The sequence below is a fragment of the Dreissena polymorpha genome, chromosome 6 (assembly GCF_020536995.1).
Source record: "Dreissena polymorpha isolate Duluth1 chromosome 6, UMN_Dpol_1.0, whole genome shotgun sequence".
Classification (NCBI taxonomy): Eukaryota; Metazoa; Mollusca; class Bivalvia; order Myida; family Dreissenidae; genus Dreissena; species Dreissena polymorpha.
The window spans coordinates 13,070,248-13,214,426 of record NC_068360.1 but is presented as its reverse complement, the minus strand read 5'-3'; the positions used below and the strand labels follow the sequence as shown (position 1 = coordinate 13,214,426).

Below are 144,179 nucleotides of genomic sequence, written 5' to 3'. Positions count from 1 at the left end.
ATTGTGAGCAAACTTGTCTGTTGCAGATATATATTTAAAATGCGGTACTGACTACAGCAGAAGTAGGAAATAATAAATACTAATTGATGTTGTTGTTGTTAAAAAGATAAAGATGAATATGATGGTGGTTATATGTTTTCTAGTTTTGTAATGTACAGTGTGTATTGGTGGCAATACAGATAATATGGTATATAACAAATTGTGTACCTTATATTTGACGAAAAAATTAAAAGAAATCGGGTGGATCCAAAACTTAGGGTAAGGAGTTTGTTAATATCGATTTTATATTGACATTTTGTTCTTAACGCTTCATTGAAGGGCCACAATATGTGTGGCGGCCCAAATGTTTTTCTTTGCTTCAAATCTACTGCTGCTGCTCTAGGTTATGTGACCCCACCAGTATTCTTCAGACTCGGTTATAGCAAGCAAACTCTGTATCAGAAATGAGCCTTGTTCTGAGGAAACTGGTCTTAATGGATGTGCGTAAAGTGTCATCCCAGATTAGCATGTGTAGTCCGCACAGGCTAATCAGGGACGACACTTTCCGCCGGAACTTGATTTTGGGTAAGGAAGGACTTCCTTGAAACTAAAAATACCATACAAGCGAAAAGTGTCGTCCCTCATTAGCCTGTGTGGACTGTACAGGCTAAACTGGGATGACACTTTACGCACATGCATTAAGCCCAGCTTTCTCAGAACAACGCTCAAATTATCAATAAACTCCTCCTAGTGTCGGAAAATAGAAGCTTACACGAATTACCAGTAATAGTAAGTTTTACTTAAAAAAGCAAAACTGAATAATAGTTATTAATTGGACTGAGTACTTCCATTCAAATATATTAAGATTCATCCAACATAATACACACTATCAATAATAATAATAATAATCATACAATCAACGTGTACACTTGTAGAAACCATATAAAACAAAATAATTGTTATTCGTCATAAACAGTCCGTACATTACAGTGATTTTGCTCATAACATTATATATTCCTTTGATCTATCTTATGTAATGTAATGTGGGCAATTACGATAGTTATATTTGTAATTTATCAAAACACAATTGTTTCTCGAAGAATGTTTTTTAGAACTTTGGCCATGGGAACATGTTTGTTTTTTGCCTACGCATATATATTTCGTTGACCGAAACCTAAGCTATTGCCAGTGGCCTTAGCGTCTTAAGATTAAGATAATTAGTACTTAAGCCAGCCAATTGCAAGAAAAACACTGTCAGACGTATTTGATACAATATCTGAGCACACAATCAGACGTATTTGATACACCATCTAAACATACAATCAGACGTATTTGATGCAGTATCTTTACACACAATCAGACGTATTTGATACAATATCTTAACACAAAGTGTGGCGTATTTGATACAATATATCAACACACAGTCAGACGTATTGATACAGTATCTGAACTTACAATCAGACGTATTTGATACACTATCTGAACACACAGTCCGACGTATTTGATACAATATATGAACACACAGTCAAACGTATTTGATACACTATCTGAACACACAGTCCGACGTATTTGATACAATATCTGAACACACAGTAAGGCGTATTTGATACACTATCTGAACACACAGTCAGACGAATTTGATACAGTATCTGAACACAGAGTTAGGCGTATTTGATACACCATCTGAACACACAATCAGACGTATTTGATACACTATCTGAACACACAGTCCGACGTATTTGATACACTATCTGACACACAGTCAGACGTATTTGATACAATATATGAACACAGTCAGACGTATTTGATACACTATCTGAAAACACAGTCTGACGTATTTGATTCAATATAAAAACACGCAATCAGACGTATTTGATTCACTATCTGAACACACAGTCAGACATATTTGATACACTATCTGAACACACAGTCCGACGTATTTGATACAGTATACAATATATGAACACACAATCAGGCGTATTTGATTCAATATCTGAACACACAGTCAGGCGTATTTGATACAGTATCTGACACACAGTCAGACGTATTTGATACAATATATGAACACACAGTCAGATGTATTTGATACATTATATAACAAACAGTCAGACGTATTTGATACAGTATCTGAACACTCTTTGAACGCACAGTCCGACGTATTTGATACAGTATCTGAACACAGAGTTAGGCGTATTTGATACACCATCTGAACACAATCAGACGTATTTGATACACTATCTGAACACACAGTCCGACGTATTTGATAAACTATCTGACACACAGTCAGACGTATTTGATACAATATCTGAACACACAGTCAGACGTATTTGATACACTATCTAAACACACAGTGCGACGTATTTGATACACTATCTGAACACACAATCAGATGTATTTGATACACTATCTGAACACACAGTCAGGCGTATTTGATACACTATCTGAGCACACAGTCCGACGTATTTGATACACTATCTGAACACACAATCAGACATATTTGATACAATATCTGAACACAAAAGCAGACGTACTTGGTACATTATCTGAACACACAAGTAGACGTATTTGATACAATATCTTAAAACAAAGTCAGGCGTATTTGATACACTATCTGAACACATAGTCAGACGTATTTGATACAATATCTGAACACACAGTCCGACGTATTTGATACAATAACTGAACACACAATCATACGTATTCGATACAGTATCTGAACACACAAGCAGACGTACTTGGTGCATTATCTGAACACACAAGCAGACGTATTTGATACAATATCCGAAAACACAGTCCGACGTATTTGGTACATTATCTGAGCGCACAATCAGACGTATTTGAGACAGTTACTCAACACACATTGAGACGTACTGCAGGCCCGTACCCAGACACTGGGCCCAGGGGCCCGCCCCCCCCCCCCACCCCCAGTTGGCTGTCGAGTTATGATTTTTTGAATAATGTGCCTTCTGCAAAATTTTCTCACATGAAAGGACCCCGAGTACACTTCCCCGCAATACAAATGCACAGATGTATTCTTTGCCTCTGCTACACATGGGATTAGCGCTAATTTACTCGCCAGTGGAGATATGCTCCTAGGATAGGTTTTCTCATCTCCTTGTACACACATCCCGATCTGTCAATTACCCCTTGTGCTAAATGCTTCATCTATCGATGGTTGATGTAACACGTCTTTTGATTGGCCAAGGGAAGAGAAACAGCTAATGGATGGAACTGATACAGAAGGTCGACTGTCATATAACCAAAATAGTATTTTTTCTTTTAATTCAATCATCTTCTAGAGTCATACTACTAGTTTCACCGTTAGTAACTGACGGTGTATGGGATATACACCCTCTGTAATTTTATACCATACGAGAGCGAAGTCCGACTACTCAATTACTCGGGTAGTATGGAAATTACTCGGGGTGTATGGAAAATACTCCATGGGCACGTGACCGCTCTAAGCCAATCGGATTAGTCAGTGACTGACATATAAACTTAATAATATTTTCTCTTTAAATTCAAACCTCCTCTAGAGTCATACTTTATGATACATTTCTGTGACAACTGTGTTGTAGATGATTAACATTTTATTATTAATTTACTTTGAAACTTTAGAGGAGGTTTGATTTCAAAGAGAACATACTATTAGGTTATATGTCATTTAGTGACATATAACCATTATTGTATTTTCACTTTGAAATCAAACCTCCTCTAGAGTCATGTTTATGTTACATTTCTTAATAAAGGGTTTTAATTTTTAAAGGTCGCTTTTCCTTCTTCATAACATAATACATTTCTGAAATCTAAAGCTTTAAACATGTGTGTGAATTTCACACCAGAAAGGTGCTGCTTTACTTGTTATATACCAAACATTTATAAGGTTTTAATACGAATTCAAATTTACTTTGAAGAGTGCCTAATAAAAAAATCTATTCGGGAGGGGCATCCTCTCATGCACCCTCCCCGTGTTTGCCCCCCCCCCCCAAAAAAAAAATAATAAAAATCCTGTGTACGGCCCTGTACTGATACAATATCTGAACACACAACCATACGTATTTCATACAATATCTTAACACAAAGTCAAACATATTTGATAAACTATCTGAACACAGAATCAGACGTATTTGATACACTATCTGAACACACAGTCAGGCGTATTTGATACACTATCTGAACACACAGTCTGACGTATTTGATACACAATCTGAACACACAGTCAGACGTATTTGATACAATATCAGAACACACAGTCCGACGTATTTGAAACAGTATCTGAACACACAGACAGGCAACACTATCTGAACACAAAATTAGACGTATGCGATACATAGTCTGTACACACAGTAAGACGTTTTTGATACAATAAATGAACACACAGTCAGACATATTTGATTCAATATTTGAACACACAGTCTGACGTATGTGATACATTATCTGAACACACAGTCCGACGTATATGATACACTATCGGAACACACAGTCAGACGTATTTGATACATTTTCTGAACACACAGTCCGACGTAGTTTATACACTATCTGAACACACAGTCAGACGTATTTGATACACTATCAGAACAAACAGCCAGCTGTATTTGATGCACTATCTTAACACACAGTCAGACGTATTTGATACAATATCTGAACACTAAGTCAGGCGTATTTGATACACTATCTGAACAACCAGTCATACATATTTTATACATTGTCTGAACACACAGTCGGGCGTATTTGATACACTATCTGAACACACAATCCGACGTTTTTGATACAGTATCTGAACACACAGTTAGACGTTTTTGATAGAGTATCTGAACACAAAGTCAGACGTATTCGATGCATTATCTGAAAACAAAATATGACAAACGTGAAACATTATCTGAACACACAGACCGACGTATTTGAAACAATATCTGAACACACAGTAAGACGTATTTGAAACACTATATGAACACACAGTCAGACGTATTTGACACTATATGAACACACAGTCACACGTATTTGATAAAGTATCTGAACACACAGTTAGACGTATTTGATACACTATATGAACACACAGTCAGACGTACTTGATACATTATCTGAACACACAGTCAGACATATTTGATACACTATCTGAACACAAAGTCAGACGTATTTGATACACTATCTGAACACACAGTCAGAGGTATTTGATGCAATATCTGAACACATATTCAGGCGTATTTGATACACTATCTGAACACACAATCAGACGTATTTAATACAATATCTGAACACACAGTCTGACGTATGTGATACATTATCTGAACACACAGTCCGACGTATTCAAAACACTATCTGAACATTCAGTCAGGCGTATTTGATACATTATCTGCACACACAGTCAGACATATTTGATTCACTATCTGAACACACAGCCAGACGTATTTGATACACTATCTGAACACACAGTCAGACGTATTTGATGCAATATCTGAACACATATTCAGGCGTATTTGATACACTATCTGAACACACAATCAGACGTATTTAATACAATATCTGAACACACAGTCTGACGTATGTGATACATTATCTGAACACACAGTCCGACGTATTCAAAACACTATCTGAACATTACAGTCAGGCGTATTTGATACATTATCTGCACAAACAGTCGGGCGTATTTGATTCACTATCTGAACACAAAATCCGACGTATTTAATACAGTTTCTGAAACACAAAGTCAGACGTATTCGATGCATTTTCTGAACACAAAATTAGACGTATGTGAAACATTATCTGAACATACAGTACTACGTATTTGAAACAATATCTGAACACACAGTCAGACGTATTTGATACAGTATATGAACTATATGAACACACAGTCAGACGTATGTGATACAGTATCTGAACACAAAGCCCGACGTATTTGATCAACTATATGAACACACAGTCATGCGTATTTGATACACTATCTGAACACACAGTCAGACGTATTTGATACACTATCTGAACACACAGTCAGACTTATTTGATGCAATATCTGAACACACAGTCAGACGTATTTGATACATTATCTGAACACACAGTCCGACGCATTTAATACAATATCTGAACACAGAGTCAGACGTATTTCAGTCAATATCTGAACACACAGTCTGACGTATTTGATTCAATATCTGAACACACAGTCCGACGTATTGTATGCAATATCTGAACACACAGTCCGACGTATTTGATACACTATCTGAACACACAGTCCGACGTATCTGATACACTATCTGAACACACAGTCCGACGTATTTGATACACTATCTAAACACACAGTTCGACGTATTTGATACACTATCTAAACACACAGTGCGACGTATTTGATACACTATCTAAACACACAGTGCGACGTATTTGATACACTATCTGAACACACAGTCAGACGTATTTAATACACTATCTGAACACACAGTCAGACGTAGTTGATACACTATCTAAACACACAGTGCGACGTATTTGATACACTATCTGAACACACAGTCAGACGTATTTGATACACTTTCTGAACACACAGTCCGACGTATTTGATACACTATCTAAACCAAACAGTGCGACGTATTTGATACAGTATCTGAACACAGAGTTAGGCGTATTTGATACACTATCTGAACACACAGTCAGACGTATTTGATACACTATCTAAACACACAGTGCGACGTATTTGATACACTATCTAAACACACAGTGCGACGTATTTGATACACTATCTGAACACACAGTGCTACGTATTTGATACACTATCTAAACACACAGTGCGACGTATTTGATACACTATCTAAACACACAGTGCGACGTATTTGATACAGTATATGAACACAGAGTTAGGCGTATTTGATACACTATCTGAACACACGGTCCGACGTATTTGATTCAATATCTAAAAACACAGTGCTACGTATTTGATACATTATCTAAACACACAGTGCGACGTATTTGATACACTATCTGAACACACAGTCAGACGTATTTGATACACTATCTTAACACACAGTGCGACGTATTTGATACACTATCTAAACACACTGTGCGACGTATTTGATACACTATCTTAACACACAGTGCGACGTAATTGATACACTATTTGAAAACACAGTCCGACGTATTTGATACACTATCTGAACACACAGTCCGACGTATTTGATACACTATCTAAACACACAGTGCGACGTATTTGATACACTATCTGAACACACAGTGCTACGTATTTGATACACTATCTAAACACACAGTGCGACGTATTTGATACACTATCTTAACACACAGTGCGACGTATTTGATACACTATCTGAACACACAGTCCGACGTATTTGATACACTATCTGAACACACAGTCCGACGTATTTGATACACTATCTAAACACACAGTGCGACGTATTTGATACACTATCTTAACACACAGTGCGACGTATTTGATACACTATCTGAACACACAGTCAGACGTATTTGATACACTATCTTAACACACAGTGGGACGTATATGATACGGTATCTGAACACAGAGTGATGCGTATTTGATACACTATCTGAACACACAGTCAGACATATTTGATACACTATCTGAACACACAGTCAGACATATTTGATACACTATCTGAGCACACAGTCAGACATATTTGATACACTATCTGAACACACAGACAGACGTATTTGATGCAATATCTGAACACACAGTCAGACGTATTTGATACATTATCTGAACACATAGTCAGACGTATTTGAAACACTATATGAACACACAGTCAGACGTATTTGATACAATATGTGAACACACAGTCAGACATATTTGATACACTATCTGAACACACAGTCAGACGTTGTTGATACAATATCTGAACACATAGTCAGACATATTTGATACACTATCTGAACACACAGTCAGACGTATTTGATGCAGTATCTGAACACACAGTCAGACGTATTTGATACATTATCTGAACACACAGTCCGACGCATTTAATACAATATCTGGACACAGAGTCAGACGTATTTTATGCAATATCTGAACAAACTGTCAGACGTACTTGATACAGTATCTGAACAAACAGTAAGACGTATTTGATTGAATATCTGAACACACAGTCAGACGTATTTGATACAATATCTGAACACATAGCCAGACATATTTGATACAGTATCGGAACACACAGTCAGACATATTTGATTCAATATCTGAACACACAGTCAGACGTATTTGATACAATATCTGAACACACAGTCCGACGCATTTAATACAATATCTGAACACATAGTCAGACGTATTTGATACAATATCTGAACACATAGTCAGACGTATTTAATACACTATCTGAACACACAGTCAGACGTATTTTATGCAATATCTGAACACATAGTAAGACGTTTTTGATACACTATATGAACACACAGTCAGATGTACATTTATTTGATACACTATATGAACACACAATCAGACGTTTTTGATCAAATATATGAACACACAGTCAGACATTCGATATTCTGAACAAAGAGTCAGCCCAATAGGATACTATATCCGAACTCAAAGTCAGATGAATAATTTTTAACACAATAGTTGGCGAACATATCAATCATTCTTCTTTTCACATTATGTCCACACAAAACCCAACAAACACAATATTTACACTTTCAACGAGAGGTACGGACGTGGTGAATCGTAGATATGACATGTATATTTATAGATACCCTAATGACATATATAGTTCTCGGTACCCTAATGACATGTATGTATTTACCCGTACCCTAATGACATGTATATTTCTCCGTACCCTAATGACATGTGTATATTTCTCCGTACCCTAATGATATGTATATTTCGTGATAATTAAGTTTAAACCGATCGACCTGGGACAGCATTTTGTAATTGTAAAAACTTATAGTATCTTTATATTAATTCTTATAAAAGCATAAAACAACTTCAAATCGAAGTAACGTTTGTTTAAGTGTAACTCCCGTTGTTTCCACTAATGAACGTTCGAGTATGTCTATAGATATGACAAAAGTATTTGAAAATTGTCCTTTACTAATCTTTTGCTAATTGTTTGGAATATTATTTCATTTGCTATCATAGTCGGTGATGTGCAATAAAAGTAAGAACTTGCCATCGATAAAATTAAAAAATAATAATCCAATCTATTTTTGTTTGATAGCCTTAAAAGTGTCTACCTCGTACCTCTACGCTATACCCATGCCTCAAATGTGTCATTGAATGTTGTGACTATGTGTTTTATTTGTGAATGTGTGTCATATATATTCCCTGTAGAGCGTTGCTCGCTGAAATAAAATTAGTTTTCATTCGAAGATATATCATCATTCATATCAAATGCAATAAAATATAGTTATAGAAAAAAAGATTTCCCATGTGTATTTTATATGTTATTCCATGAAAGAGATGTGAAATTAAAATTAAGGTAAACACACAAAATAATGGATAACTATAAAACACAAAAATAATCATTAACAATAAAGATGTTGTAAAGGCTTTGAAAACATCAAATACGAGTACGCGAATCTCGTTCGTCTTTGAAACCTTAAAATCCAATGATTTGTTGTTGTTTCCGGATGATGCACATTTTGTTATAACATTAAGTTCAGATATTTTATAATGAGAAAATATAAGATATTTAAAACGCAACCTATAATATTTACTTATTTCATCAATTATTTAAGTTAAAAAATATGCGCAATAGCAATAAAACCATTGCCAGTCGAATTTGCCAACAATTTAAATACACTTTGACATTCAAAACATTGTTTGGGGTAACATCAAATAGTTTTTAATAAGAATTTTGTTAAAATACTTTAAGATTTTTTTTTTTTTTTATTCAATATAATACATACAATGTATACATGTATATTATCATGCAGCATAGTGATTGTACAAAGCAATAAAGTTCAGACATGTTATACAAGATATGCCAATATATATTTTTTTAAAGAGAAAAGAAAAGAACAACAGAAGAATAGTTATGAAAAAAATGATGAGTTTTATAAAGTCGGAAGAAAGCATACTGGACTTGTGTGTTTTGTTGTATATTCACAATGGTCTTATAAGATTGAAAAAAATATATATATACAAAAATATTTTAGAAAGATAAACTAACGTTAGAGTGAAATGTATATAAGTGGACAAACATTATGAGAATTTAATCCGATTCCATTTTTGTACAAAGATTTGTAATGTGTCATTACTGAGGGCTATTTCTTTCTCAATCTGGATTTTTAGTTTAAGACTGTGGACAAAACAATTAAAATCTGGTACTTGTTTTTTGTACTTCATGTTAAGAATAAAATATTTCATCAATATAAGAATAAAATTCACAATATTATTACAGTCTATTGATTTCAATGAGTAAATTCCGAAACTTACATTTAAGAAAGATAGTTTAACGTTTAGTTGCTGTTGTTCAAGAAAAGATACTAATTGATTCCAAATAGGCTGGATGTGTTTGCACTCCCAAAAAAGATGTTCTATAGTTTCGATGTTTTCACCGCAGAAGTCACACAGATTTTAGTTAGATAATTTGCATTTAAAGAGATATTTATTTGTAGCTATAATTCTTTGGATGTTTTTATACTGAAAATTTCTCAGTGTGCTTACAATAGTTGCTTTTTATGGCATGGTAAATATGTGTTTCCAATTAAGTTCATGTTCTCCGAAAAGGACTTGCCATTTATTTTGGGTTTTGGAGTTTTCTGTAGGGTTTTTAATTTGTAATGTGTAAAATATTTTATTCGTTTTGTTTTTTCTTCCAAGTATGTTTTCTACGAATGTTGTTTGAGTACATGGTGTATTATTTGTATTGATTTCAGATTTAATATGTATGGGTATGCTTTTGATTAGTGTGTAGTACTTCAGAAAATTATTTGAAGGTATTCCGTATATGTAGCATATATCATTAAAAGAGTAGAAATCATTGATTCTGTAGTCATATAATTGGTCGACATATTTAATGCTTCGTTTAAGCCAATCTTTATAGAAAAACGTCTTATTGTTTGAAGTTATGTCTTTATTGTTCCATAAAATAGTTTTACTGCTGGTTTGGGTTTCTAGGTTATGAGTGACATCACTCCATGCTGATAGAACATCAGACAGAAATATGTTTTCGTTTGCAATTTCATGTAAGATAGTATTGCTGATGTTACATTCAAAGAGTAAGGAGTCACCATATCTTTTTAGGATTTTCTGGTAGAATAATGTCCATTTACTCGTATTGGTATTGTCTAGGTATCTTTTAACCCAGCTGCATTTGATTGCATTCAAGAATGAGTCAATGTTCGTTAATTGGATACCTCCATTTTCTACAGATTGAATTAACTGAGTTCGTTTCATTTTATCAGGCTTACCGTCCCATATGAAATTAAATATTGCTGATTTTATATCGTTAATAACATCATTTGGTGGATTTGGGAGAACTGTTAATACATAAATTAATTTAGGAAGTGCAAATGTTTTCAATACTGTGTTTTTTCCGATTAGTGTAAGTTTACGATGATGCCATGATTTTAAGCAGTTTTTAAAATTCTGTAATTTAGGTAGTATGTTTTTAAGAACTGTATCCTTTTCATTATTTGTGAAAGTAATTCCTTACGTTGTGGCTTCATCGGATGTCCAATTATAGTTCATTTCTTTTTTATATAGGACATTACTTTGTTTTAATTTACCTACTCGTAGCACAGTACATTTACTTTTGTTTAGTTTAAGACCCGATGCCATTTCGTTAAGGGTTAGTGACTCTATTAGGTTATGGAAAGAATCGTAATTGTCGTTTAAAAAGTAAGTTGCATCGTCAGCAAATAGGGACTGTTTGATATCTTCATCAGGTTCTAGTGATATTCATTTTATGTGTTTATTTGATTGGATGTGATGTGATAGATACTCAATGTAAATAATAAATAGCGATGATGAGAGTGGACATCCTTGTCGAACCCCTCGTTCGATGTTAAAACTGTTTGAAAAGGAGCCATTGTTAATGATTATACTGGTATAGAATAGTTTAACCCATTGAATGAGACTTTCACCAAAGTTCATATTTTCTAAGCAAGAGAACATAAATGAATGATCAAGCGAATCGAATGCCTTTTCAAAGTCTGCAAAGAATATTAGACAAGGATTATTTGAATTCTTGAAATAGTTTATGCATTCTAGGATAAGACGAACGTTTTCACCAATGCAACGTCCTTTTATGAAACCAGATTGAGATTTTGAAATTATTGATGGTAATATTTTTTTATTCTGTTTGCTATACTTTTAGTTGCAATTTTATAATCATTGTTTAGTAAACTAATCGGGCGCCAGTTTGATAAGGATTCTATGTTTTTTCCAGGTTTTGGAATAAGTGATATAATACCTTGTTTTTGTAGCGTAGTTAAGTTTTCGTTGTTAAATGAATAGTTAAGTGAATTAATTAGATGTGTTTTTATATCATTCCAGAATATTTTATAAAATTCGATTGTGATGCCATCAGATCCTGTGCTTTTGTTATTTTGCATATCTTTTAGGGCTTATCCACATTCATATTCATTAAGCAATCCGTCGCACAGTTGTTTTTCCTATTCGTTTAAAGCGTGATGCGTATTTTTAAAAAGGGTGTTATTTTCAACATTTTTTCGTTTATAGAGGGTTTCGAAAAAATAAACGTTGTTCTTCTAGTATTTGTGTCATGTTTGTTATATCTTTGCCATTGACTACTAATTTGTGTACAGTTTTTTGTTCACTTCTACGTGTTTCAATGTTTGCGAAGTATTTTGTATTTTTTTCATTGTGTTCAACATGCTGTGCACGCGCTCTTAGTATTATTCCATTGAGATGTGTATGATAGATTCTATCTAATTTTTGTTTTTTTAATGTTATTTCATTTTCAATGTCGGTGGTATCATTTGTGTTTGTTTGATGCAATTGTTTTTCAAGTGTTTCAATGGTTTTGATGGTTTCAGTTTCAAGTTTGTGTGTTTCTTTTTGTTTAAATGATGTGTATCTAATTGTTGTGTTACGTATATTTCCTTTAATTACTTCCCATAAGGTGTTTGGGTTTGCAACTTTATTATTTTGAACTGTATTTAATATTTCCTGTTTTATTTGTGTTTGATATTGTGTATCCAATAAGATGCTGTTGTTAATTTTAAAAGTATCCTGAACCTCTTTCAGGTTGTATATTGTGCAGTTTAAGTTCAACTAGAGAGTGATCAGTCATAAATCCTGGTTTTATGTTACATGTGTCAATAATGTTGCAAAAAAGTTCAGATATTAAAAAAAAGTCTAGTCTACAAAATATTGTTGGTTTTGTGTTTGAGTGCCAGGTGAATTTGCTTTCGTTTGGCTTTACTGTACGCCAGATATCTATCATATTGTAGTTTTCAATTATGTTATTTAAAATGTTTCTATTTTTAGGATGAGTATAAAGGTTTCCATTCTTTTTATCTAATAATGGGTTCAGGAAGTATTGAAATCACCACCGATTATAATATGTTTATCTTGGTTATTAAATATAAAGGATTGTAATGTTTCGTAAAATGTGGAGTCATCTATGTTAGGACCGTAAACGTTGATTAATGTTAGTTGTGTTTCATGTATTTTGATATCTATACTTGCTAGTCTGCCAATTATTATTTCGTTAAGGTTATCAACTGTGATCCCTATGTTACTTTTTATCAGAAAGGCAATGCCTTGTTTATTAGTATATTGTCCACTGAGGTAGATGTCCCCGTCCCATTTATCTTTTAAGGTTTGTGCTGAACTTGTGTCAAGTGACTTTCTTGTAATAAGCATACTTTTTTTTTTTTCGTCTAACCATTTGAAGATTTTTATGCGTTTATCTTTGTTGTTTAGCCCTTTTACATTTAAAGTACATAGTTTGATCATTCAAAAAAGGTGGAGGGTGATGTAAATGATAATGTGTGTGTGTGCTTGTCCAGTTAGTTTCTATTTGAAAACGTGTCCAGTTGGTTTCTTTTATAAGAAGTAAGATGTCTACACAAACAAACACAAATAGAAAACAAAAATTAGGGATACAAAAGGATAAATATTCCATAAAAAAGAAGAAGTAAAAAAAATAATCACAAATGTGAGACTATAACAATAATAAACGACTGGTCTCCAATAGAGACATAAAAAGCGCATTTCTGGGCACTGTAAATACACAAACTAATTGAATTAGTGATCTGAGATACAAAAAGTATATATGTATAACACCGTAGATTATATGGTAGCTTATTATAATAATAATATTATTATAGCAAACAATGAATATGCTAGGCCTTTTCTTTTTTTAATCCATTCGTTTTTGCTCCCATATAGACCGCGGCAGTTCAACGACGCAATATTTATATCATTCATTGACAAAATAGGTGGCATTAAATTATAAAGACAGTGTTTTTGTCACTTCTTCAAAAGATATTTTAGTGAAATAGAAATAAAAGTCTACACTGTACACAACACTTCACAATTCAAGTTACAAAAACAGCTATTTCATAAAAAAACATTGTGTTTTGCTAAACATTATAATCTGAGAGAAGATTTGTCTTCTAAACAAACATGCATAGATTAAAAGGAAACAACACAAAAAGGTTATATGTAAAAACAAAATACAAATATTATGTTAAGGGATGATGACTAAATACGGTTTTGTCAACATCGTAAAAATGTAGGTAGTGATCTGAAAAAAAAACACGTATATAAGACACCGTTCAATGGATGATGACTCTTTGAAAAAAAATCACTGTATAGTGAAAGTCGTTTTCTACCTAATATATTTAGCATTATAAGTGTACGTATCCTGGTTTCCATATGATGTAGATTTATATTCAGTAATTAAAAAAGAGTCGATCAACTAATGTATTGCTATCGACATCAACATTTAACTAGTTACACGTAACCGTGTGTGTGGGGGGAGTATGTGGGTGTGTGCGCGCTTGTTGTGTGCGTGTGTTGTGCTGGTGCGGGTTTGTGTGTGTAAGCGCAAGTTTGTGTATGCGTGTGTGCGCGCATGCGTGTGTGTGTATGTACTTGCGTGTATGTGTGTGTGTGTGTGTGAGAGAGAGAGCGCGTGTGTATCTGCATGTGTGTGTGCGCGTTCGTGCATATGTGTGCGCATGCTTAAGTGTGTGTGTGTGTGTGCTGGTTTTACTTTGCGTGCGCGCGAGCGTGTGAGTTTTGGGCATGCGTACGTGTATGTGTTTGTGCGTTTTTGCGTGTGGGTTTTTGCGTGTGTGTATGTTGTTATAATTATTAAGCGTTGATTACAATAATAACTAAATAAATATGGCTATTGTAATTACAAAATATTGTTAATATTCAGAGACATATGTTCTATAAGAAAAACAAACGAAATGTATGGTAAAGCTGTAAAATAACAGATGTACACAGGTAATTTTGCACATCCGTCTCTTTGTCGATCCAAATATACGAACACGAAATATGCTTAGATCGACTGACGGATACTCACGCGTTTATTAAATAAAGAAAGAATTGTTAGAAGTTATCTACATTTGGAATGTAAATCTCATATTTTATTTAGTCTGTATCCGGCCGTCAGTTAATCTAGTTCCGAAAAAAGGATGAACTAGACTAACCACCGGATGTGTTTAAACTATCAAACTTATGAGCGTTAGACTCTCAGTAGGAAAGTTGTATTTGGTAAAAATGAGTTCAAAAGAAGTTTAATCACAACATAAGTGATGTGGCATTATAGAGCAAATCTAATTTACAGACTGCATATATCTGCATGTTTAGAACATAATTTCGGTGATCTATATTATTAGCACCGCACGCTAAATATTCATCGATGGCATAAAAAACATTGTTCATATGTGTGGAATTATAACAATGCACGTGTAAAATGTCTAGGGTCAAGTATAAATAAGTATGTACAGCTACATTGGCAAATTATAACCTTTAACACAGTATTGTTGTTTTATACTTAATTTACTTGATTTAAACGTGGAATTTATGTTATTTAATACGAGTAGGGGTCTGGGTAATGAGTTATGAGTTATACAGATAAATATAATCAGAGACAGTGTAGATATCAAGGGAAGAGATGCACAAAGATTACAGTAAAAGCATATACAGGTTTATGTACTTATAAGTTGATAAGAAAGCAGTATTCTTAATCAAATATTTAAATTATGTAAATAATGAACTATGAGAAACCCAGTGTTAAGGGTTGCTAGTTATAATTGCAGAGTAAATGTTTGCTTTATATTTTACCTTATTTTTTCTAATAACGTGTCTCGCATACACAGTATACTAAATACTTTATTTTATTTTATAAAATTACAAATGATAATATAACATTTTCAAAAGCGAATAAAAACAAGCTAACAACAACAAGTGCAAATATTCATAACATGTAAATTGTAGGTTTTGTAGTTATAAGTTCTATTTAAAAAAAAAAAAAGTTATCACATTCTCCAAAAAAAGTATTATAAACAAGCAGGAGACAACTTAGGTTTTGCAATTATTATATGCTTAATTAAGATATTGCTAAGAAGCTTTCTGCACACATACACAATATATTTATTAGTGCTTCCGTTTTGGTCCGGCATCTGAGATTACCAAGACGTACGCTATATGTATATAATTGTGTTTTTGTATTTACATTATTTATTGATTAATATTACTATATTTTGTGTACTTATACCTTAGTTTAGTAAAATAAGTTATGGTTAAATAAACACAGAGGACAGTTATGCACATTTTGATTAGATACATAATTATATCTCGTTCTCTTTTGAGCGCCTCCATCGCTGTCAATTCTGTGCAGATGACCGGAGGTTCCTATCGCTGGATGACACCTTTCTGGCGTAGGTATTGTCTTTACTCGGCCATGGCTTGCTAAGCCATGTATGGTACTGATCAAAATGTATCTGCTCGTGTCGTTCACTGCCTTTGTATTTAGCGAACAGTTTCCCTTCGTAGGACCATGCTTTTTCTATACGCGTAGGCTCTTTCAGGCGCAGTGACGCAATAACCTCTGCATTTGTTTTGGTGAGATCTTCGTTTATGAATATACCAGTGCCTTTAAGAAGTTTTGCTCGTTTCATGTCTATTTTGGTCTGCCGTCTCACAAATTTAACAATGGCTGGTCTGTTTTTGGTATGCGTGAATTTTCCGAGCCTGTGTGCTACATCAATATCTCTGTATTCTATTTGGAGTCCCAATTTTTTATTCAACAGATCAACCGATTGTTCAGCAACAGCCTGCGAAGTTTGTCTGTCTATGTCGTTCGGAAGGCCAGTAATTCGGACGTTGTTTCGACGACCGTACTGTTCCAGGTCGTTAAGACTGGCCTTATGCGCCTGTTCTGAAGAGTGTTCCTTTTGTTTTAATGATTCGATTTCGTTATTTTTTGTCTCGAGTTGTTGTTTGAGTGACTCCACCTCTTTTGCTTGGTCGAACATATTGCCTTCGATTATTTCGATTCTTTTTATAACTGAGCTGAGTAGTTTTTCTTTAAGTTCATCATCTCTAATGATATTTTTTATGAGTGCACTGTCGTCCTTTGTGAAAACATTTGACAATTTTGAACTGATTTCTTGTAGACGCTTTTCGATAGATGTTTGCGATCGATCTGTTTGCATTTCCGTTTCTTTACTTGTTATATATTCCGTTAGGCTTTTCTGGCTTTTTTGGTTGGATACAGTTTTATCGTTTTTTTTTCTTTTTATTTTGCCTCTTGGTTTTATTTGATGTTGTAGGTGTTTCGAAAACTTGTGTTTCTATTCTGCTATCGTCCGTTAGAGCACTTTCACTGGCTGTTGATGAATGGGGCCTTTTATTCATTGTTTTTAATCATAACTGAGTGGTTTTACATAAGTCACTTTTACAAAAACGCAATAATCCCGTTACAAACACCGCCCTTGCTCGGTCACCCTCGACTGATCCTCTTTACTTATTGTACCTATTGTCCGATATTTAATCGCTTATCAAGCTGTTGTTTGGTAGGTAATTGCAAAGTTTAGTCATGCGTTACGAACTACCGGTAAACTAGAAGGTAGGTGGTGGACCGGTTTTTCAATCCAAATAATCCAATGAATTCAATACCCCACTTGCCGCCATATGCCGGCAGAAAAGAAAAAATTAAAAATACTGCATGTGTTTTTTATACAGTTTCCTAACTTATCATACTTGCGTTTCGCTCTTTATTCTTTACGTTTATCCATTCAATTTCACCATATAAACACTCAGATCACTAAAATTTATTTTATTTTACTCCATCTTGTTTTTTGTTTTGATTTTCACCGGAACCGGACTTAATACTTTAAGATTACAACTCTACTGTTTCGACCGCTTATAATTGGCCATACATAAATTAAATTGCCTTGTATGTCATAGAAAATCTTTTCAAACATAGCAAACCTGAACACGCAAGTATGTCTGCACAAACAGCAAGAGGGCAGGTAGTTATCACGAGGTTTCAAAATAAAGCAGCCAAAACAACTGACAGTCAGTAAGCAAACCCAAAACATTTTTGAACTCAGTCAAGATAGTGTGACAATATAATGTGTTATAGATCCTTAGCAAGTTTTTTAATGATTTAAAATAAGTTTTTCTTTATATATTTTGATTAAGCCTGCATTTGTTAACGAGATTGATATTAAGATATTTGGACGTGTTTTAAACTAAACGAAACTGTCATTTGTCGTCTAAGTTCTCGAGGTCTGTTTGTTGTGGATAAAACAACTGCTGCTGACTTTGAAACGCCATACATTTAAAATAGTTCACATGTATGAAAAATCGCAATTGAATTGTTGGCATACAGTTATCAAAACAGGAAGTGCACAAATATGAAAAAGTAAAAATATTAGTTATCGTTAAAACATAAGTGTCTTTATTAATGAGCTAAAGATACTGTTCGGTCGTCTAAGATTGTTGCCTTAGATTGTTGACGATAGGTCGCCGGTTATTACAGAATGGTAGAACTCAAACATTACATAATATGCTCATCGTTTGTCATCCACGATTGACAGTTGAAGCTTCGCATTAGCACAAGTCATTGGTAGTTTTTACAACCACTACCAAGATTCAAGGGAATACACTGGGTAGGAATATGAATGTATTAATAGCACATTATTGGAAAGAATTACAGTGTTGAATGTGTTTGTTTTTTCCCATCGAGCAACTGATCAATTTGCTGTGGCTTTAATCAGAGACAGATCTATAGACCTTTTAATTAAATAATTTCAATCATAAAATGAAAACTGATATAGCTACCATCAAGGCATGATCAGATATCTGGTCACATGAACAATGGAGCTGTGTAAGGGTTGATAGTTTTCATACGGAATCTAAATTATTCGAGAACGTTGTCGCTTTAAAAAGCATACTTGTGATTGGTGGTAAACGTGTATTAAATATAAATCATTGTTCTGTGTATCAAAATGATAACGATTTCGACATTCATATAAAATGCTCATGATATGAGTAAGCCGTTAAATGTACCAAATTCAAAGATTGCCACAACAAGTTTAGGATTAATTGGTTATATAGAATAAATACTGACTAATTTGTACCGACCATTCTGTTGTGTTTGTTTATATAGAAAAATCAGAAAGTATCACTTCAGACAGACCTTTTAAATTGCCAATGTACCGCAATGGGAGCTACTGCACTCTGTTTAACATACATTAGATATATGTTCATAATTAGAACACATCCCTTAAAAGGAAGCGTTAATGCTCATGTATTCTCAAAAATTTATTTGTTTCTAAGTAACCCTTATGGGAATTACTTTTACAATTATTTGGTATCACGCGTTGTTTATGGCCAATTTGTCATAAGTACGGATATGAATCGTAAAAGAAAACAATCGTACCTTTAGCCACAATTACATTCACGAATGGCAGAACTGCATTACGCAAGTCATCCTTTACTGACACTGAACATGGACATTGGCATCACAAGTATTTGTTTTTAAGTCAAGGACAAACACTGAGTCAAATGATAGTACTAAGAGTTCATTATTGACACTTTATAAACCTTGCGTGGCACAAGTTTTCAAGTAATATGGACATCATAAGTATTTATTCTGTACACCCAAGTGATTATATCGAAAATGGACTAACATATTTTTATCCATAGTTTTATTTTGCTTGCACTGATGTAATTTTTAGGCAAAAATCCGTTGAACAAGCCATTAAAATGTGTTCACCTAGAAGCATTATTAATTTCTACCACTCGCAGATGAAAACGTGTATAAACACAGTTTTGCAAGGTGATAAGTTCATTATACATGGTTGTTTTGCTAAATTTAAGTATAAATAAGGTGTAATACAGCTATCTGACTGTATTTCAAGTACTTCTTGGTATTCATAGGTCATGAGTATAAGATGTATCATAACTTATTGTAAACTATTGGTCTACAACTGGATGTTGCTGCGTTTAAAGTGCAATAAAGGCGTGAGACATATATGTTCCATATTCTAGTCACTAGGTAATCAGGATATATGATAAAAGTTACTATTTAATACTCAAGCACATGCATACGTAGGGTGTTAGTTAATTTTTTTAATAATGAACACGAAATGCTTTTATTAAACTGATGCACATAGAAATAAACCATGGTACTACTCCAACTTGAGTATTCCTACTAAAAGTAGTAGTAGTAGAGTAGTAGTAGTAGTAGTAGTAAGTATAGTATAGTAGTTAGTAGTAGTAGACAGTAGTAGTAGTAGTAGTAAGCTGATAGCTATATTAGTAGTAGTAGTAGTCAGGTTAGTAGTAGTACTGGTAATAATCGTTAGGCGTAGTCGTCCCTAGTCGCCGTCGGTCTTCGTAAGTAAGTACGCCAGGAGTCTAGTCGTCCGTAGTCTCGTCGTCGTCGTCGTCGTCGTCGACGTCGTTCGTGGCGTCGTACTCAGTCGTCGTCGTCGTCGTCGTGTCGTCGTGGTCCGTCGTCCTCCCGTCGTCCTCCGTCGGCGTCCGATAGTAGTCGTGCGCTCGTCGTCGTCGTCTCGTCGTCGTCGGCCGTCGTCCGTCGTCGTCCGTCGTCGTCGTCGTCGTCGTCGTCGTCGTCCGTAGTCAGCCTCAGTCGCGGCGTCTGCGTCGTACTCGTAGGCAGTATCGTAGCAGTCGTAGTGTAGTAGTCGTAGTAGTAGTAGTCGTATAGTGTAGTAGTCGTCAGTGTCGTGTAGTAGTAGTAGTAGTGTGAGTAGTAGTAGTAGTCGTAGTCGTAGTCGTAGTAGTAGTAGTCGTCGTCAGTTCGTCGTTCAGTACGTGAGTCGTAGTAGTCGTAGTAGTCGTATAGTCGTAGTAGTAGTCGTCGTAGTCGTAGTAGTCAGTAGTCAGTGCGTCGTAGTAGTAGTAGTAGTAGTAGTAGTAGTAGTAGTAGTAGTAGTAGTCGTAGTAGTAGTGCAGTACTGCAGCTTTTTAGATTAAATGTTTAGATTTATCAATATTAAGCGTTTAATGACAAACTTCAATACATGCCAAAATATGTGAAAAGGCCCTTTTAAGGCAACGAACGACGTTTTTGCTACTGAAGAATATAAGCTTAATTCGTTTGGAAGATAAGTGAGCATTGAACTCGGTTGTCCTAGGATAATATTCTGATTACTCCGATGGCGGCTTATTTGCATTTAAATGGGAGTGATAAGTATTTAGTGCAGTGAAGGGGAATCTGGCAGAAACTGTCATTTCAGGTAGCATCATGTTGTTAACAACCTTGCTCTTGTTCGAAGACATATGTCGACATGTGCACACTTGTTGAGATTTGTGTACAGACATTTATCCGTCTTATTTAGTTAACATTATATGAGCCGTGTTTTGAGAAAACTGGGCATAATGCATATGCGTAAAGTGTCGTCCCAGATTAGCTTGTGCAGTCCGCACAGGCTAATCAGGGACGGCACTTTCCGCTTTTATGGTATTTTAAGTTTCAATGAAGTCCCTCCTTACCGAAAATCAAGTTTAGGTTTGCACAGGCTAATCTGGGACGACACTTTACGCACATGTATTATTCCCAGTTTTCTCATAACACGACTCATATACGTATCAATTCTAGTAGTTGCAGCGGATTTTAATGCTGTTTAGCTGTACGGCGTGCAGACGTTTATTTTACGTGATATAACGATGAACAATCGGTTTCCTCTCGGTAGTATGTAGTTTTCGCATAATTTCAGTATAAAATAATAACTTTGAAGTTTCTAAACCTGAATGAACGTTCAAACCATGTCGTGTAATAGATATTTGTGTCTGCAGCGGGTGTTATAAAACAAGTGTATATACATCAAACACGCTTTTAACATGATACTCACTGATTATTCTCAACATTGTCAATCGTCATTTTGAAAGTTTACTTAAAGTAAATGGATGAAAAGTATACTTAAAATAACAAGATGACGTGTTTTTACTGTGCTTGTATCCGTCGTCAAGCATGATGATGACAATAAAGTCGATTAAGTGACTCCAGTAGGGCCCTATTTTATAATAACATTAAATCTTTTGAATTTCAAGAATATCTTAACCTTGTTAACATTAAAAAATTTCGAATTTGTATAACACACTTACGTGTGTCATCACATAGATTACATATTGAATCAGGCCGATGGAGTAAACCAGTAGTTACACCAGTTGAAAATAGAACATGCTCCTTTTGTGATCTATATACAGATTTACGAGATAAATATATACCAAAGTTTTTTCGGACAAGATCAAGTATGCATATAATCATACAATTACTTCAAACAAGAAACAGAAAAGTACTTAGAAACTTTGGCATTTATATATTCTATTCTTTTGAGTTGAGAAAACAGTGCTTATATCAATAATATGCTCAATCACATACTACGGCTACACTTTTAACACATGCTTTTCTGTTTAATAAGTTTGTTGTAAAATATCTCCACTTTCACCTTATAAGCGTGTATTTAAATTTTGTCACCCTGTTTTCATAAAAAGAAACGTCTGTTGCACTATCTCCACCTATATGTCTATTATCATATACTTTGTATTCGCTGTTTTGTAGTTTTTGCTTGTAAATATATTGTCCTCATGGGGTTTGTTTTAAAAGATCTCCACTTTTTACTTATAAGTTTACATCTACCCTCTGTCATCCTGCTCTCGTGTATTGAAACGTTTTTGTTTTCTCTTTTTGCACTATTTCCACCTATATGTTTATTATCATATAATTTGTAAGCGCTGTCTTGCCATTTATTGCTTGTAAATATGTTGTCCTCATGGCTCTTTTGACCTTTTTGAACTTGTGATATAAACTATCCAAACTATCCATGTTGATGACAATAAAATGTATCAGATGTGTTGGGATTTCGCAAATGCGGATATAAGAATGTGAAGAAACTAGTTCTGTTAAACAAACAAAACGTTAATGACAAAGATTGCTCGTTCAAGTATAATTGTGAACGTACACTATCTATGCTTTATTGCATAGTAGATACGAGTGTTGGTTTATTTACATATTGTAGAAATAACGGATGGCTTTGCCCTTGATGACACCTCACAAGTTAGTTGTCTTTATCATAAGTTAAAACTTGATTGAGTTTTGACCGGTTGCCTTAAATCTCGAGTGAATTGTATTATAAAAGCCATTAAGACCATGGTCGTTAAGAGGCTATTTTTGTAATTTTAATTGTCTTTTTGAAATAAAATACAAACAGGAATACATTAACTTTTTTTAGAATACGTTCACATTACATTTCGTTCAATGTATGCCTTTATTTTGATTGCTAATTTAAATATAAACATATGAACAACTTTGAATACGCTTGGTGTTATATTAAGAATCACGTGACATAACAAAGTACAGTACTGAAGTTGTTTCTAAATAAATATATATCGAGTATATGTTTTGGTTTCAGTTGATTATCATATTTAAATTAGAGATGGAAAATAATTATTTAAATTTGATTTTTTTTTATACATATATGAATCCAATAATCTGATTCGAATATGTATCAGAGCAAAGTCGCAAAGTCATTGTTTTTATTTTTGTTTACAGCCATCAATTAACAAGATGATACTTGGAATAAGGGAGGGTTTCTGAGGAGGGGTAGTTATTTAATGCTTTGGTCGGTGAGTTTGCAAGGCTGTACATACACCATGTTTAATCTATTGTCCAATGTTAGTGACATCTTATAAACAGTTCAGACTCTCGCAATCATTACAACAGAGCCAACCCGACTATCTTAAAATTCTCAATGGACAGTCCGTTTGATTGCTAAATCCATATTTTAATTCATTTGTATCGATCCGAATTTAGTTACTCAAATATTAAACAATTATTTTTGTAAGCAAAAAGTATCCATTTATTTAGGCTCGAGCGCGTTCATTTAAAAAAGCCAGTTGTTCTCAAAATGATATTCTAACTACTTAACATTTAAAGCAATTCCACCCTCTCCTGTAAGAGTTATACAACAATCGCATAATGCAGTAAGGTCAAGTATTATTATAGATTATGGATATGGATGTATGTTTAACGGAAACTCGTTATACCTTATTAAATAAAATACATTGAGTGACAAATGTAGAACATGATAATTCATTTTTGTTTTCACAAATGAAAGCCCCTATTTTATTTATCAACTTTCTCATATAAGATGCTATTGAAAACTGTATTTTTGTTAGTCAGGAACAGTCCTTGTTCCGGACTTTCGTAAGTTCAGACATTTGGAAAATTCCAAATTCTAATATTCGGTTTATGAAAAAAGAATTCGAATATCATTTCATTCCCATGCCTATTCCCAATTTAATTTAAATTCATGAGTAATAAGAAAAAATCATATGTTCAGCAGGCGCTTAGTAATAAGACTACATTTCATAAAATTTATAATATACCACTAAAACAACACTTTTTTTTACATAATGCTTACACGCCGTTTGTTAACGTATTGAAAGGCTTTAAGTGGATAATCTCGCAGAAATAATAACGAAATCACGTTAATATTAAAACGCTATTTCACAATATAAAAAAGTGATTATAGATAATTTGTATTGTTATTTTTCTTTTTTGAAAGCAGAGAATTATCGGTTTTAACTAAAACAATATGTTCCTTTAAAATAAAAATATACAATAGAAGATTTTTTGCGTTAAGATTTAAATTCAATTGGCTTTAAATTCATATTCTTTAGCGATAGTTCGCAATGGCCCTGCTTTTTTTACGGATTTGTAAGGTATTCTAATTAAATTGATGTATAATAACGTTCATGTTTACTAATTTTAATTCTATGATTTATAATAAGGTAAATATTTACAAGCCGGTGTCGTGTATATAGAAAACATACAGTAAAAAAAGAGCCTTTTATTTGAGCGCGCATTTAGAGAATTTGATTAAGAACTTTTAAGATAAATTTCTTGAAATTACAATGTTTATAAAACAAATGTATTCATTCAGCAATTGAGCATTGACAATGTATCAACATTATGTCTGAAACATGTGAAATCGTACATTTTTATTATGATACCGTCACTCACAATTCGTTCACTTGGCATGGACGTTACAGAACAAAATACTAGCTTACTCGTTTGGTTTGATCTGGGCCTTAACGCCATTCCACTGCTGGTGGTGAACTAACTACTGTTTTAGGCGACTACAAATTATTGATTGTGTGTCAGTGCCGGACGGTGTATAATTATGGTCGCTAACACATTGACAATTTACCACGTGGATGAATTAAATGACAAAGGCATTTATAATAAACAAATGGAAATAAAAATTATCGTTTGTTCATTATAGCTTGTAGAAGTGGTTGCTGGGAGCCTGTTGTTGATCTACCGATAATTGTTGTTGATAATAATGCGAAACAGTTTAATTTTCACAAGTTTCTCAGATTGATATTTATTAAAGTAAGAGCAGCAAAGGTTGTCATACCATAGTATATTGTTTATAAAGAATTTTGCAATTATTTGCACGAGTTTGATGAAACGGCTTTTAAATTACACGAATGAACGATATTTGTATCGGGTGCCTTTAAATGGCAACGAAAAGGGATAATTAAAACAAGCTTATCAGAACAGTTGCTTTCTAACGTGAAATATTCTTATGTCGGCGACGCACTTTTGCAACAATAAAGTAAACAACTATTATTTTAAAGTAGCGAATGGAAAACATGTTCTCATATTACTCGGTAAAAATAATAAAGCGTGAGATGAGATTAAATAAAATGCCTACCTTTTCATCGCCCACGTCTTCAATATACACGCTATATGACTTACAATCCTGATGCACAAAGATTTAACAATACTCTATAGCACGATCACATGTTTCATATTCAGTGATCACGACATTCCATGTTTAATTGAACGCTTTTCCTGAAAAGCCTGGCATCGGAGCGTATGTCACACTCTGAATCCGACAGCATAGTCTTGAAGATCCCCCGGATAATATGTATTAGTTTCGACTAGGTAACGGACGCAACTTTTCTGGCTTAAACAGAGGCATTTTCCAATATTCCGCGAAACACGAAATCCGTCACAAAGGCGCTCGCCCAAATGATGACTTTATTGGAAAAAAGTCCGGATTTGTATTACGATTGCCGTCCGTACTTCCTAAGGAACAGTCACTAATTAAACGGCGGCATATTTGTCAACGCGTTGGTAAAATCCTCTGCGGCTTCGTTCGTTGACACTAAGCGAATAAACGAGTTACCATTTGGCGTTCCTACAAATGTATAGCACGATTGAGCCCACCCACCGGTTATGAAAGTGATCATTACGCTGCACCTGCCTCCGCGTGCAATGCCTCGTGACAACCAGGCGGCGAGGGAATGCTAAGACAATAATGAAATCACAGTTAACGGACAGAGAGAATGTATCAATGTTTGCTTTATTTCCGAATCCATAAATACCAAACAGTGTGTTTACCCATTTATGCCTAGCGTCTAGAAAAAATGGCCTTGGTAAACAGCGTAGACCCAGATGAGACGCCGCATGATGCGGCGTCTCATCAGGATCTGCGCTGATTGCTTAAAGGAATTTCTGTAAAAAATATTCTAAATATAGAAATAAATATACTAGACATCCCTAATTTTGGAAACAAATTCATCCAATTTAGAATGATGGAAGATTCCACTAAGCATAAATGGGTTAAACAGTCGCAGTCGCATTGTATATAAGTTAAAAAAAAACTGTCTGTCTAATATTTGCGAGTCCATGGTGTCTAGCCGGAGGACAAACACATCCATTTGTTTTAGTAACATTCTATGTTATAATGTCACAATATTATGAGCAAATTATATTTCACAGAGATTGTATCGGAGAAAATTCGACGCAGCAGAGTTTTTATAGAACTCATGATGAATGTGTTTTCATTATAATTTGCTGGGAGATATATAATAAATTTAATTGTTATATCGAAGTCATCATAAATCTAACTCTTTGTATCAATAAAAGTTAAATCTGCAATAGTTGTCATGAAAGTGAGAACATCGTAAATTATGCTCAATGTTAAAGTAAGGGTGTTCGGTTTACAATTTCGATAACGATATCTTTCTGAAGGGGTAAACGTAAAAGATGAGTGCTTTAAATAAGATTTACTTGCCTTAACTCAGATCACAAGTAAGTACATTTTTTTAAGTTTAAGTTATTTTTACGCCAACAATATCACATGATGGAAGAACAATGTCAAAAGCACAGCGTTCAAATATTTGTCGAAAAACGTGATAATTTCTGATTTTGGCTGTACTGTGCATGCAGCTGTAGACACTTAAATAAAAAAGGTAAATAAACTTAATAAGAAATCGCTGCTGAATGGTAGCAGATATTCAGTCATTTATTGTCTCTAACTACACTTTAACGGTCTGCGGTTATTCTTTAGTTAAACAATCGATGGTATCCTACTTTGAATATATCGATACATAGTTGTGTCAGTTGAAACAAACAACCTTTTCCGCTTAAACCATTTATGCCTAGCGTCTAGAAAAAGGCATTGGCAAACAGCGTCTCATCCGGGTCTGTGCTGTTTGCTTAAAGGAATTTCTGTAAAAAATATTCTTAATATAGAAAAAATATACTAGACATCCTAATTTTGGAAATAAATTGATCCAATGTAGAAGGATGGGAGAGGCGTTAATGGGTTAAAGTCCATACAATTGCTATTACACATTTCTGCCAGACGAAACCCAGCGAGATTGTGGTGATGTACTTTTATTCACATAACGGGTTAAATCTCGCTCTGCTTTGGGGCGTCTTTCTTGCAACAATGCAACTTCGGTGGGAACAACTACACCGAAGAGAATGCTGTGAACAAAGACTAGCCAGGCATATTTTAACCCATTTATGCCTAGTGGACTCTCCCATCCTTCTAAATTGGATCAATTTATTTCCAAAATAAGGGATGTCTAGTATAGTTATTTCTATATTTAGAATATTTCGTACAGAAATTCCTTTAAGCACAAAAATGAGACGACGCATCATGCGGCGTCTCATCTGGGTCTACGCTGTTTGCCAAGGCCTTTTTTCTAGACGCTAGGCGTAAATGGGTTAATACCACTAATCAACGATGCACTTCGAAAAAAATGTCATTTTTCTACGCTATGAAACATCAACAATACCACAAAACACAATCACAGGTTATTTACGTATGAACACGTGTAATGGTCTAAAACAAACATCGTACGTAAAATAATAAATATTACGGTAACGAACATATGTACATGTAATTACACAAGAGGTGTGTATAAAATAGTCATGTGTAATTTAATTAATTATGACTTTATTACACCATCAGTATTAAATTAGAATAAAGTAGTACACTTCACATGTAGAATAGAATGGATAAAATAATTTTAATTTGTTAACGAATTGTTATAGATAATAATAATAATCATCTCTTTATTTTCCGAAGGACACTCATTAAGACAACACATTGATACAAAGTCATGCAGACAGTTTAACAATGGCAATCTTATTTTCAATGAGGCCTTCAAACAACTATGGTATGTATAATGCATTTCTACAGTATAATGCAAACATGTAGACTTTGACGGACATAAGAGTACTGTAACAGTGTAATAGAAGTGTCATAAAAAGCAAGTATATTATATGACTTCTCTTATTTTATTAATTTCTCTTCCGATATTGAAATGGTCTGAAGGAACAAATATTTATAAACAGAAAGTATTTAAGAATATAAATGTATTGTTGATTACATTTTCCCATATGCACACACTCTAACGCACGCACGCACACACACGCGCGCGCACGCACACACCTATACACACACACACACTTATACAATTACCATATCTTAATTAACACGACCAATAACAATAACAAAAAGTTAACAAAACAGCCGCGTACATTATTGTACAAAGTCAGAGTTTAAAAACGTGGAATACATAATTCTTGAAATAGTTAACGATTGATAGAAGCGACTGATGTACACAAATTTTATAATTACAGAAAACAATATTCATGACCAGTGTTGTTCACAATAGGATATGAAATTACCCAACTGTTATGAAGAATAGCCTGCACCTCCATGCTATATAAATAGTTTGAAAAAGCAATATGTATATTTGTTTGCAGAATTTAAATCTACAGTAATCATTACGACACTTATGGAGGAGTATTTGACTTTTGAATAAGAGGAAAACAGAAAAATGTTACTACGCGTGAGACTCATTTTGCGCCTCAAAGAGGAAATATTTCTTAAGCCTATGTTTGAAAGTGGTGAGAGTGAGAGATTGGCGAATACTAACCGGTATGTGGTTCCATATTTCCATACCAGAGTAACTAAACGACTTTTTTAAAAGGTTTGAGTGAGGTGTTTTATGCGTCAAATCATTGTTTGATATCGATCTTAAATTGTAATTATTGTTTTTCACCAGTTTTATCAAGTCGTCAATATATGTGGGCGTTAAATTATGAAGAGATATGTAAATAATTATACCTGTGAAATATTTACATCTGTTATCAAACGAAAGCCATTGTATTTTTTGTGATAAATCAGAATAATTTATATTTAAGTCATTACGTAATATTACTCTTAAAAACCTTCTTTGCAGTTTTGATATTCTGTTTATGTCTCTAGTATTTGCATTTTGCCATGTGACACATCCATAATCAATAATTGGTGTTACATACGCATTATAGAACATAATTTTCATCTCAGGTGTTAGAAAATATTGTATTCGCCTGAACAGTGATCATTTCGATACAAGTTTTGAACAAGTTATATCAACATGGGCCTTCAAATTTAAATGTTTATCAATATGGATACCTAGAAGTTTTTGGGTTGCAACATGTTTTATTTTTGAGTTATTTACAAACAAATTTAGATCTTCTGAATGTTTAAGTTTTTGGCGTGATCCTATAGTCATGCAAGTAGTTTTATCTGGGTTGACTGCCATATTATTTATCATACACCAATTTTGTGACCTTAGTAAGTCGTCTTGAAGTGTGCAATTTATCATAGTTATATTATTCCCTTTACAGTGGATTGTTACATCATCAGCATACATGTCAGATTCTGATGTTAGTTTTAAGGGTAGATCATTCACGTAAAGTAAAAATAACACAGGTCCTAAAATGGAGCCTTGTGGTACACCGGAACTTATCATGCAGGTGTCTGATGTTACTCCATCTGCCCGAATTAGTTGCAAACGGTTTTGTAGATATGATTAAAAAAAACTTCAAAGACGAATCCGAAAAATGATATAGTTTCAACTTGTGCAGAAGAATGGTGTGGTCTGCTAAGTCGAATGCTTTTTTGAAATCTACAAAAACAGTTCCTATCATATAACCATCGTCCATACAATTTAACCATGAATCAACGAGTCTGATTAAAGCAGTTTGGCATGAGTGGTTTTGTCTAAAACCCGATTGGTATTCATTTAGTATACAGGTTTCTTTTAAATATTTATTTGATTGAATGGCTACATGTCTTTCAATTATTTTAGAAATTGTAAGTAATAAAGAGATAGGTCTAAAATTATTTGGATCATGTTTATCTCCTCCTTTTAGAGAGGTACGACACTTGCTAATTTAAGTAAGTCTGGAAAGATTCCAGTTGAAATTGAAGTATTTATTAATGTCGTAAGAGGTTGTACGATTTAATCTTTGCAAAGTTTAAGGATATTAGGTCCTATTCTGTCTAAGCCACTACTTTTATTAGGATTAAGTTTATCAATTAATGTAAGAACTTCCATAGGCGATATATATTCTAATTTGAACTCTCGATTACCCAATTTTTCATCTAAGAAAATTTTTAAATATTCAAAATTTTCAGGTTTGAAAACTGTTTTCTTAATTATATGAGATATGTTAACAAAGTGTTTGTTAAGTTCATTAGCCACAAGCTGTCTTCCACTAACATTAACATTGTTTATGTTTAATGTATAAGGTAAAATTGCTCTTTGATTTTCATTATCATTTGATATGCTTTTGATAGATCGCCACACTTGTTTAATATCTTTCTTCTCTTTAACAGCATTATTGAAAAACGCTCTCTTATTTTTCTTAATTATGGAATTGCATTTGTTTCTCCATATTTTATACTGATCAAAATTGTTGCAAGCCTTAAATGTATCCCTTTTTAATCTAGCCTGTTTTATTTCATCAGAATACCATCCAGGCTGATGTATGCGCTTAACCCGCTTACTTTTAATTGGCACATGGTGGGATAATACTGTATTTAATATATTGTATAAAGTCGTTAGGGCCAAATTCGGATCATTGGTAGTTTCTATGATATTCATATCATATTGACCTAGATCTTGTAGAAACAGTGTTTTATCAAAATGTTTAAACGATCTATAAGTTATTTGTCCATGTTCAGATATAGACGTACTTTTAAGTTTACAAAGGAGTGTACACGTGATTGGATAATGGTCACTCAGGCCTATTACTGGAACGTTAACTTCTGATACGCAAGATATTGATGTTGTGTATACATGATAAATTATTTTTGATGACATTTGTGTTACTCTGGTTGGATATTGAACCAGTTGTGTGAGTCCGAAATCAAGTACAGTTTTTGCCCATTTTGTATTATTAAATTTATTACGTGAAGAAAATTCAATGTTAAAATCACCAATAGCTGACCAATTCATATTAAAAGATTCTGCAAATTCCATTTGTTTCTCAAATGAATCTATCCAAGACTGGGGACTGTTTGGGGCACGGTAGATAAAGCATAGAAGATGTGATTTATTATTTTCGATAGCTACCTGTTGGCAAATAGCCTCAATGTCCAAGGATTCTAGATCAAAGCGACGGACATAGCTTATGTTCTTTTTGAGGTATATAATGAGTCCTCCACCAGCCTTTTTTGACCTGTCTTTACGTTCAAAAACGAAGTCGTTAATTAATAGATCTGTATCATTAATTGAACCTGTTAAAAACGTTTCACTCAAACCAAATATATCAATTGACCCTGGCTCTCCCATAATAAGTTTGAGTTCATCTAATTTTGGAAGAATGTGTTGAATATTCAAACTTGCTACATGAATACCTTGTTTGCTGAAAGTAAAAACTTTTTTATGAATCAACAATTTATCTTTGAAATTATTATTCGTTTTGAGAGGAGGCAATTTCGATAAATCTACGTTTTTGCTAACATTAAGATGCTGGTATGAATCATAATTGCAATTACAATACAACGTACATGTATTTTTAAAAACAAAAATAGTGTCAGGTTGAATATTATAGTCACAAATTATTTTGTTGCATTCAGTACATATATTGTAAAGTTTAAGAAATGGGTTTTTTCATGAGTAAATAAGTCAGAGTTGATATGTCCGTCAGTGTTTTCCTACCATAATCTGTGATTTCGGCAATCTTCTGTCGAGTGGTTTGCTTAACCGCAACGTCTGCACGGTGACCATCGTCCACGTAGATGAAAGTTTCTATTACAAAACTGGCGACCGTTGTTCTGGAAACGGTCTCTAATGCCATATGTCGCTCCTGTCCATGGTGGCCGAGAGTAACGTGCAGCGGTGACTCCGTGTGTTAATTCTCTCGCGGGCGTATGTTTGGACTTCACAATTGGAGTTACCGTGTTGATTGTCGAAACCAGTCTACTCGAGCCTTTTGGACACAGGTGTATACCGTCTTTGAAGTAAAACGGACGAATTGTGGTTTTATCAGCGTAAATGAACGAATGGTAGCAGTCAATGAGAACAGCACCCGTTTTCATGCACACTTTCTGTATATCTTAATTTACCGGCCCGATGTCCGTGTCCGTTCGTTCGCGGACAGAGAGTGCATAAATATACAGTGCACTGGTGATTGGATAACATATTATTAAACAACCTAATTTACCATTTGTTCGTTCATCCCTTGATGTTTACAATAGCCCTGTACGATAGAGATAATTATTTGAGTCGCGTTCTGAGAAAACTGGGTTAAATGCATGTGCGTAAAGTGTCGTCCTAGATTAAGACAGGCTAATCTGGGACGACACTTTACGCACATGCATTAAGTCCAGTTTTCTCAGAACGCGACTCATTTATACAAAGGTATTATTGAATGCAGAACGTACTTTTACAAATAAAACAAGTTTGATACGTTCAATGCTTTGAATATTTTTTAACAATTTGACATTTTATATAACAGATGAGCGAGAGCTGATCATAGTTATACGTTTAATCGCTTAGATCAGAAAAAAGGACAAATACAAACAAAGCGTTCTTCTTCTTCGATGTTAAACGTGTTTTGTAAACACTACATATACAGTGCTTTTCATTTCTAAGTGTATTTTTTCTATATGTATTAAAACAGTTGTTTGTATCCAATAACCTGACCGACTCTTTTTGTGCCGACCATTAACTTCCTTTTATTGGTTTCAAAGTTGAGTGTTCGATATATTCATCAAATAACTGTAAACGTTGCTAAATTCGTACATATTCGCAAAATTAACTTTTTATGAACTAAAATTGCAAAAAGAAATAATTTTAAATAAATATTTTGAAAATGTGTGCATATATATGTCATTGCAATTTCTTATTAGCTTGGGCATCGTTAAAATGTGAACGACAAACAAATTGGCGATATAAGAGGACACAAACTTTTTTCCATATATCGACCAGTCTGTATCGGTTAAAGATAAGCACAAGATAAGTATTGATGCAAAGCATCAAAGGGCGTCGGGAATTTCAGTGTAAAAGGCACTCAATGAAGTTACATGGAACGATTTTTTTCTACTGTAAATATTAATATATTGGCCGATTATTTTAAACAAAATAGAAAAAGATACTGGTATAACCAATATCTATAATTATGTGTTATAACCCCCAAATAACCATTATTTATGATGTTGTGTTATAACCCCCAAATAACCATTATCTATGATTTTGTGTTGTAACCCCCAAATATTTCATAGTTCATTTTATTTACATTGGTTTCCCTTTTTTTACTGGCATCCGTGTGCAGTTTTCATTAATGGAACAGAACTGTGTAGGTTTTTAAAAATCTGCATCATCTTGTAAGCGTAATTTCATATTTTTCTCAACTTCAAGGGGAGATGATTCTGAACTTATTCTTACGTTGCTCATTTACGATAGGGGTTGAGTACTCATTGATATGAAAACACTGTAAAAGTTTGAAAAAAATTTGAATGAAAACTGTAAATTGCATAAAGAAGCTGCATTTCACAATACTTTGAAATTCAGTAAAAGATCATAATAGATTTATTGCTCCGATATTCATCATTTTCAATAGGGTTTGAGTAACACTGATATAAAAACACTTAACACGTTTGGAAAGATTCAGACGAAAGTTGTGAAATCTTTTAAACAAGTGCAAATTGTTTATTTTGTCAAATTTAATAGAAAAAAAATCTGGACTAATTGTCCCGATGTTATCTCATTTTAAATGAGGTAAAAATGCTCATTGATATGAAGACACTGTAAGTTTGGAAAGAATCTGATGAAAATTTTTGACATAATCACCTAACCAAGCAGTTTTTCACTTTTATTTTTAAATTCAAAGAGACATAATTCTGGACTTATGGTCCGATATTGCTCATATAGAGTTTGGGTTGGGTCCTCATTGATAAAAAAAACCTGTGCAAGTTTGGGAACAATCGGATGAAAATTTTGGACTTCGAACAACGATTTCAAAATTTCTCAACTCCTAAGTAGATAACTATGGACGTAATGGTCGGATAATGCTAAAGGGCCCATACCACCTGGATAGTAATACGTGTCTCGCTTCGCGCTCTATATGTGGTTCTTAAAAAAAACTCCCAGAAGTGCTTGACTCTAGGGAAATGGGTTGCTGGGACACAGCTCCTCCTTGATAAGCGGCTGCTTCCTTTATCGCAACTCATTGTAACAATCAATAATACGTGTCGCGCTTCGCGCTCTATATGTGGTAGGGATAGTACTTAGGGCCTATGATAGACAACTATAAAAATACATGGATAATAGATGTGTTGTTTGCATTTATTTGTTAATATAAAAACACGTGTTTTTTTATAAGATATTTAAGTGATGTAAGAAATTTTAATTAACGATGTTACCACGCGGCAACCATTAATTTTAATAAAAATGTCCAATTAAAGTAAAATGGATTTTAAAATGTCTACATAAAATAAAGCTTTATTATTTTTATTAACCTGACTGAAAAAAAAATGTCATCCGCCGAACTGTTCCGTTCGTGCCGGAAACCGGGATTGAACCGGGGGCCTTGAGATGATTGTTGCGTAAACAACTTCAGTCTAACGCTCTCCCAACTGAGCTATTGCGGCTGACAACATTTATGTTCTGCTATTTGGTGACGTTGTGTATAGCGATCGTTTTTATGTCTTTTAATAGACTAATACATTGTACGTTTTCGTACCATTACGCCTTCCAATAAACTTGCTTGCGCGATAGGTCGTCAAATATCGTACTACATTGATTCTCCACTAAATAAGCAATTTAGAAAAACCACAAAATAAATATATTTTGATTATGTTTTGTTTTGATACAAAACCAGAAAGTTTCGCGTATTTGCCCAGTCCCTGTGATATTTCCCCTGTGATCAGTTGTGGATCAGTTATTAATTAAAACAATAAGCTTTGCATTAATGGCAATAAATGTTGTAATAAATGTAATAGGCACAAATGCAGTACTTATTTACACTAATTTACACAAAAAATCACCACTATGCAAGATATTCTTAAAACAAAAATATATACATTGATCCGTAAAATAACTTCTCCCATAAGCGAAAAAAAATGCATTACATACTAGTCGCCGCTCTCCAGAGCGACGCCAATAAATTCTTGATATACTCTTATGAGGAAATTTTGGAACATCATTTAAAATATAGTTCATATTCTAGAGAAGTTATTGTCTTCATCAAGCATATAAGGTTTTGTGAACTAAGACATTCCTGTTTGAATTTTATCACTAGTACCATTCTAACATTTTGTTGAATGTACATAATCAAATAACACGCGAATCCGTAGCTATTTAGCTACCTTACATGCACAAGTTTATTGAATTACTTACAACTAAAAATTATGTTGCTACACAAACTATGTTGTTAGATATACAAATCATTTTAGTAATGGATATAAATGCATATGTTCCGTATATGTGTGTGTTAAAAAAATCGCTTCACATTTGCCGAAAAAAAACTGTATATGAATGTGTGTTTGTTTCTGTTGTGGTTGTTTTTTATCAATTGTCAGGATTATCTTTTCAATAAAGACATTGTTACAGTACCATGCTTGTTCCTAAATACTTCTACGACATTAGGGATGTTTTATAAGAATTGCATTGCATTCTATTACGGCTATTAAATAAGATTCAACTATTTAACTCAGAACTGATGTATCTGTATTCATTTTGTTTAGGGCGTATTACATGACGTTATTACCATATTGCGTGATTGTTTATCTACAGACAACGTGTTATATTATCAGTTGTATTAAATATTGTAATGTGACCAGAGCATTTGTGCTTCCTATACATTCGTTTCATATGGGTAGCAAGCAAGGGCAGATGCTAATGTTATTGTTACATGCATGAGCTATTATTTACTTAATTAATTTAATACAGCTAACTGTAAGATAGCTTAAGGTACGAAAGCAATTATATTATTGTCAAAGTACTCTCAACATGTATGTACTGATATTTGCTTTTCTTTTCGTCACAATTCAATAAACATTCGTGTTTACTAATGCACGGGGTTTCGTGAGTTTTGGCGGGTATAGCGTTATTCGAGGTCCGCTTACAGGAGACGACGCACGTTGTGGATCAATATTTTGTAGAAAGTTTCATTAAGTTTGATATTGTGTTGGAAAAATGTCAGAAAATCAAGAAGTTTTGTCAGGGAATTTCAGCAATACATCGACTGTGGAGCAGTCGTTGCTCAGCAGGGAAGTAGAATGTTCATTTCAGTGTAGAAAATAAATTAACAATATTAACAAGTTCAGGGATGTGATAAAAAAAATCATGTTATCTACAAGTATTTAAGTTTCTTCTTTTTTTAGTCGATACAAGCGAACCGCCGTCTACATTTGGTGTTTGTTGTAATGTTTGTTGTCACTTGTTTGCTAGTAAGCAAATAATTTATTTATTTTCGGACGAACGAAGTGAGGGAGAAAATAATTGCTATTCTTTTCGTCACAGTTCAATAAACATGCGTGTTAACTAATGCACGGGATTTTTTTTTAGTTTTGGCGGGTATAGCGTCATTCGAGGTCGGCTTACAGGAGACGACGCACGTTGTGGTTCAATATATTTGTAACAGTAATTATTATACTCATTTTTATGCTCCCCATATATATATATATATTTATATATATATGAGGAGCATATGGTTGCCAGTTTGTAGTTCCTTACTTCCTTCCTTCCTTACTTCCGTCACACTTTTGGTACAGTATCTTATAGCGCCTTCAATATTTTGCCGATCTCTTACATATTTGGCATGTAGGTACCTTGCATGGACCTCTACCTTTTGATGAGGATTGAAGTCACTGGGGTCAAGGTCAAGATCAACGAGGCTAATAATAGATTTTCCGTCACACCTTTTTACAGTTTCTCTTAGCGCCTTCAATATTTTGCCGATCTCTTACATATTTGGCATGTAGGTACCTTGCATGGACCTTATCCTTTCGATGAGGTTTGACGTCACTGGGGTCAATGTCAAGGTCACCGAGGCTAAAAATAGACTATCTGTCACACTTTTCTTACAGTTTCGCATAGCGCCTTCAATATTTTACCGATCTCTTACATATATGGCATGTATGTACCTTGCATGGACCTCTACCTTTTGGTGAGGTTTGACGTCACTGGGGTCAAGGCCACCGAAGCTAATAATAGATTTTCTTAAGGTCACACTTTGGTTACAGTTTCTCATAGTGCCTTAAATTTTTTACCGATCTCTAACATATATGGCATGTCGGTACCTTGCATGGACCTCTACCTTGATTAGGTTTGACGTCACTCGGGTCAAGGTCACCTAGGCTAATAATAGATTTTCCGTCACACTTTTGTTACAGTTTCTTATAGCGCCTTCAATATTTTAACGATCTCTTACATATTTGGCATGTAGGTACCTTGCATGAATCTCTACCTTTTGATGAGGTTTGACGTCACTGAGGTCAAGGTCACCGAGGCTAATAATAGATTTTCCGTCACACTTTTGTTACAGTTTCTCATAGCGCCTTCAATATTTTACTGGTCTCTTCCATATTTGGCATTTAGGTACCTCTACCTTTTGATGAGGTTTGAGATCACTGGGGTTAAGGTCACATAGGCTATTAATAGAATTTCTCAAGGTCGCACTTTAGTTACAGATGCTCATAGTGCCTTAAATATTTGACCGATCTCTTATATATTTGGGATGTAGGTACCTTGCATGGACCTCTACCTTTTTGATGAGGTTTGAGGTCACTGGGGTCAAGGTCAAGATCACCGAGGCTAATAACAGATTTTCTCAAGGCCACACTTTTTTCCACACAAACCATATATCGACAAAGCATCATTGGGGAGCATCCATCAGTTTTACTGATATCCTTGTTAGTTTTAGAATATAAGTATTATTTCAGCGGAGAAGCTGCGTCAAGACATTATCAAGAAGGTTTTCTCCAACAACAGGGACTTCCGGTCGTCCTCGGACCGTGCTTCGCTCGCCGCCTCACAGGACATGGGTTAGAGACTGCCCATACGTCCAACGAGGCTGTGTCCCATAACAGCCCACTTCTAGCAGGTCCAGTTACCTAAGAATTGGAGCGCAGACCACCACTTCAGACGTCAGAGAAAGCACTAAGTTATAGAGATGAGTATAATTATTTTGTATGTTTGCCCTGTCATGAATATTCAAGTCATTCTTCTTCTGAAAATCCAGTAAAAGGCAGTATTAGAGCACGCATTGATTTTGGGTTGAATAATTGAAAATCAACTCGCATATTTACGATATACTTTTTATTGGTTATAAGATTCCTTGTTTGTCTCAACCAAACACTGTGTGGTTTATTCGCGTGTATTTGTTGTTACGCAACCGGCTTATTATGAGGTGCTGTAATCTATATGCTGTGATTTACATTAAGCTTGTATTGTTTTCTCAAAGAATGAGATTTAAGTGTATCATTATATAGATGTGAAGTTTATTCAGAAAAGATCCACGGCGATCTGTATTCAGATGTTCAAATATGATACGCTGTTGTCTCAGAGCGTGAGATTTATGTGTATCTATGTAGAGATTGATGTGTATTCAGAAAAGATCCACGGTGATCTGTATTCAGATGTTCAGATCTGATACGCTGTTGTCTCAGAGCGTGAGATTTATGTGTATCTATGTAGAGATGTGATGTGTATTCAGAAAAGATCCACGGTGATCTGTATTCAGGTGTTCAAATATGATACGCTGTTGTCTCAGAGCGTGAGATTTATGTGTATCTATGTAGAGATTGATGTGTATTTATTAAGGATTCATATTGATTTGTTTTAAGATGTGCACATATCTTTTTAATGAGCATGTCTTGATGTGAACCCATTAATATATTAACACATATCGGAGTAAATATATGGTTATTTAAAACAAAACAAAAAACTCATAATATCAAAATGAATTTGAGGATATTACGATTTGTTTTGTTTGTTTAAGCCGTCAATAATATGATATGTTCTCGCTTCGTATTTATGTATTATGAAACGATGATTTGATGAAATTTAAAGGCGTTATAAATATACATGTTTATTGTTTCGGCATATTTGGCATAGCAATGTATGGGGCGATATTGGTGAATTGAGTGCACATATAGCTTGGGACACGCGGCTCAGACGATATCGGACATAACCAGAGCAGCGAAATCCAATAATACAAACAAACAGTATGACGTATATTTTTGAAAAATTCCAAAAATGGTGCAGCGAGCATAGTTTTGTTTCGTTGCCGGCCAAGAAGCATGTGTATGTGTTTTTTCTTAGTGAATTAGTGGACAAACACAGTTGTAGACGCGTATTTCTACAGCATAAGTTTGGATGCATAATTTGTAGTTAGAGAAAAATCCTTGTAAGAACAAGCTTGTAATTATATATATATATATATATATATATATATATATATATATATATATATATATATATATATATATATATATATATATATATATATATATATAGTCTTTATTAACCTCGTCCATAGGTATGTGCAGGTCGAGGCCATCCTGCTCCATACCTTTCAAAAGATTGTGTTAGTAGCTCAAGATTAATATATATAGATATACATATACATAAACATTGCAAAAAATCATACACGAATTCATTATATTATAATACAAGTATTATAATAAAAGTACATGCACAAATAACACATATAATTTTTATCTATCTGGGAGGTTAATAAAGATTAATGTTTATGTAAATACACAAATTTAAAAAGTTTGAAGAAAAAATGGCATGTCACCAGTGTACTAAAAAAATGTTTACTTGTACATATTTTGTAACAATGAAATATATTGGCTTGGGTTCATTCTATGAGTATTCTTACAACTGACCAATTAGGGAATTCATTATTTTGAATAGTTGTCTGCTTTTGGATTTCGCATGATAAAAGTAGACTTCTCTTAAGCCCTGGAACATTGGGGATTTTGTTTGTTTTTTTACACATGAAGACATATTTTTTAATTTCAAGAAGCAATATATTGATAGGATTCATTTTTTCCATACAAATTCCTAGACTCATGTCTTGGCAAGAGAGTGAAGGCATATTGACATTATTTATATTCAATACGTTCGAAACATGTTAAACAATTTTTTGGATGTGCTCACAACCCCAAATAAGGTGAGTTAAAGTTTCCTCATTTTTATTACAAAAAGTACATTTATTATCAACAACAATTTTCATTTTAAAAAGCAGATATTTAGTACCTAAAATTCTATGTATTATTCTAGTATGTAACCATTGTAAATATGTATCTCTGGTTATTTCAAAAACAAAGCTGTACACATACTTTCAGTCAATACTATTAAAAATATGCATTCCATTTTGTTTCACTTGAAGGTTTTTCAGTGTTTGAGAGTTTCATATACTAGTCTATTTTGTTTCTGGGCAAAAACAAATTTAATTACCAAGAAATATAAGCTCCATCATTGGATGTTGCTTTTACAGATGCAAAACCTGAGTTTTTAATGAAATTTGCTACAGATCTTTTTAGACCTTCGTGAATAAAAAATTGATATGGTTACCTGTACAAGCTTCAATTTCTTGCTTAGACTTGAATTGTCCAGAGGTACATGTCTCTTATAAATTGTATGCCACGTTCATACATACATTTTTCATAAACACTATTATCACCGATCCTTAAGCTGTTGTTATAAAAAGTGGCATGTCAAGAACATCATCAGGTTTTCTTATTTTAATTTTGTTTATGTACATTCTATAATATTTCAGCACATCCTTCCAGAAAGAGTTTGTGAGATTTTCAACAATTTTGTCTATATAAGCATTTCCCATATTTATCATTTTTTTAACATCAAACAGTGAATACACAAGTTGGAAACATTTTCCTGTACATGTTACTAATTTCCTTATCCATATTAGCTTCATACATTTTTCAAATGAGTAAACATCAATCATATTGAGCCCTCCATCTTCATAAGATTTTTTAAGTATATTATGCTTAATTTAATTAGGTCCATACCATATGAAGTTGTTAAAACAATTTTGTATTTGTTTCAAAATATTGGATCCTGGGCAAGGAAGGGAAATAAAAAAGTGTGTAAAAAGGGGAAGCAACAATGTTTTAACTATGATTATCTTTCCTAATGGTGTAAGATATCTTCTTTTCCAAAATTGTTCTACACTTTGTAAACTTGCTATTTTGTTTTGAAAATTTAACTCAACCATTTTTTTTTAATCTACATCAAAGATAATGCCTAACACTTTAAAATTTGTTGTGCCCCACTGAAGTTTGTACTTAGTTTTAATTGAGTGAGTGCTATATTTTTTTGAACCTATCCATATAAAATTTGTTTTGTCAAAGTTTATTTTCAATCCAGACTCTGACGCAAAATTATGTAATAACTGCAAAACAGCATTAAGTGAGATATCAGAACCATCTAAAAAAAGAGAGGTGTCATCTGCAAATTGAGATATCTTATATTCAACATTTTCTATTTTAATTCCTTTTATGTTTTTTGAGTTTCGAATTAGAATAGCCAAAATTTCTGCGCTTAAAATAAAGATATATGAGCTGATTGGGTCTCCTTGACGGCATCCTCTTTCAATTCTTATGAAATCTGATAGATACCCATTAATCTGAATAGTTGTCATGGTGTTATATAAGAAGAGACGGACCCATTTTCTGAGCGTAGTACCAAAATTAAAATGTAGTAAGGTTTTTTCAATAAAATTAAAGGAGAGTGTATCGAAGGCCTTTTCAAAGTCCAATGTCATTTAAAGTCCAGGTATTTTGTTATCTTCTGTGTTTTTTAAAATATCGTATAGTAGTCTTGTGTTTTCTCCAATATATCTGCCTTTGATAAAGCCAGTTTGGTCGTTGGAAATAAGTTTATCCAGAACAGTCTTTAATCTATTTGCAATTGTACCTGAGGCTATCTTATAAACAACATTTAAAAGTGTTTAAGGTCTAAGATTTTGTAAGAATTGTCTTGGTTTGTTTTCTTTTGGTATGCACGTTATGATTCCCTGTTTTTGTGCCACAGATAAGGATCCTGAGATGAAGGCATAATTTAGACTTCTGAGAATAAAAAATTTAAGATCCTTCCAGAAAATTTTGAAAAACTCTGTTGTGAAGCCATCTGAGCCTGGGCTCTTCTCCTTTTTCATATTTTTTAGTGTAGCAGAGATTTCTTCAATTGTCAGCAAGCCTTCTAATGTCTGAGATTCCTCATTACTTAGTTTAATAATTTGATATTGTTCTAGCTCATTAAAGATGTCAGAATTACTATTGGTTTCATTTGTTATTGTTTCTGTATATAAAGTTAAGTAATATTTAGCAGCTTCAGTTAAAATTTCATTTTGATCATATACATTTTTGCCATCATTGTTTATAATATAAGGTATAGTTTTACTAGATGAATGTTGTTTTTCTATATTACAAAAATATTTTGTAGGTTTTTCACCATCATCTATCCATTTTGGTCTTGATCGTATGAATGATCCCTTTAATTTAGTTTCACGTATCTTTGATAGTTCCTGTTGCAGTAAATTTAGCGCATCAATGTTCGTTTCATTAATATTTTTTCAAGTGTTTCAATTTGTTTTAAAAGAAAAGATTCCCTATCGTTCCTCTGTTTAGACTTGTAAGATGAAAAAGATATTGATTTGCCTCTAATTTCCATTAGAAGAGTTTCTAAAAATAGTTGATCATTTATAGTAAATTGCAACAAGTTATCATCAATAGTATTAAGTAATTCTGTATTATTAACAGGTAGGCAATACTGTTTTTAAATTTCTTCAATTTTTGATTTAATAATATTTAGATATTCTTCATCATTTAATAATGAATTGTTGATTTTCCAGAGTCCTTTACCATGGGTTACTTCACAGAGATTTAAATCGTAAGTTATAACTGAATGGTCAGATTTGTAGCTAGCTTTAATTTCAGATTGTCTTATATGCTGCACAAGATTTCTAGTGACAAGCAAGAAATCTAGTCTGCCTTGCTGAAGAGTATTTGGTTTTCTCCATGTATATTGGTTAACATCACCATTGATTAATCTAAACGTATCTATTAAGCTTCTATCATTTATAACATAAGATAAAAATTCTCTTGACTTTTTGTTGTTATCTAGGTTTTTATAATTTAAATAATCTAGTTAAGTAACTTGTACAAGATTAAAATCCCCACATATGACATGATGTCATTTCCGAATATGTCAATTTTAGAAAAAAGCTCAGCATAAAAATCTGTTTTATCAATTTTGGGTCCATATACAGTACATAGAGTAAATCTTTTTGTATCAAATGTTAAATCCAAGAGTTAGTAATTTCCAGTTTGATCTGTTATGGTGGCATGAATTGTTACTGCTGTATTCGTTTTAAACAAAATGCAAACCCCTCTAGAGTTAGAAGTACCATGACTGAAATAACAATCCCCATTCCACTGAATAGATACCTGTTTTTCTGTTGATGGGTTAAAGTGACAATCTTGTAAACAACATGCATTTGCTTTTTGGTTTTTCAAATAGTTTAATACATCGTTACGTTTTTTATAGTCGTTAAGGCCACGGCAGTTGTAAGATAAAATCTTAAAGTCAGCCATTTGTATAGATTGTGAAGTTTAAATTATAATTTTGGTACATCATACGAAAGAACCCAATTACCAATAAACGTAAAAAAATACAGTTTGTTATGAACTTAATGTTTTAAATATGTACATCAAATACAAAAAGTTTGTTCATTACACAGGTGTCCACATCTGTATTTAAGTGAAACATTTACAACAAATGAAATAGCATAGCATGCTGTTTTTGTACCAAATACTCAGTTTTAAAATATGAATGTCAAACACACACACACACACATACAGGTTAGCTTTTGAGCATTGCAATATTATGATCCAAAGTAGTCCCTGTTTATTTAAAATTATTGAAGCAATAAATAGGCTTTGATTCGCATGTTGTTTTTATATAAAATCACATGAGAACCGCAACATATTCGAAAATAGATTTGAACTGCTATGAACTAGCCATACAATTTAGAGATGAATATTCAGTTAGATATTTTCACAATACAGAAAGGATTGTATTTCAACAATAGTTACCTGCTGGCAGGAGGTGAATAACATTATGACTTTACACATTAATCAAAGTAAACAATTTAAATGACACTTTACCCAAATGCCAAATTGTATTAGTACAGCAAAAAAATAAAAATAATTGTTTTTCAATTAACATGATGACTTTACACATTAATCAAATTATACAGTTTAAATGACATATTACACAAATGCCAAATTATATAAGCATAGCAAAAAAAATAGTTTTTTTCTATTTAGTGAAGAAATATGCTATAAACCTTGTTACTTATTACTTTTTCATTTTTTATAAAACAGCATATATTATCTACATTGTATAGTGATTATATTTGATTAATTTACAGGTTAAATGTTAAGCTATGCTATATTTAATAAAACACATAATAGTGTTAACATTCATATATGTTAGATCAATTTCCAAATGCACATTAACATTCATACATGTTAGATCTATTTACAAATGTACATGTATGCAGTTGCTGCATCAGATAAATGGAACAGTTTTAGAGGGGAAAAAATATTATGAAAAATAACCTGTATGCACTTTTGAGCTATTGGAGTGTGTCAGGATATTGAAAAGGCCTTTTACAAAAAAAGATTTGAACTGCTATGAACTAGCAGTTATATATTTTCACAGTACATAAAGGACTGGATTGTATTTCAACAATAGTTACCTGCTGGCAGGAGGTGAATAACAATATGACTTACATTAATCAAATTAAACAATTTAAGTGACACTACACAAATGCCAAATTGTATTAGTACAGCAAAAAATTTAATTGTTTTTCAATTAACATGATTACTTTACACATTAATCAAATTAAACAGTTTAAATGACACATTACACAAATGCCAAATTATATAAGAATAGCAAAAAAAGATAGTTTTACAATCAAAGTGAAGAAATATGCTATAAACCTTGTTACTTATTACTTTTTCATGTTTTATGAATCAGCATATATTATCTACAGTATTTGTATAGTGGTTATATTTGATCAATTTACAGGTTAAATGTTAAGCCATGCTATATTTAACAAAGCTTATAATAATGTAAACATTCATACATGTTAGATCAATTTACAAATGTACATGTGTGCAGTAGGTGCATCAGATTAATGGAACAGTTTTAGAGTGGAAAAAATATTACTAAAAAAACTATATGCATTTACTGAGCTATATGAGTGTGTCAGGAAGTTGGAAAAGCCTTTTACAAAAATAGATTTGAACTGCTATGAACTAACCATACAATTTAGAGCTGAATATTCAGTTAGATATTTTCACAATACATAAAAGACTTTATTGTACTTCAACAATAGTTACCTGCTGGCAGGAGTTGAATAACATTATGACATTACATATTAATAAAATTAAACAATTTGAATGACACGTTACAAAAATGCCAAATTGTTAGCATAGCAAAAAATTGATTGTTTTTTCAATTAACATGATGACTATACACATTAATAAAATTAAACAGTTTAAATGACACATTACACAAATGCCAAATTGTATTAGCATAGCAAAAACACAAAGATTGTTTTTCCATTAAGTGAAGAAATATGCTATAAACCGTGTTTCTTATTACTTTTTCATTTGTTTTTATGAAACAGCATATATTATCTACAGTATTTGTATAGTGATTATATATGATTAATTTACAGGTTAAATGTTTAGCCATGTTTTTTCATAAAGTACATAATAATGTAATAGCCATGCTATATTTAATAAAGTACATAATAATGTAAACGTTCATACATGTTGGCACATAATAATGTAAAAACATTCATACATGTTAGATCAATATACACAAATTGTATGCTCAAAATAACCTGTATGCATTTATTGAGCTATTGGAGTGTGTCAGGATATTTGTAAAGCCTTTTACAAAAATAGATTTGAACTGCCATACAATTTAGAGCTAAATATTCAGTGAGATATTTTCACAATACATAAAGGACTTGATTATATTTCAACAATAGTTACCAGCTAAATACAGTGTCATTAATCCCTGCATACTACAGTCGATCTTAATACACAAATAATGCAATGATACTGCAATCTAGTAGTCATGTAATTTTAAAGCAGTTCAGTCATTTTCGTTTAGAGAATTTAACAATACAGAGAAAAAAACTTTGTTTTGACAGCAGTTTTTGGATAGAAAAAGTGCTATTTGACAACATTGTTAAGAATAAGCCCTAAATGATTGAATGACAATTAATCATAAAATATAATTTGTGCGATTATTTTCTTACTAGCAACCGTCCTGGTATGTCCACACTGTCTAAACAGATAATTGTTTATTTCGGACGGTTTTCCCGGTACTCGCTTATGACACTGTTGATATTGTCATGGATGTCAAACTTTATGCGCTCTTGATTCTTGGTGAGCGCAAACACGGAACCGTTGAAAAACCAAGTGGTCTCTATGGCTGGATGTAGGGACAGTCTATGCATCAATGCACTGTTGAGAGCTGTAACATCGTCAACTAGTCTGTGCCCTGCTGCCTTCATTTCCTTCATTTTGCGCATAATTATTGTTTTGTCATTGTAACACTTTAACTTCAAAAGCACTGGTCTGATTTGTCCTTTCTTACTTGGTATTCTATGAATTGCGAGTATTTGGTCGTTTTGGAGTTTGACTCCTTTATCGTGAAGTAGCCCTATTACCTTTGAAGTAAGGTTAAGAATAGATTCCTGGTGATCTTCTTGTATGTCCATAATTTTTATATTATTTTTACGTGAATACTGCTCGTTGTAATTTGAGCACTTTATAGCATCATTGCATTTGTGTGCTTTTTCATTTACTTGTGTGGTGATATTTTCAATGCTTTTACTATAATTATTTTTATTGAGGAAAAAGTTTCTTCGAGAGTTTCGTTTTCGAACTCTAGACCCTTGATGTGTTCAGGCAGGTCTTTTACTTTTTCTTCGACTTATTTACAAACAGTTTGTTGTAATTTTGCTTCCATTTCTTTTGCAATGTCATTTTTTAATTGGGTTAGTCTTTCTTCATTGCGCTTTTCTACTTCAGAAAGGATGGAGTATGTTTGATTTATTCAGTCACTTGTAGTCCGTGTTGTGAGAGCAGAGCTGATCAGAGCTGATCAGTACTCCAATAATTGTTATTATCACTGCTGATTAAATTCCTCTGCACTATTTGACTCTATTGGATATCAATTTCTATTTTTCCAGCAGACAAAGAAAATTGCCATTTAACATCAATATCTTATTCCTGATTCATTTTTTATTCCACTTTTTTCATCACTGTATATAGGAAGTATTCCTCTTCAATTTGATACCAAAATCACTTTTTAATTCACTATGTTAGCGGAGTAATCAGCAAAAAAGCAAGCCAGCTAAAAAAGCATGTCACATTGTTGAAACACCTGACTGACCCCCACAAGGTTGTAAAATTAACATTTGAAGGATGCAAGCGAATTTTGGCAAAGCCAGTGACAAAGAAAGAACCATTTGCTGTGGATATGTTAAATAAAATCATTGACTTTCACTGTAAGGACGGCCAGGAATGAAGTGTAAAAATATGAAATTGTGTTTGATGTGTATTCTTGGGTTTTCGTTTTTTTTCAGATTTGATAAATTGTCGAGTTTAAAAATGAAACATATTTCTTTTCATGATTCACATGTTTCAAATTTTATAGACCATAGCAAATGTGATTAATTAAAATCTGGTAATAGTGTCATTGTGTTAAAAACTACGGAATCCGGATAGTGTCATCTACAATCTCGCACTTCTTTCATCAAGGGCGACACTAGACACACGAAGCGATACTTGATCTTTTTCTTGACAGTCGCGGCGATACTTGATCTTTTTCTTGACAGTCGCAGCGAAGCACGATATATTTAACACGATATATCGCCCTTGTGTAGGTAGCCAAAAAGGCGATATATCGTGTTAAATATATCGTGCTTTGACGCGACTGTCAAGAAAAAGATCAAGTATCGCCGCGACTGTCAAGAAAAAGATCAAGTATCGCTTCGTGTGTCTAGTGTCGCCCTTGATGAAAGAAATGCGAGATTATATATGGCACTATCCGGACTCCGTAAAAAAAACAGATACCATGCTATGTCCGGTATCTTGATTAAAGCGATATATTGCCGCTGCGGGTCTCATATTGAATTCAAACTTAAATCTTTTAAAAAAAGTTAGATATTTGAAAAATACAGGAAATTATGTTTTGTGCGACACATATTCTCCTTTATCATATACCAGGACAAGGGAGATATTTTTAGAAGCAATTCAGAGCATAGGGGAAGATAAGTCTCGATTCGGACTTCACAGTCTGCGGAGCGGGGGAGCCTCCGCTGCTGCTAATAGCGGAAAAAACAAAGATGATAAATTGTTAGCCAAGCACGGTCGTTGGAAATCTGAAGCATCGGTTGATGGATATGTTCATTTCAGTGTAGAAAATAAACTGTTTAAATGTACATTTTTCATTTGACTTATGCTGTTGGATTGGTGTTTTTCTGACATTTGTATTTTTCTTGTCGACTAATACGCCCACCACTCGGCAACATGACATTTGACAAACGGGCACAGGTTTCCGACGCCTTTTGCCTAGACGTTCGAAAAGGGTTTTTATCTCTGGGTTTTCCTAGGCGAGTCATGTTGCATTTTATACACATCCTTGTTTAATAAATAATGTGTATTTGGAGTTTCTGTCGAGTTAATACTTTGTTTGCGGGACAGTAATATGTTTTACATAGTTAAGAATGTGTTTTTTTTATCCCTGGGTTTTCAATTGACAATAACTATGATCTGTAAATGCACTTGTCTACTTGCATAAATCCTGTTGGTAAAACGGCTACAATAAAAGCGGACCGCCTTGTACATTTGGTGTTTTTGTTGTAATGTTTGTTGTAACTTGTTTGCTTGTAAGCAACGAATTTTATTTATTTTCGGGCGAAAATATATAATCCGTGCAAGATAACGATAAAAGCATTCATCCGTGTCAATCGGGCGCTTTTGCACGTGGGGTAGGTGTGGTCTCATTTTTGCACGTGAAAATGGAAAAACGCGATATGATTCTAATTGTATTTCAATTTCTTTATTTTAGAAATACAATTAATTTAAAAATCAATATGTCTCGTATATAAATTCAGGGGCGCAACAGCGAAATCGGCATGTTGCAGGCTACCTTACCGACTTGCTGAAGCATCCGATCGTCATGTCATTTAATCGTTTGCTTGCACATGTACTATTTTAAATCAAAATATTATTAGTTACACCGTTAGTAACTGACGGTGTATGGGATATTTCACCCTCAGTCATTCTTGTACGAGGTGAGATATTTACTTATAACTGAGATATTTAAGTTCGAAAAAATGCTGCGTTCGAAAAGTCACAAAATGTAGTGCAACGCTGTATAATTCCAATTTAATTTCAATTTCATGATTCTCGGTGTTTTTTACACCAGGAAAAACAATATGGCTCCTATGAATATTCATGATCGCAATGTTGCAAGCCGGTCGGTATTAAGACGTGTATGTTAATGCGTTTTACTTTTCACATCCATTTATTATTTAACGATGTACGATTTTGAGAATTTTACTTTTTCAGTTATTTACTTAATTTGTTATGTTTAATATTTTAATGTTGATCAATTGCAATTAAATTTACATTAAGTATTAAGTATGTGTTGAATTAGTCTGAATCCAAATTTCAACAAAATCCGTTCTAGAATAAGGGAGCTATATTGATTTTAATATGAGTTGTGTTAGAAAAGTCTCCAAGTGTATGTAAAGATCAAGAATATTCTTAAAATCGTAATGCTCAATATAAGCATTATATATCTCATTTGGCATTTAACGCTAAAATAAAATTATTCGTTTTATAGAGCAATTTTAAATGGTATAAACATCATTTGCAGGCACTGTATCTTCAAACTCTGAAGTATGTGTTCATCTTCGCCTATTCTTTTATTATTACGTTTAAGAATTCGTTGCAAATACGGAGCCACGTTTGACCTCCAAGTTCAGACACATATCTTAAGATGGGACTAACAATTCCATCAAACAATTGACATAATAAAAACTTGGGATCACAGTTGTAAACTTGTACATTTATTTAGCAAAAAAAATGCCATACGAGCATGCCCAACCAGATGCAATTGATCAAAACTACAGGTGTACTTCAATACCAGTCCAAGTACATGTAATGAAAATCACCAATACCAATTATATTGGTTAACCATTGTCATTGAACTTTGACTGAGTAATACTCAACCTAGCCTTCGGCAAACCATGATGTTTTCTTTTTATACCCCCACAAACGAAGTTTAGGGGGGTATATAGGAGTGAACTTGTCGGTCGGTCGGTCGGTCTGTCTGTCGGTCCGTATTGAGTGTCCGCTCTCTAATTCAAGTAGTTTTCATCCGATCTTCACCAAACTTTGTCAGAAGTTGTATCTACATGATGTCTAGGCCAAGTTCGAACATGGGCCTTGCCGGGTCAAAAACTAGGTCACTTGGTCACTTAGTGCGTTTTAAACATTCAGCATGTTGTACGCTTTCTAATTCAAGTAGTTTTCATCCGATCTTCACCAAACTTGGTCAGAAGTTGTATCTAGATGATCTTAAGGCCAAGTTCGAACATGGGCCTTGCCGGGTCAAAAACTAGGTCACGGGGTCACTTAGTGCGTTTTTTAACATTCAGCATGGTGTCCTCTCTCTTATTCAAGTAGTTTTCATCCGATCTTCACCAAACTTGGTCAGAAGTTTTATCTAGATGATCTGAAGACCAAGTTCGAACATGGGCCATGCCAGATCAAAAACAAGGTCACAGGGTCACTTAGTATGTTTCACACATTGAACATGGTGTCCGCTCTCTATTTCAAGTAGTTTGAATCCGATATTCACCACACATGGGCTATTCCGGGTCAAAAACTAGGTCGCGGGGTCACTTAGTGTGTTTTAAACCTCACCATGTTGTCCGCTCTCTAATTCAAGTAGTTTTTATTCAATCTTCACAAAAATTGGTCAGAAGCTGTATCTTGATACTATCTAGGGCAAGTTTGAATATGGGTCATGTCGGGTCAAAAATAAGGTCACGGGGTCACTTAGTGCGTTTTAAACATCACAATGTTGTCCGCTCTCTAACTTTCTAACAGCTTTAGGCAAGTAATTGCTTATTAATTTTATTGAGTACTGTGTTTTTAACGCTTTTTGAATACGTAAAGAATAGATATTTTTAAACCAATAGATTTTTATTGAAGCACCGCATCAACACTGCAATGTATTGTTGTATTATAAATGGTACAGCCCAGTAAAATCGGGCTGACCATATTATAGCCGTTTTCGGCTTCTTAAACGTAGAGTTTTATGTTAAGCAGTGTGCTCGGGCAATGGTTTCTAACCGAAGTCCCGAGGATAAACAACCCCATAACGGCCACGGTCCGCTCTCTAATTCAAGTAGTTTTCATCCAATCTTCACCAAACTTGGTCAAAAGTTGTATCGAGATGATGTCTAGGTCAAGTTTGAATATGGGTCATGTCGGGTCAAAAACTAGGTCACGGGGTATCTTAGTGAGTTTTAAACCTCACCATGTTGTCCGCTCTCTAATTCAAGTAGTTTTCATCCAATCCTCACCAAACTTGGTCACAAGTTTTATCTAAATGATCTATAGGCCAAGTTCGAACATGGGCCATTCCGGGCCTAAAACTAGGTCACGGGGTCACTTAGTGCGTTTTTTTAACATTCAGTATGGTGTCTGCTCTCTTATTCAAGTAGTTTACTTACGGTCTTCACCAAACTTGGTCAGAAGTTTTATGGAGATGATCTTAAGGCCAAGTTAGAACATGGGCCTTTCTGGGTCAAAAACTAGGTCAAGGGGTCACTTTTTAAAAATTGAGCATGGTGTCCGCTGTTTTTTGTGAAGACGACATGCAAAGTATTATGTGCCAATGCGGCATGTGGGGGTATTCGTCACGTCTGTGACAAAGCTCTAGTTTTACTTGTAATGTCTTGTAATATTCGAATTGCGCTTTACTTTGGTTTGAATATTAGCGACACTCGCTATATATATATCGTACAACAGTATAACAATACAAACTAGTACCTATACCTCTGCCATTTATACTATTTGTCACAAATACCATTGGATCGCCACCAAGAACACAGGGGGAGTGTCAGGTCATGAACACAGGGGGAGTGTCAGGTCATGAACACAGGGGAAGTGTCAGGTCATGAACACAGGGGGAGTGTCAGGTCATGAACACAGGGGAAGTGTCAGGTCATGAACACAGGGGGAGTGTCAGGTCATGAACACTGGCGTAAGCTCGTGAGTATCAAGCGTCTTTTAACCAGCTGCTTATTGTATCATTTGATGACAGACAGACACATTACAGTTTATTTCGACTTGTACAATGTACATCGTCAACAACACATAATGAAACCAGTACAATTGTAATAGGAACAAAGTTTAACACATATTTCCAACTCATTTTCTGAGCTCATAGTGGCGAAACTGCTCCAATTATTGTCCGTCAGTGTGTAAACATAATCTTAAGTATCGGCGGCCGAGTGCTTATATATATGAACTGCTGAGGCTTCTCAAACCTGTCTTCGTACGCTGAATAATATAACGCATGATTCGGTTTATCGAGTTTTTCATTTAAAAACCCGATTTCCATGCGATGGGCAGCGAAATAAATAAAAAAACAAACTTAAAAAATGTATAACAAATACAATAATTAAACCCTTTAAATACTCTATTAAATACTCTACTTGGGAAATATCAATTAAGGTGGAATTCTTTATTTCAATAGTACCTTCTTTGTAAGGCGTCGTCCTAAATCGGAGTCATAACTCCTGTAGTGGAAGATGACTTCACGTAGTAAAAGAGTACAAACAATATATGTATGGCAAACATATAACAATACACAAACAACCACACTCCCACCCTCAACTAGAATATAAGTCTAAGATACAATCACCCAACACAACAAAATGCACAAACACCTTAAATAACATCATATTATATAGTTTCAAAAACAAAAGGGAAATAATTAATCAAAAGGGACAGAATCAGCCCTATTGCATATGCATTCAATGAATTTTACAATCGCTCAATGGCCACATTTCACTTAGCTGCTAATTTGCAGACATTCTTACAAATTATAAGTTGATAGAAAATAATAATATTTTTTTTTATTTTAGCATAGTAAGTAGATTCTGAATGTATATTTTATGAAGTTGTTGACAATGTGAATTTCTTGAACCAGCTTTTAATGAAGTACATAATATAAATTGACAATCATGTGCGTAAGTTAATCAAATAAGTTTTAGATCATATAACAGGGGAAAGGTGGTCAACTTTCTAATGATGTTGGGAATGCGTTTGCATCAAGTCTTCATCAAAATTGTCGAGATCGTTAGGTCCTCGTTAGAACGTACCAAAACCAATAAAACACTCACGTGTTATTGGTCATTTATTTATTGCTTCATTCATCTTGACTGTGGCAATAAAGTGCTTATGACAGATGAACACACGCTGAGTACAGATAATTGTTGTCAAGGCTCCAAGTCGACCACAGCAGTGTAAATGCTTCATTAAGGAATGTTTTTCATGTAAACACCATTGCCATAAAAGGTCATATACGAAGTTGTGAACGCATGTGAACACGCAAAAAAAACGAAGCATCGCTGTTATTGGTTAACATTGTCATTTTGAGTTTCGATCAAAGTGTGCTTAATGACGTATAGAAAATATAGCATATACTAATAACTATGGTAAATAATTAATAAAAAAGAGGAAAATCGTGACCTTATTGAATTTTAATAAAAAAAATAATGAAATCGTGTTAACTATTTAATATTAAAGATTTTTTTTTACAAAATGTTCGTTAATGCTTTAAAATTGTGTGAAGAAACGTAAAATGAAAACACTATCTTTGCTACATTGAATAAATTGCTACAAGTGAAAATACAAATTCACGGAAAGGTTCCTGCATTCTGTAGTGTTGTATTCACTATATCCTATAGAGCATTATATTTAAGAGCGACACTCGTTATATGATAAGTGATTTAAACAAAATTGTGTAAATACACAACTATACAGTAAATTAATATATTTATAGAAAATTCGCAAATAAATTACATTCACAATTAAGAAAAGCGGGAATTATTCCACGAATTCTTTATTATACATCGTATAAACATGAAATAAATTATGTATAAACAATAGTACAGTGAGGTGGTTAGCTCGTGTTTTACGAATGTCGAGTCAAATTGTCTCATATCAGGACACCGGGCCAAATACCCTCAAAGCGATACTGTCCAACCGAGATCGGGACGTATGGCATGTTTGTTTTGAATGCTTTATCCATTTATTTAATCAAATATTATCTATTCCGAATTGTATTACAAAAAAATAACCAATAACATCGTCGCCGCTCTTAATTCTTGAAAAAAATAGCGATAACAAAAGCATCAATATTATCGATGGGATGTAATCCGAATCAATTACAAGCATTGAAATAAATTAGAATTGCGGTTAATGCGTTTCCGGAAATATCTCATATCTTTAAAAAAAAAAGTATGTATTTAAAAAGAAGAACATGATAATAATAAATGATCTTTTTTCAAACATTATTAATCTATCAAGTTTTTCAAAGCTGCACATATGATACGATTTGTAGTGGTTTTTGTTACAATATGAAATAGTACATTGCTCAAGACGGTCATAAGTTCGGACGCTTTACTAAAAGGTTTAAAAATCGAATATTCGAATATAATCGAATAATAACAAACGAATATTCGAATATGATTGTCAGTATTTGTTCCCATCCCTATTAACAAGGTATATTTATATATATAAATATATATGTATATATACTGGTATATCAATTCCATCCAAACCACATAACAATTCGATCGATCAGACTATAATTAAAGATATAGTCTATACCAGCAACGATTTTTATCAAATCGATAATTTTGAACAAGATGCAATATCATGGGAAGATATAGGCAAGAAGGAATCCATCGAACAAAATAAGTCAGATTGCGTTGCCTTTGTAAAAAAACGGATTTGTTTCCAGCCGTGCGTGAGGCGATGATCTTACTACTACCCTGACCGCCACCACTTGTACGGTGATACGATCATAATTTAGCGTGCTGAGACGAGTCTTTACATGGTTAAGAGTCACCCATGTCGTCTTCACTTTCTATTCTGGGACTGAATAAATGTAAATTGATCGAATCCCCCCCGGTATTGTGCTTTTGCGAGTGAATAAATTATTCAATAACCGTATCCATGATTTGTTTACAAGTGAATGGGAGTTGTTGTTCGTGTGAAACTTTTCAATGTCATTTCGATCCAAACTTTTCAATTTAATTATCATACATTTACACCTTAGATTGTTATCCCTTATTCTCTCTGATTCCTTATTTTACTACATTTTTCGCTCACCGATTTTCCGGGGGGGGGGGGGGGGGTCAGATCGTCCCATTTGTCCCCATGTGCGGACGCCCATGCAAAGACCGAAATCACGATGCTATTTACAATGAAAAATTATGCAATTTCTTTCAAGATCTCTTCAATAAAGTGCATAATATAAAATAAATGAACAATGATGTGTGTAGGCGATTGTGTACATATCAAATTATCTACCTTCGTAATCACGTGCACTCGAATTTGTTTTCGAGTTTATGCCATCGTCTGTCAAAAGGTTTGAAATGCGAAAAACATTTACACGCAACGTAATCTCCTATATGAACTTAAGCAAATGCACATTTTCCATTCGCATCCAACGTTTTCAAATTCGTATTGTAATAACATCAAAATATGGGTAAAAAGTTCTTTCAAAAATGAGGCCAGCCGTTAAAGGGATCTTTTCACGGTTTGGTAAATTGACAAAATTGAAAAAAAGTTGTTTCAGATACGCAAATTTTCGTTTTCGTTTTGATATTTGTGAGGAAACACTATTACTTTTGACGATTTGAAAACCTACAAATTATAAAGCGTTGCAACGCGAAACGATTGAATAATTTGGAGAGTTCTGTTATTCGTTTAAATGTACGAAACTACGAAGATTGCTTATATAACGTATAAAATACTTAATCTGAGTATACACGGCGGAATAGCCGAGAGGGCTAATACGTTTTTACTTCAGACTAATTCCAGGACTCCGGGGGTCACTGGTTCGAGCCCTGGTACCGGCTACTTGTTTTCCTTTTTTAAATTTTATTCTTGATTTTTTACTGGAGCTTTTAAGATCCATTGTTTACATTTATCAATATAAAGCATTTAATGACGAACTTCAAAATATGCCAAAATCTGTGAAAAGGTCCCTTTAAGGAGCGAACTGTTTAGGGGGCAAACCGATTTGACCTGACGTAAAAGGGCGGGAGAAAATGTCATTACTTGACAACGATAAACAATTGTTATCTATCGGTACATGATATGTTTTATTCCTCTCCAAGAGTGACATTTACATTAATATTTTCCATTTTTTACAATCCTTTATACAACTTGAATCTTGTCGTACAAAACAATTTAGATTCAATCAAGGACAACGTCGCTAAATTTAACGTATTTTCGCGATTATCTGTCGTACACTAACCTGCAACACTGTTTTCTTGCAGTTAAAAAGGGTAAGCATTCGCGTTTGAACTCGATGTTTTTATAAGCGGATACATAATTGAATAGATCGCATTTGACATTACTGTATTTAAGCATTACTTTTTTACAGCAAAACGCCATAAATGTTAACTGTCGTCACAACAAAAACAACACCACAAGTCCACAGTCCGTCTTTCTGATTTATTATAAAATCAGGTACAGTCAGTCAACCAGTTTAGAACAACCCTGCAAAAACGTTATTTCTTTTGACCACAATAATTTCTTTCGCAATTTAGTGTCAATGTGAGAAGATGTAAAAATAAAGGGTAAAATTTATTCTGTATATGATAACAGGTTAGATCAGACGGCATATGCAGTTTTTTGCCAAAAATAGCCAATTAAAGTTCACCCTTCGGAAAATTATTAAAAATCATTCAACATACAGAATAAGTATTTCAAAACATTGTCATTGCATTTGTTTTCAATCAGCAAAAAGTTTATTTGAAAATAAAGCCTTATTCAACTATTTGCTGCATGCCCCCCCCCCCCCCCTGTAAGAATAATACAAAAGCTTTCTTGATAAAACTTTTTTAATTTATTCCTTTTTTCTAATGTTTACCTTGGACACTTATTATTTTGTTTTTATTGGGTCATTATGGAAATTAAATACAAATTAATCGGAACTGCCATTTATCCGGAACTGGTTGACAAACTGTATTTCCGCAGTAAAAATGTTCGATAGCACTAACAATAAATCAAGCATGAATAAACAGAGATCTTAAATGTCCTCAAAAGCAATAATTAATTAAGTTTACAACATTTTTAAGATTTGGGATATGAGACACAAAATAAAAGTATGGCACAGTTATTTTTAAGCAATGTCCAATTTCTTCTTTAAAAAAAATCTAATAAATTATAATACTTCATATATTGTTAGAGTCTAAATTTTAAGACATTTAATTACCAAGAAGTGATTGATATTGGCAGCAAGAGATGTTTTATTAAAGATTTAGCAAGTAGATTGCACAGATTTGTTTTTAAGTAAAAGCCTACAGGCATAAACGATATATACCATGAAAATTCAAGTAGAATGATGATTTTTGTCAGGGCTTCATGGGTGTATTGTTATTAATGAGGAGAAGTGCTATGCCTGAAAACCTTAACCCTTCACTTTCTTAAATAAGAGTTGTTGTCATTTGTTGTTTTTGTATTGTAGGCTATATCTCAGATGTGATATGATACAACATTTCAACTTGAAACTTCATGGGTGTGTAGAAATCATTAAGAAGAAGTGCCATGCACAAGAACCATAACCCTTCACTTTCTTAACTATTTAAAGAGTTATTTGCCTTTCTTGTTTTTGCATGATGTATTTTTTCAAGGCAATATCTCAAATATGCTACAAGAATTCAACCGAAACTTCAATCATGGGTGTGTAGAATAGTAAATATCAATTAGGCAATAAACTGCTTATGTTAGGGTTCTTTTGTCTGTAAGAATAATTGGATATTTTTATTTATTAAATGTGTTGAGAATTGCAGTTATCTAGTTAGTCTATCACAGAACATAAGGAGAGCAGGATCTCTGTTAGATACCATTTAAGATGTACCTATTTATTTATCTAATGACTTCGAATCTTTGATGCATATACATGTACACATACATGTTTGTTATTGGATTAATTACCAATGGTTTGTTGTTCACTTGCTTGTTATCAAACTTTTTGGAATATTGCATCCATGTTTTGTAACCTGGCATAGGAACAGTTGGCTATTAACATTTATTAAGATACATTTTGAAATTAATAATATGACATAATAAAGGATAAAAAATCAGCCAAATAATATTTTGGTCGACCATCAAAAAGACAACAGAAAATGTTATCAAAGGGGTAATTTAACTTCAAAGGAGATTCTTTTTTAGAAAAATCATTACATGTTTACCACTTTGTTTTCCTTTGCCCCGAATTTTAATGTTTTCTTTTGCCAAAAAATGATAATTAAAATAAAGTTGTGCACAAATTTTGATGGAAATATAAGTTTTTTTTATTTTTTGTGTCTATTCTTCTTTATTATTAAGATTACATTCAGAGGAGAATTTTTATTCTAAGGTAAATTAACAGAATGAATATATAAATAAACAATATGTGTAAAAACCATAGGCGGATCCAAGGGGGGGGGGGATGCGGCAAACGCCCCCCCCCCAAAAAAAAAAATCGCCAAAGAAAAGCCAATTCATTTAATTTTTCACATTTAATTAGATCTAAATCACCTATTTAAACTCATTATTCACCACTAGCCTGATATCCGTTAATGTATTCTTCTTTATAGCATTTCTTCCGGCTTTATCCATCCCTATTACGTATAAGCTATGCATTTTTTTGGCATTATAAGAAGGTACATGCTAGAGAAGTGGTTGTCAAAGCCTTTAAAATCACTAAAATCGTGGAGCTTCACCCCCAAGCAGGACTATTCCCTGCATCCACCAGGGGCCCTTGTGGTCCACTGGACCCCCAGCAAATCTGTTAATATCCCGCCGCCCCTAACCAGAAATCCTGGAAACTGCTTCAAAAATGTTTTATTGCTCAGAAACACTGAATAATTTCTTTACACTTACTATTGATTTTAGCATATTTATCCTCGTATGATCTTTATAAGTACAACAAAGTGTAGTATGAGCTAACCATTTCATTCGCATCATCACATTTATATATTAACTGTTTTGTTTGTGATGATTCTGTATTAAATTGGTGTGTAGACCAAAGATATGAATTATAGTTTTTAAACATGGACATCATATTAAATGTAATTATTTAAAAAGACATAGTTTTCAGCTAAATAATTTACTTTAATGTCATTTCAAACTAAATATACCTAACGAAGAAAACATTGTGTAGACTACTGTTAAAAAAATCTTCAATTTCAAATTCTTTATGCTTTCATAATAAGCAGTATTCAATGCTTTTCCATTTATCTGTAAAATAAATGGCCATTTTTTGCCAAATATAAATTGCTTGAAAATATTATTGAAATGTAATTGCATATCTGGATTGTAGACCATTCCAACCACTTGCCAATGTTCCATAAAGAGGTGTTCAATTATTGTTTTTGTTGTTGCAGGAATCCAGATTATAACGATTAATTGCCTTTGGATTGTCTAATCATGGGAAACATCCTGGCCAAGATATTTCATCCATCATTTAGACAGCTTCCTTGTCAAGCAGAGAAATCCAGGCCATTAATCAGAGAGGCAGAGTCAGAGCTTGCATACCAAGTGGATCACAAGGGGGCTAACTCTGTAGTGCTAGAAGGATCTCCAGTGGATGCAGTTACCCTCTCTTGGGAAGAAATTCACTTGATGAGTCTTATTCTAGATGAAGTCCAAAATAAACGATTTGAATGCGCCCTGAAAACTGCAAGATTGTTGACGAAAGTTTCAGGTACCAGTATTAGTTTTGTTTCAAATACAGAAACTTTGTCTGTTCACAATGTATAGTCACCTATTTCATTATTTTTTAATAACAAATATCATACTGCATCAGTTCACGGAGTGTAATCTAGAGTCCGTGATCCGTTGAAGACAGCACTCTGAAGACAGGTTACCTGGTATATTGCCACAACTTGTTAATTTAGTTTTGTTATTATAAGGTTCATAAAGAAAAATAAAAGTATATAAACTTGTAGCAGAAGAAATTAACATTTGTATCATAGTTGCCAACCATTGATAGTTCAATATTTTGTTTTTAGATGGTCGCTTTAGCGACCGTCTAAAGTGCTTAGTGTAAAATTCAGGTCGGTACGGCCTAGCTACTAGGAGCCCAATACCCACTTACTACGCCTATCCGCGCAAGAAAGAGTTGTATAATTTATGCAAGAGTTTTGAGTTCTCCAATTATGTTTATTCACAAATGGAAACATTATATTAATATCGTGTTAAATGCAATAGTTTCGAACAGTGTTTTATAGAAAAGAATCAATAAACAATGATTGTATTGTACGTGTCACGGAGGAGATTGTTTATGAATGATTAAAATAGTCCACTTTCTGCTGCGTCTGCGTGACGTAGTATTTTCGCTCGGCTCATTCATAAATCTGAGGCTGGCCATAAACAAAGGGGAGTCCGGGTGAGAATAACGCAATAGTATAAGGTTACGCTTGTTTATATTCACAGGTCTCAATTAATAATACGTTGACCACGAGTTCAACAATTATTACAGGGATACGATAGACAACATAAAAAATGTTTCATTATCGCTGAAACTGAATATTAAAAATAATTTAAATATAACAAGAATATTCTTTAAACAAGGGCTGTTTGTAAAACATGCATGCCCCCCTATATGGGCTAAAAGTTGTAGTAGCAGCCATTGTGTGAATATGTTTTTTGTCACTGTGAACGGTGGTGGTGGTGGCGGTGGTGCAGCAGCAGCAGCAGCAGTATGCATTACAAAAATGCAGTTAGCCTTACATTTGGTAAAATTTAAATATATTACAAGGGAGGCAAATGCTGTAACAAAAAGAACATGCATAAACGGTAGTTGTTTCCCTTGTTTGAACCATGCTAAATCCTTAATATGCCTATTTCCAGTAACTGTGACCTTCACCTGTGACCTTGACCTTTGACCTAGTGACCTCAAAATCAATAGGGGTCATCTGCGAGTCATGATCAATGTACCTATGAAGTTTCATGATCCTAGGCCCAAGCGTTCTTAAGTTATCATCTGACAACCACCTGGTGGACGGACCGACCGACCAACAGACAGACCGACATACCGTGGTGGTGGTGGTGGTGGTGGTGGTGGTGCTGCTGCAGCAGCAGCAGCAGCAGCAGCAGCAGTAGTAGTAGTATGCATTACAAAAATGCAGTTAGCCGTACATTTGGTAAAATTTAAATATATTACAAGGGAGGCAAATGATGTAACAAAAAGAACATGCATAAACGGTAGTTGTTTCCCTTGTTTGAACCATGCTAAATCCTTAAAATGCCTATTTCCAGTAACTGTGACCTTCACCTGTGACCTTGACCTTTGACCTAGTGACCTCAAAATCAATAGTGGTCATCTGCGAGTCATGATCAATGTACCTATGAAGTTTCATGATCCTAGGCCCAAGCGTTCTTGAGTTATCATCTGACAACCACCTGACGGACCGACCGACCGACAGACAGACCGACATGAGCAAAGCAATATACCCCCTCTTCTTCGAAGGGGGGCATAAAAATGTAGTCTTGCTGTTTTGAAATAAGGTTTGGAATTTTGGTTTCTAAATAACTTAATTCAAAACAAAAGTTATATTATAGTGTTTTTTACTTGTTAGTCGCATATTTACCGCATTATAATGTGTGTTATAATAGGCAAACCATACATTAGTAAAATTCAATCTGCCTTCGCACATAGAAGGAATGGGTCAATTAGGTGCTGCGTTTCCTTTGCTTACTTCAGTTAGAGGTCAATTCTTACGTAATAGCAATCACAAGGCCCCGGCTTCAAAGGAATTGCGGGCGTTCTTACATAATAAAAGTTGTAGTAGCATGGTATTTGCGTTTAGCGTCCTATTTCGTCACGTGGTTCTTTTTCGCGGGTGTTTTGGCGTCTATTTATTTTTCGAAGGTGCATAATTTCTTAAGTCCATATCATGTGAGTATAAATTTGAAGTATTTAATTAATTACATTGGCATCATAAGCGCCGTATATATTTGACGAGCATGGCGAGCTAGTTCGTCTACATATTAAGAGTACAAAATTCTCTCGTAAGTTTAAATTGTCGTACGATCGTTTGTGAAACGGCCTCCAGCATCCTTTCAGGAACATTTCAGTGTTTTTGGAAGTAAAATTTAAGAATTAAATTTAATAAATAAATGTCAGTACAGTCATTCAAATGTGTACATTTCATTTTCTTGTGTAAATTTCATTAAATCGACAAATAATATTTGGTGAATATGATATTCTACTTATTAAGAAAGAGACATTTGTTCTTGTTTGAGTGAATTGATATTTACAATCTTTTACAATAAATAGGTAAAATTTGAGTGTTCTTTTCTTTTTTGTTTTCCCTTATGACAACGTATTTGCCAACTGATTCAAAACAGGACTGTAATGTCCTCCATTCAGATTCTTACCTTTTTGTTGCAGTATAGATGTAAATGAAAACTCTTTAAAAACCTAACCCTTACCTTGATAATTACAAGTGTAGTGTTTGTGAATCCTATATACAATTATGAGAGATGGTAAATGAATGTCATTTTCCTCCCGCAATATCTCCCCCCTGTACACAAAGTGAAATCGCATTTATGTGTTTGTATTCTTCGTGGCCATTCCATTGGTCTAACTTAGATGGTTTCACTTTTATCCTGTGACTGTGATATTGAATACATTTCTAAGAGAGACATCTGCAGTGCCTTCAGCGCTTTGATTATATGGCATTTTAAACCTGAATATTGTGTGTATTTTTGGCAGAAATTGTTATGGTATGCTGTAAAATGGTTTAAAATTTACAGAAAGTTTAGCATTTTTAATTGGGAACTCAATTATATTTATATTTTGCATAGAAGCAAAGCAACAACAAAAAACAACATTAGTTTCTGTGACCAGGTTTCAAACATAATGCTGTTCTTTTAACCATATTGGAAATCGGACTTGTTCCTTTAAATTATGGAAAATCATGTCATTTTTACTTATATTTTTTGCTTAAAACAGATGCTTTAACATTTAAAATGGAGTGTTTGTAACATTATATTTGCTGAGGTTCAACTCATAGAGCTTGATAGGGAGATTATTTGAATGTTTCCATTATATACAAACAACATGTTTAATTTGGAAACCTCCCATTAGGAATTTTAGGCAATCATCTGGAAAAAATATAAACTGTGAGATTGGGAATATACAGCCATAAAAATATAAACTGTTTGAGATTGGGAATATACGGCCATAAAAATATAAACTGTTTGAGATTGGGAATATACGGCCATAAAAATATAAACTGTTTGAGATTGGGAATATACGGCCATAAAAATATAAACTTTGAGATTGGGAATATACAGCCATAAAAATATAAACTGTTTGAGATTGGGAATATACGGCCATAAAAATATACACTGAAAAATATAAACTGTTTGAGATTGGGAATATACGGCCATAAAAATATACACTGTTTGAGATTGGGAATATACGGCCATAAAAATATACACTGTTTGAGATTGGGAATATACGGCCATAAAAATATAAACTGTTTGAGATTGGGAATATACGGCCATAAAAATATAAACTGTTTGAGATTGGGAATATACGGCCATAAAAATATGAACTGTTTGAGATTGGGAATATACGGCCATAAAAATATAAACTGTTTGAGATTGGGAATATACGGCCATAAAAATAAAAACTGTTTGAGATTGGGAATATACGGCCATAAAAATATAAACTGTTTGAGATTGGGAATATACGGCCATAAAAATATAAACTGTTTGAGATTGGGAATATACGGCCATAAAAATATAAACTGTTTGAGATTGGGAATATACGGCCATAAAAACTCTACGAAGCAGTGTTGTGACATTTTTAGCATTATAAAGCAAATTCAAAAGTTTACAATCACAATTAAATTTGTCTTTGACAGATTTTCTTAACTGTTTTTACTACGGTAGTAATTGTAATGCTAAATCAATTTTATTTACCAATAATGGTAATACAAGGTTCACTTCTATAATAATACCAATAGATGTGGATATCCCTCTCCTGTAAGATGTATTTTACACCATCTGTCTCCATTCTGGAGAAAGGTCATCTTATCCAGGTGTTACATGCTATGCTGTTCACATGGCAACTATATAATATAACATTATGATGTTGTGAAACATATAAACTTAAAATGATATATTGATTCATAGTTTCTTTCACAAGCTAGCTAGTTTGTGTAATAGTTGTATTGAACAATAAACAATCTTTTACAATATCAAAATTGGGGGACATTAATGAAGAATTTAAGGACAATCATGTAAATGAAGAAATGTGTTTTTATGTTCCAGCAAGAACACGTGTTCTTCTCGAAATGAATTCAAATCCTTTAAAGAGTAAAACAGTAAAACCTGTATTAATTATGTGAATTTTTTAGGTGTTATTGAAATGAGGGTTTTGAATGATTGACTATGAGTCAAATGTTATAATATATGTATTTTTACATATGTAAGAATTGTCAAACCATTAAATTGTCATAATTTTAACACTGCTGAATTATTGTTTGATTACCTGGTACATATTTCTGGAAACACTTTCTTACAATTACAAAATTTCCCAATGAATTCCTTGCCATACCTCTTAAGCAATCACATTAGGCTGTTGTAGATATGTTATGGATTTTCATGCTAATCTTCCCACAGCTGGCTGGTCTTACATTGGTCCTCTCTGCTGACTCATAAATGTGCTTGCTGTGCCCCATTGTTCAGGGCTGTTTGAATGTGGACATACTGTAGCATGTTAAATGACTAAGAAACAGAATATTTTTGAATATATTTGGACATTTACATTTGTCGTTCATATTTCCAACATGTTTAAATTTGTGTGGCCAAGTAAGAATTTTGCACAGTATTGTACATATTGAACATTGCTTTTTAAGTTATTGTTATAATATTAATATATATTATAATATTTTTTTATCGATGCTTATGCATAGCAAGCATCTGCTTATAGTCAATTGATATGAAAAATAGACCATCGGGATATGTACATTTCAGCTGTTCTAAATGAGAAAACATACAATGAATACCATTCTTCTCATCTGTCAATGTTTTCTAATGTTGTCAATTGTGCAAGTTTCATCATCATAATCATCATCATCATCACCATCAATCCCTTTGGCCGTTGCGGGGAAACAAGGGACAAGGATACAGAAATCCTCCTCCAGTCAGGCTGCTGAGAGTAATTCATCCATGGGAAGAGATGTACGTTATCAATTAAGCTTTTCTTCTGATGGCCTAGACGTCAACCTCCCTCTAGCATGCCCTGGAAAACAGTCTTACACAGAGAGTCGTGTCTGGTGATGTGTCCAACCCAAGCCAGCCTTAATTGTTTGATGTTCTGTGTTTGCATGAAGTGTCCTGGTCTCACAGCTGTAGAGTAGGATGGAGACTACAAGGGACTTGTAGAGCCTGTACTTGGTGGAGAAGCTGATGGAACTGCTTGTCCACACCCTGCTCAGTCTGGCCATCACTGCGGTCAATGCTTATTTGGACCTCAGAGGTACTAGTACCATCCTTGGACAAGGTTGCGTCCAAGAACTTGAAGCTAGTCACTTTTTCTAGCTTCTTGCCGTTCATGGTGATTCAATACTGGTGTTGGTTGTGCTGTTCACCATGATCTTCGATTTCTCCATGCTGACTTCCATCCTGTATGCTCTTGCTCCTTAATAGAGTCTGTTGGTGAGATCTTGATGTTCACTGCTGGTGCCACCCATAAGGTCAATGTCATCAGCGAATCTCAAGTTTGAGATGGGTCTTCCACCAATGGAGATAGAGGTGTGGTGGTCATGTAAAATCTCCTGCATTTTCTTCTCAAGGAAAAGATCGAACAGGACAGGAGAGAGCAGACATCCCTGACAGACGCCCACTGATGTCCTGAAGAAGTCCCCCTGCTGTCTGTTGAGAAGTACTGCAATGGTGGCGTTTCTGTAGAGTTCTTGTATTACTTGCACAAGCCCTTTGTCAATGTTAAATCCTGTTATAACATGCAAAAGGCCATCATTCCACACATGGTCGTAAGCTTTCTTAAAGTCAATGAAATTCTGGAAGAGGTCACGTTGGTGTTGCAGGTGTTTTTCAATGATGATTCTGCAGTTGAAGATCTGTTTCACTGTGCTCCACTCAGCTCTGAATCCAGCCTGCTCTTCGGCCAGCAGTTCCTCGCCCTTACTTTTCAATCGATTAAGGATGATGTGTAACATGACTTTGCTGGGATGATTGATTAGACTGATGGTGCAGTAATTCTAGCACAACTCGAGGTTGCCATTTTTCGTTAGGGGTATAACCAGTGACTGGGTCCACTCCTTGAGCCACTTCTTGTACTACTTCTTGCACTTTTAGCATAGTGCCGTCACTGCTGCAGTCGTTGCCTCTCCTCTGTGCTTAATCAGCTCGGAAGGGACATTGTGGTTGTTGTTGTTGTTATGAAAGAAAAGTCAAGTTTCAACATATGTGCTAAATGAATGTTTCATTTCATTATGTGCAGTTTATTGTTGAACTAATCTTGATTTAATAAAATAACATTTCATTTGTAAATTTTATTGAATTTCTGCTGATTACTCTGGGACAGACAAGATAAGTCATCATTTGATTAGAATTCACATCACTGTGTTTAATGCTAATTGCCTTTAAGGTTATATCATTGATATAGAAACCATTAGATGGTAGAAACCCGTTTATCTTAATAACTTCAGCTCAATGAATATTGTCAATTGTTTGAGGAACATTTAAACATGCTTCTTGTCTTAACAGGCTATTGGAGGGGAACAGGGGTGTACAAGAAAGTCCCAATAGAAGAAAAGAAGTCTGATGATGTGTCTCAAGAAGCAACAGGTGAAGGCAGTGATGACAGCAAATCGAAGCTCATTACTGATGAAAATGCAGAGGACAGCAATAAAAATAAATTAGCAGCAGATAATTCTGAAAAAGACTGTGATGAAAATGATAAAATGCAAGCAAGTACTAGTACGGATTTAAGCACCTTGCAAAAAAAGATTGATAAATTGATAGAAAACGCAACTGAAAGAGTTGAATCATTTGAAAATTCTCTCCAAGAAAACATGAAGAAATCAGTATCATGGAAAACAAAACAAACAATCAGTATAGAAAAAGGTGCATCAAACAGTGAAGATGTGAAATTGGTGGATTCAGAGTCTGGTCAAGGTGATGGGAAATCAGAAAATCCTAAGAATTTATTTTTAGATCTGGGTCACCTTGACCCAGATCCTGCCGATGACATCGAGGAAGACAGTCTAGATGAAGAAGAAGAATCCAGTTCAGCTATTAAGGGTAGGTCACTTGCAACTGATGGGTGGAGTTATTATATACGGGAAAGAGAAGCATACGAGTGAAAGAAAATTGTTCATTCAAAGTCAAGGTTGAGCACTCATTAAGACCATCTTCAAATCTATTTATGTTGATTTGATAGCCAAGGCAGATGATATATACGTCTCATGATCAGGATATTTTTCTTTGAATTTTGATATTAAAATTTTATTACACTATATTTTAAATTTCTCATCTAATATTCCTGTTCTACAATTATAATAATTGTGTGAGTTTAAATTATAATCACTATTTTTTGTTACATTTGTCATGTAATTCAATGCCCATATAATTGTTAGTAGATGATTATTGAAGTATAATGTAACAGTTACTGTGGATACAGAATGAGCAACAAAATGTGCATCAACTAAAATATAAAGGATCATTTTTAAATCATTTACTCTAACTCTCTGAATTTGAGTTAGTTAAGGTAACTCTCTGGATTAAATTGATTAAAGCAACTCTCTGGACTGACTATGTTAAGGTAACTCTCTGGACTGACTAGATTAAGATAACTTTCTGGACTGAGTTGTTAATGTCTACTCTCTTGAAAACTCAGGGTAAGATAACTCTAGATTGACTAGTTTAAGGTAACTCTGAACTGACCAGACTAACTAACTTGTAAGAGGTAACTTTTTATGCCCCCAGTAGGGTGGCATATAGCAGTTGAACTGTCGGTCAGTATGTCAGTCAGCATGTCAGTCGGTCCGTCCGTCCGTCCGGAAAAAAACTAATGTTGGCCATAAATTTTGCAATATTGAAGATAGCAACTTGATATTTGGCATGCATGTGTATCTCATGAAGCTGCACATTTTGAGTGGTGGAAGTTTAAGGTCAAGGTCATTCTTCAAGGTCAAAGGTAAAAAAAAAATCAAAGTGGCGTTCTCATGAAGCTGCACATTTTGAGTGGTGGAAGTTCAAGGTCAAGGTTATCCTTCAAGGTCAAAGGTAAAAAAAATAAATATATTTTTATTTCAAAGCGGCGCAATAGGGGTCATTGTGTTTCTGACGAACACATCTCTTGTTTTAATTAGTAGGTTGAGGTAACTCTGGACTGACTATGTTTAGATAACTCTGAACTGACTATGTTTAGGTAACTCTGAACTGACTAGGTTAAGGTAACTCTCTGAACTGACTAGGTTAAGGTAACTCTCTGAACTGACTAGGTTAAGGTAACTCTGAACTGACTATATTAAGGTTACTCTCTGAACTGACTAGGTTGAGGTTACTCTCTGAACTGACTATGTTAAGGTAACTCTCAGAACTGAGTAGGTTAAGGTAACTCTCTGAACTGACTAGGTTAAGGTTTCTCTCTGAACTGACTATCTTAAGGCTACTCTCTGGATTGACTTTGTTAAGGTCACTCTCTGAACTGACTAGGTTAAGGTTACTGTCTGAGCTGACTAGGTTTCGGTAACTCTCTGGATTGACGAGGTAAAGGTTACTCTGAACTGACTTTGTTGAGGAAAATCTCTGGATTTACTAGGTAAAGGTAACTCTCTGAACTGACTATGTTAAGGTAACTCTCTGGATTGACTAGGTAAAGGTAACTCTCTTAACTGACTTTGTTAAGGTAACTCTCTGGATTGACTAGGTAAAGGTTACTCTCTGAACTTACTTTTTAAAGGTAACTCTCTTGAATTATTAGGTTAGAGGGGCCTTTTCACAGATTTTGGCATGTAATGAACTCATTAATGTCATTTAATGTCATTAAATGCTTTATATTGATTAATGTAAACATTGGATTTAAAAAGCTCCAGTAAAAATCAAGAATAAAATTAAAGAAAGAAAACAAGTAATCCTCAACTGGACTCGAACCACTGACTCCAGCAGTAAAAGGCTATTGCTTAGACCACTTGGCCATCCATGCTCATACAATAAGTAGTGTATTTTATACTTTATATAAGCAATCCTCGTAGTATCCCAAAATATAACAACAACAGAACTCTCCAAATTATTTAATCGTTTCACGTTGCAACACTTTATAATTTTCAGGTTTGTAAATCGTCAAAAATTGCATATAATGGATATTTTAGAGCATGGTAAATGTTCAGTATTACTGTTTCCACACAAATATCATAACTACACCGAAAATTTGCGAATCTGAAACATTTTTAGCTCCACTGGCCAAAGGCCAGCGGGGCTTATGTCATGGTCCTGTGTACGTCGTGTGTGCGTGCGTGCGTCCGTGCGTGCGTTAACTTTTTCTTTAAACATCTTCTTCTCCTAAACTACTGGTCCAAATCTGATGAAATTTCTCAGGAATGTTCCTGTGGTGAACCTCTTTCAAATTTGTTCAAATTATGCCCCTGGGGTCAAATTTGACCCTGCCCCGGGGGGTCAAAAAATTGAAAATTTGCTTATATAAGGCCTATTTTGTGCAAACTTTATAAATCTTCTTGTCCATATCCATTAGGCCTAGGGCTACCAAATTTGGTATGTATTGACATCTTATAGTCCTCTACCAAGTTTTTTCAAATTATGCCCCTGGGGTCAAATTTGACCCTGCCCCAGGGGGTCAAAAAATTGAAAATTTGCTTATATAAGGCCTATTTTGTGCAAACTTTACAAATCTTCTTGTCCGTAACCATTGGGCCTAGGGCTACCAAATTTGCTATGTAGTGACATCTTATAGTCCTCTACCAAGTTTGTTTAAATTATGCCCCTGGGGTTAAATTTTACCCTGCCTCGGGGGGTCAAAACATTGAAAATTTGCTTATATAAGGCCTATTTGTGCAAACTTTAAAAATCTTCTTGTCCATAACCGTATGGCATAGGGCTACCAAATTTGTTATGTAGTGACATCTTATTGTCCTCTACCAAGTTTGTTCAAATTATGCCCCTGGGGTCAAATTTGACCCTGCCCCGGGGGGTTAAAAAATTGAAAATTTGCTTATATAAGGCAGGTATTTTGTGCAAACTTTAAAAATCTTCTTGTCCATAACCATTAGTCCTAGGGCTACCAAATTTGCCATGTAGTGACATCTTATAGTCCTCTACCAAGTTTGTTCAAATTATGCCCCTGGTGTCAAATTTGACCCTGCCCCGGGGGGTTAAAAAATTGAAAATTTGCTTATATAAGGCCTATTTTGTGCAAACTTTAAAAATCTTCTTGTCCATAACCATTGGGCCTAGGGCTACCAAATTTGCTATGTAGTGACATCTTATAGTCCTCTACCAAGTTTGTTCAAATTATGCCCCTGGGGTCAAATTTGACCCTGCCCTGGGGGGGGGGTAAAAAATTGAAAATTTGCTTATATAAGGCCTATTTTGTGCAAACTTTAAAAATCTTCTTGTCCATAACCATTGGGCCTAGGACTACCAAATTTTGTATGTAGTGACATCTTATAGTCCTATACCAAGTTTGTTCAAATTATGCCCCTGGGGTCAAATTTGACCCTGCCCTGGGGGGGGGTAAAAAATTGAAAATTTGCTTATATAAGGCCTATTTTGTGCAAACTTTAAAAATCTTCTTGTCCATAACCATTGGGCCTAGGACTACTAAATTTTGTATGTAGTGACATCTTATAGTCCTATACCAAGTTTGTTCAAATTATGCCCCTGGGGTCAAATTTGACCCTGCCCTGGGGGGTCAAAAAATTGAAAATTTGCTTAAATAAGGCCTATTTTGTGAAAACTTAAAAAATCTTCTCGTCCATACCCATTGGGCCTAGGGCTACCAAATTTGGTATGTAGTGACATCTTATAGTCCTCTACCAAGTTTGTTCAAATAATGCCCCTGGGGTCAAATTTGACCCTGCCCTGGGGGGTCAAAAAATTGAAAATTTGCTTATATAAGGCCTATTTTGTGCAAACTTTAAAAATCTTCTTGTCCATAACTGTATGGCATAGGGCTACCAAATTTGGTATGTAATGACATCTTATAGTCCTCTACCAAGTTTGTTCAAATTAAGCCCCTGGGATCAAATTTGACGGTTCCCCAGGGGTCACAAAATTGAACATATGCTTATATTGGGCCCATTTTGTGCAAACTATAGAAATCTTCTTGTCCATAACCATTGGGCCTATTTCTACCAAATTCGGTAGGTAGTGACATCTAATAGTTCTCTACTTAGTTTGTTTAAATTATGCCCCTAGGAACAAATTTGACGTTGCCCCAGGGGTCACAAAAATGAACATATGCTTAAATAAGGCCTATTTTGTGCAAACTTTAAAAATCTTCTTGTTCTTAATTATAGAGCCTAGGGCTACTAAATTTGGTATGTAGTGATATCTAATAGTCCTCTAACAAATTTGTTCAAATTATTCCCCTGGGCTCAAATTTGACCCGGCCCCGGGGGTCACAAAACTGAACATATGACATTTACCAGTGGTGATTACTGCGGCTGTTTGGCTGTGACCAACAACAACATCAACATCTTGTAAACATGAGATAAAACCCTGTCATTTATTGCCATTTTAGGTCAGATGGTGACTGCTTACAAAGGCATTGAAGTAAGAACATGTGTTTAATGAATGTTTTTCTTATAAACGGAAAAAAGTCGGGATTTATTTAAATATGTGGAAAGTGACCATATATCCGGATGAAAATATTTTGGATTACATGTTAATTTCATGTCTTTTTTGTAGTGTCAAAACCAGTTTAATAATATATTATTGATTTTTAAAAAAACAACTTCCATGAACATAATTATTTCAAGGAAAGTCAATATATGATACTGCACGGTAAATTCAAACTTTGTATCCAAGAGAAGGTGTTGAAATTAATGAAGTGCAATGTTCTTAACTATCGTATATGCTGCTTTTTAATAACTAATGATTCATTGTTCCATTTGTGAATCGTGACTGATCATGAATTGTTGAAATGATTGTCAATTGCTCAACAATCCATACATATTTCTGACCATTTTATAATTTTCTTAATATAAGTTATGAATTGATCTTAGAAGTCAAATGTATTACTTAATTAAATACATTTATAAATAATAAGAAATAATCTTTAGATTATCATAATATTCTCAGGCCTGTTGGTCTTAGGGATGTGTGGGTTGATGAGCAATTTCTCCTTTTATCACAATTATTTCTACCCTACCTGATCATTTCCTTTATATTCCATTTTAATTCAATTGACATCTGCAACCTCTTTCAAATTGGGAAAGTCCAAAATGTGTTGCTTGGTAAAGGGTTAAGGCATTTTGATTCCTATGGGTCTTGTGAATCTTTTCAAATCAAATGCGTAGATTTGATCTTCAGCATCTAAAAATATGATAAATAGAAAGAACAACAATATCTTTTGGAGAGATAAATGTACCTACGTTATAAGCAAAGGACCTGTGCAACAATTCCCGGGCTTTTTTGTCTATTAAGTTAACACGGTAGTAACTTTTTACATATATAAAAATGCTCACCCTTCCAACTTTAAGCGCCCAGTGGGACGAGGGATAGAAAGAGAAAGTCACATGCTTGAGTACATTTCAACCCATGCGCATTACACGTTTTTTTCGCAAAGAAAAAACAGTGGAGCGATTCAGGGCCATCATGGTCCTCTTGTTGTTTTATTTTGTGAATTTACCAAAACATGAAAAGGCCCATTTAAGGTAACTTTCTGGATTGACTCCGTTAAGGTTACTCTTTGGATTGACTCTGTTAAGGTTACCATTTGGATTGACTCTGTTAAGGTTACTCTTTGGATTGACTCTGTTAAGGTTACTCTTTGGATTGACTCTGTTAAGGTTACTCTTTGGATTGACTCTGTTAAGGTTACTCTTTGGATTGACTCTGTTAAGGTTACTGTTTGATCTGACCAAGTTCGGATAGCTCTCAAGGCTGACTAGGCTAACTTACCTCTCTCAACTGACCAAGTTAAGGTAACTCACCAGATTGCATGGGTTAACTTAACTCTCTGAACTTACTAAATGAAGGTGAATGCTCTGGACTGAGCAGGTAAAGATAACCCTCTGGCCTGACAACTATTGTAGGAGACAGCAAATGCGCAGCATGGGAGGTAGATGTCTCTTCCCACACAGAAAGCTACTCTGGACTGAACAGCAAGAGGCTAGAGGCCCTCAATCGTGCTCGCGCCCAGAAGACTGGTGAGGCCTACCTTCCACCCCGTGTGCTCGTGTCCACCAATCAGATTGCTCAGAGGAAGGTCCTCGATCTGAAGAGATGGTATATAGCCTGGTTTAAAAATAAACCATTGAAATTGACTGTTATCTTTTTATGCCCCCAGAACATAGGTTCTTGGGGCATATTAAAATCGCACCGTCCGTCAGTCAGTCAGTCAGTCAGTCAGTCAGTCAGTCAGTCCGGATTAGTTTCCACTCAATAAGTCAAGCAATTGTCATCAGATCTTCACCAATGAATATGTGTTAGGCTATAACATCTAGGTCAAGTTCGATAATCGGTCAAATTGACCCAGACACTCCTGAGTTAAGGCCCTTGAATAATCGTAAAATTGGGATTTTTCTCGTTTCGGCTCAATAACTCAAGCAAATGTCATAGGATCTTCACCAAACTTCATGAATATGTGTTAGGCTATAACATCTAGGTCAAGTTTGATAATCGGCCAAATTGACCCAGATATTCCTGAGTTACGGCCCTTGAATTATCGTAAAATTGTTTTTTTTCTTGTTTCCGCTCAATAACTCGAGCAAATGTCAAAGGATCATCACCAAACTTCATGAAAATGTGTAAGGTCATAAGATCTAGGTCAAGTTTGATAATCAGCCACATTGACAATGACACTCCTGAGTTACGGCCCTTGAATCATCGAAAAATTTAGTTTGTTCTCGTTTCCGCTCAATAACTCAAGCAATTGTCATCGGATCTTCACCAAACTTCATAAAAATTAGTAAGGCAATAAAATCTAGGTTAAGTTTGATAATCAGCCAAATTGACTAAGACACTCCTGAGTTACGGCCCTTGAATCATCGAAAAATTGAGTTTGTTTTTGTTTCCGCTCAATAACTCAAGCAATTGTCATCGGATCTTCACCAAACTTCATAAAAATGCGTAAGGCAATACAATCTAGGTTCCAGGCACTTCTGAGTTATGGCTCTTGAATCATCAAAACAATGCGTTTCCGCTCGAAAAATGCTCATAACTTCTATGTTGCCTCAGATGTAACTTTCATATTAGGTATGCATGTGTATATGGACAAGGCCTTTCATTACCCACACAAATTTTGACCCCTTTGACCTTGACCTTGAGCTTAGGGTATGCGTTTAGGTTTCAAAATCTGCATTTAGGTTTCGAAAAAGCATTTTTTGGGGGCATATGTCTTCCGATGGAGACAGCTCTTGTTTGCATTCTAGTTTGCAACTCTCTAAAAGATGCTTATTTTAAATTAAACATTTCAAATCCTCTTTTTTATTGTCTTAATGTTGCTGTTGTTTTTTTCAGTTGAATGTAAAGATATTATACTAACCTTGCTTCATTACTTCTCTTTTAACATAAAAATCTGATATTTGTTGTTTGTGTATAAGTTTGTTATGGTTCCATGTATTTTGTCAGGTACTGCATGAGCCGCCCCCAGTACAAGACCTCCTGTGGCATCTCCTCCCTGGTGTCTTGCTGGAACTACCTGTTCAGTACCCTGGGTCATGGCAAGTAAGAAAGTGGAGAGAATGTGAATTACACATCAGAGAAAATACTAAATAAGCTGTAGAGTCTTTTATTTAGGCATCTTAGAGTAGGTGAATTAGGCATTGGGGAGTATGTGAATTAGGCATTGGAGAGTATGTGAATTAGGCATTTGAGAATATGTGAATAAGGCATTGGAGAGTATGTGAATTATGCATTTGAGAATATGTGAATTAGCATTGGAGAGTATGTGAATTAGGCATTGGAGAATATGTGAATTAGCAAAGGAGAGTATGTGAATTAGGCATTTGAGAATATTTGAATTATCATTGGAGAGTATGTGAATTAGGCATGAAGAAATATGTTAATTAGGCATTGGAGATGATGTGAATAAGGCATTTGAGAATATGTGAAAACGGATTGGAAACAAAATGTGAATTAAGAATTTGAGAATATGTGAATTAGCATTGGATAGTTTTTGAATTTGGCATCCACAAGTATCTGAATTAGACATCTGAGAGTATGTGAATTAGACATCTTCTAGTATGTGAATTAGACATCTGAGAGTATGTGAAATAGGCATCTAAGAGTATGTGATTTAGACATCTGAGAGTATGTGAATTAGGCATCTGAGAGTATGAGTTAGGCATCTACAAGAATGTGAATTAGACATCTGAGAGTATGTGAATTAGACATCTGAGAGTATGTGAATTAGACATCTGACAATATGTGAATTAGGTATCTACAAGTATGTGAATTAGACATCTAAGAGTATGTGAATTAGGTATCTGAGAGTATTGAATTAGGCATCTACGGGTATCTGAATTAGACATCAGAGAGTATGTGAATTAGACACATACGAGTGTGTGAATTAGACATCTAAGAGTATGTGAATAAGACATGTTAGAGTATGTGAATTAGAACTCTAAAAGTATGTAAATTGTACATCTAAGAATATGTGAATTAGACATCTAAGAGATAGTGAATTAGACATTTAAGAGTATGTGAATTAGACATCTAAGAGATAGTGAGTGTTGTACATTGGAGATACTCTGAATTAGGCATCTTAGTATATGTAAATACTGCATCATATGTTTAGCCATGACAACATGCCTAGCAATATAATTATAATGTTGTGCTATGTTTAGGTTTGCTCCTGTATACACTGTATTTCCAGCATGCACCCAATCAGCCAGGAGGAGGCTCTTACAGCCTTGACCTTCCGACCTCCTTTCAGTGACATACGCTTTGGACCTTTCACTGGCAATGCAACTTTGATCAGGTGCATGAACATGACATTGCAACATTATTCTTTTAACTAGGAGAAGGCATTTCCATATTTATTCTCATTTGTAATTTGTTTATAACATCAATAATATTAAATATCAATGTATTAAATAACATATCAATTTGCAGAAAAATACTTTGATACATAAGTTGTGAAAAAATGTCAATATCTTTGAGTTCATAACATAAATAGTGTGGTTGTTTTATCATATTGTTAGAGATTTTATTTATATGAAAAAATGAACCATTCCATTCTTTGATAATTTACAATATTGTTTGTAACAGAAAACCATTTTTCCAATATTGGAACTTTATTATTCTAATTATTTTTTCAAACGATGAGACACATTGAGTAGTCTATTTATAATTCCGTTGTTACCAGATGGTTCCGCCATCTAAACGACCATTTCAAGGTGCGAGGGCGCTGTTACTACGTGTACAAGCCTCATGGTAAGAACAAGACAGAGAACGTGACAGCGGAGGATGCCCTGGCGGCCGTCAAGAAAGGGCTGCTGGACCAGCACACCACGTTCATCTATCACTGCCAGAACCATTACTTCTGTCCCATTGGATATGAGGATGTGCCCCAGTCACCTACGCAGGCTTACAGGTAAGATAATCATTTACTTAATGCCTGTTATTGTCCCCTTTTTTCATAGGAGGGGACTTATGGTTTGCGCTCTGTGGATCTGTCTGTCTGTCTGTCTGTCACACTTTTTTTGATCCTGCGATAACTTTTAAAGTTCTTCATATTTTTTCATGAAACTTGAAACATGGATAGATGGCAATACGGACATTATGCACATCATTTCATTTTGTTCCTACATCAAAAATTCTGGTTGCTATGGCAACAAATATTTATATATAAAAAATTGACAATGGTGGAGCCGTTAGGGGACATACATTGCTTGGCAATAGTCTTGTTACTCTCAATATTTTATTTGTATCGGCTTATCAATTCGAAATATGTATCAATTTCTTTAATATTCAAGTGTGTCATTTAAAGGGACTTGTTCACAGATTTTCGTGTTTAAAAAATCATTAAATGAATGAACTAACAAAACTGGAATATTTGGAAAAATAGAAAAATTAAAACCATGGAAAAGATAAAATATAAAAAATGTGCCTACTCTTGATTTCATTGTTGGGACCTGTAGAAACTGAAGCTAACACGTTACAACAATACTAAGCAGGCGTTTGATTGAATTTGGATGGTTATCTTAATGCTCAGTTAATGCCTACTGTAATGCCTAGTTATATCCCCTGGCACAGTGGTATATACTTTCTGTCATGCCTAGTTATATCCCCTGGCACAGTGACATATACTTTCTGTCATGCCTAGTTATATCCCCTGGCACAGTGGCATATACTTTCTGACATGCCTAGTTATATCCCCTGGTATAAAGTACAGTGGCATATACTTTTTGTCATGCCTAGTTATATCCCCTGGCACATAGCATATACTTAATGTCATGCATAGTTATATCCCCTGGTAAAAAGTACAGTGGCATATACTTTCTGTCATGCCTAGTTATATCCCCTGGCACAGTGGCATATACTTTCTGTCATGCCCCCTGTAGGCACAAAATTTTCCAGACAAATTCTTCTAACCCTTTAAACTGACAACAATCATTTAAGCATACAATATTTCAATTGATATGGATTTGCACATTTGCTCCTTTATTTCATACAATTCAAACAAGTTTACACCCAAACAATATTATGTCTATGTGTCGTATGAAAGCATTCGCTTAGACTTATGTCTATGTGTCGTATGAAAGCATCTTTTAAAACTTATGTCTTTGTGTCGTATGAATGCATTCGCTTAAACTTATGTTTATGTGTCATATGAAAGCATCCACTTAAACTTATGTCTATGTGTCATATGAAAGCATCCACTTCGACTAATGTCCATGTGTCGTATGAAAGCATCCACTTAAACTTATGTCTATGTGTTGGTCTATGTGTTGTATGAATGGATCTGCTTGAGCTTATGTCTTTGTGTCGTATGAGAGCATCTGCTATGACTTATGTCTATGTGTTGTATGAAAGCATCTGCTTAAACTTATGTCTATGTGTCGTATGAAAGCATCTGCTTAAACTAAGGTCTATGTGTCGTATGAAAGCATCTGCTTAGACTTATGTCTATGTGTCGTATGAAAGGATCTGCTTAAACTAATGTCTATGTGTCGTATGAAAGCATCTGCTTAAACTTATGTCCATGTGTCGTATGACAGCATCTGCTTAAACTTATATCTATGTGTCGCATGAAAGCATCTGCTTAAACGAATGTCTATGTGTCGTATGAAAGCATCTGCTTAAACTAATGTCTATGTGTTGTATGAAAGCATCTGCTGAAACTAATGTCTATGTGTTGTATGAAAGCATCTGCTTAAACTAATGTCTATGTGTCGTATGAAAGCATCCACTTAAACTTATGTCCATGTGTCGTATGACAGCATCTGCTTAAACTTATATCTATGTGTCGTATGAAAGCATCCACTTAAACTTATGTTCATGTGTCGTATAAAAGCAACTGCTTAGACTTATGTCTATGTGTTTTATGAAAGCATCCACTAAAACTTATGTCTATGTGTCGTATGAAAGCATCTGCTTAAACTAATGTCTATGTGTCGTATGAAAGCATCTGCTTAGACTTATGTCTATGTGTTGTATGAAAGCATCCACTAAAACTTATGTCTATGTGTGGTATGAAAGCATCTGCTTAAACTAATGTCTATGTGTCGTATGAAAGCATCTGCTTAAACTAATGTCTATGTGTCATATGAAAGCATCTGCTTAGACTTATGTCTATGTGTCGTATGAAAGCATCCACTAAAACTTATGTCTATGTGTCGTATGAAAGCATCTGCTTTAACTAATGTCTATGTGTCATATGAAAGCATCTGCTTAGACTTATGTCTTTATGTCGTATGAAAGCATCTGCTTAGACTTATGTCTATGTGTAGTATGAAAGCATCTGCTTAAACTTATGTCTATGTGTCGTATGAAAGCATCTGCTTTGACTTATGTCAATGTGTCATATGAAAGCATCTGCTTAAACTTATGTCAATGTGTCGTATGAACACATCGGCTTATATTTATGTCTATGTGTCATATGAAAGCATCTGCTTAGACTTATGTCTATGTGTCGTATGAAAGCATCTGCTTAAACTTATGTTTATGTGTCATATGAAAGCATCCACTTAAACTTATGTCTATGTGTCATATGAAAGCATCCGCTTCGACTAATGTCCATGTGTCGTATGAAAGCATCTGCTTAAACTTATGTCTATGTGTTGGTCTATGTGTTGTATGAATGGATCTGCTTGAGCTTATGTCTTTGTGTCGTATGAGAGCATCTGCTATGACTTATGTCTATGTGTTGTATGAAAGCATCTGCTTAAACTTATGTCTATGTGTCGTATGAAAGCATCTGCTTAAACTAAGGTCTATGTGTCTGATGAAAGCATCTGCTTAGACTTATGTCTATGTGTCGTATGAAAGCATCTGCTTAAACTAATGTCTATGTGTCGTATGAAAGCATCCACTTAAACTTATGTCCATGTGTCGTATGACAGCATCTGCTTAAACTTATATCTATGTGTCGTATGAAAGCATCTGCTTAAACGAATGTCTATGTGTCGTATGAAAGCATCTGCTTAAACTAATGTCTATGTGTTGTATGAAAGCATCTGCTTAAACTAATGTCTATGTGTTGTATGAAAGCATCTGCTTAAACTAATGTCTATGTGTCGTATGAAAGCATCCACTTAAACTTATGTCCATGTGTCGTATGACAGCATCTGCTTAAACTTATATCTATGTGTCGTATGAAAGCATCCACTTAAACTTATGTTCATTGTCGTATGAAAGCATCTGCTTAGACTTATGTCTATGTGTTTTATGAAAGCATCCACTAAAACTTATGTCTATGTGTCGTATGAAAGCATCTGCTTAAACTAATGTCTATGTGTCGTATGAAAGCATCTGCTTAGACTTATGTCTATGTGTTGTATGAAAGCATCCACTAAAACTTATGTCTATGTGTCGTATGAAAGCATCTGCTATAACTAATGTCTATGTGTCGTATGAAAGCATCTGCTTAAACTAATGTCTATGTGTCATATGAAAGCATCTGCTTAGACTTATGTCTATGTGTCGTATGAAAGCATCCACTAAAACTTATGTCTATGTGTCGTATGAAAGCATCTGCTTAAACTAATGTCTATGTGTCATATGAAAGCATCTGCTTAGACTTATGTCTATATGTCGTATGAAAGCATCTGCTTAGACTTTTGTCTATGTGTAGTATGAAAGCATCTGCTTAAACTTATGTCTATGTGTCGTATGAAAGCATCTGCTTCGACTTATGTCAATGTGTCGTATGAAAGCATCTGCTTAAACTTATGTCAATGTGTCGTATGAACACATCGGCTTATATTTATGTCTATGTGTCGTATGAAAGCATCTGCTTAAACTTATGTGTATGTGTCGTATGAACACATCGGCTTATATTTATGTCTATGTGTCGTATGAAAGCATCAAATAAAACATATGTCTTTGTGTTGTATGAAAGCATCCACTTAAACTTATGTCTATGTGTCGTATGAAAACTTCCACTTAAACTTATGTCTATGCGTCATACGAAAGCATCACTTAAACTTATGTCTATGTGTTGTATGAAAGCATCACTTAAACTTATGTCTATGTGTCGTATGAATGCATCAGCTTAAACTTATGTCTATGTGTCGTATGAAAGCATCAGCTTAAACTTATGTCTATCGGTCGTATGAAAGCATCACTTAAACTTGTGTCTATGTGTCATATGAAAGCATCTGCTTAGACTTATGTCTATGTGTCATATGAAAGCATCTGCTTAAACTTATGTCTATGTGTCTTTTGAAATCATCCACTAAAACTTATGTCTATGTGTGGTATGAAAGCATCCACTTAATTTTATGTCTATGTGTCCTATGAACGCAGCGGCTTAAACGTATGTCTTTGCGTCGTATGAACGCATCGGCTTAAACCTTTGTCTATGTGTCCTATGAACACATCCGCTTAGAGGTATGTCTATGTGTCATATAAAAGCATCCACTTAAACGTATGTCTATGTATTGTATGAACACATCTGCTTAGACTTATGTCTTTATGTCCTATGAACGCATCCACTAAAACTTATGTCTATGTGTTGTATGAAAGCAAACTGCCAAGGACGGTCCCAAGCCCGCGCTGAAAAAGGAGGAGGGTTGGGCGTGGGGCTAGCAACCCCACCCCGTGAAAAAATGCTTGCTACGGAAACGACAACAAGGGAACAAGCGACAAACGGCGCTGAGAGTGAAGCAGACCAGGCAACTGGACTAATGAAGGATGGGGATCAAAGCCGCAAGGAAGTCCCCACCCCGATAGCGGAACTTTTGACGCCAAAGCGATGGATCAGAGTTTGATGTTGGAAAGTGCGAATACTCTACCAGACTGGAAAGCTAGCGCAAGTGGTGAGTGAGCTGAACCGATACAACCTGATCCTTATGGGAGTAACAGAAGCAAGATGGACTGGCTCTGGCAAGCAGAAGGTGAGCTCCGGAGAAGTCATCATCTGGTCAGGAAGAACTGACAACGACCACCGGGAAGGAGTTGCCGTCGTCATCAGCAAGAGCAAGGCCAACACTGTGCTACAGTGAAAACCTGTGAATGAGCGCCTGCTGTACGTCAGGATGAACTCCAAGTACGCCAAGCTGTCTGTTGTTGTGGGCTACGCACCAATAGATGATGCGGAAGATGAGGACAAGGATGCATTCTACGACGCCCTTCAAAGTGTTTTAGAGGACATCCCCCAACACGACGTGCTGATGTTGCTCGGCGACTTCAATGCTAAGGTTGGCTGCGACAACAAAGACAGAGAGAGGACCATGGGACGACATGGAATGGGTGTGATCACCCACAATGGGGAGAGACTAGTCAATCTCTGTCAACAGAACGACTTGGTCATAGAAGGCATCCTGTTTGCGCACAAGGAGATCCACATACTAACATGGACATCACCAGACGGCAGGACCCAGAACCAGATCGACCACATCATCATCAACGGTCGGTGGAGGCACTCTCTGCAGGATGTGCGTGTGATGCGACATGCAGACATCGGCAGCGACCATAGTCTTCTGGTGGCCAAGGTGACTTTGAAGCTAAGGAAAGCCAAGACAGGAGACATCAAGAACCAGCGCTATGATGTCGTCAAGTTGAAAGACCTAAAAGTGAAAGAAGAGTTTAGGTTAACCCTCAGGAAAAAATTTAGTATTTTGGAACATGAGGCAGCACTGACCAGCGAGGGCTTCAACAGAGTAATGAAAGAGACAGGAGAGGAAGTTCTGGGCTTCAGAAAGAGCAAGAAGACAAAATGGATCTCAGAAGAAACATGGTCTCATATAGAAGAAAGAAGACAGATCAAAAAGAAACTGTTGGACACCAAATCCCTAAGACTTAAGGAAAGAATTTCAAAGGAATATAGTGAGAAAGACAAGGTGGTGAAGACATCAGCCAGAAGAGACAAGAGGAGGTACATAGAGAGGCTGGCAGAGGAGGCGGAGACAGCAGCCGAGCACAATGACATGAAGACAGTGTACCAGAACACCAGAAAGCTGAAGGGCGACTACGGCCAGCACCATGATCTTCCTGTGAGAGCTGAAGACGGAACTCATGTCACTGTGAAAGAGGAGAAGCTGAAGAAATGGAAGCAACACTTTTGAGTCCATCCTAAACCGCCCAGACCCACCAACCCTAGCCGACATTCCTGAAGCTGAAGAGAACCTTGACATCAACCTCAGCAACATCACTGAAACGGAAGTCAATTAAGCCATCCGTAAGCTGAAGAACGGGAAGGCGCCTGGTGACGATGAAGTGTGCCCCGAGATGCTGAAAGCAGAAGACACAGTGACGCCGCAGCTTCTTTGCCAGATTCTTCAAAAGATTTGGGACAATGAAGAAGCGCCAAGCGAATGGAAGACCGGCACCATCGTCAAACTGCCCAAGAAAGGAGACCTGGGGAACTGTAACAACTGGCGAGGCATCACTTTACTATCTTTCACCAGTAAGATCTTCAGCAGCATCATCCTCCAGCGCATCACAACAGCAGTGGACAGTATCCTTCGCCAGGAACAGGCTGGCTTCAGGAAAGGCAAGTCCTGCATCGACCACATTTTTGTCCTTAGGCAGATCCTTGAGCAGTCCCAGGAATGGAATGGATCCCTCTACGTGGTTTTTGTGGACTTTGAGAAGGCCTTAGACAGCCTACACAGAGACTCCCTCTGGAAGATTCTGCGACATTATGGCATCCCTCAGAAACTTGTCAACGTCATCAGGTCCCTGTACGAAAACTTTGCAGAGTCGTCCACAACAAATAGCTCACTGAACCATTCAAGGTGGAAACTGGGGTGAAGCAAGGATGTATCCTCTCGCCGCTCCGCTTTTCAATGGCAATTGACTGGATCTTGCGACGCACCACAGAGGGAAGGAGGCAAGGAATACAGTGGACACTGACCTCGCTGCTAGATGACCTGGACTACGCCGACAATATCGGGCTACTTGCTAGCAGGAACCAGGACATCCAGCAGAAGACACAACAGTTGGCACTGTCAGTAAACACCATAGGTCTCAGGGTCAACATTGGGAAGACTCAGGTAATGAGGAAGAACACCAGAGTTGGCGACCCAATCACCATCAATGACCAGCCTCTGCAAGATGTGGACGAGTTCATTTACCTGGGCAGCAAGGTCACCACAGATGGAGACTGTGCAAGGGAGATCAACACGAGAATCAGCAAAGCCAACCAAGTCTTCGCAATGCTGAAGCCCATCTGGAGGACCACAAGTCTTAGCAAGCACACCAAGCTCCGCATCTTCAAGAGCAACGTGCTGAGCGTCCTTCTATATGGGTCTGAGTGCTGGAAGACCACTGCTACCATCGAGCGAAAACTGGAAGTCTTCCAGAACAAGTGCCTACGACGGATCATGGCGCAAACAGCATCGCGGAGACCATCACTTTGAGAAGATGGAGATGGCTAGGCCACGTCTGCAGAATGGCACCCGACTCGCTACCCAGGGTGGCACTGAGATGGACTCCACAGGGGAAAAGAAATCGTGGACGACCGAAAAAGACGTGGCGCCGAACTGTGGAGCGAGAGCTCAAGAACAGAGGCCTCACTCTGCAGACAGCACCCGCAACAGCAGCTGACCGACCAAAGTGGCGCTCTCTTGCCGTCGCCTCAAGCACCAGACGGCGCAGAGAGGATTGAATGAATGAATGAATGTATGAAAGCACCACTAAAACTTATGTCTATGTGTCGTATGAAAGCATCCACTTAAACTTATGTCTATGTGTCATATGAAAGCATCCACTTAAACTTATGTCTATGTGTTGTATGAAAGCATCTTTTTAAACTTATGTCTTTGTGTCGTATGAATGCATTCGCTTTAACTTATGTTTATGTGTTGTATGAAAGCATCTTTTTAAACTTATGTCTTTGTGTCGTATGAATGCATTCACGTAAACTTATGTCTATGTGTCGTATGAAAGCATCCACTTAAACTTATGTCTATGTGTCAAATGAAAGCATCCACTTACCCTTATATCTATGTGTTGAAAGCATCGGCTTAGAATTATGTCTATGTGTTTTATGAAAGCATCGGCTTAAACTTTTTACAATATGCCCAAGTTTGACTCAGGGTCACCCAGTCAAATCTTAAAAACACGTTTTTACTTCCCTAGATGTTACATTTATGATCCAATCAGGGTGAAACATGGTAAGAATATTTGTCTCAACAATATAATAGGTTATGTTTAAATGTGTGTCAAGTAGGGCCAAAAACCAGGTCACCAGATCAAGTCTTTGACGATTGGTGTACCTTTATCTCAGGTGAGGGCTTCAGCCAATCATGGCCTTCTTGTTATCAGAAACATTTTTATTTGAATTATTAAGAATTAAATAAAACTATATGCTTTACGTATTTATTGTCCCCTACCGGTGAAACTTATGGTTTGCGCTCCATCTGTCAGTCAGTCTGTCTGTCACACTTTTCTGGATCCTGCGATAACTTTAAAAGTTCTTCATATTTTTTCATGAAACTTGAAACATGGATAGATGGCAATATGGAGATTATGCACGTCATTTCATTTTGATCCTACGTCAAGAATTCTGGTTGCTATGGCAACAAATAAAAAAAAATAAAAAAAATCTGACAATGGTGGAGTTTCACCGGTAGGGGACAATATTGCTTGTCAATCTCTTGTTGATCATGCTGCACTTACTATGTTCTTGTACATCACGATCATTTTATCCATTATATATTATTCATTTAGCCTTTATCCAAACCATAATATGCCAATGGAATAGTTGATTGTTTCCAGTGGTCCCACGGATGATGCTGATACCTGGATCCTTATTGGAGATCCCAGCAGGAAACATCCCAGCGTGCACTGCAAACGGTCTGCTCTTGGTTTGAGTCATTTAGATTGAATGTGCTTTTAACTCAAGTATACATGAGCTACAAAGCCGTGCATTAAGCCCATTTTTCTCAGACACATTAAGTCACAGCATTAAATCTATTGCATAGAAATGAATTCAAAGCAATTAAAATATGTTCCCGAGTATACCTTAACACTACAGTAACTGTTGCAACAATGTCAAGTTTGGAATTTTCTCACAAGACAAAGCATATGTTCCATGCTGTATGTTGTTTCAGATGGGAAGACATTGTGACGGACCTGAACTGCCAGAACCCCGAGTACCTGGACATACGGAGGCTCGACAAGGGAATACAGAGGAGAAACACCAAGAAGGTTCACACAAGTCTTGTCTTTGATGTTGTGTTATCCAGTCTAGAACAAAATACATAATACAATATGAGGTCTTTCTGAACAGTAGAACAACTTGTTTTGTTTGATCAATTTTGGTCTTTAACAGTACATGTATATCCATAGTTTCATGGACTTAAAATATCATAGTGAGTCTCAAAACATTGTGTTTGATTGGTCTTTAGAAATGTTCTGGTACTATAGTCTTTTGACTGATGGATTACATCTCTGGTGTTGTGTGATTACAGAATGGAGGTAACCTTCATTGCATCATTGCCTTCCAAAGAAGTCCATTCATGACGGTGCGCCGAACAAATATCCCTGCACTGACCCCTAGAACCCTGAGTCCCCAGCGGTGCGGTCATGAGTCTCGAGCCTTGAGCCCTGGCAGGGTACGGGACCACATCCACGTGGAGCGCACTGTGAGCCCTGTGAGGAAGACTGTGAGCATTGTCAGCCCCGGCTCCGAGAGACCCTCAGATATACCCACAGATATCGAAATGAGGTTCAGTTTTAGTACCATTACAATAAAATGAGGTTCATCAAAAATGTCAAACAGTTGCATGCAATTATGAAAATTTCAATTATACAAAATATTGCCACTTTCAATTGCGGCGGTCCTGTCGTTTTGTTCTTTGTTTAAAGTATAAAATGAAGTTATATGAAGCATGATTATACAGCTAATAAAATTAATTATTTTCAATGTCTCATTACAATTTTGAACTTCATACATTAGAAAAAAGTGAACTTGAACAAATCATGATGGTCTAATTAAGAAATATTATTTTTCTATGATGGTTTGTTGTCGAATAACCCACAGTAAGGAGTATAGATGCGTAAGAATTAAATCACGAGTGCGAAGCACGAGTGATGTGATAACATGCATCTATACTCCTTACTGTGGGTTATTCGACAACAAACCATCATAGAAAAATATTATTTCAATTCTAACACGATTCTGATTGATTTGGTTCAAGCTTTTGGACATGATCTATATGTTTCAATACTCCACCCTTCTTAGTACAAAGTACACTATTTAGTGACGTCATTGAATTTTACAAACATATGACGTTGTTTTCATTCATAAATATTTTGCAAATGACGTCACTTTCATTGAGAACACAAATTGTAGAAACTAAATTACATCATGTTTATTGATGCTACTGAAAAGCTTACATGCTATAAATGTTTTCCTAATTACGTTTCCTAACAAATAACATTCTTTGTAGGCATGGTTATGCCACTTATCACCAAATATACAATTTGTTGTTTCATTACATTTATATAAATGCTTCATTTATAACATTTCTCTTAGAGCGGGGTTTAGCACGTGCATTTTACTGCAATATTTTCATTATTTATTCGGAACTATTTTGGAAACATTAAGCTCCGCCCATACATTATTGCAGAATAACCCACACTTGATGTCCTTCTTTGTCTATAGAAAACAAGTCGCGTGTAGTGTTAGAATAACCTTTCATTAAAATGAAAATAGATGGTATGTGAATTTATTGTTCATTACTAATAGTATATATATTTAAAAGGCTGAAAGAATATCGTGATTTTTAGCTCGGCTGTTTTCGGAGAAAACTCAAGGTATTGTCAAAGCCAGCTCGTCGTTGTTGTGTCGTTGTCGTGTCGTGTCGTCCGCCAGCGTCGTGCTAAAACCTTGACATTTTGCTCTAAAATCAAAGTGCTTCCACCTACAACTTTGAAACTTTCTTTGTAGATGCACCTTGATGAGCTCTACACGCCACACCCATTTTTGGGTCTCTAGGTCAAAGGTTAAGGTCACTGTGACCTCTAAAAAAAAAAAAAAAAAATTCTGACAAGCTTTCACAGCCGAGCGTGGCACCCGTTATGTGCTGCTCTTGTTTATGATTTCCAATTGAAAGAAGATAAAATATTGTATTCACAAGTACAAAAATTGTGATTGACATTTATTGACTAGCTTCAGATATGAGTTGCTTTAGTCTTCACTGACTTGTTTCAGATATGAGCTGTTCAAGTCCTGATTGACTGGTTTTTGATATGAGCTGTTCTAGTTCTCATGGACTGCTTTCAAATATGAGCTGTTCTAGTTTTAATTGAATGGTTTTAGATATAAGCTGTTCTATTTCTCATTGACTGGTTTCAGATATTGGCTGTTCTAGTCCCCTTGTCTGACTTGTTATAAATATAAGCTGTTCTTATTGACTGGTTTCAGATATGAGCTGTTCTTATTGACTGGTTTTAGATATGAGCTGTTGATATTCACTTGTTTCAGATATGAGCTGTTATTATTAATTGGTTTTATAAATATTATTCTTATTGACTGCTTACAGATATGAACTGCTCTTATTGACTAGTATCAGATATGACTAGTATCAGATATGAGCTGTTCATATTGACTGGTTTCAGATATAAGCTGATCTAGTCCTAATTGACTGGTTTAAAATATTAGCTGTCCTTATTAACTTGTTTCAATTATGAGCTGTTCTTAGTGTCTTTTTTCAGGTATGAGCTGTTCTTATTGACTGGTTCAGATTATAGCTGTTCTTTGTTTAATACTTGCAACACTTAATAACTATCATAAGGGGACTGCGCAGGCAAAGTTATGTAACTCTGACTTGCATTTTGACAGAATTATGTGCCCTTTTTATACTTAGAAAATTGAAAATTTGGTTAAGTTTTGTGTTTAGGTACACTTTTTTCCTAAAGTATCAAAGCCATTGCTTTCATACTTGCAACACTTACTAACTATCGTAAGGAGACTGTGCAGGCAAAGTTATGTAACTCTGACTGGCATTTTGACAGAATTTTGTGCCCTTTTTATACTTAGAAAATTGAAAATTTGGTTAAGTTTTGTGTTTAGGTCCACTTTTTTCCTAAAGTATCAAAGCCATTGCTTTCATACTTGCAACACTTACTAACTATCGCAATAGGACTGTGCAGGCAAAGTTATGTAACTCTGACTGGCATTTTAACAGAATTATGGGCCTTTTATACTTGAAAATTTGGTTAAGTTTTGTGTTTTGGTCCACTTTACCCCTAAAAGATCATAGATATTGCTTTCATACTTGGACACTCACAAACTATCATAAGGGGACAGTAAAGGACAAGTTGCATAACTCTGGTTGTCATTTTTACTGAATTATGGCCCTTTTTTGACTAAGTAACTTTGAATATATGGTTACATTTTGTGTTTAGATTCACTTTACTTCTAAAGTATTAAGGCTTTTGCTTTTAAACTTTAAATACTTTCATGCTATCATGAGGGTACTGTACCTGGAAAGTTGAATTTTACCTGACCTTGACTCTCAAGGTCAAATTATTAAATTTTGCTAAAATTGCCATAACTTCTTTATTTATGATTAGATTCGATTGATACTTTGACAAAACAACTCTTACCTGACAAATCACAATTGACTCCGTCCAAACCATCCCCCCCCCCGAATCCCCCTCAATTCCCCCCATTATTTTTTTTCTTATTAAAGATCATCTAATAAATGACCAACACACCCTCACACTATACCCCCCCCCCCACCCCCATCCCAAAAAAATAATTTTTATGCCCCCAGTAAGGTGGCATATAGCAGTTGAACTGTCCGTCAGTATGTCAGTCAGTATGTCAGTCAGTCTGTCTGTCAGTCCGAAAAAAACTTTAACATTGGCCATAACTTTTTCACTTTTTAAGATAGCAACTTGATATTTGGCATGCATGTGTATCTCATGGAGCTGCACATTTTGAGTGGTCAAAGAGGTCAAGGTCATCCTTCAAGGTCAAATGTCAAATTTATGGTGTCTGTCTGTCCGAAAACTTTAACATTGGCCTTAACTTTTTCAATATTGAAGATAGCAACTTGATATTTGGCATGCATGTGTATCTCATGGAGCTGAACATTTTGAGTGGTGAAAGGTGAAGGTGGAGGTCATCCTTCAAGGTCAAATGTCAAATATATGGCGTCTGTCCGTCCGAAAACTTAAACATTGGCCATAACTTTTTTAATATTGAAGATAGCAACTTGATATTTGGCATGCATGTGTATCTCATGAAGCTGCACATTTTGAGTGGTGGAAGTTCAAGGTCAAGGTCATCCTTCAAGGTCATTTTTCAAGGTAAAAATAAAATAAAATTCAAAGCAGCGTTCTCATGAAGCTGCACATTTTGAGTGGTGGAAGTTCAAGGTCATCCTTCAAGGACAAGGTCATCCTTCAAGGTCAAAGGTCAGAAAACTAATAAAAACTTTCAAAGCGGCATTATCATGAAGCTGCACATTTTGAGTGGTGGAAGTTCAAGGTCAAGGTCATTCTTCAAGGTCAAGGTCATCCTTCAATGTAAAAGGTCAAAAAAAAAATCAAAGCGTTGTTATCATGAAGCTGCACATTTTGAGTGGTGAAGGTTCAAGGTCAAGGTCATCCTTCAAGGTCAAGGTCATCCTTCATGTTCAAAAGTCAAACAAAATAAAAATAATCAAAGCGGCGTAATAATGAAGCTGCTCATTTTGAGTGGTGGAAGTTCAAGGTCAAGGTCATCCTTCAAGGTCAAAAAAAAAATATATATAAAATTCAAAGCGGCGTTCTCATGAAGCTGCACATTTTGAGTGGTGGAAGGTCAAGGTCTTCCTTCAAGGTCAAGGTCATCCTTCAAGGTCAAAGATTTAAAAAAAAAAAAAAAATTAAAGTGGCGTTCTCATGAAGCTGCACATTTTGAGTGGTGGTAGTTCAAGGTCATTCTTCAAGGTCAAGGGCATCCTTCAAGGTCATCCTTCAAGGTCAAAATAAAATAAAATTCAAAGCGGCGTTATTATGAAGCTGCACATTTTGAGTGGTGGAATTTCAAGGTCATCCTTCAAGGTCAAGGTCATCCTTCCAGGTCAAAGGTCAAAAAAATAATATTTCAAAGCGGCCTTCTCATTAAGCTGCACATTTTGAGTGGTGGAAGTTCAAGGTCAAGGTCATCCTTCAAGGTCAAAGGTAAAAATAATATAATAATTTCAAAGCGGCGCAATAGGGGGCATTGTGTTTCTGACAAACACATCTCTTGTTTTTTTCAAACATGGTTAAAAAATACAAATATTTATTTTTATAATTTTATTTTTGAAATACTGCCCAAAAATCCCCCCCCCCCCAAAAAAATAATTTTTTTTTTCATTTTTTTTGCATTTTTGGAAGATAATGTAATAAATGACCACACCCCCACACTATACACCCCTCTCCACTCCACCCCTCCATCCTTTGTGATTGAAATTGAGATAGGTCCCTACACCTTTAAAAAGAAAAATAGATGAGCGGTCTGCACCCGCAAGGCGGTGCTCTTGTTTGTTTAGTTATGACCTGTTCTTATTTACTGGTTTCAGATATAAGCTGCTCTAGTGCTTATTGACTGGTTTGAGATTTGAGCTGTGCTTATTGACTGGTTTCAGAAATGAGCTTTCTTATTGACTGTTTGCAGATATGACCCCTCCTTATTTACTTGTTTCAGATATGAGCTGTTCATACCGACTGTTTTCAGATATTACCTTTTTTATTGACTGGTATCAGATTTGAGCTGTTCTTATTGACTGGTGTCAGATTTGAGCTGTTCTTATTGACTGGTTTCAGATTTGAGCTGTTCTTATTTACTGGTTTCAGATATGAGCTGTTCTTATTGACTGGTTTCAGATATGAGCTGTACTTATTTACTGGTTTCAGATATGAGCTGTTCTTGTCCACTGATGAGGAGGATGAGGAGGGCATGTGTGATGATGACACCGCCAGTTCAGAGGTCAGCGCTCTGCTGTAACACCAACCAGACGTCATGATGATAATGCAACCTTGACAGTATTTGAAGGCCTTGTGTTGTTATAACAATGGAAAATACATTCCAGACGAACAAACTGATAGCATTGTAGAAATAGTCATATCCAATTTGTATATTTGCACATATATGGCGCATATTGGATATGTACTGCCTCGGGAAGGGTTTTATATATTTTTATTGTAAATATTTCAACTGCTTCACTCAGTTTAATCTTATATTTGGTTAGCTCTTCAGCTTTTACCTTCGTGCATTTATTTTGTGAATACATTATAAAAACTAATACTGAAGAGAAATTTAAGATAATAACAAACATCAATGTTTTCACAGATACTTTAATTGTTGAATATTCCGTGCACTGAAATTATAGTTCATGTGTTTATTTACACAATATAAAGGGTATATTAAGCAAGTTTATTGGAAGTTGAGATATTTGCTAAAAATACAAATACATGTCCTTATTGTTTTTTTCAACCATGTTTTGGGCGACTTTAAAATGATTATTTTATTTTGAATGACATAAACTAATAATGCAAATAACCTACTAGTTTATACTGGTGACTATCTAAATACCATATATACCTTAGAACATGATGGATTTGTTGAGCTCTTATAAACATACTATGGAAAAGAGTGTATAAATAGTGTAACATTATGGTAAGGCTATATTTGATATCAATTTGTCTTAACAATTAGAGTGCATGAGGTGACGTATGAACATATCATTTGCATTTTTCCTGATTGTTTCGCATGCAAGGGTCAGTGTTCCACGCCTCTTGCAGATTCTCTGGAAAGTAATACACATTAACAAGTGCAAGAGACTTTCAAGTTGTAAGTATTCGGTGACATGAAAAAGACATCAGCTGTGTAGAATTTTAACTCGAATAGTATTGCTAAAATCTTAGAAATGTGGTTATACATGTAACTGTATTTTGGATACATATGTGTTGTGCATGAACCTATGGTATTGAAGTATGCAATCAGGTACAATATTTACATGAACATGAATGATTTTATTATAAGTAAATATTTTAAGAAGTAAATTGAGATACACACTATTCCTACCTATGTCACGACTATACCTAGTCCTTCATTGAAGGATAACAACTTTGGAGTTTCTTGCCTTTAATTAACAAGTTTTGTTTTATTTTGCATTTTATACTTTTAAGCAACATGCAAAAATCCACTCGGTATCTAGGGTCATAAAATTTAACTTGTGAAATATGTTATTGCTGAATAATATTTAATACATTTTGATATTTAACTTTTTTTCTTCTGTAATGATCAATGTAATATACATTTCGGTTCATCTGGAATATTTGGTACTGATGAGTGTGGTTAAAAGATGGGTTTTTTATGCAGTACATGAATTCTGTCTTGTGTGAATGTATGCTAGCCTTTTTGGGGGATATAGCAAGTTGCTATTTGTTTTGAATCTTTTCATGTATAAGCTTTGCAGTCTTGTTTTGTATAATGGAAAGGTATCATAGAAAAAATATAAATACATACAGAATAAACTATTTATAGCTCATATATTAGTGTTTCATTACTAAAAAAGTTTAAAAGTGTAATCTAAATTCTGAACTTGTCATGCATTTCATTTGAATTAAGCAAATATACATAAAACAAAAATGTTGCTGCAGTCATCCAGACAAGCTGCACCAAATGAGTCCCTTGACAGTCAATGCTAAGTTTGACTGTGTCCCTTGACTTTAAACACTAAGTGTGACTGTGTACCTTGACTGTAAACACTAAGTGTGACTGTTCCCCTTGACTTTTAATGTGAAGTGTGGCTGTGTCCCTTGACTGTAAACACGTAGTGTGACTCTGTCCCTTGACTGTCAATGCTAAGTGTGACTGTGCCTCTTGACTGTCAACACTTAGTGTTACTGTGTCCCGTTTCTGTCAACGCTAAGTGTGACTGTGTCCCTAGACCGTCAATGCTTAGTGTGACTGTGTCCCTTGACTGTCAACACTAAGTGTGACTGTGTCCCTTTACTGTCAATGCCAAGTGTGACTTTGTCCCTTGACTATCAACGCTAAGTGTGACTGTGTCCCATGACTGTCTATGCTGAGTGTGACTGTGTCCCTTGACTGACAACACTTAGTGTGACTGTGTCCCTTGACTGTCAATGCCAAGTGTGACTGTGTCCCTCGACTATTAATGCTAAGTGTGACTGTGTCCCTTGACTGTCAATGCTAAGTGTTATTGTGTCCCTTAACTGTCAACGCTAAGTGTGACTGTGTCCCTTGACTGTCAATGTGAAGTGTGAGTATGTACATTGACTGTCAACACTAAGTGTTTCTGTGTCCCTTGACTGTCAATGTTAAGTGTGACTATGTCCCTTGACTGTCAACGCTAAGTGCAACTGTGTCCCTTGACTGTCAATGCTAAGTGTGACTGTGACCCTTGACTGTCAATGCTAAGTGTGACTGTGTCCATTAAATGTCAATGCTAAGTGTGACTGTGTTCCTTGACTGTCAACACTAAATGTAACTGTGTCCCTTGACTGTCAACGCTAAGTGTGATTGTGTCCCTGGACTGTCAACGCTAAGTGTAACTGTGTCCTTTTGCTGATACCGCTAAGTGTGACTGCGTTCTTTTGCTGGCACCGCTTAGTGTGACTGTGTCCTTTTACTGGTACCGCTTTGTGTGACTGCGTCCTTTTGCTGGCACTGCTAAGTGTGACTGCGTCCTTTTGCTGGCACCGCTTAGTGTGACTGCGTCCTTTTGCTGACACCGCTTAGTGTGACTGCGTCCTTTTGCTGGTACCGCTACGTGTGACTGCGTCCTTTTGCTGGCATCGCTAAGTGTAACTGCGTCCTTTTGCTGGCATCGCTTAGTTTGACTGCGTCCTTTTGCTTACACCGCTTAATGTGACTGCGTCCTTTTGCTGGCACCGCTTAGTGTGACTGCTTCCTTTTGCTGACATTGCTAAGTGTGACTGCGTTCTTTTGCTGGTACCGCTAAGTGTAACTGCGTCCTTTTGCTGGCACCGCTAAGTGTAAATGTGTCTTTCTGCTGGCAACGCTTAGTGTGACTGCGTCCTTTTGCTGGCATCGCTTAGTGTGACTGCGTCCTTTTACTGGTACCGCTTAGTGTAACTGCGTCCTTTTGCTGGCACCGCTAAGTATGAATGTGTTATCACTTTAAAGACTCAACACAAAGTCACCACATCTTAAAAAAATTGCATGATCAATGATCAAGTTAATGTCGAGACAAGTTGTATTGTGCCTAAATCTGACATCAAAATATGACCTTGACCTTTTAGTACGCGACATTCGCCTTAAACAATACACGCATAATCTACATGGTAAACAGTTGCGAAAGTTATAAATGTACATTTTACCTCCACTATGACAGCTACTAGCATTTTTAGCGAACTGCAGGAGTGCTTAAATCAAAACAACATATTTTTCGAGGATGTGTCAATGTAATATGCTGTGTTATATGTCCACGATGAAGGCGTTGAATATGCATAATAATGACGCTGTTATCGTGGTTGGCGCTTTTGTATAGCAATTTTGCATAGTACGTAGTGGAACGTGCGGTACATGACTGGTGTACCGAGGATGTTATCAGTATCTGTCATGGAAATATTCCTTTTGATGTGTTAAACTGTATGTCCGGTATTTGCTAAGCAGTGTTATAAAATAAAAGTTATATCCGGTATAAAGCTTAAAATTAAGACTTTTTTTACACAGGTTATGCGTTTCTCCTCTAGCATATTTGTAATCAAAACGGTAGATTACATACAGAACTCTAAAACAGTAAAAAAAAAGAAGCAAACAAAAATATTGAAACGTATGGAAGCTTTTTTTAGTCACTTTTATTACGTTTTATGTTACTTTTTAAATAATTCACAGTGAATATCGCTATAAAAATGAAATTGAATATTTTCAGTTATGAAAACTGCTTGTGGCATAAGAACATGGCTATATTATGATTGAATTACTTCGGTGATATAATTATTTGACAGATATAACAAGTTAAATTAATCAAGGGCCTGGTTGATTTGTTTAATAAAAAGACTAAAATTCTAAAAAATTAGTTTGATTCAAATACGTGAACAAATTTGAGCTTAAGTGTTATAACAAATATCAAGTTGTGTTGTTGTTGTTTCAGACAAATCAATCTTTTCGAGGCTGAATGTGTGTCTTCAAAACAGAATGTCTTCAATTGGACTTATGTCGTTATGTGATACTATTTCAAAATCTCTGTGCTTCAAACTATTAAGTGTGTTATTATATTTTAAACCACAGGTGGTTAGCGTGTGGCTATGATATTAATTAGTGAAAACATCATTTTGAATGATAAATAATCATATTATAACGAAAAATTAACTTTTCTGAAAAAAAAAATTCACTATCAAATAAATATATAACAAGGTATGCAACTCAAAATCACCCGAAAACGGGGTGCATCGCTTTAAACAGCCATTACTTCATCAATTTTGATCAGTGTCAACTGGGTCATGCGAGTTGTGTATCGTGTTATTTCTTAAAAGTTGACCCAGCATTTGTAAAAATATTGCAAGACATATACATTTCCAGAAAGGCAATTCATTTCTGTGTTGAATAAGACCGAGATCGTAAAAATCGCTGCACAATTGATGAAGAGATGGCTGTTCAAAGCGATGCACCCCGTTTTGGGGTGATTTTGAGTTGCATACCTTGTTATATATATATATTTGATAGTGCAACAGGCGCTGACTTCTTCATTCACGATGATGCACTGACCAAAAATCAAACCACTTCCATCTTCAATTGGTTTATGTTGATTAGTTATTTCAACACAGCAGAGTTACATACCAGAGGTTAAATTGTAGTTAAACGATATAAGAATCTGTTGATGGATGAAACTTGACAAAGTGTTGATTCTTTGTGTTGACCCATACTTCTAACAGAAGACAAACAACCCACAGCATCACCTCCTGCACTGCATGCTCTGTGTGTGAGTGTGGCAGTCAACACATACCCGATCACTGACAGAATAATAGCCTATACTTTCAGATTCCTGCTCAATGTGATGTTCTGGTATTGAATCTGTCTTTAATATAATTGAATGCGGGAAGGAAAGTCAACATACATGTCGGCCCAGACAATGACGGCCCAAACGATGGCGGCCAAGTCGATGGCGGCCCAGACGATGGCGGCCCAGTAGATGATATCGGCCCAGACGATGGCGGCCCAGACGATGACGGATCAGATGATGGCGGCCCAGTAGATGACGGCTCAGATGATGGCGGCCCAGTAGAAGACGGCCCAGACAATGGCGGCCCAGTAGATGACGATCCAGACGATGGCAGCCCAGTAGATGACGGCCCAGACGATGGCGGCACAGACGGTGGCGGCCAAGACGATGGCGGCCCAGACAATGACGGCCCAAACGATGGCGGCCCAAACGGTGGCGGCCAAGACGATGACAGCCCAGACAATGACGGCCAAAACGATGGCGGCCAAGACGATGGCGGCCCAGACGGTGGCGGCCCAGTAGATGATGGCGGCCCAGACGATGGCGGCCGAGTAGCTGACGGCCCAGACAATGGCGACCCAGTAGATGACGGCCAAGACGATGGCGACCCAGTAGATGACGACCCAGACGATGGCGGCGCACTAGATGGCGGCCCAGCTGATGGCGGACCACTAGATGACGGCCTAGTAGATGACGGCCCAGACGATGGCGACTTAGTAGATGACGGCCAAGACGATGGCGACCCAGTAGATGACGACCCAGATGATGGCGGACCACTAGATGACGGCCCAGACGATGGCGGCCCACTAGATGACGGCCCAGACGATGGCGGCCCAGTAGATGACGGCCCAGACGATGGCGACCCAGTAGATGACGGCCAAGACGATGGCGACCCAGTAGATGACGACCCAGACGATGGCGGCCCAGTACATGACGACCCAGATGATGGCGGCCCATTAGATAACGGTCCGTATGATTGCGGCCCAGACGATGGCGGCCCAATAGATGACGGCCAAGACGATGAAGGCTCAGACGATGGCCGCCCAGACGATGGCGGCCCAGTAGATGACGGCCCAGACGATGGCGGCCCAGACGATGACGTCCCAATTATTAATATATTATAACAGGAACAACAAAGAAAGGACATGGAAAACATGTACATTCGTCGGTTTCCTTTATGTACATTTTTATGTTAGAGGCTTATTTCATTATAAATTGGACTTATTAATGCTGCATTTGCAATCCTATTTAATCACAGTAAAGAATCTCGCCGTTCCACATGTTAACCCTTAATGGATAATTAGATATAAATACGCATAACTAACACGAAATGGGCCGATTGATATCTTTAAATATTATTTTGATCCGTATGTGATGTGAACGCACGTTTCTTTCCCTCCAGGTGACGGTTGTGTGACCCTTGTTGAGTACAAGGCCGCTCACTCGATGTCACCAGCCGAAATCTCGACCTCGATGTTTAAACACTTCGACTTCGACCACAACGACTGTCTCACATACACAGACATGAACCACGAGTTCCACCTCATGGACCAGAACGGTGAGTACACAGCTCTCCCGCATGTCGAAGACTCGCTGAAATACAGTTAAGATCCGCAAGGTAAGCCGTGCCCACAAAACTACCATGCGGTAATAGGCAGTCATTTGCATTCATTTATTTTATCATATAATTAAGAATGACGTTCGATTTATCTGTTGATTTATTGACATTGATTTATACCAATGAGTAGCAATTTGTTTTCCACTTACGTAATCCAAATTTTACAAGAGGAATGCATTCGGACGATTACGAATTGTTTATTGATCGATACATAACTACACTGCGACAGTTATTTCGATTGTTAAATAATGTTTATGCTTTTTGCAGAACAAAAGTTTACGGTGCTGGGTCCTATGTACTTGACTTCTTGCTGCAGAGTTCATGGGCAGTTTTACAACGGTTATTGTGTTTTGTGTTTATAGCAAGTTCAGCAAGTAGCATGTCACAATTAGAAACAGCCACATGTTAGTTGTCTGTCTTCCTTGAACACCTGCTGTAGTTTAAGGGAGCTCCATGTTGTCTTGGTACAGCGTCTTACAAATTTGGTTAAAGGGACCTTTTTACGGTTTGGTAAATTGACAAAATTGAAAAAAGTTGTTTCAGATTCGCAAATTTTCGGTTTAGTTATGATATTTGTGAGGAAACAGTATGACTGAACATTTATCATGGTCTTCAGGAATCCGGGGGTCACTGGTTCGAGCCCTGCTGCGGGTTACTTTTTTTTTCCTTTTTTAAATTTTATTTTGGATTTCTTACTGGAGCTTTTAAAATTTAATGTTTACATTTATCAATATAAAGCATTTAATGACAAACTTCAAAACATGCCAAAATCTGTGAAAAGGCCCCTTTAAAGTGTAACAACATATTTGCATGCCATTCTAGTATATTGTATGTTTATATCATATTTATTTAAATACGTGTATGTCATACATGTTTATCATATGTGCATATGCTAAGCTTACTTCATATTTGTATATAATGTGAATAAATTGTGTGTATATCATATGTGTATATTCATAATTGCATACCATATGTGTATATGAGATATCGCTTATAAAAAGGGCGACGGTCGCGTTCATACGACGGTCGCGTTCGTAAAGTGCGACGGTCGTGTTCAAAGGGTGAGATATCGCATATAAATTTTATGAAAACGCGACAGTCGACAGGCGATATTATTACAGCGATATTTGAACAGTACTAATATCGCGTGTCGCCGCGACTGTCGCGCAAAATATCGAGTATCGCTTCGTGCGTCGTGTGTCGCGGTCTGATATTAGACCGCGATACACGAGATTCGGATAATATGGGCGATATTTGAATAATAAAATATCGTGCGTCGCGGCGACTGTCTCGCAAAATATCGTTCGTCGATTCGTGCTTCGTGCGTTGCCCTTTGAACGCGAGACACGACACACGAAGCGATACACGATATTTTGCGCGACAGTCGTGGCGACGCACGATATTTTTCGCGACAGTCGCGGCGACGCACGATATATTTAACACGATATATCGCCTTTTGGGCTACCTACACAAGGGCGATATATCGTGTCGGCAAGCCTCGCGCTACCCTGGTTCTAAGCCTCGCATGATAAACTTGATCTGTATCCAAAACTCACATAATATTCTATATGTATATCGAACAGCATATTTGAAACTTGGTCTACTTGAACTATTGCCTTTGTATAGAGTATGGCCAAACTGGCTGGCATTCCTCCTGAGACTTCTTAAAATACCCGAACTGGATTTAGTGCGGTCGGCCTTATTGCGGATGAACGGGGGGTGGGGGGGCGAGAGAATAAATGAACATTACGCAAAAAAATGAACATTACGCAAGCCCATTGTTCCAATAGTATGTATTAGGTATTAGTTGTGTGGCATGTGTTATAAAGCAACCACGAGACTGATACATGCTCTTGAATGGTGTAATATTCAATTTTTTACGTACACGCATATACCCATCTTGGCTGAAAATTAAGGCTATGTTTAGTATATTACAGTCAGGGGCGTAGCTGGGCATACGCAAATACGCACGTGCGTACGATGTTTGGAAAAAATACAAAATTGAAGTGATCGAAAAATGCAATAAAATGTGATGCCTAACCCGGGTTAGGCATTTTTACTATGCGGGAGATTTCATATCGAAAACAGTTAAACTGTCTTAAAAAAATCGACTTCATAGAATACGCATGATTTAGCTACCATTTTCGAGGTCACGTTTCTTTTGGTGGTGACTATCCATAACATTATTATCGCTGCGCTTTATCGTTGTTTTCTACTATGTATCTGAATGGATTGTTATACGAAGCGGGCGATTTTAAGAATGGCTGCTAATTTGATGTCGCCCCGTACAGAGATGTTTTCGACGGAAAATTAGGCCAGCCAACATCCAAAACAGTCGTTCTGCTTCGAATTTATGGCGGACGAAGCCACTGATGCTGCCACTATGGAGCAAATGGCTCTCTGCATTCGATTTTACGAACCAGAGAAAGCATGTCTTCGGTAGGAGTTCGTTGGGTTTTCCGAGTGCAAGTCTACCACCGGCGAAGCTCTGGCTAATGCCTTCCTCGAGAACCTTCAAGCTCATGGAGTAAACATTCAGCCAATGCGCGGCCAAGGTTATGATGGTGCGTCGAACATGTCCGGGAAGCAGAAGGGGGTCCAGACTCGCATCCAAGCCATCGTCGCGAAAGCTGTATACACTCACTGCAAGGCGCACTGGTTGAATCTCGCAATTATACACGCCTCCGACTCGATGCACGCTAAGAACATGATGGCAACTGTCCTAACAATAGCGTTTGCCTTTGACTACTCTGCCAAACGGCTTTTGCGGTTCTATGAGTACTTGGAGACAGACGCCGTGGGCACAAAAGAGATGGGTAGTAGAACAAAACTTGCAATGTCTTCTCGTTCGTTCTGCTCTGCATGCCAGTATCGACAGCAACAGCGGAGAGGTCTTTTTGTACAATGAGACGGGTGAAGACATACCTCCGTAGCACCATGGGAACGGAGCGCATGTCCGGTCTTGCCCGACCACCGAGAGAGAGAGAGAGAGATCTGGAAGAGGTCGTTGACGTATTTGCCAGACGAAAGGAGCGCAGATTGGCCCTTTTATTTCGTGTGTAATGTAGTGCATATAATACAGGAGACCTTGCATTAATTAGACAGTTTACGTGTATTGTTTTTAAAAGTATTTTGCTATAGGTAGAGAATACCAGACGAGATGTAAGTGACTAGAGTTATCGAGTAAATATGATACACATAGTTGCTATCTAAAAGATGGATATTTTGCTTAATTATGTCTCTTTTATTTATTTTTTAACAATACAAATTAAGCTTTAGTTACTTTCATCCAAAAGTGTTATGTCCTATGTTATACCATACCATATCATGGTTTTATTTAGACATACATTAAATAATATACCCCTTCTGGAATAAAAATCTTAAAGAAAATCCCATGTTTTAAAATCGAAGACAAATGGTATCATATCCGAGTTTATCACCCATTATTTTGCACTATGAAATTTCTGAAACCTCTCAAGATTGCACGTACGGCTTCGTAGAGATAAAAAAATAATCCGGGGGAGCATACCCCAGGACCCCCTATAGCATGCCGTTTGCATACACTGAAAATCAGCCCAGCTACGCCCCTGACAGTAATCTAAAATATAAATAAAAAATATAAATAGTTACAACACGGTATTATGGCTGGTATTGTACTACGGGATCGAGAAAACAGGGTGTAAAATTAAACGATTTATTTTCTCTGCCGACGTGAAATTCACATATGGATAATGCCGTAACTCTGTTACGATTCTAAACAAGTATACTAAAATATGTTATCCGGAGCAGTGCTTTCTCAGGCATTGGTGGATATTCTGAAGTGATAAACATAATGAGGCAGAATGTAGCATTAAGGAGATCGGCTTCAAGGCCTAACGACTAGGTCTCAATGAAAGGTCAAATGTCATACTAGTATATACGAAATTCAGCATAAGCACTGCGTCCGAAGCAAAACTGACAAGAATGGATGCTTTTTTAAATCTTGGAATTTGTGATAAGCGATATAAGATGGAAAGACACGCATACATAAAATTTATAAACAATCAAAGGTTGATTATAAAAAAAATATCATAATCGTAACTTTTGTCCAGTGCATTACTTTGTCCATCCCTCAAGGATATTCACATTTCAATTTGGGAGAAAAAATGGCAAACGCGTCATTAATGCAGAAGTCCGAATCCGCTGTCAATGGTCGAGGTCAGCAAAAGATCCATCTTAAGGATTTAATCAAGAAAATGTTGCCCAGAGCATTACATTGGTCTGCATGGATGTGGTTTGCATTACTTTAAATGAGTTCGAAGCAGAATGGGACGGGATGACACGCGCAAGAACAATGCCTCATTGTATGACTTCAAGGTCACAATAAAAGACACAAGGTCAAGTTAAAGAAATACACCATCGGTACCCGTCCAGCAGGTAGAGATTTTCTCGTAAGTAACTAGTCAAATCGTTTTCCGTAAGCTTACTTGCATCAATTCATGTTCGAGTATCGTTGCGTAAGGCGGTAGTTATGTTGCAAAGTATATCGATTAATCGATCTAAATGACGTTTTATTTAAAGTTTGTATGACGTCGCATGTCCTGACTATGTGTTCCGAAAGTCATAACGTAACTGTTTTGCTCGAGTTGGCACGAATTGTTCATGGTGAACAATTGTGGTCAGGGTATGTACGTCGCCCCGTGTGCGTCTTCCGAGTATATGATGAATGTACGTCATATATGAATGTAACAAATGTATAACTTCCGAGCACGAGTACGAAAAGGGAGGCGGAAAACTACAACGGGCGAGGCATGGTATGGTATTACGCAAGGGGGGGGGGGGGGTTAGAGGGTTAGGGTTAGGGTTTGGGTTAGTGTTAGGGGTCGGGTTAGGGTTAGCCTAAACCCAACCCTAACCCTAAACCGACCCCTAACCCTTACCCTATCCTAACCCTTTTTTGGGGTTATCACCCCTGACCATGCCTCGCCCGTTGTAGTTTTCCGCCTCCCGTACGAAAATGCATGGTAAAACTGAGTTCTGGTACGCACCTTTTTCTGCAGCATGTTCAAGGACACGGACTATAACATGGGGCGGAACTACAACATTCTACAGAATAGGAATGCGCCAGTATAACATGTGGATTGTATACCAACGATAGTATTTTGTGAACCATTTATAGAAATTAACACATGTATGCCTTGTGGACTCTCCCATCCTTCTAAATTGGATCAATATATTTCCAAAAATAGGGATGTCTAGTATATTTATTTCTATATTTAGAATATTTCTTACATAAATTTCTTTATGCAAACAGCGCAGACCCTGATGAGACGCCGCATCATGCGGCGTCTCATCTGGGTTTACGCTGTTTGCCAAGGCCTTTTTTCTAGACGCTAGGCATAAATGGGTTAATGAGTGCTATTTGTTTTAAGAGTTAACACTAATGTGCTGTGTAATAAAGATTTCCTGCTTTTTTGGATTTTCTTATTATTGTTATCCTTATATACTATTATTGCAAAAAGTTTAATTGCTGTTCTTTCTCGATGCAAAAAGGAGAACTTTTCGAAATAATTTAATATACTACCTTATCTTTCAAATCATGGTGATATGTTCGAGTAGCGCGGCAAGCTATACATGTAGATGTCTCAAGACTTGCGCCATCTTCTATAGGGCATATCTATATGGTCTAAAAGGAACAATATTGAAAATAAAACTTTCAGATTTGCTAATTTAGTTGTAGTTATGATATTTTCGAGGAAACGGGATACTTTACAATAACAATGCTAAAAAATCCATTATATGCATCTTTTGACGATTTAAAAACCTGAAATTTATAAAGCATTACAAACGAGAATGGGTTTAATAATTTGGATATTTCTGTGTTATCGTTATATTTTATGACATGGCGAGGATTGCTTATATAAAGTATTAAATACACCATGTACGATGTGAGCACGGATGACCAAGTGGTAAATTTAAGTGTTTGACTTTACTCCAAGGGTCTGTGGTTCGAATCGAGTTGATAAGTGAATGTTTTGTTTCTTTAATTGTATTCGTGTTGTTTTAACTGGAGTTATTTAATTCCAATTTTTACATTTATCAATTAAGAGCACTTAATGACAAACTTCAATAAATGCCAAAACATGTTAAAAGGCCCCTTTAAGATCAAACCTGCTCAGCTCCGAGAAAAACAAACAACATATTGAACAGTTTTCAAAAAAATTGTGGTCGGCGGAACATTTGCGTGCACGGGAATATTTGTATAATATTTTATAAACGTGTTGTGAATAGAATTTAAGAAAAACGCTTTGCGCATGGCATATCATTTTGTGTCGAATTTCTATTGTAATATTGGTGCCGGGTAAATATATTTGTATTTAGCTGTTAAAAGTTGAAGCATGTATTGTTTTACTAAAAATATGAATCTTTATTTTGAGTGAATACTGTTTGTATGTCCCGTTAATTTATAAAACGTGTATGAAATTTGCTGATCACGTATTTTGCAGTTATTAATAGACGAAATTCGTGTCGTGAAGACAGTTGCACCGATCACATGCCATGTTATGCCGATAACGTCGTATATAAAATCACAGCTGCCTGGCGAGCGCACGAATACTGATCTTCGGCTAACTTCCATCTTTATCGAGGTATGAGTATCGTGGGTAACTTTTCCATTTTAACCGTCTATTTCTGTTGTATATGTTAAAATATAATATACTATTCAGTGATGATATACCATCTGAAAACATATTGTATAAAACTGTAAGTAATCCACGTAACGTACGGTAAACTATCGCTCATTGGGTCATTGTCGACCTGAAATGGCTTGAAGTCACCCGGGGTGACTAGAAGCCGATTCGTGTCACCCTATGGTGACTTCAATCCGATTCATGTCACCCTGGGATGATTTCAAGCTGACCTGGTGACTAGAATCGGCTTGAAGCCATTTCATGTCGACAATGACCCAATTAGCTAAACTATCCCATCTCAATCCGCCCCTTAATGCGTCCGCAGAATGCTGGCGCTCCTCTGTCTGGCAGTATCTGCGGCGGCGGCGATGTCGCCTAGGCAACAGGTAAGCCTGCCCAACAACCACGACCTGCGCATCTTCCTGGATCAGGCGTTCCGCAACATGGATCTCGATCATGACGGAACCGTGGACCAGGCTGAATGGGACAACGTCATTATGGCCGGCGATGCGGACAGTAATCACATCTAATATCCACATTATTAAAGTTATATATATATATTTGCCATGATTTATAATATTTTAATATTATCGTGTCAGTTTATATAACACGCGACTGTTGATTATTACAGCAAATTCAATGGCCCACTAGTCAATCACTGTCTATGCATATTTATAATAAAATCGTTCAAAAGTTGGTACCGTCCGGGCATTGGTACTCTGAGGCTTCAGTAACCAGTCCGAATGTAAGGGTGTGTTCACCGCTACACGCACTTGACGTTGCAGGTGACGGCTGCGTGACGCTGGCGGAATACCTGTCGCCGCACGCCGGCACGGACAGGGAAATCTACACCGCGCTGTACCACCACTTCGACTTCGATCACAACGGCTGCCTAAACGTGATCGACATGCAGCACGAGTTCCGCCTCATGGACCAGCACGGTGAGTACGGGTCATTTTGTAATGAAATATTTATCAAAATATTTATCTATAAATAGTTTCTGAGACGGGAATATTATTTTTATTTAATATGCACTCGCTTAAAAACAAGCCATTGTGCAGATCCTTGCTAAAAATCGTTTACACTGTCAGTCAAGTACTTTAAACACTATAACCAGGTAAAGCAAAAAGAAAGGGATGGCGTCAGCTACATATCTGATTTAGCATAGTCAAATGGGTGTTACTTATGTGACACGTTAACATTTAATCTTCTGAATATAAGCACAATGTAATGAGACGGCTTATCGTTATGCGTGTCCAAGTACAGGTGCGAGTTGTGTCCCCTTTCAGCGGACGGTCAGCTGACTATGCACGAGTGGGACCACTACATGATCAAGATCCTCACACATCTGTTCCCGCACCACGGCTAGACAGTGACCAGCACTGACACCACAGTCTGTGTCTCAATGAAATGTAGACAGCTTAGCACAGTAAAAGCATATTGCAACATGTAACCTCGTTATTATGGAAGTGAAAGTACGACATAGTGTGTTCGCATGTTTCCGAAATTCGTTTTGAAAAAGATAAGTTATTTGTTAAAAATAGTTAAAAAAATAAATAGGTAACCAATTATACCATTTTGATTTCTTTTTAGAATTGATGTACATTAGAGAAGACCCAGTTTTGTTAATCAGTGTTTGCTGTAAGCACTATAAGCACGTTTTGAGCAATGCTAGGCCACTGGTACTATCCATAGTAGCAGACAAATTATTGTTATGTAAAAAAGTCAAATATTTCCATTTAATTTGCTCGATTTATGAATGGTAAAATGTTCGAATGGTAAAACTCACTTATTTTATCAAGATTCCAAGAAATAATGATATTTTATACCGTTCTTATTGTTGATTTCACATTCTATAAATTTTTGTTGCATAGGTAAACAAAGTGTGTGCGCTCATACAAGTGTCGGGTTAAACACCGTATACAATGATGTATTCCCGTGACTGATCGAAAAACGTGGTTATTGGAAAACGTGGTGGGGAATAGATGTATGTTGTATCATATTCATGTAGATCAGTCACTGAGTATGGTCAATGAAAGTCATTTTTCATATACAATGCTCTATAACTTCAGTCTCTGAATACATGTGAAAAAAAATTAAGAATGCAGGAGTTTACGTTTCAACATCCCCTCCCGCACATACTCCCTTCTCCACTTCGTTGCTCAATAACAATCGTCTATGATAAAAATTCGCACCCCCTTTTCAAAACCCTGGCTACGGGCCTGTATATAATTATCCTTTGTAATAATATACAAGCATATACACGTATAAAATCTAATGTTCGAAAGAAAGAATCCAAGCAATTGCCACACATTGTTTTGAAACTCGACACGATCAAATACGTAAACACTACCCTTCTTGCATTTACCAGAACTGTTATTGAATGTGATGCTAAAGAAAACAGTAATTCAAGAAAATATTCAAGCGTTAAAAGTGAGTGAACCCCACAACTAAGACTAAGTGATACGTAAAGATATGAAAGTCAAGCGTTATGTCGCTAGTCTAGAAACACAAGAAACGAAACATGGTTACCGGTAGTTTAATAATCTTATTTTATGGCGCATACAACTTAAAAACCACGAAATGTTAAATATCAAACTGTGTTGCAAACTTATGAACCTTGCATTTAATGATATGATATTGTATTAAAATTTCAAATTCAATAGCAATTTAAATATAAAAAATATATATTAAACCGAATACACAAAAATGTTTTAACAATTCAACAAACATTAAAGATACCATTGGAACGGATAAAGTAAGAAGCTAATGAATTAAATATAAAGGGACTTTTCAGTAATAAATGTGGGTAAAATTGTAGAATATTTTTAGATAAGAACACACACTAAGTATGATTATATTAGATCTGCAGTTTGATCTTGATATCTCGCTCGAGCGCCCCCTCGCCAGTCTTGTGCGGTTGTCGCACCTTGTAGAAGTGGCCTATTTGCACGGAGTTGTCGCTCTTGACGACCCAGTCGCTGTGGGCGATACGATTGAGCGTGTACCTAGATAAATACAAATTACAATACCAATGACGATAAGAATAACATGTAATACGTGTTACTAGAAAGAGTAAACAACATGGGTGAAAATGTTCGGTCAAATGAACTTTAATTCAGCGGGCCGAATGTGCCATGTCGTGGGCCAAACATCCAGACCTCAAATTAACACACGTGATTGTCAATAACCATGGCGCTTACCAAAAACGGAGTAGACAGTAACAATAATGTGTTACCGTCTAATAGACAAAACGGCAACCGATCAAACATGAACATAAACATTGCGAAATGCTATTGATACCGGGTAGTCCTTGTGAAAATCTCAACACAATCACGTTAGTATGCCCAATACTATTGTTCACGGAACATCCTGGTATTTTAGCTGATTGTTTACGCCCAAATTGTATATTATCATATATTGGCACAGCTTCGGTGGCATTGACTCCCGGGCTGAAGCTTTTGGGTCAATGCTGCAAGATGGACCAATGACAAACCATACCTGTGTAATAACATATACGAATTAAATGCATACAATTACATTATTGTACGGTCAATGGAAACACATTGTACATTGAAAAAAGGAAAATAGAAGTTGATAAAAAAAAGTCATTTTTCTATGAGAAATTACATTTTGTAATCAATCATTTAAAATGATATTCATGCACACTTTTTACTGCCACTTCAAAAAAACAGTGGAAATTCGGACTGTGCAAAAACACTGTGTGGTATGGGTCGTTAGTTGTGAGTTGATGGATTAATTTAGATCTTAATCAAACTGCTGTGTATATTATTGTACTTCTAAGAAAATTCACATAGCAAAATTAACATAAATACAAAACAAGCATGAAATAGTTTTGGTTACTAAGGGAGTGTACAAGGGATTCCGATAAAGAGCAGTTTCCAATCAAATTGATATTTTAACTCGGTATGTGTGAGTATTTCGCCGTTTATGGGGTCTTTCCGCACATGAGGCTACAATACGAGAGGACCCGGAGCGTGTAGACCATCGTACCTAATTAACTTACTAGACTAGTGAAAGTGTTAAATTAAAGCTGCAATTTCCAGCTGTTAAGTTTTGAAGAACGATATCAAAGTTCAATGTAGTCTTGTGCAGTGGTCGGAGAGGGGGAGTGGTTGAAGTACCCGGAGAAATCCCACCCGTCCTTCATGGTGACCACCTACCAAGCTCACATGCGCCCGAAGCGTGTATAAAACCCGGGTCGCCAAAGTGAGGAGCGCGTGTACCAAACACTGCGTTAACCGGAGAGCCGGGGATTCTACTGTAGACGGGACCGCTATTTAATGGGTATTACCGTTACGATATGTGGTACCGGATCCTACCTGACGCTGGGTATGGCCAGATGGCCCCGCACGAGCTCCATGAACTGGCGACTGAAGGTCATCACTCGGGGCGAAGGGAACTTGATCTCCTTGGAGGAGTTCTCAATGACGTCACTTCTGTGAAGTCATGACCAAATACTTGCGTTATTAACTTCTATAACCTCATGCTATTTGGACTCACACTTTGACGTTATCGACATGCAATTAGAATTATTAAATAAATGTCATTTTGATTTATGCTTAAATGTACTAAATGTTTCATTTGTTTGTTATTCATGGATTTACATGTAAGCATCTGTTCGTTTAAACCAGAAAATTAAGAAAAGCTATAGATTATACAATATATAAATAGGACTAGTTAAATGTATCTTGATTAGTTTTCAGGCATGCATCTATTCGATATGTCCAACCATACAGAATTATTAGTTAGAATCCATAGAAGGTAAGTTGTGAAGTAACTCTCTCCCTGCCAGTTTACCTGATAGTTCCGAGGGGCAGACTGCCGGTACACATGGCGTACAGGGTGGCCCCTAGGGACCAGATGTCTGCCACTTTTGGGTTGTACGGGGTCTTACTGAGCACTTCCGGGGCCTGGTAGCCTATGGGATATACATGTGTAAGCGATCTTAAGACAAGGGCTGGGCTCTTACGAGTGGTATGGAGATATTAATTTGACTTTTATTGCTCTGGTAAAAAAAATAAAGAACAGTTAGCTATGTTAACGCTCATAAAATTGACAACTAATGTTTGAATAACATTTACATATGCTTAACCCATTTATGTCTACAGTTTAAAAAAGGCCTTGGCAAACAGCGTAGACCCAGATGAGACTCCGCATGATGCGGCGTCTCATCAGGGTCTACGCTGTTTGCTAATAAAGGAATTTCTGTAAGAAATATTCTAAAAATAGAAAAATATACCAGAAACCCCTTTAATAGGAAATTGACTCATCTAAATGTTAAGGTCAGAAGATTCCACTAGGCATAAATGGGTTAAAAAGCATTGAATGAAAAAAATGCAACTGTAAAAGGCACCAAGTTGTATGTCAATATTGCGCTTAAGGAATAGCGCAGCTTCTGTCATGGCTTCTTATCGGTACGTGAATGAACTTGAAACAAATTGTTATGAAACAAAACGTTAAAAAAGAGAATTAAGGTCAAATGTTGATTTAAGCGGTAGCACTTTGGCTAGTTACCATTGTTCCTTATCCGCCACACTCGTTATAAAGACCCAGAGAAGTAATCGAATATAATGAAAGTTTTCTTCACCTACTCCAATGATTCACACTTTTCCTAAATATTTGTGTTACATGACACCATATACCTATCCAATAATCGTCATATAATTAGACATACATTCGACAGACAGACAGTTTATTAAGACTTACAAAAGTACATGTACATCGTCTCCCATTACTATTGGGTCACACGACACCAGATCCCACTCCATGATTCACTCTCCACACTCGTCCTCAACTAGAAGGACACAATAATCATATACCTACCAAAATACCTATCAAAGTTGTGCTCCACTTGGGGGTCGGATGAGATCATGTACCGACCCAATGATCCACCCTCGTCCTCCACCTGGGGGTCAAATGACACCATGTACCGACCCAATGATCCACACTCATCCTCTACTAGGGGTCACATGATACCATGTACCGACCCAATGATCCACACTCGTCCTCCACTAGGGGGTCACATGACACCATGAACCGACCCAATAATCCACACTCGTCCTCCACTAGGGGGTCACATGACCCCATGTACCGACCCAATGATCAACACTCGTCCTCCACTAGGGGGTCACATGACACTATGAAACGACCCAATAATCCATACTCGTCCTCCACTAGGGGGTCACATGACACCATGTACCGACCCAATGATCCACACTCGTCCTCCACTAAGGGTCACATGACACCACGAACCGACCCAATAATCCACACAAGTCCTCTACTAGGGGGTCACATGACACCATGTACCTACCCAATGACCCACACTCGTCCTCTACTAGGGCATCACATGACACCATCAACCGACCCAATGATCCACACTCGTCCTCCACTAGGGGGTCGGATGAGACCATGTACCTACCCAATGACCCACACTCGTCCTTTACTAGTGGATCACATAACACCATGAACCGACCCAACAATCCACACTCGTCCTCCACTAGGGGGTCACATGACACCATGTATCTTCCCAACGACCCACACTCGTCCTCTACTAGGGGATCACATAACACCATGAACCGACCCAATAATCCACAATCGTCCTCCACTAGGGGGCCACATGACACCATGTATCTACCCTATGATACAAACTCGTCCTCTACTAGGAGGTCACATGACACCAGGTACATACCCAATCATCCACAATCGTCATCTACTAGGGGGGTAACATGACACCATGTACATACACAATGATCCACACGCGTCATCTACTAGGGGTCACATTACACCATGTTCCTAGTAAATGATCCACACTCGTCCTTTACTAGAAAGACATCATGTACCGACCCAATGATCCACACTCGTCCTCTACAAGGGGTTCACAAGACATCTTGTACCGACCCAATTTTCCACACTCGTCCTCTACTAGGGGTTCACATTACACCATGTACCTACCCACTGATTCACACTCGTCCTCTACTAGGGGGTCACATGCCACAATGTACCTACCCAATTATCCACACTCGTCATCTACTAGGGGGTCACATTACACCATGTACCTACCCAATGATCCACACTCGTCCTCTACTAGGGAGTCACATGACACAATGTACAGACCCAATTATCCACACTCCTCATCTACTAGTTGGTCACATGACACCATCTACCTACCCAATGATCCACACTCGTCATCTACTAGGGGGGTAACATGACACCATGTACCTACACAATGATCCACACTCGTCCTCTACTAGGGGGGCGCATGACACCATGTACATACCCAATGATCCACACTCGTACTCTACTAGGGGGTCACATGACACCATGAACATACCCAATGATCCACACTCGTCATCTACTAGGGGGTCACAAGACATCATGTACGGACCCAATGATCCACACTCATCCTCTACTAGGGAGTAATATAACACCATTTACCGACCCAATGATCCACATTCGCCCTCTACTAGGTGGTCACATGACACCCTGTACTGACCCAATGATCCACACTCATCCTCTACTAGGGAGTAATATTACACCATTTACCGACCCAATGATCCACATTCGCCCTCTACTTGGGAGTAATATTACACCATGTACCGACCCAATGATCCAATCGTAACACTTCGTCCATCTCCGGATTCTCCGTATGCAATAAATAGCCGGTTGGGTCCAGAGTGCCAATGATCCACATTTGCCCTCTACTAAAGGGTTACACGACACCATGTACCTACCCAATGATCCACACTCGTCCTCTACTAGTGGATCACATGACACCATAAACTTGACGGCACTGCCGAAGTCACTCAGTTTCACGACGTTGTCTTGGCTGAGAAGAACATTCTGCAATCCAGAGATTTATGGGATTATATTCTATATCGAGAAAGATAGATTTTTTCATAACAGACAGGCAGGCATAACATTGTATTGAACTAAAGAGGTTTTTGTTTTGTCATTTGCTATACATACATTTTACAGTGACAGCGAGGAGTTTTTACGAGCATGAGTCATACACTGTAATCAGAAATTAACATACTAGCACACCACACATCCATATCGAGGATACAATGTATTTGTTAATCACGATTCATGATCGAATTTTATTTCAAGAGGAAAGGGGAAATCTCGAGCGGTATAGCAAGGAGTGAAAATACGTGTATACTATTTCTATAACCACGGGTGACATAAATATTCGATCATTCACCGAAAACAAATCGTTTTCTTGTTATTTATGCCAGAGTACATGAACAAATGTATGCGAACATATAGAATATTAGGTCAGTGTCATTGTGTTATTTCGAAGAGTTGGGGGTATCCGTGTGTCGGATAGTCTTTACGTCCAGAGACCATGTCGCCTCTGTGTGATATCTACAGAACCCATTGACGTGAACGGAAGTGGCCTATCGAGTGTCAGGTCAACACTTCCAAGCCCTATGTCACAAAGAGTTAACGTACCGTTTCCAAACAATACCTGGATGATGCTTTAACCCATTTATGCCTAGTGGACTCTCCCATCCTTCTAAATTGGATCAATTTATTTCCAAAATTAGGGATGTCTAGTATATTTATTTCTATATTTAGAATATTTCGTACAGAAATTCCTTTAAGCAAACAGCGCAGATCCTGATGAGACGCCGCATCATGCGGCGTCTCATCTGGGTCTACGCTGTTTACCAAGGCCTTTTTTTCTAGACGCTAGGCATAAATGGGTTAATCTAGTAACATATAACACATTATGATGCTTAGTGAGGAATATCATTATCTATTTAAATCAACCGGTCAAAGTTAAAGGTCACTGGGACATCGCCGAGCAAAATACATTTGGCTTTATGTAGGATGACATACATGCTTTGCACATATGGTTTGCTAATTGTGTCGGTTAGAATGTTCAATATGAGTATAACACATTGACGCATCACAAAAGTACACATGGGCTCAATCCATTTCTGCTATATACTTTAAAATATTTTTAGCTCTTTAAAGTTTGTAGAAACACACCATAATTATCTACTGACAAACATTCTCGAACTCAATACGCAAATACTTGTGAGATCGATTTCGGCCCTCTTAACACAGATGTGATTGTTAATCGTGCCGCGGTGCACATATGCCAAATGCAATTCCTAAATTCATTATGTGAATACACATGACATTATGATTATGACATAAACACGAATGCTATATTTATAGGTATTTATACGTTGAACAATTGCAGTATTTCTCATTAACTATATTGCATTGAGAACATATGCCCGACTCGATTGGTATTCAATGTTGTCAATATATAATAATGTAGTCAAAGGTTTCTAAGTTTCTAAGATAGAAACTACATGTGTACTAATATCTGGTTTACGGGGCTCAATAACTGCGATATTAGTAGTTTGCATTTTTGAGTAGCTGACCGTTAAACTTACAGTAAAGACCATGTATGGATCAATTACAATGTAGTGTTAAATATCATAATATATGCTGCAGACAGTAACATTAATAATTCTGTCCCTGTCTTAGCTCACCTTTGACTAAGATTACTTGCGAACATTTCTGACGGCGACAACATTGAATACCAATCGAGTTGGGCATATGTTCTCAATATATTTAATGAGAAATACTGCAATTGTTCAACGTATAAATACCTATAAATATAGCATTCGTTTTTATATCAGAATCATAACGTCATGTGTGTTCACATATAAATATAATTGATTCTTGCATTTCAAAATATGTGTGTGGTTGTCATTTTCAAGAGTATACATAATAACGATTGCACCCTGGAGGAAAATACGTGATAGCGTGGTTTTAATTTCACTCGGACAGCTACTCCAGCAACAAAACAATGTTTACCTGGAGACAGATGTCTCTGTGCGCATAACCCTGGAGATGGATGTACTCGACGGCGGCGTGGATCTGTCGGAAGTAGCGGCGAGCGACGTCCTCCATGAGAAATCGGCCAGGCTATATTGAAAGTGGTTGGAAATAGTGTATTAAACTTACACTTTCAAATATCTGCAATTTATAATTCAAGGTTTCTGATACATACTTTTCTATTCGTTCGTAAAACTATGTACATGTACATGAATAAGAACTAAAGCCTTAATCATGATCAACATCAGTATTTTGATGGTATATGTTACATGATCACCCATGTGTTTCACGTACCTGATATTTGAGCATCTCCTCCATGTTTCCACAGGGGCAGTATTCCATGACGCTCGCTACGCGGCCCTTGTAGTCAATCTTGGCCAGCCATGATACGATGTTCGGGTGGTGCAGCTCGCGATGTGTCGAGATCTCCTCATACATTTCAGCCTTCACACCCAGCCGGTTAACATTTCGCCGTGGCTTGCCGGTGCTGAGCTTAACTGCGACCGGAGTTGTCTCACAATCTTGGTAATTCTGCATCTTGCTGAGGTCTTGTGCCAAGACGATTGTGCCAGACTTGCCTTTAGCTACGATCTGCAGCGGTTTAAAACCGACCGCTTCCAATTCTGGAATTATTCCATCATAGTACTGGTTTCCAGTTCGGATTGGCCGCTGTGGACATTTGCTCAACGGCAGCTGGTACGTTTGAGTCCAGGAATCCCCGAACTCGCACGACTGCTGGTACACATCGATGTGGCGCTCTGTCTCGCCCTCGTGCTCAGAGGTATCGCCGGCGACCAGGGCCAGACACTGGTGCGTGGTGTCCCCAAAGTCCCCGCTGGCGGACGCAGTGGCAGACCGGCAGTGAAGTGTCTTGGATGCCAATACACCGTTAAGGCTCACGTCTTGTACATTATCATCGCCGCTGACGTGAGTTTCCATTTTACGACGCTTTAAGTCGGGCTCACAACTCATTTTGGTACATTTTGCTTAATTTGATTAAAAACAAGGCATTTGTATTGTTTGTGTGAAATAATGGCGCCCCAGACGCTGTCTAAGTAACGACGTCAAATGATATCTCGGTGGGTCTCGCGTTGTTAAAAAACAAATGAAATGACGTCGCCGTCATATACGGATAAAAACATGAATGTGTAAAAAACTATATAATATTATGTATTAACTATTTCATCTCATTCTTTCGCAGATACGTATACTTCATAAAGTAATGTTTTTGGACAGATTAAATGTTAAAATAACTATGATGATATAATATAACATGAATATTATAAAATAATATGCGCACATCAAGTTGAAGAATTGCAAAGGATTGTATTCAGATAGTATATATTACATATGTAATTACAATGAAAAAATGTTGTTTTTTTATTATAAAACATCCACATGTGAACATTCTTACAAAAAATCACTAATACGCAACTTTTTCTGTATTGTACATGTAGAAACCAAATTTTATACATTTTATTATTGCAGAAATTTCTACACGATACTGGTTTCACAATATAGTGTTCGTAAAAAATGCAAACACAATTTTCGGAAATTCGAAAGGCATTGCATATATTCAATAAATACCTCATTGTCAGTAACATGAGTATTTGTTTAAGTTCTCGTGGTAACGCATTCGTTGATTGAATGTACCGGCATCTGTTAATTGTTGTTAATTGGCTGATAGACAACTCAAAATCGGACTTAAATGTCCACGCCTTTATATTATGACGGAAAATTAATAATTCTCAGCCCAAAGAGATCTTTTCACAGTCAAATCGACGACTTTTAAACAGCAATTTTTTTAACTAAAATGGAAATTAGTATAAAAGAACACTTTAAATATGTTCCAAAAAAAAAAAAATTATAATGAATTATAACCATGCATGTGTATCAAATTATTAGCCATTGTTACCGCACGCACAAGAAAATAAAGATTAATGGTTATTTTCACAATGTTTTTTATGACCCCGGATCGAATGATCGGGGGTATATTGTTTTTGGTCTGTCTTTCTGTCTGTCTGTCATTGCGTCATTCTGTCCAAAAACTTTAACCTTACAGTAAAGTTTTGCAATAACTTTTGAAATATTAAACATAGCAACTTGATATTTGGCATGCATGTGTATCTCATGGAGCTGCACATTTTGAGTGGTGAAAGGTCAAGGTCAAGGTCATCCTTTATGATCAAAGGTAAAAAAAAAAGAAAAAGCGGCGCATTACGGGGCATTGTGTTTCTGACAAACACATCTCTTGTTTCGCTTTTACAAAACAACAGTGTGCCGAAGCGGTTTTGAGTCGCGTATATGATATTAAATGATATCCATAGTAACGTTTCAAAAACATAATAGCATGTTATTATATACAGAGAGATATACATTTATGCAGAGAGAAATACCAGTGACTTTAAATGGTTCTTCACCGTCTCAGTGAGAAGTAAAGGTGAACATTATCGATTCTCTACAGTTTCGCTGTAAAATGACGTCATTATTATAACCGCAAAAGTCTCTAAGTTAATTGTTTCAAATCTAAACATATTTTTGTTTACGTGTAATTGTTTTGTTCCTGTTCTTCTTACTTTCATTCACTTATTACTTGAATTGCGCGGTCACAATAATTTGTTTTCAAGGATCGCGAGTTTGAATAAAGTTACATGATGGCGATTTATGCGACAGTTGATCTAACATATGACATACCTTTATGCCTCGGTCACACTGTCACGAATCAGAGCTACGAACGAGCTACGAATACTTTTCGGCACAGTTCGTAGCTATCCTTACTGGACCGTGGCTCTCCGTACTTGATCTGTGATCAGTCGTAGTAGTTTTTGGATGTCCGTAGCGACTCTTGACAAATTTTAAACATGTTCAAAAAATTGCTACGAATTTATCGATCGTAGCGTATCCGTACTAAACAGTACTAATCCGTACTAGTTCGTAACGACAACCGTAGTCGTCCGTACCTTTTCGTAGACCTTTTTTTTTCAAGAACTTCTTTCTATTAATACGAAGAACTACGAAGTGGTACGGTTACGCTACGTATTAGCTACGAGTATTCCACGGATATACCACGAAAAGCCACGGTTCTAGTACGTTGTACTACGGATAGGCAGGAATTTGCACGATCTTGTACGATGTACTACATTTCAGCACGAAACAGTACGGACATATACGGTCCACTACAATAAATTGCTACTGAAATACATCATTGAAATTATAAAGCAACCGTACTTGCATTTGTTGAGTTCACAATCATCAACCGCCAGCAAATTGCGTTTGCGATAAATTTGTTACACTTGGATATTGATATGGCACACAACACAGGTGGTTAGCGTGTGACTATGATATTTATTAGTGATAACATCATTTTAAATGATACATAATCATATTATAACAAACAAATAATGTTTTCACTAATTAATATCATAGCCACACGCTAACCACCTGTGGCACAAAATGGAGAGGCTGTAGTCGAGCTGCTTGACGATATGCACAGAGGTAATAATGATTCAATATCGTATAACTAGTATAGCTTTGTGCTAAAGGTTACGTATTTTGAATATATTAGAATTTGAACTAACTAGTAATACATTTTTTTATTATTTGCAGGTAAGTGTCTGCCTCATATGCCTTTTGAATCTTGCTCTTACTTTTACGCGATTTATTAATTGTTAAATTAATAGACGACATTATAAAATACAAAATTAATCATACTTTCCTAAGCATAATCTATATTTGTACATCAAAAATTACAAACTTTATCAGGTCAGAGAAGAAAAAGTAGGTGGTGGATACGAGACTGGCTTTTAAGACGACCCGGCTCTTGGTTTAGGATGGAGGAGGTAGACTCTTCTCCAGACACGGCTGATTCCATTATTTCTGTTACGCGCTGTTGCTGCCACTGGAATGTTCTCTTTTTGGGAGGCATTATGTGTATGACAATACAAGAGGCTGTTAGCGCAATGTTCAATCGTAATTCGTTCCTACCTGTCCGTACCAATCCGTCACAATTCCCACTTCTTCGAAGCGAACCGTTCTAGTTCGTACTTACCCGTACTAGACCGTAGCGGATCCGTAGTTATATCGTCATGATTCGCGTAGCATCGTACTTTATCGTACCAGACCGTAGCGGATTCGTAGTTTGATCGTACCGATTCGTTGCGTTCCGTACTACATCGCGTCGATCAGTAGCAGTCCGTACCTTTCCTTGTTCGTTTTCCAACATTTTGATGGTAGATTCGTTGTGCTCCGTACTGAAATCGTAGCGGCCTGCGAATTTTGACAATTCCGTAGTCATTCGCAGCCGATTGAATCGTAGCTCATTCGTAGCTCTGATTCGTGACAGTGTGACCGAGGCAGTACACAATGAAGTGGAAAATCGTCTTATTTATAAACCATCTTTGACTGTTTTAACGACACAAAAAGAGGGTTTTAAATTTTCATTGTTACATTTGAGTGAATAGTTTTTGAAATCCAGGACAGATTTTAAGTTTTCAAAAAAACAGCCCCCTCCTAGTTTTTGTGAAAATAGTTTGACATCCAGTCTGTCGTTACAACCGAGAATAGTTTTATCAGAGATGTCGATTGTTTGGGAAGCGAATGACCTATGACCCGTTTCATGTTAAACTATTAATACGTACGTATTGAGGGTCAGTAATAAGGCTATATTCATAATAAAAAAACAAAGTTTTCTATTGATTGAACGAATTTGAATAGACATTTACGACATAAACATACTATAAATTGTATTTCAAAATGATTTCACAAATACCACTACTTGCAAAATATTATGAGGTCCATTAATGACCATATACCAACTAACCTTTTGTATTCTTAGGACACTTTGTGGCCTTTTAAGATAGTTAAGTTCCCTTCAAATTATTCTTCCTGTTAGTCTTTTGGCTGCTCCATTGTGATAATTGTGTATTATTTCTAACACTTCAGATAAATCTTTCTATATCCATAAATCTATAGTGGTCTAATGGTAGGATGCTGGCTTAGGGATCGAGAGGTCCCGGGTTCGAATCCCGCCCTGACCACTGGAATTTCCTTCAGCAAGAAATTTATCCCACATCTGCTCCTCTCCAACCATGGGTACCTGTGAGGGAAATAAGCCAATGTGCTGTGTCTGCATACTGCGCCAAGATGCTAACGGACGACTTATGATCAGGGAAAAGTGTAAAGGGCCTTTGAAAACACATACCGTATGAAAAGGGCGCTATATAAATGTGGTAAATAAATAAATAATCAAATCCTCTTGCTATCTTATGTTTATCCAATTTATTTTAAAGGAATTGTAGATTGCTGCCGTTTATAATGTCCTCTCGCACACCATTCAGGTCATTCAATAGAATGCAATGCAATCAATCCATCAGTAAGTCAGTCAACAGAGTTCTGTGCACATTTTGCAATATCTTTATGGTCATTGACAGACGCATTCCCCAGCCTTTGAAAACGCCTACAGAGCTGTCTCCATGGTTACAAGAAGGAAGTCCCTGTACCGCCACTCTTGAACCTGGAGCCCAGTTCCTGTGAGCGTTTGATGATGGCGCGCCGCTGTGCCTCGTCCAGCTTGTTTACCTTGAGGTCCCTCTCCCGGTCAAACACCTGACGCTCCAAAGGCCTCTCCCTTCCCTTGTTCTTCTTCTTCTCTTTTTTCTGCAAGGATTCAATGCACGTGTTACTTTATGACATCCCTCAGATCGAATGGATGGTTGTATGGATTAATCAGATTTTCCTTTCCTCCAACCTTTTTTCAAAATATCTTTATACAAATTAAACTCCACAAATTACCAAATTACTGAGATTTGTAAATCAATGGCATGATTAGGAATAAATATTCAGGAATTGATCTATCCAATAGTGCTATAGCTAAATTATTAGCTTAACATAAAATATATTACATATTTCAAAAGTGCAAGAATGTTACTATCTCACCAATGTGCGTGTAAATGGTACAATAAAGAAATATAAGTTACTATCAATAAAGGAAAAGGAACAGTAGTGTTACATAACCAAATCAATTTTCATACCTTCTTTTTCTTTAATTCCTTCTTATGCAGCTCCAGAAGAGATTCAGCTCTGTGTTTTTTCTGTGATTTCCCCCAAAAAAACACAAATGTGTAATGAAATGTTCATCAATAAAAACACTTAGGAATAACCACATCATTTAAATGTTTGAATTCTACAGCCATTGGAAAACAACAAAATTCACATTCCTTGACATTTAAATAAACATTTATATATGTGAAATGTTCTATATATAATATAGTTTAGATATAAGGAGCTTGTATTGCTTTGGTTCAAAAAAGTTGTCATGATTATTTATATCTTGTAATAAATATTGAAATAATGTACAAACATGTGCTGAACGATGTATTCAACTTTTACAGTACATGTATATGTCAAGATTGTTGATGCTGTGAATGTTCAATGACAGGTACATTGTATACAGAATACTAATACAGCATTCTTTACTGCAATGAGCATTCATGGTTCTTGGAGATATAAGGTAAATTTATTTATAAAAAAAAATTGAATTTTTCTTTAATAAAAATCATACTTTATTCCATAATAAATTTACTAAAGGAGTTCATATTCTAATAATAGTTTAACTATGCAAGATATTTAAAGAAATTTAATATTGAAAACAAATTCAACTGTTTGTATCTAATAAGAAAGCACAGTCAGAACATACATTAAATTTTTCCATTTCTTTAGCAGCCTTCATGTCGGCTTCAGTTGTGAAATCATGGCTTCTTTTCTTGCCTTCCTGTGGGAGAAATAAATGTATGTTACAAGAAAGTAGGCTAGATGTCAAATAGCTTGTAGAGTATGTTACAAATAGGCAGGCTAGATGTCAAATAGCTTGTAGAGTATGTTACAAATAGGCAGGCTAGATGTCAGATGGCTTGTACAGTATGCTACAAATAGGCAGGCTAGATGTCAGATGGCTTGTAGAGTATGTTACGAATAGGCAGGCTAGATGTCAGATGGCTTGTAGAGTAAGTTACGAACAGGCAGGCTAGATGTCAGATGGCTTGTAGAGTATGCTACAAATAGGCAGGCTAGATGTCAGATGGCTTGTATAGTATGTTATAAGTAGGAAGGCTAGATGTCAGATAGCTTATAGAGTATGTTACAAATAGGCAGGCTAGATGTCAGATGGCTTGTATAGTATGTTACAAGTAGGAAGGCTAGATGTCAGATAGCTTATAGAGTATGTTACTAATAGGAAAGCTAGATGTCAGATGGCTTGTATAGATGGTACCAAGTAGGAAGGCTAGATGTCAGATAGCTTATAGAGTATGTTACAAATAGGCAGGCTAGATGTCTGATGGCTTTTAGAGTATGTTACAAGTAGGCAGGCTAGATGTCAGATGGCTTGTGGAGTATGTTACAAATAGGCAGGCTAGATGTCAGATGGCTTGTAGAGTATGTTACAAATAGGCAGACTAGAGGCTTGATAGATTGTAGAGTATGTTACATATAGTCAGGCTAGAGGTCAGATAGCTTGTGGAGTACTTTGCAAGTAGGCAGGTCAGAGGTCATATAGATTGTAGAGTATGTTACAAATAGGCAGGCTAGAGGTCAGATAGATTAATGACAACATAACAAGTAGGCAGGCTTAATGTCAGATAGCTTGTAGAGTATGTTACAAATAGGCAGGCTAGATGTCAGATAGCTTGTAGAGTATTTTACATGAAGGCAGGCTAAATGTCAGATGGCTTGTTGAGTACTAGTATGTTATAAGTAGGCTCGCTAGATGTCAGTTAGCTTGTAGAAAATTTTACAAGTAGGCAAGCTAGAGGTCAGATAGATTGTAGGCTATGTTACAAGTAGGCAGGCTAAATGTCAGATGGCTTGTAAAGAATGTTACTTACAGGCAGGCGAGATGTCAGATGGCTTGTAGAGTATGTTACAAGTAGGCAGGCTAGATGTCAGATGGCTTGTAGAGTATGTTACAAATATGGATGCTTTATGTCAGATGGCTTGAAGAGTATGTTACAATTTGACAGGCTAGATGTCAGATGCCTTTAGAGAATGTTAATAGTAGGCAGGCTTGATGTCAGATCGCTTGAAGAGTACAATACAAGTAAGCAGGCTAGATGTTAGATGGCTTGTAGAGTATGTTACAAATAGGCAGGCTAGATGTCAAAAGGCTTGTAGAGTATGTTACAAGTAGGCAGGCTTAATGTCAGATAACTTGTAGAGTATGTTACAAGTAGGCAGGCTTGATATCATATGGCTTGTATAGTATGTTACAAATAGGTAGGCTATGTTGCAGATGTCTTGTTGAGTATGTTACAAATAGGCAGGATGGATGTCAGATGGCTTGTAGAGTATGTTACCAATAGGAAGGCTAGATATTAAATGGCTTGTAGAGTTCATTACAAATATGCAGGCTAGATGTCAGATAGCTTGTAGAGTATGTTAAAAGTAGGAAGGTTAGATAGCTTGTAGAGTATGTTACAAGTAGACAGGCTGGGTGTCAGATGGCTTGTAGAGTACATTAAAAGTAGGCAGGCTTGATGTCAGATGGCTTGTAGAAAATGTTACAAAAAGGCAGGCTAGATGTCAAAAGGCTTGTAGAGTTCATTACAAATATGCAGGCTAGATGTCAGATAGCTTGTAGAGTATGTTACAAATATGGATGCTAGATGTCAGATGGCTTGTAGAGTGTAGTGTATGTCAGATAGCTTGTAGAGTATGTTACAAGTGGGCAGGCTAGATGTCAGATGGCTTGTTGGGTATGTAACAAACATGGATGCTAGATGTCAGATGGCTTGTAGAGTATGTTACAACAAGATGTGTTTGTGAAACACAATGTCCCCCTATATGATGTTTGACCTTGTAGGATGACCTTGACCTTGTGAAGGATAACCTTGACCTTGACTTTTCACCACTCAAAATGTGCAGCTCCATGAGATACACATGCATGCCAAATATTAAGTTGCTATCTTCAATATTGCAAAAGTATTCAAAAAATAAGCGATTTGGGCCACATATATTTGACCTCTGACCTTGAAGGATGACCTTGACCTTGACCTTTCACCACTCAAAATGTGCAGCTCTATGAGATGCACATGCATGCCAAATATCAAGTTGCTATCTTCAATATTGCAAAAGTATTTATACAATAAGCGATTTGGGCCACGTATATTTGACCTCTGACCTTGAAGGATGACCTAGACCTTGACCTTTCACCACTCAAAATGTGCAGCTCCATGAGATACACATGCATGCCAAATATCAAGTTGCTATCTTCAATATTGCAAAAGTATTCATAAAATGAGCGATTTTGGCCACATATATTTGACCTCTGACCTTGAAGGATGACCTTGACCTTGACCTTTCACCACTCAAAATGTGCAGCTTCATGAGATACACATGCATGCCAAATATGAAGTTGCTATCTTCAATATAGCAAAAGTTATTGCAAAATGTTAAAGTTGGCGCAAACAGACCAACAGACAGACCAACAGACAGGGCAAAAACAATATGTCCCCCACTACTATAGTGGGGGACATAAAAAGACAGGCTAGATGTCAGATGGCTTGTAGAGAATGTTGATAGTATGATAGTAGGCAGGCTAGATGTCAGATCGCTTGTAGAGTACAATACAAGTAGGCAGGCTAGATGTCAAATGGCTTGTAGAGTATGTTACAAATAGGTAGGCTATATGTCAGATGTATTGTGGAGTATGTTACAAATAGGTAGGCTATATGTCAGATGTCTTGTAGAGTATGTTACAAATAGGCAGGCTAGATGCCAGATGTCTTTTAGAGCATGTTACAAGTAGGCAGGCTGGATGTCAGATGGCTTGTAGAGTATGTTACAAATAGGCAGGCAAGATGTTAGATGGCATGTTGAGTACCTAACAAGTAGACAGGCTAGATGTCAGATAGCTTGTTGAGTATGTTACAAGCAGGCAGGCTAGATGTCAGATGGCTTGTAGAGTATGTTACAAATAGGCAGTCTAGATGTCAGATAGCTTGTAGAGTATGTTACAAGTAGGCAGGCTAGATGTCAGATGGCTTGTAGAGTATGTTACAAATAGGCAGGCTAGATGTCAGATGGCTTGTAGAGTATGTTACAAGTAGGCAGGCTAGATGTCAAATGGCTTGTAGAGTATGTTACAAGTAGGCAGTCTAGATGTCAGATAGCTTGTAGAGTATGTTACAAGTACAGTCCAACCCCTTTTTAGTAGCCAGTCAAGGGAAACGGCCAAATTGGCTGCTTAAGCGGGGTGGCCTTTTAAGAGGGGGTTGGGTCATAGGGAGTCTAGAGTTGATGAGTGCATGGCCAACTGTTCAATTTTTGTATAAACAAAATGGTAAATATGTGTACATGTACTAAACAATGTATAGACTTAAACTAATTTTATTTCTTCCTTTCTAAAGTCAGCTATAAAACAACATTTCCATTCAAAAAAATATTCTATTCATCTTTCTTATCATCATCAATATCATCCTCATCAGAATCAAGTCAATGAAAAAGAATCATTCTCATGATTCGTTGTTTACAGAATGCGCGTTGTATGGCCCCAATGCACTTAAGATGGGAACAGTTGTGAATCAGTTATGCGTGAATAACTCCCGTGTCACTGTCAATCGATAATTTAATTGGTTTATTGCAGTTTTATGTCTTTGTAATACCTACCGCACGAATTGGTCCCGACAGTGATCTCCTCCTTGATAAAATCGTGGCCAGTTACTTAAGAGACTGATAATAGCAACCAGGTGTAATCCTACTGGTAATCGTGCTTTTCATGCATAATATTATAAAAACATTTATTTTGCCGCGTAAATGGTTTTATCAAAAATTTATATTTAAATCATTGTAAATATAAAACAAATATAAATGTTTTGTTAAATTCCCAAATGAGAATCATAATTTGTAATCCGAAACACACTCCCGATGGATTTATGTTAACGAGACGTTTACAAATTCTAGCATCAAAAAAGTCCTCATGTATTTCCTTTAGACAGGCTGGGTGTCAGATGGCTTGTAGAGTATGTTAAAAGAGACAGGCTGGGTGTCAGATGGCTTGTAGAGTATGTTAAAAGAGACAGGCTGGGTGTCAGATGGCTTGTAGAGTATGTTAAAAGAGACAGGCTGGGTGTCAGATGGCTTGTTGAGTACATTAAAAAGGCAGACTAGATGTCAGATAGCATGTAGAGTATGTTACAAATAGGCAGGCTAGATATCAGATGGCTTGTAAAGTATGTTACTTACAGGTAGGCGAGAAGTCAGATTGCTTGTAGAGTATGTAACAAATATGCAGGCTAGATGTTAGATGGCTTGTAAAGTATGTTACTTACAGGCAGGCAAGATGTCAGATTGCTTGTAGAGTATGTTACAAGTACATGTAGACAGGTTAGATGTCAGATTGCTTGTAGAGTATGTTACAAGTACATGTAGACAGGTTAGATGTCAGATTGCTGTTTGAGTATGTTTCAAGTACATGTAGGCAGGCTAGATTTATAATAATGATAATAATGCTTAAAATCTGTTCACAATTACACAACTCGGTCAGTGAATGTTTATAAAGACCCTGAATAAAATGATACAGACTAAACTATTTTTTTAAATATATGAAGTAGTTGCAAGTAAATAATAACCAGCATTATTTCAGTATGAAAAGGCACATAATTCTAATAAATTAAAGGTCATATTAATGGAACTTGGCAAGAGACTTCACACAAAAACCCCAAATACAGGTGTGAAGTTTTTACTGAATATAGTAGAACCATTGATATAGAGATGTGGCATTTTTCATTAACTAGAGTATTACAAGGACACTTATTCCCGCATTGCTGTGAATAGTCCAGCTAACAATAACTGAGTTTTTTTAGTACGTTGTAAGAGTGTCCTCATGTACCTTTTTGTGTTCCCCAGGTTTGTCAGTCCAGCTGGAGTCTATCTCTGCAGCCTCCTCCTTCCTGAACTGCCTGGCTCCCAGCCCAAACCTGGCGCCCAGCCCCTCTGGAAGCTCTGTCATCCAGCTCTCACGCTGGGCAGGGCCATCTACAGGCTTTACCTACACGATACAGTAGTCCTTGGTTATGTACATGCCCTTACTAGAGCCATTAATGTGAAAATGTATTATAAACTTTAACAAGAGTGCCAAACTGTCACAAGGTTACGCCCGTTTGAAGGTTTTGGAGATCATCTAGACACAACTTCTGACCAAATTTGGTGAAGATCAGAGGAAAACTACTTCAATTAGAGAGCGGACACCATGCAGAATGCATGAAATGCAATAAGTGTCCTCATGACCTAGTTTTTGACCCTGCATGACCCATATTTGACCTTGACCTAATTATCATGTACACACAACTTCTGACCAAATTTGGTGAAGATCGGATAAAAACTACTTCAATTAGAGAGCGGACACCATGCTAAATGCTTGAAATGCACTAAGTGACCTCGTGACCTATTTTTTGACCCTGCATGCCCCATATTTAAACTTGAACTAGATATTATTTAGACACAACTTCTAAACACATTTGGTGAAGATTGGATAAAAACTACTTCAATTTGAGAGCCGACACCATGCTAAATCCTTGAAAAGCACTTGGTGACCCCCTGACCTAGTTTTTGACCCAGCATAACCCATATTTAAACTTGACCTAGATATTTCTAGATACAACTTCTGACCAAATTTGGTGAAAATCGGATGAAAACTACTTCAATTAGAGAGCGGACACCATGCTAAATCCTTGAAATGCACTTAGTTACCCCGTGACTTAGTTTTTGACCCAGCATGACCAATATTCGAACTTGACCTAGATACTGTCTAGATACAACTTCTGACCAAATTTGGTGAAGATCGGATGAAAACTTCTTCAGTTAGAGAGCGGAAACCATGCTTAATCCTTGAAATGCACTAAAGGACCCCGTGACCTTGTTTTTGACCCGGCATGACCAATATTTGAACTTGATCTAGATATCGTCTAGATACAACTTCTGACCAAGTTTGGTGAAGATCGGATGAAAACTATTTAAAATAGAGAGCGAAAACTGCTGTGGACGCCGCCCGCCCGCCAGCTGCCAAGGGTGAAACTATAATAGGTCCCGTTTTGAAAAACGAGCGTATAAAAAGAATACACAACTGTTGAAGAAAATGTGTTTGTCTTTATTCATGTTTCTACATACATTAACATTTATTAATAAGAGGGAAATATATTGCTCATTAGCAGCAACCCAGAGGAAAAACAAATAAATCTTACCAGACATGAGGTCCGATAACTTTTAAAATATACCAGACCTCACAGAGTAGTATTGGACCTTGTTCATCTTTAAACAAAAAGTAGAGTGTGCCTTGTATAGGGCTTATTGTTATCATTATGAGGTTCACAATGTTTAACAATTCTAAATACAAAAAAAAAAAATACACCGTTTTATTACACGTATTGTAAAACTTTCAATAACTGAGGAGCTGCGCCATGAGCGCATGATACGCCCGTCGTTCGCCAATGAAGTAGTAAGGTAATAAATAACCCTTTGAATCATTTTTTTACTTCAGTTTATTTGTATTTGAATACATGGTTTATTTTATAAGTACATGAGCATGGAGCGCCGTCTCCTTGACATTCATACCATATCTTTTTTTGAGTATATGTATGCATTTCTTTAGAGGATATGGAGTTGAAGTAAACCTGTTATAGATATTTTGACCAATAATAAAAGAGAAATGTAGATGGGTAAGTGGTAGTGTACAATCGGAATAGAAAAAAGCTCACCTTGTTCAATTTTTCAGGGATACTAAAAAAAAAAAAAAAAAATCCATCGAAGGATATTTGAGCTACAGTAGGACATTCAATGAAATCACGAAATTTTGACGAACAAAGTCCCATAACTCTGGAACGACAATTCAGAATTCCGTCAAAAACGAAAGGGGATCAGGGTTTATCAAAATTAAGATTGTGTTAAAATTTGAAGAAAATCTGTCAAAGGATATTTGACGTAGCGTACGACATTAACAGACGGACGGACGGACGGCTACGGTAGGACATTCAATGAAATCACGAAATTTTGACGAACAAAGTCCCATAACTCTGGAACGACAAATCAGAATTCCGTCAAAAACGAAAGGGGATCAGGGTTTATCAATATTAAGATTGTGTTGAAATTTGAAAAAAATCCATCGAAGGATATTTGAGCTACAGTAGGACATTCAATGAAATCACGAAATTTTGACGAACAAAGTCCCATAACTCTGGAACGACAATTCAGAATTCCGTCAAAAACGAAAGGGGATCAGGGTTTATCAATATTAAGATTGTGTTAAAATTTGAAGAAAATCTGTCAAAGGATATTTGACGTAGCGTACGACATTAACAGACGGACGGACGGACGGACAGACGGACGGACGGACGGACGGACGGACAGACGCGGGGTATACCATAATACGTCCCGTCATAGACGGGCGTATAAAAAGTGAAGAATGCTTTGTGATTATTTATACAATACATCAAAAACTTGTTGTGTCGCCTTCATTATTACACAATGTGAAATATTTGACAGTTTTTTTTACTGGTTTTAAGAATCGCACTTGGAGTTTGTTACGTCAGCAAAGATAGCAAGTTTAATTGGTTGGTAAAATCTGTTTTATTTGAAAGTTTAATAATCTATAAAAGTAAAATAAACCACACCAGACCTTTTTTCTTATTCCAAGATTTGTTTTCATTTTTTAACAAAAACTAATTTATTTTTATTGTCGGACACGAGATACGACATTTTTGTGAATAATACCAGACCTCAGCAAATTTTATCCGAAATGTCCGAGGTCCGACATCTTTCCTATGGTTTAATTAGGAGGTCTAACTCTGGCCCTTAAAAAAGCATACAAAAGTCCTGCCATGTAGCCATGGAAGAATATATAATTATTGAAAAAAAAAATTAAACACAAAAATGTATGTCCTGTATCATACACTTTTATCTGTTTTGCACTTCAGTTATTTGCAGGTATTTATTTACCGGTTTTGTGCAAAAAAAATTTATGCCCCCAGAACATAGGTTCTGGGGAAATATTAAAAGCGCAATGTCCGTCAGTCAGTCAGTCAGTCAGTCAGTTAGTTAGTTAGTCCGTCCGGATTAGTTTCCGCTCAATAAGTCGAGCAATTGTCATCAGATCTTCACTAAACTTCATCAAAATGTGTAAGGCAATAACATCTAGGCCAAGTTCCATAATCGGCCAAATTGACCAACACACTCCTGAGTTATGGCCCTTGATTCATCATAAAATTTGTTTTTTTCTCGTTTCCGCTCAATAACTCGAGCAATTGTCATCAGATCTTCACCAAACTTCATAACAATGTGTAAGGCAATAACATCTAGGTCAAGTTCAATAATCGGCTAAATTGACCCAGACACTCCTGAGTTACAACCCTTGAATCATCGAAAAAAATGCGTTTTTTCTCGTTTCCGCTCAATAACTCAAGCAAATGTCATAGGATCTTTGCCATACTTCATGATAATGTGTAAGGTCATAAGATCTAGGTCAAGTTCGATAACCGGCCAAATTGACCCAAACACTCCTGAGTTACGACCCTTGAATCATACAAAAAATGAGTTTTTTCTCTTTTCCGCTCAATTACTCCACCAATTGTCATCGGATCTTCACCAAACTTTATAAAAATGTGTAAGGCAATAAAATCTAGATTAAGTTCAATAATCAGCCAATTTACCCAGGCACTTCTGAGTTACGGCCCTTGAATCATCAAAACATTGCATTTCCGCTCGAAACATGCTCATAACTTTTATGTCGCTTCAGATTTAACCTTCATATTTGGTATGCATGTGTATATGGACAAGGCCTTTCCATACGCACATAAATTTGACCGCTTTGACCTGAACTCGTTTTTCGCGTTTAGGTTTCAAAATCTGTGTTTAGGTTTCAAAAAGCATTTTGGGGGCATATGTCTTCCGATGGAGACAGCTCTTGTTCATGTTTAAATTTACCTCATCCTCTAGCTTGTCTTTCATTCTGTTGGCCCGAGCTGTAAACTCTCTGACTGCAGACAGATCCTCCTCTTGAGCCTGGAGGCCAATACTTGGTCCTATATCATCATCGCTGTCACTGCCCCCTGCTACCTGAGAGGAACCCAACCTCTGGGGCCATGCTGGGCCAATACGTCTTGCACTATCTTTATTGTTAGTTACACCCTTCAAATCACCTGGCAGTATTGGACCTATAGATGGTCTTCCTTCTGAAATTTCAAAAGATATTGTTTTGTGCTTTGAAGTTTGTTTATTATTTCTGCAGTATGAATAACTACTGTTACTTCCACTTGAGCTTGTTTCAGAGTCAGAACTAGAAACCTTTTTTGTGTGTTTTTGCTTCTTCTTTTTGACATTGTCAGAACTGCTGCCAGACGAACATTTCCGTTTTTTCTTTTTGGTTTTCTTTTGTACTTTGTGTTTTGCATCACTTTCACTTGAGCTAGTGTCAGAGTCAGAGGTGTGATGCTGACCTGTCTTCAACTGTGAGGGAATAACTGGACCAATGATTGCTGTTTTCTCAGAGACAGTAGGAGTTCCCAAACCTGCAACACAAATTGTATGTTGCACTAATATTGTTACCACTAATCTTGTAAATAAATCCAAATAGGAAAACTTAAAATTACATGTACATCTGCTATAATATACTTTTTAAAAATAATTTATCAATGTATTTTAAAACTATAACCTAAATATGCCATGCACTATAATTCAACCAGAAATTCCATTATTTCCGCATGCATTATTTATGTTTATCATTAAACAATACCATGTACATTGAAATATGTACAAATTGAACCAAAATCTAATTGAAAATCATGATTTCTTTACTCAGATATAAAGCCCTGACAATCAGTGCTGTAATTTGACTAAAGACCCAACAGTTGCCCTAAAGGTTTGAACTTGGTGCTTGTGTGCCTTATATTATTAGGTGACGGGACTTGTTCAGTTTGGCCAGTGTCAATTTTCAAAATAATGGCATGGATTAAAAAATAATGTATGACTATTCTTTTGAAACAATCCCGACTAAAAAAAAAAACCAAAAAAATTTTTTGTTCATTGATCATCAGGCAGAAAAAAATGATTCTGTTAGGGTAGTGATTTTTTTACCTGTGAGTCCTGCGTCCTGGACTCACAAAAACCTCCGGGGATGCAAAGTTTCAAATTATGTGAGTCCCAAAAATGCATTGAAATTTCTAAAAAAAATAATATTGTTAAATATTTAGACTCGTTCTTTCAATTCAGGGACTCAAAGATTTGCAAGTTATCGAGTCCCAGGACTCAGATGAGAAAATTTGTAAAAATATCACTGTAGGGGTATGGCTATATGTACATGTATATCAGAAAAGTGAGACAAATAGCGGTCAACGCCCGCCGCTGCACCGCCAGCTTTTGCCTGTATTAATAGCTTTGTAAAAACACTGAGGAATGTGTGTGGATGAAAATGGTCCTTCACAACTACGATTCATGGCGATTACATATTTGAAGTTTCAATGTAATCTCTTTGGAAATGTGGAAAAAAATCACTACACATACAACTAACATTTTATGCCGAAACCCAAACAAAAGTTTGTTTTTGGCAAAATATATTGAAATTAAATAGCATAAGATGATGCTGTTAAAAAGGTTTAGTACATAGGCCTAGATCTACATGGATATCATACAAACATGTGTTGTACACATGCATTATTGGTCTTTTTATGCCCCCGGATCGAAAGATCGGGGGTATATTGTTTTTGGCCTGTCTGTCTGTGTGTCTGTCACTAAACTTTAACCTTGGTCATAACTTTTGCAATATTGAAGATACCAACTTGATATTTGGCATGCATGTGTATCTCATGGAGCTGCACATTTTGAGTGGTGAAATGTCAAGGTCATCCTTCAAGGTCATAGGTCAAGGTCAAAAGTTGCAGTATTGAAGATAGCAACTTGATATTTGGCATGCATGTGTATCTCATGGAGATGCACATATTGAGTGGTGAAAGGTCAAGGTAATCCTTCAAGGTCAAAGGTCAAGGTCAAATATATGGTGGGGGACATAGTCTTTCACAAACACATCTTGTTTACTTTATATAAGCACACTTCGTAGTTTCACAAAATATAAAGACAACAATTTTTACAGAACTTTCCAAATTATTCCATCGTTTCGCATTGCAACGCTTTATAATTTTCAGGTTTTCAAATCGTCAAAAGATGCACGTAATGGATATTTTAGAGCATGGTAAATGTTCAGTATTACTGTTTCTTCACAAGTCAAATTTCATAACTATAACGAAAATTTGCGAATCTCAAACAACTTTTTTAATTTCGTCAATTCACCAGAACATGAAAAGGCCCCTTTAATGATTTGAGGACAAAAAACGATTGTTCCCATGCAAATTTAGTCAGTATGTCAACCAGTGCCTGCAAATAAATGTTAAACTAGTTAATAACAAGGGATGTGTTTGTCAGAAACGCAATACCCCCTTCTGCGCCGCTTTGACTTACCGGTAAATATTTTTGTTTTTGATTATATCCTTTTACAAAATATTACTTCCCTTTTAAGTGATCTGTTCGTGCCAAATTATAAATAGAAATTATCTCCCTTTAAAGCCTGTTACTTCCCTTGGATTAGTTTTTTTTACCTTTGACCTTGAAGGATGACCTTGACCTTTCACCACTCAAAATGTGCAGCTCCATGAGATACACATGCATGCCACATATCAAGTTGCTATCTTCAATATTGCAAAAGTTACAGCCAATGTTAAAGTTTTCGGACGGACGGATGGACGGACCGACCGACTGACCAACAGACAGAGATATAGACAGTTCAACTGCTATATGCCACCCTACAGGGGGCATAAAATTTGCGACAAGTATGTAAAAGCACTTAGTGATCATTTATAGTATGACAGTGTACAGTAGCAACAAGCTTGTTTAATTAACTATGATTTCCAGTAATAATTGTGAAATACATAATTTGGCTGTTACTTGTTGTTTCATAATACATTCATAATATGCTGGTACAAAAGCAGCATTTTTTATTATTTTAAAGGTAATACAATTTTACGATATTGTATTGAACAAACTGCATACTATGCTGTATTATAGTTTTTATACTTGTTTTTCATACAGGCACTGAATGGTTCTTAATACATAATTCATTAATTCCACAGTTTTCCAAAATACATGATCACTTTGCAAGCACATGTACGTACAGTTGATGACAGTTATTTAGTATTATGATAATGTGTTACTATTCTTTTACGTTCAAGTAAATTATGTGAAGTGTTTTGTAGCCCCATACATTCCCATAAACGTTTGTTTACATCTTCTGAATATATTAACATTACTTTCATGCTTTTTCTAGCAGCTAAGCCTAGAAATACAATGACTGACATGTGAATACGCTCATATGATAACTGATATATCTTTCTTTGTTCCATGTGTGATTAGAATGCATAAATAAAAAAATATGGAATATATGACATCTGTGTTTGAATTCAAATCTTTAATATACAGCTACAAACAACGTGTATGCAGTTACAAATGTGATTTATGAATAGCTTTAAAATTGCTAGTTTTTTTGTGACAACTGAATTTAAAGTAGGCAACAAAAGTTTGCGAAAGAAAAGTCTGTGAGATACCTATATGTATGAAATATTTCAATTGCAAAACAAGTATGCTGTCCCTCATTTCTACATCATTATACATTGATAATCCTAAAAATATAAATTGATATGACACATAACATTTTTTTGATAACCTATGTTAAATCAATACCAAGACATCCGAGAACACCATAATATGGTCCATATATCAACTACGCCTCGCCACCAAACTATCTTTGAATTCTAGAGGTTAAATAAGCACACAATTATAAAATATTATATCTAAAAGCTTAACAGATGTAAAACGCTTCATCCAGCAAAAAATTAGATTTAATTGTTTGGATGCATTTTTTGTATTGAAACAATTGTAATGTTTTGTACACAGGTCAATAATGTCAAAATTTGTATCTACATTTAGTCATTACATGGTTATCAAATAATCATTTGTCCGTTAATTAGGTAGCACCAATTATTGACATTTTTCGGTGAAACTTAGATTCACAAAGCACAGACCTGGTGGCAATGCTGGCCCGTATGCATCATCTAAATCAGACATACTTGTTCTTGATAGTTGGTACTTTCGATTAGCAAAAGCACGAAAATAAATGATAATGAAGCTGTTATTCCGACGCAAATATATTTCATCACCTAGAAACAATAACAACAACAATTGGTGCCATTATTTTTAGAAGTTCAAGAAAAAGAGGAACATGCCAAAAAATAAAGGAGGCGGGGGAGCAAAAGGAGGGAAGAGCAAGGGAGCTGACGGTGACGATGAAGCTGGGAGTAAACAGCCAAAAGGAGGAACTGCCGTTAAAGTAAGTAGCGAGTTTTCGGATGTACTAATTTACTACTATATTTCGGATAAATTTACAAATTTCCGTTGCAAATAAAACCTTTTGAAATGATTGTCAAAACTTTATAAATATTATAATACTTGTTAAAAATGCGTTTTTTTCAACTAAATTACAAATAAGATAACGTGAAACTGATCCAGTATAACTTCAATTTGAAGTTCAAAGGACCCAGCCTACATTTTCAAGTGAAAAAACCTGTAGTCATATTCTGCCTGATAAGATGTCTTACTGTGAAGTTACAGATGTGTTTCAAGGTAAGGCATATTCTCTATGATAAGATGTCTGAATGTTGCTTTAAATCTTACTTATCTGTTTTAAGGTTAGGCATATTCTGTGTGAGAAGCAGTCTAAAGCATTAGAGGCTATAGAGAAGCTGAAGAGTGGCATGAAATTTAATGAAGTTGCAGCCACATACAGTGAAGACAAGGCCAGATCAGGGGTATGTAGTTATCAGTGATATTTCCTTTGAATGGTAAATAATGGAAGCTTAACCTTATGTACTACATATAGTAAGAATATATGTGAACATTGCCATAAATGACTTCACATGTTTGAATGACTTTGATGCATTTAATATATGGCATGCGTCCAATAACTTATAAGTAGAAACAGAAGTCTCAGTTTGTAAGTGTAAATCAAAAGTCTAAACCTCATGTAGACACCTTTATGACACACAAAACAAAAACAATATACATACTGATACATTTAAATGACTGTTCATAAAGATTATGAATATCATAATGAAATAGACAAGCTTAATATATGTTTGTGACACTGCAGTCTGCACTGTTCTTGTGCAGGGCGACCTTGGCTGGATGACTCGAGGCAGCATGGTCGGTCCGTTCCAGGAAGCTGCTTTCGCCCTTCCCAACAGCACCATCAACCAGCCAGTGTACACCGACCCACCTGTCAAAACAAAGTTCGGTTACCATGTCATTATGGTGGAAGGAAAAAAATGATTGTATTGTGGTTGTGTTGTTTTTATCAATCTCTACAAAACCATCAAGTTATGCATTATGTCATCATTCCGAATTTCCATGGAGAATATCTTATTTCTTCAATTTTTATTATTAAGCATACAAACCCCAATAATAATATATGATAATTGAGACAAGGTTATCAAACAATCAAAGAAGTTCAAAACAATTAAAATGTAAAATCTGTAGTGCTTTGTGCTCAGATAAACATGGTAATCAGGGCTTTTCATCAGTAAATTGGGAAGAGGCCATAGCCTTTAAAATTTGAAATTTCATGCACGATAACTTCTCATTTTGGGAAGACCATGTTTTTTATAATTTTGAAACAGGGGTCTTTTTCTTTGTGCTGAAGTATTGAAAGACACATTGTGGTGCATTCTTAATCATATTAAAGCTAATTGCTTTTAAATTGGGAAATGCCCAATATATCTTTAGTAGGTAAAAAAAAAATCCTTAAATCAATTTGGGAAAAAATTACCTTATTTTCAATTGGGAAGTAGCCGAATTTCGGCCTCTCTTATATAAAGGTGAAAAGCCCTGCTGGTTCATACAGTATGTCGGAACATATTGTAAAGCGAATACTTAAAAGTGTTTGTCTAGTTGTGATTTATAACGATATTGATTTAAAAAAAAATAATTGAAAAGCAAGGATGAAAGTTATTTAAAGCACCTTATTTAAAACCATTGAATTGGCAAAAGTTCAAATAAGTTGCTTATATGTTCTTTTACAAGTGTTTCAAAACAAGGCATTTAAATGTGTCAATGTGTTAAACAATAACTTAACTACATAACCCTGTGCTGTACTACAAAGCACAGACACAGCTTCCAACGTTTTGTTGTACCCATCATGCAATAAAATAAAATAACTTTCTTTAAATGTTTTACATGTTGAGACTTAAACGACTTTGTAAGATCTTTTTCGCAAAAATCCAGGGTCCTTATTAGTGTTCAAACGTCATATTTAGGAGTAACACAACATATCTGATTTGAACGTCATCATTCATCATTCAATTTTATTTTTGAGTTGGCTTGCAGGAAGCTCGATTTAGTAGTTTCAATAGAAGTGTGTACGTGTGTGCCTCAGGACTGTAATTTTACAATTTAAAAATTCTTGAAAATAACTAATCAAAACTATTCAACATCATAAGACCACGTGTTGCGTGATACACCTTTCTCCGTGCATCATAGGTAAACAGTACATTAAGTGGTCAAAGGTTGAGTTTAAGTTTGGGCTTAGATGGCTTGTCTAGAATGTAACTTGTAATTAATCATGCAGTTCAGGGGAGTCGGAAGCAAATTGACATTGGGGCGGCGGAGGGGGTATCACCCTTTTGGTGGTGAGGGTTCGGGGGCCTCACCCTTAAATTTGTATGCTCCCCCAAAATAATAGTCGCCGCTTCGTCTGATGTGTGTGCTTCTGTCTGTCTGTCCGTCCGTTCGAGCACAATTTTTGTCTGGGCTATTTCTCAGCAACTAATGACCAGAATTCAATGAAACTTAATGGGAAGCTTCACTACCAAGAGGAGATGTGCATATTATCAGTGGGTTCTGGTCGGATGATTTTTCACAGAGTTATGGCCCTTTGAAATTTTCCATTAACTGTACATAAAGTGCAATTCTTGTCCGGGCTATTTCTCAGCAACTAATGACCGGAATTCAATGAAACTTTATGGGAAGCTTCACTACCAAGAGGAGATGTGCATATTATCAGCGGGTTCTGGTCGGATGATTTTTCACAGAGTTATGGCCCTTTGAAATTTTCTATACAAAAATTATTGTCCCCCAACTACTGTGCCCTCAAGACGTTTCCTGGGCTATTTCTCAGCAACTAATGACCGGAATTCAATGAAACTTTATGGGAAGCTTCACTACCAAGAGGAGATGTGCATATTCTCAGCGCGTTCTGATCGGATGATTTTTCCACAGAGTTATGGCCCTTCTTCTTGTAGTGCAATTCTTGTCCGGGCTATTTCTCAGCAACTAATGACCGGAATTCAATGAAACTTTATGGGAAGCTTCACTGCCAAGAGGAGATGTGCATATTATCAGCGGGTTCTGGTCGGATGATTTTTCACAGAGTTATGGCCTTTTGAAATTTTCTATAAAAAATCTTGTCCCCCCAACTACTGTGCCCTCAAGACGTTTCCTTTTATCTGAATATATAGTGCAATATTGTGACAAAAAACCTTTGGGGAGCATCACCCGTCTCCGACGGTTTCTTGTTTCAAATGTTAGCATCAAATGGCGCATTCTGGTGCGTTTTTATGCCTGATACCTGACCTTATACACGTCTATTGCAGGCATATTTTGAATGACAAAAGATGTGACAGACAAACGATGGAGAAGTTTTCTCTATATGTCGCAATAGGGATCATGTGGGTTGAAAGAACGTTCTTCGGGAATTTTTTTCCCCGAAATTCCATTTTGGAAATTTGAAATTCGTTGGTTGGTTTGGAGAAGACATATTGAAATGACACAACAAATGGTAAAAACATTGAATAAGTTTTCTTGAATTGCCGATTTAAAATTAATTCAGATATCTTAAGGTGTGTTTAACTTTGTGATAATTACGGACTATTGGATCTCGACACATTTATTTCATGTCATACTTTCATGTTATTTTAATAAAAAGCAGCAACGGCTTAGATCATACCGACAATTAAAGATTTCCAATTAATTACTCAAGAATAAAGGGATTATCGTTATAAAAGAGACCGATCAATTAACAACATAGTTGACACGTACATTTCCGCGGGTTGGTGATGATAATCAACAATACACATGTCATAACTGCGAAAGCGTGATTACCTTGCTTCGTGGTATATTCAAATATACGGGTATTGAAATGAAAAAAAGTATTTGCCGAAAATATTGAGGCGGCGGCCGTCACCCCTGCCGCCATAGCTGCAGTATGAAACTAACACAATTGTGTAAACTTAATTAGGTATGCGGTCAAAAGTCGAGTTGGAAACTGGGTCACGTGAGGTCAAAACTTGGTCATTAGTTTTTTTTTGTTTTTGTTTTTTAAAGCTTGTTAATACTCTAGAAGTCACAGTTATTGTCAAATCTTCATGACACTTGGTAATAACATTTATCTTTGTGATGTCTCAGTTAAAAAAAATGGTTCCGGTCCGTTGAAGAACATGACCGCCAGGGGGCCGGGCAGTTGTCATTATATGGCTTAAGCAAAATCTTGTTAACATTTTAGCAGCCACATTTATAGTTCAATCTTCATGAAACTTGGTGAGAATATGTTGTCTTATGTTATTTCGTGTTCTAAATGGTTATGTTTCGTAAAAAACATGGCGACCAGGGACCGGGGCAGTTTTCCTAATATGGCTATAATAAACTTTGTTAACATTGTACATAGTTGTAATTAGGATGTTGCTGCACAATGATGATTATGATGATGATGATGACGATGATGATAACTATGACGGTGGTGATGGTTGTGATGAACTTGTAATGGATTCAGAAATATTAACAACAACCCGAATATCCCAAAATAATTATTGTATTACTCAAATTAATTATTGCAATTACTTCAGATATGTTATCTTGATTTTGCAGAAATTCAACATAGTGGTGAAATCAGTATAACAACAATGATTGCTACATATGAAGCTTCTTTTACCTGTTATTCACTTAAATCCTACTCTCTATAAAAACGCATGTATGCCTTTGCTTGCATAGTTGCATTACAATTGGGTTGATTGGTGCCTTCTTAAGTAGCCATGTAATGATTGTGTAACGGGCATAGAGCTTCCTGAAAATGGGCCCCAATTGACATGACGCCTGGACGATGATCGCTCCGCCCACTTAATCACGTGGCTCAGCGGGAAGCAAACCTAGACAAGCTAACACCAAAATGGCTTCTTTGCCTATAGACTGCATATAGATTTACGCGATATTCAAGATGATTTTTATGGACTTTTTGACACCATATAACACTTGTAAAAGGGGTTTGTGTCATGTAGTTATTCTGCAAATGCAAAAATATACGTGTATAGAGAACATCAGCTATTTATAACGGGGTTTTCGGTACATGAAACACGCTCTCATACGCTTGCGCGCTTACCGAAATCGAACCTGTTACTACCTGTAATGGTGGTATTAGCAATAAAGTAACACTTCTCCACCGGTATTTACCCATGTTATTTACGAAAATATTAACGAAACATCCCCCCGTGTATTTGACACGAAATAGCGCTTTAAAACTGGAAAATCCCACATGTTATTACGTATAAAAGTGATATTAATAATATTAAACATTGCTTATGAGACATTTATCAATCACTATAATTTAAAGTGCAAGACAACACACTCCGTTTGGTCATTGTCTGATATAAAGTAGCGTTGTATGAAGCGGAATTCGGTAAAGCTACCAGTATCTCACGCTTGCGCAGGTACCGACTTCCCACAGGTTATCGCATTTATTATATCAGTAATAATAACTCTTATACAATGGCATTTATCGATACGTTTTTATTTAAATAGAAACATAAAATCGTTTTCACTTGTTTCTGACACACAAAAAACTCGATTTATAACGGGGATTTCGTTAAGTTACTCAAAGTGGGTATCAATATTCTCTATTATTCTACATGCACACGTGATATAATTCATACTTAATAATACGTAGAAATGGTATATATTTAATTAATGTAACTTATCTTTCTGGAGTTACATTAAACCTATTTACACCGTTTTTGCCATATTTCATTTCCGTTTTTTTTTCAAACAAAATAAACTTAACTCGTTGAAAAAAAGAGAATTAGGCATTCGATCTCCAAGTGTGGATTAAAAGCGTTCATTGGTGACACCACATGTCTGCACATGTGTAAATACCGTTATTAAGATAAGATATCAAGAGTCACCTTCTAATAACATGTATAATCAATGGCAATACAGTGCATTACTAGCAGAATAATAAAACACAGCATGAATTAGGCTTCATGTTGGGTTTTATTTCTCTTAAAGTAATGAAGATGTACATTGCTTCTATTAATCACCTAGTAACTGATCAAACTATTTAAACAAACATGAACTATTATGTGATGATCAGATCAATAACATAAACTATTTAAATCTGCTTGTTTATTCGAAAAAAAGATATTGTAATTGTCTTTGACAGTGTTGACGTTCAGTTGTTCGTGGGGACGACAGCATGCATTTATAGATCTCTTACACTTCTCAAGATCTCTTTTCGGCTTTGGAAACGATATAAATTCAATGCCACCAACTAATCTTTCATGATATCGATTGTCCGAGTTACATTATCCCCATTGAAATCGTTTAACCATTTTAATTAACGTTTTTTAAAGAGGAAAACAAAAGAAACTCGTTGAAATAAAAGTGAACCTAGACATAGCTTGTCTAGGAAAATGGCGGACAGTTCGTTGCTAACTAACGCGCCCGATTAATCGATCGCTGATTGGTAGATCAATTCTTAGATAAGGATTTGATTGACAGGCGGCGACATGTCAATTACCTTGGCCCTCACATCAAAGACCTTTGTCTCGATGTCAGATGGACGCCATTGATAAGATTGACTGCTTATACAGTTTGCAGTCAGTCAGTAGTTTGTGCTTGATTATCAGATTTGTGATTTAAACAGGTTTTATTGTTGCTTCAATTGGAAATATCATTCAAAGTGTGTCCGGTATTGTTCCGGTAGGTGAACAAAAAGTTGTCTTAATGTGAATAATTGGGTAAAAATAACAAAACAATCACATATTTTAAGAAGCACAAAACACTTGTTAAACAGCTAAATTGTTTTGGCAGTTGTTTTTGCAAAAAAATGTATTTATGGTACATAGTTGTTGTGCATTTAAATTACAAAAAAAGTTAGTTGTTTTGATGTGATAATTTTCAAATTTCTTGTGGTTGTTACCTTTTATATTTGCACATATTTGTAACCATGAGAAAGATCAAGTGTCAGATGTTTGGTACCTTACACGAAGATCAATGTTGAATTTATAGTAGATATTCTCATACACATTTACTTCCTTATAACCGACTTTGATATATGATAACAATACAACATATTGTTTTTAATAATGCAAAAACTATTTAATGAACACTCAATCTATTGAACAATACAGTTGTTTTTCGGCGTAGCTGTTTAACGTCACTTTTTACCTTAGGTGACCTTTAATCATGACCAGTAAAATTCATATAAAAATTCCCGCGGCTAGACACGAATGAATACACTTCATTTATACCATTGGCTGTTTTCGAAATTGAACATTAAACATGTAAAAGTATACAGTTTTGAACAAGCCGTCGTTCCAGCAGTGGAAGCGTGGCCTCACTTTAATGCATTGCATTCCAACTCGCAAGGTATCAGGGTCAGTTCGCGGCCAGTAAAATAATCGTTATATAATATAGACGCTATCGCGTGAACTT

General features: G+C 36.1%; 7 protein-coding genes across 11 annotated transcripts in view; 3 read left to right on the top strand and 4 right to left on the bottom strand.

Moving 5' to 3' along the window:
• LOC127834295 (retinal guanylyl cyclase 2-like) overlaps window positions 1-26,690 on the bottom strand; it is a 131,482-nt gene extending 104,792 nt beyond the window's left edge. The window contains exon 1 of the mRNA XM_052360016.1: window positions 26,116-26,690. The gene's annotated coding sequence lies outside the window, so the exon portion shown is untranslated. The remainder of the gene's footprint in view (window positions 1-26,115) is intronic.
• A 30,747-nt stretch (window positions 26,691-57,437) lies between these two features.
• LOC127834582 (basic immunoglobulin-like variable motif-containing protein) lies at window positions 57,438-94,730 on the top strand. 3 transcript variants are annotated; one of them, XM_052360576.1, is made up of 11 exons: window positions 57,438-57,516; window positions 60,804-61,123; window positions 68,167-68,703; window positions 74,679-74,883; window positions 76,216-76,311; window positions 77,462-77,566; window positions 77,954-78,181; window positions 86,974-87,051; window positions 87,309-87,405; window positions 87,669-87,925; window positions 93,094-94,730. In XM_052360576.1, exons 2-11 carry the CDS (start codon window positions 60,847-60,849, stop codon window positions 93,182-93,184), a joined length of 1,971 nt encoding a protein of 656 aa, XP_052216536.1. In that variant the 5' UTR covers window positions 57,438-57,516; window positions 60,804-60,846; the 3' UTR covers window positions 93,185-94,730. The 3 variants fall into 3 exon arrangements, with proteins under 3 accessions (XP_052216536.1, XP_052216537.1, XP_052216532.1); XM_052360577.1 differs by having other exon boundaries at window positions 57,459-57,716; window positions 74,679-74,871; XM_052360572.1 differs by having other exon boundaries at window positions 57,459-57,716.
• A 3,149-nt stretch (window positions 94,731-97,879) lies between these two features.
• LOC127834292 (uncharacterized) lies at window positions 97,880-99,106 on the bottom strand. Its single transcript, XM_052360010.1, has 2 exons — window positions 98,982-99,106; window positions 97,880-98,845 (listed from the first exon to the last, which is right to left on the bottom strand). Exons 1-2 carry the CDS (start codon window positions 99,104-99,106, stop codon window positions 98,221-98,223), a joined length of 750 nt encoding a protein of 249 aa, XP_052215970.1. The 3' UTR covers window positions 97,880-98,220.
• Window positions 99,107-106,260: 7,154 nt separating this feature from the next.
• Window positions 106,261-107,913, top strand: LOC127834595 (uncharacterized). Its single transcript, XM_052360601.1, has 4 exons — window positions 106,261-106,418; window positions 106,786-106,976; window positions 107,246-107,401; window positions 107,750-107,913. Exons 2-4 carry the CDS (start codon window positions 106,787-106,789, stop codon window positions 107,827-107,829), a joined length of 426 nt encoding a protein of 141 aa, XP_052216561.1. The 5' UTR covers window positions 106,261-106,418; window position 106,786; the 3' UTR covers window positions 107,830-107,913.
• Window positions 107,914-108,983: 1,070 nt separating this feature from the next.
• On the bottom strand, window positions 108,984-117,418 carry LOC127834586 (uncharacterized). The gene is made up of 6 exons (XM_052360584.1): window positions 116,637-117,418; window positions 116,322-116,432; window positions 114,215-114,323; window positions 111,282-111,402; window positions 110,804-110,920; window positions 108,984-109,468 (listed from the first exon to the last, which is right to left on the bottom strand). Exons 1-6 carry the CDS (start codon window positions 117,312-117,314, stop codon window positions 109,321-109,323), a joined length of 1,284 nt encoding a protein of 427 aa, XP_052216544.1. The 5' UTR covers window positions 117,315-117,418; the 3' UTR covers window positions 108,984-109,320.
• A 4,186-nt stretch (window positions 117,419-121,604) lies between these two features.
• Window positions 121,605-136,601, bottom strand: LOC127834589 (GPALPP motifs-containing protein 1-like). Of its 3 annotated transcripts, XM_052360593.1 has the most exons (7): window positions 136,451-136,601; window positions 132,821-132,892; window positions 132,309-132,556; window positions 128,224-128,382; window positions 123,037-123,111; window positions 122,372-122,431; window positions 121,605-121,997 (listed from the first exon to the last, which is right to left on the bottom strand). In XM_052360593.1, the coding sequence occupies exons 1-7, from the start codon at window positions 136,491-136,493 to the stop codon at window positions 121,818-121,820; spliced, it is 837 nt and encodes a 278-aa protein (XP_052216553.1). In that variant the 5' UTR covers window positions 136,494-136,601; the 3' UTR covers window positions 121,605-121,817. The 3 variants fall into 3 exon arrangements, with proteins under 3 accessions (XP_052216553.1, XP_052216552.1, XP_052216554.1); XM_052360592.1 differs by having other exon boundaries at window positions 132,309-132,892; window positions 136,451-136,600; XM_052360594.1 differs by lacking the exon at window positions 132,821-132,892 and having other exon boundaries at window positions 136,451-136,547.
• Window positions 136,602-136,605: 4 nt separating this feature from the next.
• Window positions 136,606-137,763, top strand: LOC127834596 (peptidyl-prolyl cis-trans isomerase NIMA-interacting 4-like). Its single transcript, XM_052360603.1, has 3 exons — window positions 136,606-136,755; window positions 137,114-137,233; window positions 137,595-137,763. The coding sequence occupies exons 1-3, from the start codon at window positions 136,648-136,650 to the stop codon at window positions 137,751-137,753; spliced, it is 387 nt and encodes a 128-aa protein (XP_052216563.1). The 5' UTR covers window positions 136,606-136,647; the 3' UTR covers window positions 137,754-137,763.
• The last annotated feature ends 6,416 nt before the right edge of the window (window positions 137,764-144,179 follow it).

Bases quoted from the DNA above. Each gene is read 5' to 3' on its own strand.
- LOC127834582 (XM_052360576.1), top strand. From the start codon at position 60,847: ATGGGAAACATCCTGGCCAAGATATTTCATCCATCATTTAGACAGCTT. The intron at 61,124-68,166 runs GTACCAGTATTA...TTGTCTTAACAG, and splicing joins ATTGTTGACGAAAGTTTCAG to GCTATTGGAGGGGAACAGGG. The intron at 77,567-77,953 runs GTGCATGAACAT...CGTTGTTACCAG, and splicing joins GGCAATGCAACTTTGATCAG to ATGGTTCCGCCATCTAAACG.
- LOC127834292 (XM_052360010.1), bottom strand. From the start codon at position 99,106: ATGTACTGGGCCGCCATCGTCTGGGTCGTCATCTACTGGGTCGCCATC. The intron at 98,846-98,981 runs GTGGGCCGCCAT...GCCGTCATCTAG, and splicing joins ATCGTCTGGGCCGTCATCTA to TGGTCCGCCATCAGCTGGGC.
- LOC127834595 (XM_052360601.1), top strand. From the start codon at position 106,787: ATGCTGGCGCTCCTCTGTCTGGCAGTATCTGCGGCGGCGGCGATGTCG. The intron at 106,977-107,245 runs GTAATCACATCT...TTGACGTTGCAG, and splicing joins TATGGCCGGCGATGCGGACA to GTGACGGCTGCGTGACGCTG. The intron at 107,402-107,749 runs GTGAGTACGGGT...GTCCCCTTTCAG, and splicing joins CCGCCTCATGGACCAGCACG to CGGACGGTCAGCTGACTATG.
- LOC127834586 (XM_052360584.1), bottom strand. From the start codon at position 117,314: ATGAGTTGTGAGCCCGACTTAAAGCGTCGTAAAATGGAAACTCACGTC. The intron at 116,433-116,636 runs GTACGTGAAACA...CTTTCAATATAG, and splicing joins AGGAGATGCTCAAATATCAG to CCTGGCCGATTTCTCATGGA. The intron at 109,469-110,803 runs GTAGGATCCGGT...GTATTTATCTAG, and splicing joins CTGGCCATACCCAGCGTCAG to GTACACGCTCAATCGTATCG.
- LOC127834589 (XM_052360592.1), bottom strand. From the start codon at position 136,493: ATGTCTGATTTAGATGATGCATACGGGCCAGCATTGCCACCAG. The intron at 132,893-136,450 runs GTCTGTGCTTTG...TTTGTGTTGCAG, and splicing joins CGGGCCAGCATTGCCACCAG to GTTTGGGAACTCCTACTGTC. The intron at 122,432-123,036 runs GTATGTTCTGAC...GGGAAATCACAG, and splicing joins AAGAAATGGAAAAATTTAAT to AAAAAACACAGAGCTGAATC.
- LOC127834596 (XM_052360603.1), top strand. From the start codon at position 136,648: ATGCCAAAAAATAAAGGAGGCGGGGGAGCAAAAGGAGGGAAGAGCAAG. The intron at 136,756-137,113 runs GTAAGTAGCGAG...ATCTGTTTTAAG, and splicing joins AAGGAGGAACTGCCGTTAAA to GTTAGGCATATTCTGTGTGA. The intron at 137,234-137,594 runs GTATGTAGTTAT...GTTCTTGTGCAG, and splicing joins AAGACAAGGCCAGATCAGGG to GGCGACCTTGGCTGGATGAC.